This window comes from Hippoglossus hippoglossus, chromosome 1, assembly GCF_009819705.1.
Source record: "Hippoglossus hippoglossus isolate fHipHip1 chromosome 1, fHipHip1.pri, whole genome shotgun sequence".
Taxonomy (NCBI): domain Eukaryota; kingdom Metazoa; phylum Chordata; class Actinopteri; order Pleuronectiformes; family Pleuronectidae; genus Hippoglossus; species Hippoglossus hippoglossus.
In genome coordinates this window covers 22,701,023-22,843,018 of record NC_047151.1, presented here as the reverse complement: position 1 = coordinate 22,843,018, position 141,996 = coordinate 22,701,023, and the positions used below count along the sequence as shown (strand labels likewise).

Genomic DNA, 141,996 nt, shown 5'->3' with positions numbered 1-141,996 from the left:
TGTGATGCCATTGTGGGGAGATGCGTGGGTGCTGGGGGAAGGGTGGGACCCGAGAGTGGAGGGAGGGAGGTCAATCCCGTCGAGCCGTTTCTTGGGGTTACTGCAGCGGCCTGCCTGTGGTCCTCTTTACCTAGATTATGAAATACATCATCTGGAGGAGACAAAGATGCACTGAATGAGACCAATTTTGTGAAGTCAAACTGAAATTTATTTGTGTTTAGACACTGTAGGTCCAAAACAAAAAGAAGAAAATAATTAAACAACCGCCCAATAAGTGAAGTTCATTTTCTGAGCCACACAAGTGTAGCTGCTACCACGGCCTTGACAATTGGCATCATGCATCCCTCCCACGTTTTATCCATATTTAAACTACGAGTATGGTAAAAAAATACGTAAAAGTTTCCACCACAGAACATTGAATGACTGCTGAAGTCTACAAGAGATTGTTAATGAATAACAAGCAAAGTCCTGTCGTCCTCCCAGAGAAAGTGAAAAATCTAACTAACAACTCACTTTGCAAAACGTTTTCCTTTACGGGCTCAACAATGGATTTCACACCTCTGAATTAGTTAATCAATAAAAGCCCAGTCATCTATACAAACCTAAGCACTGGTCCTACCCTCCTATATTACCTAAAGAGTTGGGTCTTTTAGATGCTAGGTGGATGGATGGGTTATTACTTGACTGGACAGTGGTGGCAGTGCAGGACACAGAGGACATGGAGGCGGAGGTGGCCATCACTACTCGGTTGGTCTCCATGAAGGCATCCTGGAAATTGTAGAGACACTTCTTCTTGGCGCCGCTCTTCTTCTGCTCTTTGGCTTCTGAAGAGGAGCAGGATGACGACGACGACGATGACGATGAGGACAATGATGAGGACGAGGAAGGAGGTAGAGGGATGGGTAGTGAGGGGTGCTCCCCCTGGGAGCCAATGGATGACGTTGGAGGGAGGGGGACATCAGCGAGGGGTGGTCCAAGCATGTCACCTGTTGATTAATAACAAATGTGAGGCATGTTGTGATTTTAACAACTTTTGAGACCTTTTTTTATTTATACAGAGACGTTTTCAGACATGAACTTCGGAAAATGTCCAAAAACTGTGATTGTCCCAGTCAGACACAATCACAGCAACAGGAAATTGTCCAGAATATTCAGGCGAGGGGGGGGCACCTGGGTAGAGCTTGCAGGCAGTAGGATGTGACATATAAACTTTCTTTGGCATCTTCTAAATGTTTGACACCTCAGTTTCATCCTGAGATATTTGTAATCTTTGTTTTCTTTCCAGTTTTGCATCTATCGCCAACGTCATCAACATGACCACTGGCTCGCTGAACTTTCCTGACATTTTCATGCTGCAATCTCAAATGGTCTCACTCACATTTCACAAGGGGATTGGCAGGAAATGTTCCAGAAAATGTCCAGAGCAAGTGACTCATACACTTGTGTTCTGTCCTTCTGGACGTGATCCAGAAAATGTCCGTAGTGCACGTCTGAAAGCAGCATAAGTGAATTCGAGTGGCTCACCTGGCAGCGACTCGGGCAACAGCACGGATGGATTCCAGCTTTTCATCACAGCAGCATCCCACAGGTTCTCAAACTTGAGCGAGAGGCACTGCAGCGAGCTGTTCCAGTCACCCGTTCCACCCGCACCGCCAAAACAGTTCTGGTAGACATGCTCTGGTAGTGATGGGCTGAAGGCTGGCTGCTTGGCCGCTGAGTGGCTTGATGTAGGGTTTGGGGGCAGAGGCTTTAGCAAGAAAAGACAGTAGTTATAAAACAAAGCTTGGGTTTATAAGATGAACAGAGTTGAGCTGATGTATAATTCACTTTTAGATAATTTTTGACTTATCTTAGACCTGGCTTAGCCTGACCCCTAGTGGCAAACACTAAAAATGATTGTGACACAAAGTGAAACTAGATGCAACTAAGCGTAGTATTGTTCCTGGAACCGTAACAAAATCTTCCAGTGTTGAGGTGATGAATAAATTTTCCCTTCGTGTGACTTTTAAGTATCAGTTTACAAACGTAAAAAAAAAAAAAAAAGGTAAAAGGGCAATCGAAATAATTTACGATGAAACTCATGGATGAGTGGGCTGAAGAACGATCCTCACCTTGTTGTGTGTGAGAGGAGGACTGGGTGGGTAGAGTGTGGGATGCAGTAGGGGCCGGGAGAAATTGTGTAGGGGCAGGTGGCCGTGGATGTGGGGGTAGAGGTGGAGGGCAGGGTGCGCAGGGGGAGTCTTGGTGTCTGTGAAGAACTGGTGTCCGACAGCAGGGGGAGGAGCAGCGTGGAGCCGACTAGGGGGCAGACATGTGGTAAGGCCCAAGGCGGAGGAGTTGGGATCCTGATTGCATACGTGGCACTCGCAGGCATGCTGGACCTGTTCTACCTAAGAGCGGTCACACAGATTCACAACATGTAGTGTGATTTTACTATGGAGCGTGGGTATGCCCTTACATGTTCAAATAAAATACATTTTCCACTTCTAGGCTGTTCAGTAGACACCAATTCACATATGAGGATTTGATTCCATTGTCTTTTTAATCTGACTACACATTTTCCATCTATCAGAAGAGGCTAAAAGTCCCTTAAGTCAAATTGTCTAAACACAAGAAGCATCAGAAATTTGCAGGTTTAAATTTCTAAATAACTAAGACAATTATGATTCTATGGAAACATTTGATGACGGCTTTGTCTACTCAACAGTAGAATCAGACGACATGAGCCTTTCACAGAAATGTCAGTGTTGGCGTTTACGTCTGTTGATTTGCAATGATATGAAAATGTATGGTTATATCAAGCCTCAATTACTTTTATTTGTCATCTCAAAAACATATCCTGTGTAAATACAAAAGCTTCATTAACTACGTTCATGTGAAATTGTGACAAAGAAAGTGTGTGAATACCTGTTGGTGGTGGTAGGCAGGTGGAGGACTGATGGTCTTTCCTGAGGAAAGCTCTTCCTGCTGCCCTGGGGGTTCCCCACCAACATCACCATCAGCTTCCTCCTCATCGCCCTCCGATGAACTACTACTGCTGGTAATGTGAGGAGACTGGGAGGAAAACGTGTAACAAAAACAGAGGACTGAATTAGGAAATAGTTTGTGAATAGTAATCACAAAAAAATCCTGAACTACCAGTAACTCACACATTCATCATCCAGGAAGGGAAGCAGGGAATATTTTATCTTATCTAAAGTCACATACCAGAATACAGAACTCACCCCTGGCTTTAGTGCCACATTTCCCCCCTCTCTGTTAATGTCACCGTGGAGGCCGTTCACAGCGGCGGTCACAACACTGCTTCCATCATAACCAGTCATTGGGTAGATGTCCCCAAACTTTCTGGACAACGGAGGCACTTCGTCATCATCACTGATACTAAAAGAGAGAGAAATGAGTAGTGAGGTTCGGGGAAGTGAAAGAAGGTAAATTGGCGTTTATCAGAAAAGCTATGTCATTACGAGATTTCTAAACCATGTGCCAAAAAACGTTTATGATTGGGACAGTGACTCACAAAGTGTTGGCATCCCCTTCAGGCAGAATGAGCCGTGGATGTTGCTGGATGGTGATGGGAGAACTGGAGTTGGAGCCTGATGCTGAGCTGCCAGAGGAGAGGCTGGGGGGGTGAACCTCTGCCATGTAATCTTGGGGCGGTTCCCCTGGCAGGGGCAGCTTGATGTGGAGGTCCTCAGCGATGGGAGAGTCCATGATGCCACATGTCAGGATGTGCGAGAGACTACAGTCATCACACGTGCACCTGTTGGTCGGGGAGGATGATAGGGATTCATTATCTCCACCATGAAGGTTATACTGTCATTTGCCTGTCTATCAGCAGGAATACTCAAAAACTGATTTCCATTCAATTTTGTGAAGGGGTGGGGCATGACCCAAAGAAGAACCCGTCAAATTTGGTTGTGGATTCAGATTAACGGCAGATCCACGATTTTTCTCCCAATTTTCTTTAACATGGCGAGATATGGTGTAAGCCTTAGCGGAGGTGTGCGCTTTCCGGCACCTTTCGAGTTTGAATTTAAATTTCATCAAATTAAATGCTTTTAAGTGTTTTGCCAATACAATAAATTGAGAAATTATACGGAGAAATATTCATTCACCCAGTCCCAAATTGTCAAAGGTTTGTTAATTTGAATATAAATCTAAAATGCTATCACATATTGTACACCATGATCTCACTCATTGGGGGAAACAGGAACATATACTTTGAGAACGAGGTCAATTCCCTGACAACTAACAGGTGAGGGATGACATATTTAAGGAAGTGAACACAAACTGAACATAATTTACTTCCTCTCACTTGTTAGTAAAGGCAGCAACAGTTTTCTTTTTTACTTTCACTATGTTTCTCATTACAGAAGAAAACTCAAACGCATCACTAGTAACCATATGAAAACATTCAGTCCACTTATTGGTTTTTAGAGTCTGAGGCAAGAGTGATAGAGGAAACACAAGAAGAAGATCCTATGTGCAAAAATATCTCAACGGTTTTGTTACGAGTCCAGTTTAGACCTTGATTAATTCTAGGGATAGCTGGGAGAAATAACTGATTTCACTCAACCACAGTCTGCAAAGAGCACCTGGCTCTGTGAACCACTGACTTCGTACTTGCAAAATGTTGCCGGTAGTTGAGTCAGAAATTTACTCCACTGGATGCAAGTTGATCCCAGGGCAGATAATAACAGGACAGCTAATCCTCAAAACTCACCTCCTTCGATAATTGCAGTTTGGACAGTCTGGAATACTCAGACGAGACGAGAGCATCCTCATAGTGTCTGTGAAGTTGTTGTCTGCGCTGGGGGACTTCTTACTGTTGGGCAACTATTAAGAGAACAAAATCAATATCTGCTATGATGCAGAGAAATGTATATATAAATAATCAATGATGGCTTCTTATTCTTATTGTTCACCTGTTCTTCTATAAATCTCCTCTGCTTAAAGAACTCCCAGTCTTCCTTTAGCATTCGCTGCTTCGTCTTCAAAGTCTGAAAATGGGTAGATAATAAAAGAAACATTTACTTTGACACATCAGAAATAGAAAGAAGTATGACTGTTTAGATTTAAGTTTCCAATCTTACATTTTTGCTGATCAAGGACTTGTGTGGCTCTGTTCTTTGGTTGGTGAGACTCTGCCCCTCCACCTTAAAAAGCAGCTGCAGAAGAGTCACAACCTCACACCTTTAATGGCTGCATCTTTATCAAGAACCTGACGGTACTGTCAGTTTCAAATCCATTTATTATCAACTTGAATGTGTGTACCTGTTCATCTACATAGTCATCGATCCTCTTCTCACACTCCTGCCAATCAGCAGCCACAGAGGCCATTTGCTGCTGTAGCTGCTGGTAGCTGTCTAACAAGGTCCTGTACATGTCTTCATTGTATGAATCGTGGGAGGCTGTGCCATGTCTAGAAAAAAGGGGGGGAATTTAACCAAATAGCAAATGAAAGAATGACCCTGTTTTAACTACATTCAATGTGTTTAAGTCTAATTTGGCTCAAACGTAGCAAAGAAGTTCTAATGATGAATGTCTAAGTCACAGTAATTTTCCTTCAACAAAAACTCTGTCTTACTTCAGCTGTGCAACCAGTGCAGGTAAACTGCTGTGCAAGATCGGTTCAGAGAACACCAGATTCTCAAAAAGGTGCTTGTTGTGCAGCTCCCACGTCACCTGGAATTTCTGGAGGTGCTCGTTCTCCTAAGGGAAAAAGGTTTAGGTCACAGTTTAAACATTAACAGTAACAAAGGCTGATATCTCAAACATAGCTATGTGAGCTCTTTGGTGCCACCTGCAGGACAACAAACACAAGATCTCTGGCTGCACCAAAGGACAGACTGACCAGGGTGAGCAGGAAGCTGCTGATGGTGCGCGCAGCTTGACAGAGGGCACTGTACTCCTCCAGCAGCAGGGAGATGAACTGGTGGGCCTGAGGAGGACCCTGGGCTGCAGCCACAGTCCCCGATTGTCCCGCAGTCTTGGAGCCTGCAGAGAGGTGCTTCAGTAGCCGCACCTTCATTTCCAAGACATATTCACGAGCCTGCTGCTCCAATCGTTGATATAGCTGGTAGGGGTCCTTCTCACAGAGTCTACAGGTGGAAAGAAATAAAACAATACGTCTTTAAATAGTTCTAGAAATTGAAACTGGCGGAATGTAAAAATAACTTGTAAAAAAGCCACGTTTCCTCTCCTTAATCCCCCTTTGGTTGTTTTAGCTACAGTTCGCACTGTTCCTTTAGTGAGTCATGGCATGGCCCAGCATATTGTTTTACTACAAAATACATAATAATAATATGGGGCTTTTAACCTTTTAGCCAATTACAGCAAAGACAGCAGTAGTTTCAGTGTGTTGACATCACTGCTTTCGGGCCATTGTTTGGTTTCACAGCAGCTTGTTTCAAACATCCCCAAAAGGCTGTTGCAGTGCAATAGTTACCCCTAGTGGATAAATACATTAACACAGAGAAGTGAGGCTATAAAAAGGCAGAGCAGAGCTGTGTTTGTTGTTTTACCTGTCCACCAGTTCCTTCATTCCGTCCTTGTCTCTCTCTAGGGGCTGGTCGTGGTCATCTGCTAGGGACGTTCCTGTCTGACGGTAGATGCAGCGCACCAGGTAGCGAACCTCCGACCAGTGGTTCTGCAGCTGCTGCGACTCCCTCTCTGATTCGGCAGAGATCTCCCTGAAATGCAAGACAATTCATGTTTAAAGATTTTATTCAGACACAGTCTAAGAATAAACTTACTAACCTGGATTCAGATTTAGTTCAGGGGATAATCGATCAAGAACTGACCGTCTCTCATTGCAGGCTTCACAGCTGCACACTGTGTCAGCAGGCATCGGTGCGGTGAGGTTCGGGGCCGGGAGCATGGGTAGTGTAGGAGCAGCAGTGGTCAGTCTGTCCCCTGTGGCTGCCTCCTGGCCCAGGTTTCCATTACCCACAGGCATGTGCAAAAGGAAGTCCTGACTCTGTGTGAAATATGAAAAACAGCAGTCTGAGATACAAAACAATCTTCAGTTTCCTCCAGATGCAAGTGAGCAAAGCTTTGCGGAAACTTATACAAATGCCGCGACAGCGTGTTATATGATGAGCATGCAGAGGGAATGACTACAGTACTACAGCCTGACCGATTGTTAGGTTGGCTAGTTCAAATTGGCCAATATGAACCTTTCACAGACATCAGCACACACAAGTATCCATGTTTATGTTTGTTAGTATGTGTCCATATAAATTATTTATTTTACAGAATAAACAATGCAGAGAAGATGTGTATTTATGTTTGTTGTAATTTATATTTAAGTTTATTGTTTAACTGTAAAATAGACTAAATTAGATTTGTTGTCATAAATGTTTGAGAATGACTGCCAGATTTATTGATATATCAATAAATCTGTATCACAAATTTTTCTAACCCCCAATATTGAGGGTCCAGAAATGCACATTGATCAAGCTCTAGAAACTACAGAAAGCCCAAAATAAAGCATATGTGAAAGAACACACACTCTCACAAATTGCTTCATCTTTTCATCCTTTTCTTCCTTGAAATATCTGAAAATAACCATCAGGAACAAAAGCTCTTGTAAATTTGTCAGAATCTACACATAAAGCAGTTTTAATTACCAGCGTTAGCTTTGACTAACTAACCTTGATGAATCCTGAGTGAATTCTGATCGAATCACTGCTCAGCGGTCTGTGCTATCATAATGTTCAAACTGTTTGTTAGAGCAAACTTTCTGCAGCTGCTTCATAGTAAAAGCTCCCCAGTGCTTCGGCCTCGTTTACTACAGGGGCCTTGATGTTGTGTGTCGGCATTGCGCCCTCCCTGTTGTGAGGATGCAATGAAACAATACATTAAAGAGGAAACCAAACCCAAGCTCACCAGCCGAGCCACAAACCCTGACCACTGAGGAAACTAAAGCCCCACACATACCTGGCAATCCTTAATATAAAGCTTCATCTATAGGAACTGAACCAGCTCGAGAGTGTAACACTTACAACGACCTGAAGTCTTAAAGAATTGGAGTTATGCAACTTTTTCTGGTTTTAAGTATTTCACTAGCAATTGTGCAAATGTGCACAATTAATCCAGGAGCTAATGCACACATGGCAAAACATTTTTGAATTATGGGGTGAGCAAGGTTTTGAGGCTATACTTAAAAACAAAAAAATGTGAATATGAAATACCTTCACTCTTATTAATTACTAGCATTAAGAACCCCCTCAAAAGCACAACCCAGAGGAAGAAACGTCACTGTGTTCCAACTGGAAAAAATCCTGTGTTGAATCACAAGATTTGTCCGCTGCGAAATGAGCAATATCCTTACAGAGACACAAGCTGTGCACATAGCGTTTGCTGTGTGACATAGAAAAGCTCTTTATATGAGGACATATTACCCAGGGGACCTTATGGCACAGGTCTGAGAGGGTATTTACAGTCATGTGCTAATGTGTAGAGCAAATCTAATAAGTACAAATAGAGGGAATCAAAGTAAGGAATGTAGAAGATCCGATGAAATCTTACTGTATGTATTTGATGTATATAGTGTTTGATCCACTGTGTTTGCACATTTGACCTAGATACCATCTAGCCATAATTCAACATGAAGCCAAGTAAAAAGATTAAATTATATGATATCCATCATTACATTCCTTTTACAGCAACAGCTGCTGCATCTGTTTTGACATTTCTGGCGGAGTACCAGAGGTGCCAAACGAACACCAGACTGACACCATCCGCTGGCAGACTGAGAGTTAAACTGCAGATAATGTGGCATCAGCACAGAGAACCAGACGACTTATAGTCCTTTCACCACAGCCACAAACATATTTTTACTTCGAAGCCAACAATCTTCAATTAAGACGTTTAAATGCTTTATACCACAGTGACTTACCCCCAATGACTGCTCCAGAGCAGTGTGCCGGTCCTCCTTCTCAACTGTGCGCCTGCAGTCGGAGCACACCCACAAAGGCAGCTGGAGGGCACTGGGCGTCTTGGTGGGCTGTGCCGTACCGTTCTGGCCTGAGATTCCTGCCTCGGAAGGCACAGCACCGTCTTTGCGCTCACATCGACATAAGAGGCAGCGGTCGCCGGCCGTGTAGGGCGCTCGCTGGTTCAAGCCAAACGTGAATGGGGTCTTTGGGGGGGAATAGCAGGAGAAGGAAGCAGAAAAAGCAGTACACACAGTAAGATACGCGGCCACTTTAGCGTTGCATATAGTTACTCTGTGATTACGGATAAAGGCATATAATAAAGAAAAACTCACTATACAAAAATGGTCCACACATTTCTTTTTCGATGCGACGTTAGATTAAGTTGACAATGGCTGCCAGACTGATCAGTACATACTATATATTAGGCTAAGTAACACAATTATTTGAAACCCATTGCAGTCTGGATACAATGGCTGTCTCAACGACCTTGCTGCAGGCCATTCAAACGCAGAAACCTTTTTTTAATGCACAACCCTCTCATTGAGGGAAACAAAAGGTGGGACAAACACATAATAAGCAGTCAGACGCTTTAATTAATGATTTAACATCGACAGCGTGTGCCAGGTAAAAAGAGGTTTGACTTTAATCCACTTCAGTAACATGTTACAGGTACAGACTTAGTTTGCGGGATATCCGAGTGTGTCAGTTTCCTGTGGGTTTCACCCTCTCCTCCTGCAGGGGTATTTTGTGACTGTATCATCGCTGCAGCAAAAAGCCCGATCAGTAAACCACTAATGTAAAAAAACGCGGGTCAATTTTTTCCCCCCCAATTGTCTGCCATGATGTTTTGGAACACCACACAAGTCAGGCAGGGAGAAGAGCTGAAATAGTTCATGGTTTGATTTATTGAGTGTGATGGTAGAAAACATCCAATCTGTTTTTTCTGCCTGGTCTATTTGGAGCGATTTATAATCAGCATAACAAGCAGTGGTTCAATTTATAACAAATGAACAGAAGGTAACTGAGGTTAAAAGTCACATGATATATTTTGAACAAGCGAGGGGTGAATTTTTTTGATTCACCATGTGAGCTTAGTATTAAGTCTTGTTGTGAACAAGCAATACACAAAAGAACACAGCAGAAGGCTTATTGATTACTTGCGTGTAAACAGGAGAACATATTTGAGCAAGTTCAGTTGTGTACACTTTGTATGAACTGTCAAACATACATTTTTTCTTATGTTCAAGTTTATAACAGTCAGTTGAAATTTGACTGAGTGCTAAGAGAAAACTGCCTCCGAGTGATCATCACTGTATTAACAGTGTTACACACTTCTGTAGGTAAAAATGAGTGTTGTGATTGATCATGGAGGGCGGGCAGTCACTATACTTCTATACCATGGAACTGGTGCCCATCATCTTCCAAATATGTAGTCCAAACACAAATGTTGGAGCATCTTGTCATCCTGCTGCTGCTGAACACACAACTTTTCATTGGGCAAAGTCTCCTCAGTAATGAATCTGCTTAATATTTGTGACAACTGTCATTTCAGATAACGACCGTTTTAAATTCTGTGACAAAAAGCAATGAAATACATTTTAAAGAAATTGCGAAGTCTTGTAGCGTGCTTGTTCTTCTAAAGTGTTTGTGCATAGACTTTTGGCATCCGTACGTTAATTGCATTTGGGCACAGCTTCGGAAGAAAAACTTTTCAGTGGCCTTGTGTGAACTTTTAAAACAGCTAATATAAATTTACCTGAAGGACTCCGGAGAAGTCAGCGTTCACTGGTCCTTCTGTAAACTGCGGTGTAACACTGTTGTTCATGTTGACCTGAGAGATGAAAACAACTCAATGTTTACATCGAGGTAACAACTTTCCCTTTATGTGCTTGATTGAGTCAAGTTATAAAAACTTATATTAGGACATTCTATGAGAGTCAATCATCCCTTGAGATTAATGATTTTGTTTGAAATCTACTGCTGATTGACATGAGAGTGGGCTTATTATGGCATTGTGTTGCAATTTTCTTACTCTGTGAAGTGGAGTCATATGTGTTTTGAGTTTCATAGTTGTTTGTGAGTGTCGTGCAGATGCAAAGCAGAAGATTGATATGCAAGAGTCGGGCTGGAAAATTCCTACATTACAAAACAGGTAGACTCATATGCAAGCATTAAGTAATTATGACTCACTATTGGACATTTGACAGTCACTTCACCCAAATTACAACAGAACAATTTCTCGCTTGCCCCTGGTGGTTTGCACTGTGTCTAAGGTCTCAAGGTTTGCTTATTTGCTTTTCTGATCATTTGCATACAAGTTAAAAATTCTATACAGATCAATCCATTCCAAACATTAAATTAAACTTGACAGTTGATGATCAGCTGTATACTGTCGTTACAGTTTAAAGTTTGGAATGATCTCTGTGACAACAAGTTATCCATCATTTGAACATCGTACATCATGTCTCTGAGTATAGTGTTTTCTTATCCAATAAGTTATCATGATCAAGAGTCTATATATATGGATATTTATAATGAGGCTGGCTAGTTCTACATATACATACAAACATGTGTTTTTTACGGTTAAACAGCACATTAATTGTACACAGAAACATAGGGGACACATATTTCACCACCATGCCACACAACTATACAACCTTAGGGGTTAGTTGTGATATTGTTTATGAACTCAAAATCAAAACAAATGTTTTCTGAATTGACATGTGTTAATTCCATAGTGTCAATGTAAGCTTGTGTATTGGTGCTTACTTATTTTATGTATAATGGGGGTGTAATGGTTCTGAAACTGGATTAATATTGTGATATTTGTTGACAATCTTGTATTACGATTTAATGGAACAGCAATTTCCCGATCTGCTGCAGGTGCAGCCTGTGTGCTCTCATTAATAATGTAACATAACTAGTTTTATTATACAGACACTTTAATGATTGTTAATCACTAAATTATGATCCTGTTTAATGTTGAGGCAGCTTTTCTAAACATTACACCTCATTTCTGTCACATGTCACTTTTGGTACGATCAAGACCGAAATGGTATGGCCTGTGGTGGAAGGTGAACTAGTTTAATTGAGCTGGAGCTGGTTAATGAGAGGTTACAAACCCTCGGGAACATTCAGGCCAACGGTGTGGGAACAAAACAGAAAAACAACACGTACGAACCGAACCGTTGATAGAAAAAAAAAAACCGATGTCTGAGCTGAACCGTTGATCTGAAGAATCGTTACACTCCTGTACGAGCACAGCTAAGATAACTTGGGTAACCTCCGTTTACGGATGGGTTGACTTCGTCTACGGGTCAACGTGACTAGGTTATTACAGAAAAATAAATAAACAACAAAAAAGTGGAAGGTCAGCTTGTGACAACACACTGAGGCCCGATGGGGCTGCATTTGTTGGTACTCTTGAGCGTTAGCATTGGTTAGCATTGGTGTTTATCTGTGAAATAGCAGCTTGTGGACCCGCTGTGCTGAAGCTAATGGTCCCGGAGAATAATCGTAGCTCGGCCGATGTAATCTCCACCTTCCTGGACGGTATCGGCTCTGGATAATGTTTCGCGGTGTTAAAACTTGCAATCGATTGGGCTGCGATGCCTGTGCTCGAGCTAACGCTGGGGAGTCAGGGCCAGGGCTACGTTAGCTTGTGTTTCCGGCAGTTAGTTATAACATGATAGAGCCGCTTTAACTACACAGCTAGCTTTAGCGGTGGCTAGCTGGCTGGGGTGCTCCACGACGCGTAGCCACCGGCATTAGCGATAATTAAGCCAGTTAATGTCTCCCTACGCTGCACAGGTTCGTTAGCTAGCTGCCTCCTTCGCATCAGTGTCGGGCCTGAGTCAGATTTGTGTCGTTGATAGCGCTGCTCGCTGCTCGCCACCGGTCTGACAAGCGCCGGTCCCCGCAGTGTGGCTCCCTTACCTCTCCGTTAATGCCCGTGATGGAGCCCATAGTCCCGCTGCCGGTGCTCCCGGGCGTCAGGAAGCTGACGACGGAGGCAGGTGCTGCTGCTCCCGCACAGCCCAGGGCCGAGGCGACCCCGGCCTTGCCACCGCTGGTGTTGCAGACAGCACTGCAGCTACTGCCACCGCCCCGCTTGTTCTTCCTGCGCTTAGCCCCTCGTTTAGCATCGGTTGGACTCATTTTCTTCCACGACAGAGGCGAGACAACTTGCCGTCCAGGCTTGGCAGGGTCTCGGGCGGAAGGCCAGGCGCAATCGCTTCGGGTACAACTCCGGGGTAGCGATTTAGAGACTCCCCAAAACCGACAGACGCTCAGTAACCAAAGTGTAAAGCCGACTTCATAGATTCCAATATGGCCGCCGGCTGGACTGCCTCAGCCAGGCTTCAGCTTACGTTGGGACGTTACTCTGCGTCAACCCACCCGGGGGCTTCTGGGAAATGGAGTTTGTGGCTGGATTTGTCACCCAATTAAAAACAATAATAATGAACTTTATTTATATACAACTTTTTAAAAAGAGAGTTTACAAAGCGCTTTGACAGCAAAGCAAGAAGAGAGCATGTAAGAGAAATAACAATCAAAGTTTACAAACAGTAAAAACACATTACATGAAAGCAAGTCTATAAATATGGGTTTTAAGAAGTGATTTAAAATTAGTCACTGAGCCTTGTCTCCTTAGGCAGGCTGCAAGATTGATAGATTTTTGTTATTGACATTGCACAGAGTTCATGGACAAAATTCCTACAAATATAAATATTCTTGAATAAAACCCCAGACATCACATGCAGACAAATTAAAGGTATGTATGGGTGTTGAAGGTATTGATTGATATGTTAGTAGCACTGTTTTTTAGAAGGAGAAAGATGTTGTTAGCTGACCAAATATCTCACTCTTCATATTTCTCAAAATAATCACTTTGAGAAAATAAATAATATTTACCCATGTATTAAAAATTCTGAATTTGAAAACCTTTTATTGCTAATAATTTTTCAAGTTCTCTCGGGGGTATCTTTCAAACATGGACTTCTGAAAATGTCCCAAAATAATATATAATGTCATTACATTTCGAATATTTTTTAGGATAAAAAAGGGAAATATTATATAATACATACTATCTCTATCTATCTATCTATCTATCTATCCATCCATCCATCCATCCATCCATCCATCCACCTATCTATCTATCTATCTATCTATCTATCTGTCTGTCTGTCTTTCTGTCTATCTGTCCATCCATCCATCTGCATGCAGCTCCATGAACCAGCAGGGGGAGCGCGCGTCCAGCATATGATGCAGTTCGCCTCGGATGACAGCCGAGGGCCCCCGTACACAGTGGCTCAGTCTTCCGGGGTTCAAACCGCGAGTCCGCTGAGCTGCTGGAGAGCGACGCTCCTCCGAGGATAACTTTGTAGTTTGTCCCGAGCGAGTGTTTACATTGACAACAGGCGACAGCAGCGACACGTCCGGCGGCGCCACGACACCGAGGAGGGACCCAGTGAACCGCTGCTAACGGCTAACAGTGCTACAGAGTTAGCCACGGCCGCACACACAGGTAAAGTTTTTTTCGGCATCGCCATTTCCTTGTATGCAAAGAGTTGTGCAGCTTTTTCCAAACAGGGAGATGACTCTAAACATGTAAAGTTAGTTTTTAATGAAGTCTCCCGGGAGTTGGTCACATTAGCCACGTTAGCTAACAACACGGTCAATGGCTCTGTGAACTCGGATGAGTGGTCGGCGTTAAGCTAACACAGAGAGGCGAAGCCACACGTAGGTCTGTTGAGTGTTTGCAGTACATCCGTGTATCCTCCATCCTTCAGTACTACACCGTGTACTGCATTTAAAACAAGTATCGTTAGTACTTCTGGACGACCTGCTCAGTCACGTGACTCTGCTGCAACAGGTAATTCACCTGACATCGCAGTTCCCCACTTGTCATGTTCCAGCAGCTGTAAAGTTTTACACGTGTCAGCTTCCTCTTTACGGTAATAAGTCTGTAACCACGAGATAAACTTGTTTCCCCGCAGAGAGAAGAAAACCACTTCACTTCAATCACTTCACATCCTCCAAAGTGACTGCAGATATTTACCTGTCTTTACATAGCGATTATTGATGGAAGCTTGGAAAATGTACAGTTCGGGTTTATTTGCAAAGCACAAACTCCAGAAAGCAAATGTTTTTTTTTTGCAAACTGATAAAAACCTGTGCACTACCACAAAAAGCAAACAATAGCATTTTGATGATCACACACATTACAATAGACAGCACATTAATAAGAATGTGTCTTTAAGAGAGATTTAAAAGAGAACAAGGAGGGATATTGTTTCAAAGAGTGGGAGCACCCGATAGAAAACGCCCGGTCACCTCTTGTCCTCAGCCGGGACCTTGAGAAATGGCCTCAGGATACGACCGGGCACATACGGTGTTCAAGGATCTGACATGTGCTTAGGTTAGTTGAGTAGAAATAACCAATTTGTGTGATTTCTGGTTGGTATGTAGCTTAAATAGTAGCCTCTTCATTCTGTTTTTCCTTTTATGACCCATTTGAGTTTTTTCAGCTCCCTTGCAGATGCTGGGGTTTGTACTAAAGCCTCAGTTTGGGTCTCTCCTGCATCATCATTAAAATCTTAGTGGCACAGCCAAGTATCTGCTTTTCTGAACTCAACCAAATAAACATGTTAGCAGGAAATGGTAGAACACCTTGTGTTATTTGCACAATGGAAACCACAGTTAAATTTCCCATCTATTTTGAATGCATAAATGTATGAGTGTGTACAATTATTTGTTTAATGTATGGGTGCCTGGGAATAAGTACTGTGCAGATGTATCTATGATAATCAACAACCAACAGATAACCCTGTTAGAGGAATGTCAATTGAAAAAGTTTTCTACTCAGTTACATTTCTCGATGGACATGTAACTTTCACTGTACTTTTCTTGTTCTGTAAAAAAGGAACCAGTATATATGTCATGTCTACGTACCATTATAAAAATAGAAAACTGGTCAGACAGGTTAACAAAGTTTTTGTTCAAGCAGCAGCCTAGTTTTCTTTCTTTGAGGATTCTGGGAATACGTCCTATGAGCAGTAAGGGTTGTTAAACAGGGATTTATCTTTCAGAAAAGCAGATGCTCAGCTGAATGAATGGATGTAATGATAAACATAAATGTACACGACTGGGTCCTGGGTAGTAGTGCACTAGTAGCAGTCAGCCAGCTCAATAGGACTCATTCACACCCTCCTGTCTGTCTGTTTTCAGGTATGTCTGAAGTTAGTCTTGAGGCCGAATCGGGGAGGACCTCAGCTGAGACCCCCCGGATGGAAAGTGAAGAGACTGACAAGGCAGAGGAGAGCTTGAGTGAGGATGAGAGACAGGAGAGCGTAGACGACAGTAGGGGAAAAGCTTGCACTGATGAGGTGCTGTACGACATCCCGATTGACAGCGGTGAGGAAAATGCAGAAAAGAGTGACGAGGACATTCAGAAGGAGTGCGTGGTGACTCACAGGGATGCTGATGCTGCACATCAGTCTGTCAGTGTAGACACGGGGGGGCACGTGACAAATCATCATGGTGAAACAGCTGAGGCGCCAGAGGAAAGCGGAGATTCTGACACTGAAACAAAGGTGATATTTATCTTCCAGCTTTAGCTTTCTAGCTCTTCCTTGCAGCGCACCTGTTCATGTGGCTGTTGTGATCTTGATTTGCTGTGTTGGTGGTGGTCTCTTTTGTTCTGAAGCTTTATATGATACAATCAACAACATGAACCTGACTTATAGCCCTGAGGAGTGTGTGTGTGTGTGTTTTCGCCTTTTGTTTGTGTTGGTAGTGGTGTTTCAGATTCCATTCTGCTTTGCTGGAGGTTTTAAGAGAGATAGTTGGTGTCGTTGTTGCTCTCGGTGCAGTTGGTGGCTTTCTCGCTGATTCTAAGTGTCTGTGATGTTCCGTATGTGTTTGGGGATAATCTAAGCTTTGCTCAGTTTATTGGCTTTGTATTACGCTGGCTTTCCTGAAAGTTATTTCTTATTTCTATCATTATGCAAAAAATACACTCACCAAGCACTTTATTAGGAACGCCATAATGGGAAGTTCCTCCCTTTTGCTCTCAAATCAGCCTCAATTCTTCGTGGCATTGCTTCCACAGGATGCTGGAAACGATCCCTTGACATTCTGGGCCAGATTTTTCCAGATTTGTCAGCTGCACATTCTTCTGTTCTACCACATCCAAAAAACTTTCCTTTGGATTCAGGTCTGGTGACTGGGGAGACAACTAAAATACAGTGAACTCAGTGTCAGGTTCATGAAACCAATACTTGGTGCATTACGATGCTGGCAGTAGCCATTAAAAGATAAAGATGGCCGTAAAGTGATGCACATGGTCAGCAATTACACTCCGAGAGGCTGTGGCATTCAAACAATGATTGGTTTATATTAAGTTGCCAAGAAAATATCCCAAACACCATTACACCACCATGACCACCAGCCTACACATACATGCTGTCGATGCCAGATACTGTCTGTTTGTCCCAGGAGATATCACAATTCTTCAGACCAGGATATGTTTTCCAGTCTTAATTGTCCCATTTAAGTTAAGCTGTGCCCATTGCAGCCACAGATTTGTGTTCTTGGCTGACAGGAGTAGAACCCGATGTGGTCTCCTGCTTTTGCAGCTCATTTGCCTCAGGTTTCGACATATCTAAGATGCTTTGCTGCCCGCCACAGTTGTAAAGATTGGTTATCTGAGTCACCATTGCCTTTCTGTCAACTCCAACCAGTCTGGCTATTCTCATCCGACCTCATTATCACCAAAGCGTTTCTGTCCACAGAGCTGCTACTCAATGAATGATATTTCAGACCATTCTAAGCTAAAGCTTTTTTAACTCTCCATGAAAATCCCAGATGAGCAGTTTCAGAAACAATCAAATTGGCCCAGATCCATCACACCACATTTAGTGACTTTATTCATTGCACTGCTGCACATGTTCCTAATAAAGTGCTCAATGAGTGTATACAGTATGTATTTCTATGATGTATTTGAGACATTGAGACATTAGTTGTTGGTTATAATATTCATGATTCCTGCTGCTAGTAAGTATACCCTCTTCTAAAGCCATACGCTTACTTTGTGTGTAAGTGAAAAAACACATGATGTAAATGATCCCATTTCCTCATAATAGTTCCTATTTGTACGTACGGTGTGTACAGAGCCCTTGAATTGTACATGCTAACAGTCACATGGTTGGCAAAGTGCGATGGATTTGGATTCCTGACTGCACATTCTCAGGCAGTCCCACATTTCTTGTGTTATTGGAACGTGTGACTCCTCAGGCTCGGAGCCCAGAGCCTGTATTGCACAGCAGATTGCATATATTTCAAACAGAGAAACTCCTTTTTTTTGTTTAACCCTCTTCTTTTAATAGCCCTAAATGTAGCACAGTTGTTATCCAGATATATATCCATCCATTCTGAATTCTACTTCCAACACGTTTGCAGTGAGAATCCAGCTCGGGAGGCAAGATGAGGCTTTTCTTTCTCCTCTTTGGCTGACACAGCTAATTGCACAATTGTTGTTATCCCTCGATCCCTCCCTCTCACGTCAGGTTAGCTTGTATCCAGGATACTGAACTGCAGGGAATGGCAAACCATGACATGCCATACCTTGCCCTTACATACGCCTGATTAACTTTCAGCCACTTAACTACCTTCCCTGATCCACTGGGCCAACACTGTTAGCAGGCTTTCCTGTAGAATGTTTGCAGATGGTGGGTGGGATCATTTTGGCTAAGAGCCCTGATCCTCTGTGGATCCATGACTGAATTAGTTCCATAATGCTTTATGACACTGAAATCCAGATTTGTGGATAGTTATGGTTCAGCTGTAGCTAAATGAAGAGAAAAAAAAACAGGGTCAGCAAATGTTGGTTACAATCTGCCTTTATTTACACCTTTTTTTAAATGCAGGTAACCAGAGATGTGCCTCTGTCTGACAATCTGTTTAAACTTGGTGTCAGAGAGGACTATCAGGCAGGAGTCTGTCTGTCTCTGCATTACGTGGGTGGACAGGCCTAGTAGTGCATGTCTGAGCTTCCTGCCTTCCTGCGGGCGTCGTGTGGCCTTTAAGTATTTATGTCTGCCACACGACAATAGACAAAGTAAAGTCTTTGTCTTGAGAATTATTTAATAGGCCTTGACTTTGCTCTTTTAGTACGTTATATTCTGGTTGGGCATATTCCAAGTCCTTAGAACATGTCTGACATATCAGAAATCTTTGGTTGTAGATCTTGGCTTTAAAGAAATATTATTTTGACTCACAAGAAGGAAAACATCCAGTCACTCAGCTTCCTCACGTCCAGCCTTCTCATCCACGACCAGTTTAACCCATTCTTATTTAGTCATGTTTCATGTTATTATCAATCATGAAAACAAAAGTCCAATATATATCGATATAATATCCGAAATTCTCTGAGAGTTTAAGACCACAACCTTCACTCAGGAGCAAGAATAGGTCTTTTAATTTGAAAGAAATTATATAATCATTTTGATATTCATTGTTATCAACCTTATCGGAATGATTACTGTGATTATTGAATTTTTGTATCTCAAACATTATGGAAATAATTTAAGATAATCTTTATCTTAATATAATAGATTATCATTATATGTTTTCTATTAATTTAACTGTAAAATATAATTAAAATGTTGTGTTCCCCTGTGTATTTACAGAAGTTTGTTAGTGTACTAGGATTATTGTATTCTTTCACACTCCATTTTAGAATCCAATGTTTGTGCCCAGAACTGCAAGGATTTATATCTTTTGGTCATTTAAGACATAAATTACTAAATTAACTAAGTAAATGTGGGAGATTTAACACATTATTTAAACTTACTTATTTATCTGCACAGTGAAACCAGTCAGTCAGTCAGTCAGTTTAGACGAGACCTGGATCTTGTTACCTGGTGATCTGGTAGCCGTTTAAATTATTTACACACCGGTTGAAGTCCATAGAGGAAGGAACTGTTTCTAAGGGACCTAAGATTTATTGATCATTAAAATAAAGCAATTCAGTGGTGTATCATTATTCCACATTTACCAGCTTGTGTGACCCTTCAATGCTCACATGCAAAACTCTATAGTAATTAGATAAGTGGCCTAGATCTCAAGTCCACAGTGATTAGATCCAAAAGAAATTTACTAAAAGTAGCACAGCTGTATTTTCAGCCTGCAGCAACGGGCAGCCAGTTCTTTACAGCCTGAACAAAACTCATGTGGTCACAAACTGTTGTCTCCACCCTTTGGCTCGCTAGGAGACATGTTAATGAGCAGCTAGCCAGCCACCGTGTCACTGTTACATATTAATCCACAGGGAAAGACAGTCCATATGATTTTCAGTTATATTATATATGGAGAGTTTTGTCTTTTGCAGGATCCTGTAGCACAAGATTTTCCAAATTAGACCATAAATGACAGAATGAAACATTTTAATGTGATTTAAAATAACTGATGTCCCTTCAGAACAGAAGTGCTGACAAGAATACAAGCGTAAGCCTGTGTTGTGTGTCTGAAGCATCGCTATGGAGAACAGCAAATGTCAGAAATAACTAGCTTATTGCATAGCTTCTTGTGTGTGTGGTGTAATATACACTCATCATGGCACTTGTAACATAAGATGTGTGACAATACTGTAAAGGTTGAGAAGGGCGACAGGCTCTTACTCAGATATTTGATGTTTAGTTAAATAATCTCACAGCTCTGTAAACTACAAGACAGTTGAAATTCAATGTCAGTTGTTTCACAAGAACTACATACCCTGTGAAATGCTGTAATGATGAAACATAACGAACTGAAACCTCACTAAGCCGCTCATCCTGTCCCGCAAATGAATGAAAAAAACAATTGAAAGAGGATGGGTTTGGGCCAGAAGGTAAATTTTTACTGTAATTTGCTGGGATTGGACAATTTAGCTGCAAATCTTAAATTTTAATCTATGTGATGTTATTACAATATTTTTAGGAATTATAATCCTAAATAATAACGTTTTTTTGTGTGGTTTCATTGTATCCATATTGCTGTTAGAGAAGTAAAATGGTCATATCTTCAAATTGAGGAGTTTTGTACCTTCCTTTTGTTCTCAGGATTTATTGGCCCAGAGCAAAAACTTCCACTGTGGACAGTGTCCACAAGGTGGCAGTCCACAGCTACTGTGTCCTACTAGTGGACCCTGAGTCCTGTTTTCTTAATGGTGAGCTGTCCTCAGGTTGTCAGCAGGAAGGTTTGAGCAATAACCTGCTTCATTTCACCTCCCCCCTGACAGGAAAGCACGATGGCTGAGGAGTCCCATAGAAGCTCAGCCGCTGAGATTCCAGTCACCAGCAATGGAGACCTGGATCAGAGCCCAGAGACAGTATTCCAGAGGGTAAGAGTTTATTTAGAGACTTTTCAGAACGTGTACTCACAAGCAAAACCTTGAATAGGTCCTCAAGGTCGTCAGGTTGGAAGACGATGTCTTAAAAAACAACAGTGAGGACTGTGTGTACTCCACACTTAATGAACCGTGCAAACAACAAGTAACAAAAGTACCACTATCTGTATCAAATACAACCAATAATACAAACCTTTAATATAGAAAATGAAAAAATTGTTTTATGTTAAAAAAGGAAAATATAAATATTGGTGGATCACAAATATAAAAAGTTCACCTTTTCCATGTCATTCCTGAGTGTCTGCACGCAACCACTAAACCTGTTAATACAATCCCTGTTTTTCATAGGACCCTTACCCCGGTGGCCCTGGTGCTCTCAACTTCTCAGAGTCCTGTGTCTCCTCCAGCAACTTTGCTTCAACAACAGAGGGCATCATTGAATCAGGACCATACAAAGGTAAAAACTCTTCATTTTCAATATGATTGTCTGAGTTTTGTTTTTGTCTCACTGACTTTTTTTAAGATGCAGCAGCTCATTATAAACTCTCAGGTTTTATTTGTTATTTGCATCATTCAGTGTTTACAGGCCATCTTTCTCCCTGTGGCTCTACATATTTTTTTTTTTTTATCTGTGTGAAATTTAAAAGGACCGACATTTGAATTTGTAAAGGTGGACATCCAATTGAAAATAATGAGTTTCCTCTGATCTCCAGGCTTTAACCCCCCTTTCCTTTTCATCATCACGCCCTTATTACAAATGCAAATAAAAGTCTCCTCATAGAGCAGCAAGCTGTTGTTGACCATTTTACCACAGTGTTGCCATGGCTATTTTCCATGTTATTTACACAGAACGAGGAAGGCTTTTGTTAATGAAAACGGTCACTCTGCGACATGGGGAGAGCTGCTATATTAATAAAACGCACAGGAAATCAACACCAATGACAAATTTCCCCCTTACGCTTGTGTAGGAGGGAGAGTGACATACTAATGAATCATAACTCTGAATATCTCCCAGGGTCAGCAAGCCTGCCCACGTCTCCTGTGGCACCTGTAGCTCCCAGCTCGGCTGTTGCCGGGCGCCTGGCGCGCTCTTCCAGCGATAGTCAGGCTGAGCAAGGTACCCGCAGGAGTATGAACGAGATGATACTGAATCATCACCATCTGCACACTAAATTAACCACAATCTACTGGACCTTTCTTGGCTTTCATCGGTTTCTTACCTTCTCCTTGTTCCCACAGGCTGCGCTCCATTCAGAATCAAACCTGTCCTCTCCCCCTTTCTTGTTTATTGGCTCTGCAAACGTTGCCATTGCATAAATCTGGGCTAATAGAAGTAGTTTGTCTGCTTTGCACCTGCTAATTTTAAGTGTTTATATTCTCCTTAGAGTCATTTTTCTAAGATCTAGACATCACTATTTCTAGATTCGATGCAACTACTTGATGCCTAAAGCATTGGCTCTGCTTGGAAAGAAAACTGCTTTCACGTATAATCTCAGTGGGTTTTCCTGCTTGCAACCTTTGTCCTCGCAAAAGTTGGCACCCAAAGTCTGTGGGGAACCGAAACTGACTTAATGTGGTAAAAGGTTGGACAAAAGAAAGATAAATGTAAATAACATCATTTAAAACATGAACAAATTTAAAATGTTACCACTATCAGTTGGTAACACAACTTAACTGAAGTTGCACTGGTTGCTAAACACATGCTATAAGGTCTGTTCTAAAGCTTCAGGCTAGATGCTGTTAATCAGTTATATGCTTCATACTTCTATAGCATCCCTATACAACTCTTATAGCTGAGGAGTTTAAAGTTTAGCTTAGTAGACTTGAGCTTTGGTGGAGGACTTTGACCAGGAAATACTAAAAAGTTAGTTAGGTAAGTAAAAAAAATTGTAAAGTTTTTAGTTTAGATTGTTTGACACGATGAGAAAAGAGACTGACTGATTAATAAACAACTAATTAACTTGATAAATGTGGTCCAGCCTAATGAAGAGAATCATTAGCTTGTCAACTGTAAGTATCAAATTGTTGACGCTACAATTACAGCTTTTTATAACTATTATTAAACAGTAAATGTCTTGTATTTATGTGGCACAATCCAGTCTTATATCAACCACTCAAAGCATTTAGCCATTCACACACACATTCATACGTTTCTATACACAGTGCTCCTCTATCACACACACCATTCACAAACTGCCGGCACAATCGCCAGGGCAATGTATGCGTTTAGTGTCTTGCCCATGGACACTTCACCATGCAGACTGGAGGAGTCGGGGATCGAACCAGAAGTTGGCTACACATTTTCTGTCAGATAACCCTTACCTACAGTTCGTCAGTTTCAGGACTCCATCTCTTTCCCTCTGTGCCCAACATTTTTGCTGCAATTGTTAGCACATTCAAAGTGGGTTATTGTGACTAATTCTATTCTCATTTTGATTTGAATAATCACATATGTCCCCCGTGTTCTCTAATGCCTTTTTAATTTGTTCTGTGTGGAAGTTTCAGTGTCAACAAGATAACCCTAATGACACTGGTTTGATAATAACTTGAAATGTACTTCCCCTTATTTTCACCACAGGCTTTCTATCTTTCAAATCCTTTAACTGAATCGCTAACTAAATGAATGAATGACTTTTAATTGTCCAGGCGCAATGAATGCACAGCCAAACGTTGGAGCCCTGGTCCTTTCAGAAGACTTAAAGAACCCAGCCATGGAAAAACTGGACCTAGTGAGAAAGTGGAGCATCAACACTTATAAAGTAAACCTCCCTGTCCTTGATTTATTTTTATGTCCCTCCTTCAGTCTGTTACTCTTCTCAGCCTTGGCCTCACTCTTTATCTTCTCTCAGTCAAGTAGGAAGTTGGCAGACAAAGTGAATTATATCCCAAACTGATATCTTGTCTTAGACTTTATTTGTTACAGCTTGTTCTTTTGATATATTCTTTTATCAGTCTCCTCCTTCTCCCCCCTGAGTCAAATACAAACTCCTCACAGTCACCCACAGTATTCTAAAATGTTAGCGTGTGTGTTAATCAGCCTCCTTTCCTCTGCAGTGTACCAGGCAGATCCTCTCAGAGAAGTTGGGTCGGGGCTCGAGGACCGTCGACCTGGAGCTGGAGGCTCAGATTGAAGTCCTTCGTGACAACAAGAGAAAGTACCAGAATGTGATAAGGCTGGCTCAGACGCTGGCCAATCAGCTGTCCCAGATAATGCAGACGCAGAGGCAGCTGGGCGACGCCTTCGCTGACCTCAGCCTCAAGTCTCCAGAACTCCATGTGAGTCCATATCTATTGATACATTAATACGTTAACCTATCCTGTTTCGTGATGAGTGATAACAAAAGAGTTGACTCAAAGTTTTATTAACCTCTAATACTCCTGTTCATCTGTTTGATTGTGTTTTTCAGGAGGAGTTTGGTTTCAATGCTGAAACCCAAAAGCTTTTGTCCAAAAATGGAGAGACCCTGCTGGGTGCCATCACCTTCTTCATCGCCAGTGTGAACACACTCGTGGACAAAACAATCGATGACACCATGATTACTATCAAACTGTATGAAGTAGCCAGGTAACGTGCACAATTATGTTTTAACTTTATAGAACCGTCTCTTCCAGCTGTGCTTGGTCAAAGAAACGCCTGCCTATCAAACTTAAATCTACCTTGAGTAATCTTTTTCGTTTACTTGGGGGCAAAGCAACAAGCTGTAAATATCATCATCTTTATAAAGTTGATGAATGTGGTTGCAAACCGTCCGCACATCAGCAGACAATAGAATAACAGTATAAGTCTTTCAGAGGAGTGTTTCCTGCTGAAGTATAAAAGTCGAATAATTATTCTCCCTTTCGCTCTATTTTTGGCTAAATTCTTTTTTTCCCAGTTAGTTGACAACTCTGTTTCTACCTTGTGTTGCTGGACAGGTGTTGTACAATTAGTTTTTAGCTTTTTCTCTAAAAACATCTGCCATCTCTGATAAATAATACTGAAGTAGAGCCATAAAACTGAATCAAAAAAGGAAAATTGCACAACAAGACTAAAACAACGAGCTGAATAACATTAAAATGCTCAGTAAAACTAAGAGGAACTGCAGAGTCAGGTGATAATTCACCATGAGCATCATTTTCACTTTACACATTGTTAATATGTGAATATTAATTGACTTTCCATAGTCAAAACAATGTAAAAATGTCTTGTGGATATATAATATATATTATAAATAATATAACTTGTGGACTGGAGCTGGGCTGCAGAGGTTCCATTAGTCATTGGTGAATTTCTGGTGACCTTGCACTTAGTAATGTATTGGGGGTTTGGCAACACTTCTCCATGTGTCTTTACATATTGTGATGTAAATACACACACACACACACACGGTTCTGATGGTGTTAAATTCTGTCACTTCCCCAGAGTGGAGTATGACGCGTACCGCACGGATTTGGAGGAGCTGAATTTGGGGCCCCGTGATGCCACCACCATGCCCAAGATCGAGCTGTCGCAGCAGCAGTTCCAGCTCCACCGTGAGAAGTACGAGAGGATGCGAGAGGATGTTTCTGTCAAGCTCAAGTTCCTGGAAGAGAACAAGGTCAGCTAGAGCCTAAAATCTGTATATCATCTTCATCAAAGTTGAATCTGCTCATAATCTCTCTTTTTCCTTCCCCGGCTCCTTAACAGGTGAAGGTATTGCACAACCAGCTCATCTTGTTCCACAATGCCATAGCGGCATACTACGCTGGAAACCAACAGCAGCTGGAACAGACACTCAAGCAGTTCCACATCAAGTTGAAAATGCCAGGTGGGGACAGTCCATCTTGGCTGGAAGAGCACTAATCACTCCTTTCAAAGCCACAGTGGCTCAGTTTGGGGTTTTGACAGGAAATGTCAAGTTGTACAAAGCAAACAACAGGAAACCCTCTTCTACAACTACAACTCTACAACTGTCTTTTGAAATCTCTGAATTGTAAATCTTTTAACAAAAAAAAAAAAAAAATACACAATCACAATGTTTTACTCTTGTTCTTAAACAATTCCTTTCAGCTGTACATGTTTTTCAAATCATAGGAAATGCACTTTTATACTGTTTGACAAAAAAAGAAAACGTTGAACAGGAGTTGCTGCAGTAAACACATCCGGAAACTGTTCATGGTCTTTTTGTATTCCAGCTTATGAATGTTGTATCCCAGCACGGCGGACATGCTGGCTCTGTACGGGCAGCTACAAGATTAACATCGTCTGCCATTTTTATTCACATTATTTACATCCCTCTCACCAGCAGACTGAGATGAGGATGCATGCTTTATCAAGGAAGATTACCTACTCAACAGACATTAGATTTTCCTTGACACATGTTGTGATAAATGGGGTGGAATCGCATTCAGATGTCTGGATCATGCAAATGCAAACTGATCATCGATTACAAGCAAACACTGAATAAAGTGATAGTTTGACATTTTGGGGAAATATGCCTATTTTCTTTTCTTGCGTAGAATCAGCACCATCTCACATTTGTCATTTAAAGGTTCAGTGTGTAAGATTTAGGTTGAAAGGGATCTATTGGCAGAAATTGAATATAAAATGATCCAAGTGATGTTTTCACTTGTGTTTCCTCTAAATTGTACAAATTGTTTTCTTTACTGTAGAATGGAGCCTTTATATTTAAATACTTTATATTTACATCAGGGTCCTCTCTACGGAGGCTGCCATGTTTTTTTACAGTAGTCCAAACTGGACAAACTAAAGACCTTTTGAGTTTTTAATAAACCACAGGCTACCACAGGTTCTCTTCCATGTTTGGAAGGGGAGGGTGAGGTGAGGGGTATTCAGCTGCAAAATGACACTTCACCACTAGATGTCACTTAATTCTACACACTGAACCTTTTAATGAAAGCCAGCATGTGGTTTGTTAGGATTAGCTTAGCATAAAGGATGAAAACAGCTATTCTGACTCTGTCCAAAGGTTACAAACATCTCCCTACCCTCTAAATGACACTAATACCAAAACCAAAGTGTATAAAAAAAACAAAACAAGTTGTGGTTTTATGTGGGGCAGGGGGTTGTACCTCAGGACAGAGGCGGGCAAACGGTTTCCCTGTTTCCAGTCTTCATGCTAAGCTAAGCTAACAGACAGAATTATGGAGTAGGATTTAGATATTTCCCAAAGTGTCAAACTCTTTCTTTTAAGTTAAGATTTAAAAGTTTGGCCGTTCAAAAATGAATGCCACGTGTTATATGATCATGAGCCTCTTCATACGTGGCATTACCATGTGTCACAGGAAAAAAAAGGTCCAATGCACCCAAGTGATGTATTGACAACTGATGGTTCCGACGGATTCGGGGGTGGTCTGGGACGCATTCAGGGACTGTTTTCTAAATTGTGTATTGTAATTCTCTTATGTTTTGGCAGACTAGACATTGGAAGTGAAATGCTGCCCCCCGTGGTTAAAAACAGGAACACATTCAGTCTTTGCGAACAGAAATGATTTGTATATAGAGTGGAGACGTGTCAGGTGTGAACAACCCATGTTGTCACAAATTCCCTATTTTCATATGACTGAACCAGTGTGTTGAATCTCCTCAATTCCAGAGAAAATGAAGGACAAGCCTTATGTGACGAAACGTGCCTTGATTTCATGAATTCGTTCCGCTCCTCTCCTTCATGCTAACTGGTCTTTTAATCGGAAACAGGCACGGTCACTACCAGTTTTCAGGACCAACTCTCGATGGAAGAGAATGGACCAAACGCGCGCACAAGCACACACTCCAATGATATATTTAAAGCCTATATCCCGTCTATAAACTCCATATGAAACGAAATTATAGCTGTGTTTTGTTTTTAATAGGAAATGCTCCATTAACTGTAGAAAGTCAGAATCTATTTGATGAAATGCTGTTTCTTAAGGTATTTATCCATATTGCACACATGCACATTTATGCATTTGAGACTAATTACGAAAAAAACTTGTAAGAACTGTATGAAATGTAAGGTGTGAACCAAATTACAAATAACCTGAGAAGCTTTGTTTGTCTTTTGTAAAATTAAAAAAGACCAGCATCCTTTGCCTGTGCTGCTGACGGTTTCCTTCATTGGGCTTTATAAAAGTATATTTTTCAAAGGGGATGTCATATCCTCACTTTGTTGATTTGTACTTTTACTACGGCTCACTGTAGCAGTGTGAGTGTGAACCTTGGAAAACAATCTCTGGTTTCCTGGAAATAGGTGGATATATATATATATATATATATATATTTGTAATTTTCTCTATTTTACCTTGAGTGTGTAGTCTCTGACCAATGCAGCCGTTTGGCTTTGTTCTTTGTTTCTTTCTTTTTCCCCTGAAGACCCTCAGAATGATGTGCTAGTACTATTATGTACTAGTGGATCTCTACCTTTGTAATAATGAAACATTAACAATTGGTGAGTTTAAAAAGATTCAGAATGTTGTGTTACCTTTGGGAAAATAAAAGTTTCTTATCTTTAAGCGTCTCCAGAGGTTTTGTTTTGTTGGGTTTTCATGGTAGTAGCTCGAAGGTGACACCCAGGGGCCAACAAAGAAATATGAAGCAAGGGATATTTAAAGTCGTAGCAATGAAATTAATTTACAATACACACTGCCTTGCACACTTTTAGCTTTATTATACTAAATGCACTGCATTCAATCTCATAATTGTATCAGAATCATCGTGTAGTTATTGTGGAAACGTTGAAGGGCTGTAACAATACCAAGGCACATACAAGACATAATGGTTGAGGATTGAAATCAAAGGCAACCTTTTTGTAATGTTATGTGTGTTGTGAAAACATGGCGGAGGGAGCGGCTGGCAGGTGGGGGCTGTATCAGCAGGAGAACTGTTAGTAATGTCTGGCCATAGTTAACAGATGCTAACATAGTGTCCCCAAAGTGCGTGCGTTTAACAAATGCTGATATTTGGGATCGACATCTGCACTTTTATTTTTAGTTTATTTCATTCATCGACCAAACAAAACAATATTCTCTCTTTCATAAAACATTAATTAACAAAGCAAGTAATTCGATAAAATAAAACATTTAAATAGCTGCAGGTCAACACATTGCCTCACATCTATCCCCCTCTATCTGTTCCTAAGTTACAATTCATTTTATACCATTCAAAGAAGCTCACAAAATGATTTACCTGACACAACAGAGCAAAACTTTAACAATTCATTATATTTTCTCATCATACTGGCTTTAATTAATTTGTCTAAATATGTTTGTTTTGGATTTTTGTAGTTTCTGTGTAGAGATTGTTCCATAAACTGATTCCTTTCAGTGTAATGCAAGGTTCCATCAGTTCGGTTCTGAATCTTGTTTTTCTAAAGTTCTCAGTTCCAGTAATGTCTTTCTCTCTTTTCAAATCTTTGGAAAATAACTTTTTGACCTTGGATAAATGAAAAAAACACTTTCATCATTTTTAATAATAAGATATATCGTGTCAAGGTAAAACTTTGTGATATTAATATAGTTTGTTTGTTTTTTGGACATTTGCAGCACATTTCTAACAACAATACTGAAAACCGTGACAATGCTGGTCACTGTAATCGCGGTATAAGAGGTTATGACTTGTGTTTGCACCAGCGGTCACAAGCTGCGGGTGGCGCGCACAGGAGGGGGGCACACGTGAGCGCGCCTGTTCCACCTGGTCCAATCGCGTACGAGGAAGCTCGCCACAGTGAGCTCGTGCTGCGGCTGCTGGTGTCAGTGTGTGTGTGTGTCTGTCTGTGTGTGTGTGAGTGAGTGAGTGAGTGCCTGTGTGTGTGTGTCACGGCTGCAGCGACACACAACCTGCAACACAACGCATCTTCTCCTCCTCATCGACCAGCTCCAGCGGTGTCGGAGCGGATTACGCGTCCGGACCAGCCTCCTCATCCCCCGGTAAGTGGAGCAGGACGCGGCCGTGTGAGGGTGTTCGACCTGCGGCTGTGACTCGGAGAGGACCCCCCCCCCCCCCCCCCTCTCTCTCTCTCTCCGTGGAGCGAGTTAAATGTCCTCTGCTGCTGTTTCTCACTCATCTCAGGTGAAAGGTAGAAAACATCCTGCGGTGCAGCTCCGGGAACCACATCAGTGGAGTTTCGAGGGGCCTGGATCTGTTGCTTTGCTCAAGGGTGAAGGTGCAAACACAGGAACCAGCAGCTTGTTCTCTGCACTTTGGAGAACTTGTCTGGGTCCATTCATTGCGGTTACTATGGTGACCAAGAATGTGCTTAATACAGATTAAAAGGAAGGATTTTGTGACCTTAAGTGTAAAATATGTTCTAGTTAGAGGGATTTTCAAATTAGCAGCCACTCTTGTGTAACGTGATTAGTTGTAGTTTTACACTGAACAACAATGAAAGTGAATTAAATGTGGATTATTTTACATTAACCAGGAGAAAAATACTGCCAGGCTTTGTCTTTACTATATGGTAGCATATTAGTTATTTTGAGTTATAGTAAAACTCTGTATTTGTTTTATAGAACTGTAATAATGTACACATATATCTCTAATTCTTTCTAGTATACAATCAAGACTTTTTTTTTGCAATTGACTGTTCCCTCTTTAAGTTTTTATCACGTGGCAGTTTACCTACTTGGACTTATATTGTAATGTGGATGAATATTTATTCACATTTAACTAATACTGTAACTGATTCTTCATATAAACGTGTTTTCCTAAAACACCATTGTTTTATTCAAGAAAGTTGGACAGAAAAAGTTCTCAAGTTGTAACTTTTAACTCTCGTTTACGCAGACATTGACATTTGGAAGAACAACTACTCCAGTTAGGAACCATCGGATCAAAAACAAGTGACCAAATGGGTCTTTATCCTTAAACGTTGTCCTTGCTTGGTGTGATTGATGGATTCCGATCGCTGCCACAAAAGTGTAGAGGTTCAGTATTTCTCCGTGGACACTTTTATTTTCCATTAAAGTGATTTCTTCAGTAAGAATCACTGTGCAGTGCTGCGGTGGTTGTTGTGGATTCCTAACACACCCTCTTACTTCAGCATGTATGGCTTTATAACTCTGCCCCTGTCGGTTTTGTCCTGCACCCCGGACCCCGGCTTCCTTGGCTTTTGTACACTATTATCCACGCTGAGATGAATTAGAGGGCAATCCATTCAAGTGTTGGGAACAATGCTCCCCCTGGAAAAAAAAGAAGGAGATTCTCGGTGGGTCAGGTCAGGGGGGGAGGGCGGTGTCACCCCCAGTTGCTGTGGAGGCGGAGAGTAACATGGAAAACTCAATTCTCTGACGTCACCACGAGGAGGAAGATATTGGGGGGGGGGGCTTGATTTATTTGTGTGGGAGCTGAATAGATTTTGGCAACTTGGGTCAACTGAAGTGTTCTTTATGTCTCAATGAGGAAAAACAAGCCCAAAGTAGGAGACGAGGCAAAGACATTGAAAATACAGAATGAAAGTGTGAAGCCTCAGGGCTGAAACAACAGCAGAATATTCCTCCCTAACACATTGTCTTCTAAATATTGTTTTGAGGATTTATGCACCTTGCTCATTGGCAGAGTCAGAGTGTGTAACGTGATCCGTGCCTGTAAGTGGTGTTTCGGGTTGTGTACTCCTAATGAAGCCTGCTCTGTCCCTGTGCTCTTGGGCAAACACTTTTCCCCACTGCCATGTAAACATGTTTGCATTCCCACCGTGTGTTTCCCTGCCGTTGTCTCCATGGCGACCCAGAGCACCTGCTTTATTTGTCACCTCCGTTCATCACAATCACCTGCGGGCCGCTCTGTTGCCTCAAGGCGGTTGTCGAGCCAGTTCTGCTTCTCCGTGGCAGACGCTGGTGTGAATCCGCACCAGGCGAGGCTGTGAAGCCCGAGACGCACACTGGTGAGGTTTGCCTGGAGCTGATCTTGGCACCAGGCTCAGATTGCTGAAGCAACAATTGGAGATCCGAGTGGCAGCGGTCGTGCTACAGGCCAGACGCCGATCACAAGAACAAACGGGGGGAAGAGTCAAAGCTGCGTTTTTTGATCTGTGGCCTCGCAGACAAAGTATCCCGTCACCTCTCATCCCCCACCTCCTGCTCCTCCTGCTCCTCCTCACTCAGTGGGTTTGGTTTCAACTGGTTTACTTTTTCTCCTTTGTGTTTTTTTAGCAGGAGACTGTTTGATAGCTGCTGTGTGTGATGGAGAATACACTCTGACTCAGTTTGATGCTGCTGTGCCCTTCTGTGCTCACTCTTGTTAGGAGAAGGCCGTACATTGTTAAAATCCTCTATATCTGTGTTTATAATTCAGATTTTAGTTCATGTGTTAAGTTTAGCATACAGGGAGCAGTATGGCTGTGTCCACCTGATGCGTGTAAGGCAAGTTTATTTATCCAGCAACATTCAGATCCAATGCAAATCAAAGTGTTTAGCAAAGGAAAGCTGTTAAGAAGACATTAAAATAACATTTAAATCACAATAAAACAAGGCATCCAAGGGCATAATAGAAGAATACAGTAAGTTAAGTTAACACTTAAAACTAGAATGGCAGTAGAGCGCCACTAAGGGCCAACAGTCCCCTGAAATCCAATTAAGCTGCATCAAGGGGTGAAAACATTACCTCCTTTGCAAAGGTATTAAATAATAATAAGACATTAAATTGTTGTAGCCTCACAGAAGTAAAGCAATGTTCAGACTTCTTGTAGCTCTACTAGCTCCATTATGTTCACCAACCTTGTCTGTCATTTGGTGTAGAGTATTATTTTCAGAATTTGTCCATCACAGAATATCACCCTATCCAAAAGTTTACAGCAACTAATTATTATTTCATTAATTAACCGTTTTACTAGCTGATTGATTTTGTCTGGCCTTTAGTCCAAATCCTGAAGATATTAATGTTTTTTTTATTATTTACAAAAACATTTACAAAGATATAAAACAAAGAAAAGCAGCAAATTTGAAGAACAGAGATTAGAAATGTTGGCATTTTTGTCCAATAACTGGCTAAGATTGTTAATCCGTCATCTCAAAAGTGTTACTAACTAGTTATCCCTTGTTTAACCAGTCAATGAATCCACAAATCATTGCAGCAGAAATGTAAATATGTGGTGGATGGAGTTTGAAGCCGATGTGTCGGTTAATATTTATTTCTTTCGACCACAGCATCAAATCATCTGCTGCTGATACCAACAACATCTCACCAAGTGAGATGTTGAAGACATTTTTTTCTGCTTGGTCAGTGTTTAGGGGGATGAACAGATTTGTTGTTTGTTTGAATCAGATTATATGATCCTCGGTTACAGGCGTGATGTAACCGGTGTTACAGCAGAGATACACATTCATATTAGTCTTAGCTCGAACCCGTGTGAAGCCGGTTTAAACAGTCATTGACAGGTCAGGCTCGCGTGCTCTGCAAAGTGGCAGCTTTAATCTTTCAAATCTGAAAAACTTGTTTCAGACACAGGCTGTCATTAGCAGGTTTATGCTAAGCTCGGGGGATATGTTGTGTTGGGGGCTGCTGCATCTGCACATGGTCTTTACCGAATCCTGCGCTCGCTGACTCTGCAGGTGTTTGTGCTGCAACGCGAGGCTCCGTGAAAAGACTGCAGCTACAAGACAGTTTCAAGTTTTGCTGTCAGCTTATTTTTGTAGTGAATCTCTGTGTGTTTAGAATGATTTAATGTGCAGTGATCGTTTTGTATAGATTTCCTATACAAGTCTGGTTGAGATAACTGACATTACTGAGTTTACTGAATTACCAATTTCTATGACTCGCAGTATCCCATAATTGTCACTAAAGACCACAAAACAAAAATAGTACAGTTGTACTCTGAATATTGATACGTCAGCCATTTTCCACTGACGTCCCCCTCCCCATTGATCCAGTATCTGTAAAGACAACGTACGGTGACAATCGGAATTGGAGCAAATGTCTGTGTTGGATGTAAACTGGAATGTTACACAGAAAAAGACGCGTTCCTCTGAGTGTTAATGTGACATAACATTACCGACTTTACCAACATTTCTGAGGTCGGATGAACAGACGCCACAAGATTTAACGTTTTATAACGAGCTTAAATACGACCTGTGCATTTTACTTTCAGGCTGAGATAAATGTGTCAAAGAAGTGCGTTGATATCATGAAACCCAACACCTTCCATATCATGTGATGTTACGGTTAACAAGGAGGTGGTTAAATGTTAGCTGTTGTCTTGTCATGTCTTGATGTTCTGCTGTCCCTCAAGATTTTTCTTTCTAGTTCCTGATCAATTGGTGAAATGAAGCATCATATTAACTCCTTTTAAACACTTCCTTTAAATTCATATTCTCGTAGCAATTGTAGCAGACACCTGAGATCTCATTTGGTAAAATACTTTTCTGAATATAATAGCACCGTTATATCCAATAGAATAAGCTCAGTCCTTAGACGACGCCATGCAGCTAGTTGTTGTGACTCATTACTGAGGCCTGAAAGTAAAACAGCAGAACACAGTGTCAAAATTATTCGACGTTATAATTAATCAAACCTTTAAGTTCCCCAAATAGCCGACTAAGCCTTTTGTACTTTCCAGACTTAACTACATAACCCAGAAACCCACATTTCTGTCATAAGAATTTTGTTCTCCGGTTCGCCAATTAACAAAGCTCAGACATACCTCCACGGACCTGTGGCAACTTTCCTTTTGTTTTAACTTTAACTTTAACAACTTGAATCACTTAATTAACAGTAGATGCGACATATGAATCATCCAGTGTTTCTCATTATGCTGCAAAACAACTAGATGCGGAGGGGGAAGAGGGGGAATAATCAAGGTTATCTGTGCTGCATTATGAATTAAAAGGCCTCACCTCCAGCCGACAGCTCTCCTCTCTCACTGTGTGCTTTTCTGCAGAGAGATGGAAGGGAGATTGCTTCCAATTCATATCAGTGTTTGTGAATCGTGGGTTAACTCTGAGTCACAGCAGAGGAACATATGTTGCAGCCTTTTTGTTTTGACCTTGACCATCATTTCCTCCAAGTAGATGAGCGTGTGATGGATGAATGTATTTCTTGATTTTGATTGAGACATTGTGGTCCAATGCAAATTTCTATCTAAAGTCTATCTTATCTTATATCGTGTACAATGCTAAAATTAGGCCGAGTGCATCCTCGTCTGACCCTGAGCAGATAAACCTGTGTTGAAGCGGTCACTGTCACCTCAGTGTGGCAGGTTTAGTTTCACATGGCAGGAGGTTTGGGTCCTGTACCTTGGCCGCATTACGAATTCATTCCTCACTCTAGACAAGTAGCAGCGTGTAATAATCTCCTTAAAAGTGATTTAGCAGATTGGAGAAAAGAAGAAACTGTTGTTGGAGCCGCTTTAATCCGACTGTATCACACACGGCTGTTTGTTTTGGAGGCGGCTGGCCTGTACGTGCAGCACATTGGTCATTAAGTAGGAATTAAGTGGACGTAGACTAATTGTTAATTTATCTAATCTGCCCACTCCATCTTGAAGTTTGTCACCTGCTGTACTGTTTCAATCACAGATCAAAATAATGACTTACAACTGGCTTTAAAGTGGGGATTGAAATAGTGATGTTTAAGATTAAGAAGTAATTGAGGAACTCAACTTAAAAAAACAACTTAAACAGAAGTTAAGCGATGAGCTCAGAGGCTCTCGGGATGAAGATGATCTGATTTGACAGCCTGTGAACAGAGTACTGACGTGTTCCTCGATGTGATCGCTCATCCCGACTCCAAACGATGATTACCTTGTTTGCATCGAGGGAATAGGGCTGCGTTTAGTGTTAGTTAATGTTTAACTCATTGATCTGCACAGGTGAACCTCACATGAGCTAATAAAGCCAAAGCAAAGAGCAAATTAACAGCAAATTGAAATGTGTCCACGCTAGAGACTTTAGTGAGAGATTCTCCATAAAGTTTCCTTTTCTAATCTGTTCTGTACATGTTGCTACCTGCACAATGAATATTTCACTCAACCATAAGTTAACACAGGTGAGTTGCTGCTGGCTCTCGGCGTCCGCTCGGGACAGCAGCAGTTCAGTCGGAGGAGAGGTTACGTTATTCATGTGGTCGTATGAATAATTTAGCTCCTGCCAGGGTTCACTCAGAAATGAAAGGTACCGAGTGCTCAGTCTCTGAAAATATTTAATAAATCCAAGACTCCCTGAATAATCCGTTCCTTGTCCGCGGTGTTTTCCGAACTAAAGTTTTTCTGACGTGTTTTTGGTGCTAATACGTAACCGGTGGCACCAGGTGATAAAAGACCTTCAGCTCACCAGATATCTGATGTTTTGTAACTGAAGCACATTTTGTCTGGACTGTGAGAGGAGCAATTCATATAAAGGTGTTAAAAAGACATGGACTACATGGACACCAATATTCCAATATTAATAGTCTGAATACGACACTGCCGTCATCACTGACATCATTTTCTGTATAAGGTCAAACTCGGAATGAGCAATAATCAAATTTAGACAGACATAAGTGCACTTTTATGTAACAGAGCAGCTTAGTGATCCTGCTGCAGTCTGTCACCTCCTGTCACATCCACATGATGAACTGCAGTCTCTGTGCTGCACTGTAAACAGTCCTGTTTGCTGCGTGGACCTCAGAGGTGTCATCTCATATCCTCTGTGTCTGGAAAGAGAGTCTTTTGGCAGCACAGCTCTTTTGTCTGGGCATCAGGAGCTTGGGCCGTGTGAATATGTGTGTGTGTGTGTGATGCAGAGAATAAACTCAACTCTCTGTTCTCTGTTTTGTTCCCTCTCCATTGTAAAGAAATGGAAATCACAGAGATAAACCAGGGCTGTGAAGAGAGTTCCCAAGTGGACCTTTTCTTTTCTGTTCTGTACGTGGACGGTTCGACAAAGTGCACGTACACAGAACAGGACAAATCTTAAGCTTAACATTCTTAACATTCTTTGGGGTTTGGACTGTTGGTCTGACAGAAAACAATTTGATGAAGACACACTGGGATCAACTTGTGATGGAAATTTCACACCAATGTTTTGACATTTTTTGCAGATTAAATGAATTATCACAAAAACTGTGAATAGTTGCAGCCGCTAGACCAAAAATATTTGTGTTTCAGTTTTGAGTGGGAAAGGAAAATCTGATTGCTTCCAAAAATATCCCGTCACTACCTGCCCCCTTCACCCCCTTTTGGAGAAGTTTGGATCAAGGTGGTCAGAGGGAGCAAAAACAAACGGGGTCTGACAGCGACGCCCCGCTGAGCCCTACGCAGAACTCTCTGCTAACGAGCGTTCCCATGGTCGTGATGATGGAGCAGGATCCGCCAAATCCCCTGTGAACTCGCCTCTTTGCCCCTATGGTGTGGGTGAAAGACCTCCGCTCTGCAGGGGCTTCACTGACTTGGAGGAAATTGAACTGGAAGTTAGCGACAGGGGATTATTCTAGCAGGCAGTGGCGCCTTGACCTCCAGTGTTACCCAGTTGTGAGCTAGAGGGGATTTTGTTTGTTTTGGAACTGACGGCTCCCTGGAAACATGTTGACAGTTACCTCCGATTAAAATCCTTTTCAGTTTTGCATAATGGATTTTTATAGAACAAGATGCTGTCAGAAGTCTCTGCATCACCTGAAGTCTATTATGAAACTGCAGTTGGGTGACGAACTGGAATAGCACCCAACAGAGCGCATACCTCCGCCAAAGCAGTCTCCTTATGAAACCTGATTTCAGATTTTTATTTGGATCTGCACCAAATTGCGCACTGATAAATATCAGTCACCAAAAAATGCTTATTTTATTGTTTTTTATCAAGAGTCATGAATTATTCTCAGAAGAAAATAAGGAACATGTTGAAAAACCCTCTTAGTAAAATAGAAACAAAAAAAGTTTCCAGGACTCTGCTTGGGGGGATGAACAAATTATATGTTTCCTCATTTGGTGCTTTTGGACACATAAGTCCAAAGTTTCTCAGGTTTGGGATCTATTGACTGTGATTCTTATCATCAAACCACTTAATGACCCTTTTTTGGTAGTTTATTCTGTGACATAATATAAAACAGGAATTTACAAACATTGAACAGTGGTTTTCAGCCATTGTGACAACAACGATTAGTCCATTGATGTTTTAGCCAATATCTCTTTCAGCAAAAATGGAAGTTAATTGGTTTCAGCTTCTGAAATATGATTTTTGTTTTTGTTTGTCTTACTTAAGTTTCATACTGAACTGAATATCCTTGGTTTTGATTGATGGTTGAAAAAACAAGACACCATCACAATTTGCTGTTTCTTAGTCGACCAAGAGAATGAATAAGTTACTCTGACTGAGTTTGGGCCCCTACTTTCAGGACGTGTACTTTAGATTTATCGGAAAGGGGCCCCACCCACCCTGCTGCAGAAAACCGTTTCTTTCTTCATGTTAACTTTGACCCTTGTTAATTTGGGCGATGTGAGGGTGGGGTAGTCCCTGTCGGTAATGAAGACTGATGGGAGCGGGAGCGCCTCAGGGTGGACAGCAGGTGAACCTTTAGATGAAGCCCCATAATGTGTCTGTGTTCATTCACAGCAGCAGGTGGATGTGAGGAATCTGGAAGCTGTGTCTCCCCCCCCCCCCCTCAGGGCGTCTCTGTGTTGTGTTACTGAGAGGTGTGTTTCCTCCTCTGTAAATCATGTTAGACAATGATGTCCGTTACAGCTTCGCCCCTTTATCCGGTTTGAAATACAACTAATATAAATACCACTAATGGATCACTGTCGAGGAGATGATTCCTTTAGTGATGCAGGACCTGAATATCTTAGAGAGCAGTTTTATTACAAATACAATGCACTCAGGAAAACTACTTTACAGCACAAGTGTATTTTCAGTTTTAAAGGATTATTGAGACATTTTGGGAAATATACTTTAGTGCTTCCTTGCTGGGAGTTGAATCCCTTTTTGCCCTCGAGTTTCCTCCATAGCTGCGTTAGTGAAGCCACATTTCTAGCAGCACGGGGAGAGACGCCTCGGTGTGAGGTCAGATGTTCTCACAGTCTTATGAATTAGACATGAGTGACGGTGGGGTCCGGCTCTGAGGACGGGACAGCTGAGTGTGCAGGCGGACGCTGGCAACACGAGGCCATCTGTGACGTCCTCTTCTTTATTAACTAGTAATACACTTTGGGTCTCATGTGGACAAGGCTGCTATGCTAACTAACGCCACATTACAAGTAATAAGTCACGAAGCTGTGTAAGAGGCAGACGTCAGGAGATTCACGACTTGAAGATAAAAAAGTGACCTGACTCTTCTTAATTCTGATATTTCCTTTCGAAGCCAAATTATGTTCCTTCACCCACATGACCTCCATGCTTCTGATGTGTCTCCTGCAGTTTGTGAGAACGTCTTTTCATGTCATTGTTCAGACGGAGCAGTATCAGATCACTGTGCTGTGGCAGTGAGTGATGTGTTGTCCTGAAACACAACTAGCTTCCCTCCAACTGAGAGCAACAGCAACCGAGAAAGAGAGAAAGGGGGGGGTCTGTTAGCTTTAAACCTGCTTTAGGTTTTCCATACTCATTTACCACATCGTCAATAGTCAGTAGTACACCCCCGGGTGTATTCAAAATTCAACAAGGTAGTGTTGTCAGAAATCACTCACTGGAAACGACTAGCACAACATTTGGCTGTAAATAGTGTGAGTATGGAAGTAGACTAAATGAGACACAGCATATGACGCTAGGATGTCCTGGTGCTCTAGGGCGTTATTCCATCTCTAGACCCAACCCATCGTTTTACGTAACTCCAAAATCTCCTCTAGACTGGTAAATAAAGTCCAGGTAGCAATAGAAGAAAAAGAGCATATAGCACCTTTAACCTGCGAAGCTCTACTTAAAATGTCTAAGCAGTCTGCAACAAGGGATTGTAAATTGTCGATTGTGTAACATAAGTTGTATGTGTAGGTCCTCTGGCCGTTATCCACTCCAGAGCCCGACTTCAAAGCCCTTCAAAAACAGAAAACAATTATTGTGAGCCCCTTTGACCGGGGACCCCTTCTCTTTTGATCTGCTACACCCCTTAATTTCCCCTAATTTCAGATTGTCCATGACCGTTTGCATGACTGCCTCCTTATAATCCTGTCCTGTGTTGTTTTTGTTGCTCTTGTAGCTCCATGGCCATCGCCGCCCTCTTCCCCCTGGGAGGTAACCTTCAAAGCACAGCGCTCAGCACAATGGATGACCAGCCGAGTGATGGAGACGGACAGAATCAAAGGACATGCTCCCTTCATTGTGATTAGATGAAGGGGACACCTTCGTCAGACCGATGCAGCTAAAAGAAAATTAACTACTTGTCTGGATTTTGTAAAAGAAAAGAGGAAATACTGAACTGGTCGATTCCGTCTGTGCACCACTCTCTCTCAGCATAGAGCTCATGTGCTGACCGCCGCTCACTGTGATGCTGGTTATGAGTTGTCCATCCACAACCAATGAGCCAGAGAGCTGCAGCGGTGAGGGGAGCAGCGGCACCACCTCCTCCATCACCACCTCTGAACCGTCCTCTATGTCTGGACACTCCACTTTACCTTCCCTCAGTGACACCCCGGACACCTCCAAGCACCAAGCTCCCCCTCCTCCTCCGCTGCCTCCCCCACCTCCGGGCGCTCCCCCTCCTCCGCCACCCCCAGGGACCACGTGCCACAATGGCAGGAAGAAGCGTCGCGTGCGCAGCTTCTTCTGGAAGCCCATCCCAGAGGAGAAGGTGCATGGGAAGCCCAACATCTGGACGATGGCGGTGCGGCAGCAGCAGTACCAGATCGACGTTCGCTCAGTGGAGGAGCTGTTCGGGCAACAGGAGGAGGCGCTGTCGGGCCTTCGAGGGGCAACGCCGGCCAACGGGACGTCAGCTCGTGTATCCCGAACCCGCTCATTCAAGGAGAACAGCAAGGATGAGGTGAGTGATTGTCATGAGTCATTTGGGTGAAGGAAGTTTTTTCCCCCTACATTTGAAATGGCCTTTTATCTGGGAAGTGATTTTATTCAACGCACAGAGGCATCATGTTTTCGAGTTGTCCATCCGTCCCATTCTTGTGAACATGATATCTCAGTACTGCCTTTAGAGATTTTAGTTAAATGTTCAGTTTGACTCGAGGATGAACTGATTTAGATTTTGGTGGACAAAGGTCGAGGTTGCTGTGACCTCTCAAAGCACAATGTTTACCTTGTGAACACGATATCTCAAGAACTCCTTGAGGAAATTAATCGATTAATTGATCAGTTGGACTTACGGATGAACTGATCAGAATTTGGTGGCCAAAGGTCAAGGTTACAAAAAAGTTCACTTAGACTCAAAGATGAACTGATTAGATTTAGGTGGTCAGACGTCAAGGTCGTGGTGGCCTCACGAAACCTGTCTTCGTCCTCTTGAACATGATATCTCAAGTCTTCCTTGAATTAATTTCTTCAAATTTTGACCAGTTATCATTTAGACTCAAATAACTCAGTGGTCAAAGGTCAAAGGAGAAAGTGACTTCATATGAATCTGGAAAAAAATATGATATAGATTGAAACTGCTAGGGTAAGCAGAGGCATACAACCATGAGATTCACCTTCACCTCAGCATCAGTAAATACACAAACCTGACTCTCTGACACCTACAAAGGATTAGCAAACATGTGCACGTTGCTCTAGTCTCTTCAGATCCTGAACACACCGCTGTTGGGATTCAAAGTCCCAGATACAGAACCACACAAAGCCACAGCACACGGCTCCTGCTATTGTGTGATATCCCTGCAGGGACACGTTAGATAACGGTGCTAAGTTACAGCTTTTTCTCTGAGACTAAAAAAGGATTGTGTCCATAATGAACATAAAGGTGTGCTTGCGTCATTGTGTACTCCTGGAGAGTAACACGTGAACTGTAAAGCAATACCTGCGTGAGGATACTCAAAAGTCTGCACAATTTTCAGGGAACAGTTGTGACTCAACTCACCTGTGGGAGTTTCAAGTAAAAACACAATCTCTACACACAGAAGCATCTATTATCATCTATTAACTTGTATTTGTGCATCGTGTCACTGATTATTATAAGAGCTGCAGCTTATAATTATCTACATTTTGATTAATTCCTTTTTTATCCAACAAACTGAAGACTAAGAATAGTCCGGCCATTGTTGACATTGAAAAATATTCAATGTTTTTCCAGAACCACAGATTATATTCTGTTTGCTTGGTGTATAAAAAGTTTTCAATCATATAATAAGAAGAAAGAATATTGTAAAGTCTCACAGTTAAGATGCTTGGATCTGTTTTAGCTGGTATATTTTTTCTTATTTTAACTGACTTCAATGATTCTTCAGTTATCAAAGTTCTTACACTTAAGTAATTAACCAGTGAATTAACTTATCATTTCAACCCTATATTATTGAGCAGTATGTTATATTGGGTGTATGTAGATGTAAACTTCAGTCTGTGTGGTTTCTTTACTTCTTTTCTTCCACCTCAGCTGCACCTGCTGTAGCTCCGTCCACAGAAGTGTCTAATTGCTGTTTAAAAGCTATAATTAGGTTTTGTGATGGAGCCTTTTTAAAAATGTACATGCTGTACATTCAAGCCTTTTGTTAATGAAGGAGCAGTGAAGTGCACGTGGCCAGGTCTCTATATCCCACAGGGTGACGCTGGGTGGTGGGTGGGGGTGTAGGGAAGTTTGTTCCTGTTTCGAGGCTTTTGCCCATTACAGCTACATCGTAATGACTAATGGTGTCTTTCATTTTTATTTTCAGATCAGCATTCTTGACTCCAAGCGGGGGATGAATATCGGCATTTTCCTGAAGCAGTTCAAGAAGTAAGTTGTGCATCGCTACCTGAGGGCAGAGCTGCTTTTACAAAGCTCCTTGGAATATGTTAGGGGACAAATTAAAGTGAACACCAATGTTAAAAGTTTTGTGGTTCCGGCTGACATTGGGTAGGAGGCGGGGTTCACCCTGAACAGGTCAGCAGTGTTTTTAAAGGGCCGACACACAGAATCAAACAATACTCACACTGAGAGTTAAACCCATGGTCAATTTAGTCTTTGGAATTTGTAATATACAATAATATACAAACACTGAACCTGTGAAATAACTGGGGTTCAAACCAAGGACCTTTTTGCTGTGAGGTGACAGTGCCAACCACTGCACCACTCTGCTGCCTGGTAGAATTATTATCTCTAAAAAAAGGCATTTCCACAGTTCCACACGATGAAAGGTGTTATGGGTAACTGTGGGTCACTGAGGCTTGCAGGGGAGCTGCCAGAACAAATTCCACCCACTTTGGTAGAGATTCTGCAGCGAAGGGCTATGAAACAACCAGTTTGTACAATGTGTTTCGTTCCGAGCAGACACGTTCAAGGGCAGAGTGACGAGGCGGCTGGTGTTAGAGAGGGGGGTGATGTGGGCGCGCACTTTGAGACAGTGTCACCTGGAAGTCGTTGGTACTGTTGTACACACACAGAGAAAAGTTCAAACCCTGACTACTGACTGACCTCCACACAGCTGGTCAGACACAGCGTGAAGTGGGTTCAGATGTCAGTTTGCCAGGTTTGGAAAGTGACAGTAACTTACACACTGAGGGCTTTAAGTTATAAGGTGATTTGTTCTGCATGTTTATAACACCTATAACACAACGTAGATACTAGAGAGAAAAAGTTGTGCAGAGTCTGACCCTGAGCGTTAATACGATGAACCTGCTGCCATGTGAAGACTGGACACATTTACCGTTTAAGAAGCTGCTGATGTGTGGACTTGCACAGACAACTATGGGTTCTGATATTAAACTCTGCCAAGGATGTTTGGTTTGTTTGTCAGCAGGGTTATGCAAAAATTACTGAATGGATTTCCTCGAAACTTGGTGGAAGGATGAGACACGGGCCAAGAAAGAACAGGTTCAATTTCCGCACAAAACTAATTTTCACTTTGCGAGATGAGGCTCTATTTTGTAACATTTCTGTCAATTTCCCAGGGAATCATTTGTGGACTGATATCTGAATTTTTAAAATGTGGTGCCGCTTGATTGAATTCGGGGGGATTATTGGTGACTGTTCATTTGGATTAACATCCGTGCTCTGTATGGACGCATCGACATTCATTGTGTTTTGTTGCTGTGTAGTCACCTGTGTGCATATCCAGTATACAGTATAATATTTCACTGGGAGAAATGTAATGAAACTCAGAGTTGTTGTGTAACTGGTTTAGAGATGTTGTGCTGCAGAGCCTGAGGCCGTGAATGAGGATTACTGCTACTGATGGAAAGGAGGTGACGTTAGTACTGAGGAGGATTTGATAGATTTGGACATTATGAGGAGGTCAATGAGCTGATTAACCTTTTGTTTCTTCATCACATTGGAGAACGAACATTTCGGGATAATTGATCCTAGTGTAATTTGATATCAGGGAACAAGACGTTTACTATGGTTTCTCATGATGTACATTTTTAATATAGCTTATTAAGCTGGTTCACTCTTCTGTCCCATTGTCTCTACACTGATTTTTATCTTGAAAACTCTTTCAGTTTGTGTTTTACTGTTTCGCCGAGAAAAAAAAAGCTCCATTTAAAAACCTTCATAACTGAAAGAGATTAGGGTCAAAATCTGTGTCAGTCGTTCTAATAAGCTTCCTCAGCTCCATTGTTTGTAATTAGTTGGTTCAGGAAATCTCGAGGTGTGCTCGGCCAGACTGGAACACTGGGTTGCAAAACCAGTCTGGAGGAAAGTAGGAAAAGTGTGCTGGGTGTCTGTTTACATTTCTGCGCATTTGCATTGGCTCACCACTTTATTTCAATGACATTTGACTGTCAGGCTGCTCGAGTATGAGCAATGACATCACTAGCTTTTCTTTTTACTTCAGCACTCGTGTGTTTATCCTCTGTCTTATATTATCTCTTTATATTATCCCAGCAACCTTACATGGGTTTAGATGGACTTTAAATCAGCTAAACTCTATTAACGTTAAAAATAGAGTTAAAAGAGGGAGAAACCTCTAATGACTGAGCCGTCTTTTACCCCTGTCAGTACTCGTTTGATGGTTTTCCTAGAGTAATATCAATTTAATTCAAAAGTGGATGTGTGGGGTCAGTGATAATCTTATTTGTTTTCTCTCGAGGAGGTGTTCAGGATTAAGCTGTGCCAGAGATCTTTGTGTTTTAATATAAGTCAATGTCTATGTTTCCAAACTTTGCTGCCACAGTTTGTCCTTTTTCCCCATCGCCTTGGTGAACCTGTGCTCTTTCTTGTGATGGTCACTTGTGCCGCTCCTCTAAACTGACGTCTTGTATACGGTACACATTGCCTTCTTGACGTCTTGTATACGGTACACATTACTTGTGGAACTTTCCAGTACGCACTAACACAACACTCCCAGAAATCACTCCTTCCTTACCTTTCTAAAAACGGTACTAATGGCAAAGAAGTAACTTCCGGGAAAAGACAAGTGGTCTTTCCTCCGGGTGAAACGAAATACTTTAAAGACTAATATCAGATCAGTACATAGACTTGTTAACGCTGCAAATACCGTCCCAGCATTTCCTGCAGTATATGAGGTATTTCTGATGCTGTTATCTAGACATCTCTAGTTTTAATGCGATACCGGTTCGCAATTCTGTACTTTCCAAACAGTATTTACCTCTGACTACACCAAGACCCACAGCACAGGGAGGAAGCAAAATGCCAGGTTATCTTAGGCAGTGATGAGATCCTATAAACTATAAACCTATAAACCGTGGCCCTGGGAGTTGGATGAGCATGAGCTAAACAATATAAGCCTCATAAAGGTGTTATAAATTACTGGGTGGCCTCATGTTGTGAGGTTTATGATTACTGAACTCTTTTTTTATTGCAGTGATGTAGTCAGGTGTTGTGTTGCAGCGCTACAGACCCGAATATGTGATGAATGAGTGTGAAAGTGGAAGTAATAAGACATGACTGAGAATAGGTGATGAATTCATTTGAGAAATTGAGTTTACAAGGTTATACAAATCTGCATGGACTGATTTTATTATCGTCCGTAACGTTGTCTTTGTCAGTATTTTTTGGGTTTGTTATTAAAACTAAGCCGGACAGGAACATCTCTCTCTCTCTCTCTGTGCAGAACAGGTGCATTTAGTGCCTTTGCAAACACAAGGGGGGGAAGCCAATAAAAGAGAGCACCTGCGCTATTCATCATGGAACCTGATTGAAATGAGCTCGTCTGATTTCCAGGTCCAACCGCTGCATTGTGGAAGACATTCGACGAGGAGAAGGGAAGATTTATGGGGCGGAGCCGCTCAAAGACCTGCTGAAGCTGCTTCCTGAGGCAGAGGAGGTCTGTGTTTGACTGTTTTATTTGTGCATGTGGGTGACGCCTTGAACAAAATCTGAATAGCATTAGGTTTTTAATAAACTGATGACAAAAGAGAGTTTATATGGACTGTAGACACTAGAGTTTGCTGAGCTTCTCCTTTCCCTTTGTTTTCTCCACAGATCAAGAAGCTGCAGATGTTTACAGGCGACCCAGACAAGCTGACGCTGGTGGATTCCTTTATGTTCCTCCTGATCCAGGTGCCACGGTGAGTGGATTTTTGCGGTGGAGCTTCTATCAAGCGGAAATGTGGAATCACTGGTTTGACAGTCGTTGAAAGACGAAGGGTGTGCGCTGTGAAGAGTCTCCTAATTTTGTTTGTTTAGCATTTTGGGATGTTCCCAAGAACTTGAACTGCTCTCCTTCTTCTCATGTGTTCATTTAAAAGTGTTCTATTTGTATGTAGGAGAGAAATGCAATGTCCCCGGAGATTTCACCCTGTTTTTGACCCTATACCTGCAAAGATTAAAGTTCTGCTGCTACAAACCTCTTTTGATATTTTCTGGAAAGAACTAATCTTAATCCCCTCACATTGCCTTTTCTCCAACAGCATGGGGTCTTAACGAAGCAATTATACTTGTAATAAAAGTCTCGTGGCGAGGTCGTCAATACTGGGGTTGTGTTACAGAGAAATAATGGAGTGATTGTCTGGACTCATACATGAGCCTGTTTCTACGGATATTATGAAAGAAAGGAAAAACCATCAAAGCAAGAAAGCCTGCAGAGTTTCATGTGTAAAGTGTTTAATGGATAATAACGTTTCTAGCTCTCTGTGGAGCCATCACAGATTTAACCCGTGCTCTGCTCTGTTTCCGACAGGTTCGAGGTCCGGATCGAGGCCATGGTCCTCCATGAAGAGTTCGTCCCTTCCTGCGCTGTGATGAGCCGCGAGATTGATGTCGTCCGCGTCGCTACTAAAGGTGACGACACGCGAGCTCCGCCGCCTTCGTACGCTCCGTCACGTGCACTCGGGGGCAGGTGACCCAGATATTTGAGCTGTCAGAGGCGGTAAACTAAAAGTAGGAATGTGTCACCTGAGATCCGGTGATGAGGTGACGCAGTGGAAAGAGAAGGCTGAGTCGCTTTAGCACTGAAATGATGCTTTTAAAGACATGATGTAAATGTTGACGTTTCCTTTTACATGTGCTTTAAATTGTAAACTGCACTAGAAATGATTACAAAAGTTGTCCTCAATCTGGAAGCAGAAATAAACCCAAAATGTGGACGCTGGCTTCTTGAATCGATGACATCATTTGGAGCCGGAGTGATGTTTTCACCCCGTTATTATAACATCAAATAATTAATCGAAACCAAAGATATCAGAAGAGTGAACACTTGAACAAACATCCGTGTGATGAGACCTACATCAAATGGTGGACATTACCTTTGAGAAAAATGTAGTTCCATTTTGTTTTAATTTGGCACATGTCTCATCCACTTACATGGAGGAGTTTCTGTGCAAGAAACTGAAAAATAATAAACCGCTTCTATTTTCATCACTTGAGCCTCAGGGTCGTTTCAGCTGAGTCTGCATCTCTGAGCTTTATTGGATTTTTCTTAAACCTTCGCTTCCACAGCACAATTACTTTCCCACTGCATTGCAGGGCTCTTAGTTCGACACTGCATGGGGTCAATTAAGTTGAACTTTTATGACACCATTTAATAGAAGGTGTCTGTTTGCACTAAAGGGACAAATGGTCAAAATCCATAAGTAAGTTTAACTACATTTGAAGATAGGCTTTTATTATTACAGCCGTTTGCTCTGGTGTTGTAGTTGTGAATGAAAATAAAATAATGTTTCCTTTGCTATGATCTGCTCTGGACCCTCTAATTGTGTCGGTATTGATTTCCTCCTGTAGAGCTGCTGAGCTGCGAGGAGCTTCATGCCATCCTTCATCTGGTGCTGCAGGCCGGGAACATCATGAATGCTGTAAGGTCATTTTATCATGTCATACATTAACACTGTCACATCTTTCCAGTTTACACGGCTGCTGTTATTCTATTATTTTATTATTGACAACTACCAACACGGTGAAAAATGTCTAAGTTTCCTGCAAACCCCAAATCAGCGTCTGGAAATAGCTTGTCTTGTTTGAGTTGTGGTCCAAAATATGAAAACTATAAAGTTTCAACAGTGGAGATTTGTAGCAATGGGAGTAAACAACATGAGGCTTTTAACCCATAAACAATAGAGTTTAGTTGGATGACTTCATTGTTAGTTTTGGTCTTTTCATGGGATTGATTGTCAAGATGAAAATATAGAATATAACCACATTTTTCCTCCAATTTTCTCGTCATGCTTTTGTGACACCTCTCCACTGTTCCTCTGTGATCCTCAGGGTGGATACGCAGGAAACGCTGTGGGATTCAAACTCTCCTCCCTCCTCTCATTGGCCGACACCAAGGCCAACAAGCCGGGGATGAACCTGCTGCACTTCGTCGCCATGGTTAGTGAAAGCTGCACTTGAACAACACGATGCACACAACACCATTAGGGCCTGTACTATCTTGTCCTGTAATCCTATACAACACAGCAACATGGAGCTATGCAGATTACCATGGAGTTAAATCAACACTTGAACTATTGAACGACATGAAATGTGATGTTCAGCTTCACACAGTTGCTGGATGTTGCAGGTTTACTTGTTAAGGTGCATAAACCTTAAACCTCCACTGTATTACGAGTATAAAATAGACAACACAGACATAACACAGGGTTAAAAAGCCACAGATCTACTAGTTAAACCAGTCAAAACTCCATCTTACACAACAGTGGTGCTTGAGGTTAACAGTTACCAAACACCAAGGGTACAGCAGGCAGGTGGACAGCAGATGGTGACAGGAAGCAGAAATGTCGAGAGTGGCCGGCTCAGGCTCTTGCATAACCAGACAAAGAGCAGTACCTCACACAGCAGTTACGTCACTTTACCTTGTACAGTATCACTACATTGTGTAACGTGTTCTCCTCTCACAGGAGGCAAAGAAAAAAGACGAGAAGCTGCTCAAGTTCCCAGAGAAACTTCAGGATGTTCAGAGTGCGGCCAGGTAAACAAACTCTTGAACAATGTTGGGGCGACGCGCATGGATTCTGACTGTGATAAATGTGTAAACGTGTCACTTAATGACATGCATGGCAGTTAAACCTCCTCCAGCCTTGTTCTTCCTCCTGCTGACGTCTCGCATCATGTCGAGAGAGCAGTGGGATTATAGAGGCTGTCGGGCTCCGTCAGCCTCACAAGGTCATCTCTGCGTGGCTCCTGCACCAAGATTTCTCCTCCCTCCCTTCCTCTCTCCCTCCCTCAGGATGTGTTCACGCATTTCTCTCCGCGGCCATGTTTTCACAAAGAACAGATGACAATCTGACAGTGTTGTCAGCAGAACGTTGTCACATGTTGTAACACTCACTAGTTCTACAGGGACACTTTAAAGACAGGAACATGATTTTTACAAATGCAATCTTTCTTTTGTGTTATTCTCCTGTAGAATCTCGGTGGAAAACATCGAGGTGGAGTTTTCTTCTTTATATGTTCGGATTAAATCTCTGGAGGAAAAAGTTCAAGGAGATCAGGTGCTGCTGCAGCAGCTGGAGCCGTTTCTGCAGGTGAAGCAGCAACACACACACACACACACACACACACACACACACACACACACACACACACACACACACACACACACACACACACACACACACACACACACACACACACACACACACACACACACAAATCCAGGCCACCGGTCATTTCTGCAGCTGCTGATTCAAGCGCTATAGATAATGTCATCCAAGTGTATAACATTTTTAAAAATGTCTGTTTCAGAGTTCAGCACAGACTCTTCAGGACCTGAAGAGACGCAGGCTGGAGCTGCGTAAAGAAGGAAACACTCTCATCGATTTCTTCTGTGAGGACAAGGACACGTTCAAGCTGGACGAGTGTTTCCGCATCTTTCAGGACTTCTGCTTTAAGTTCAAGAAAGCTGTTAAGGTCAGTTTGGTCTGAATACTTATTACAAGGTTTGTTATCTACATTGATGGTTGAGCTCTGGGAACATGGAATGTTTCTTAAAAAGATTGGGCCGGAAATGTAATTACACAGGTTTTAAAGAATTAGGCAACTTAATGGAAAGAAAAACTGAAATTAACAGTTTGTTGCAGTTTTAACTTCCAACTTGTGAACATAACATTGATGGAAAACTAAAGAAAGTAAGGTCTTTGTTGAAATTGGAAATTTTGAGGTAAAAACAAACTTTCAAATGTTCTATTCCTCTCTTCTGATTTGATTTATTTGTGCTTTTGCCTGCCTGACTCTCTCCATTATCTCACCTTTGTGTTTCTCTCAGGACAACTTGGATCGTGAGTTGAAGGAAGAGGCCCGACAGCGTCGTCTGAGAGAGCTGGAGGAGAAGCGTTTCGCGTGGTCGGGTGGGGATCCGAGCGGGGGATTCGGTCGCAGCAGCAGCGAGAACGACGTGGAGATGCTCACCAAGGACGGCCTCCTGGATTTCTTCCAGCAGAGGTCTCAGAGTCCACACACCCCGCTGGGACGCTCTGCCAGCGCCCGCCGCCACCGTCATACCATGACCTCCATAGCGGACCGCGAACTCCAGGGATACCTTGAGCTGTTTGGCGGCGCCGGGAATCCCGCTGACTGTTCCAAGTTTAACAGCCTACCTCGGTCGGGCCGCCCCGTGCAGCGGAGGACGACCCCGTGGATCTCGGGGCAGGATGACAACCGCGAGTTAGGCTGCGACAGACAGGTGACGTCTCCGTGTGCACAAACTGAACCAATCAGCCCACTGGCCAGGTTTTCCTCTTCTGGGTTAAATGGTAACGAGGAACCTCGCAACAACAACAATCGTTACTCGTCTGTGTCGGAAGGCAGCGCTCTGCCGCGATCCTTTTGTGTCTTTCAAAAGCCCAGCCCAACAATTAGCAGCCACATGAACGTTAGCGTGGAGAAGCACACTTTAGTCCGAGGTCCTCAAGCCTTCGAGCTACCTGGTCCAGACAATAACAGTAATCACATGCACTTTGTCAATCAGGGGGATTTAGTGGTGACAGATTTGGAAAAGGAGAGACGGATACCCCCCAAGAGTCTGGACAACTTTCCAGGTGATAAACTTTTAGAGAGAGGAGCAGATCCCAAGGAAGCATGGGAAAACAAAACAGATCCTCCCACACAGGCCGGGTCCTCTCCTGAAGAAGAGGACAACAGCACAGTTTCCTCTACCACCTGTGATACACCCCTCCCACTCGATACCTCACTATCCAATAGGAAGCCAGTGTTTTACGTACTCGACTGCACAGAGACGGACTGCTCCGTCGCTCTGGATTACTCTGAGGCAGAAAGCTTGTCTCTAACTAAAGAGGGGCGTCATTTCAGAACGCCGGACCGCAACAAAGATCAGGAGAGCCAACTAGATCACAGCTCTCTGTCCTCGAACTTGGAGTCTCCCAACAACCAGTCTGTTTCCAACAATGAGCTTTCGGCGCCGAAATCTGTGGACGCAACATCCATGACGACGTCTTTGACAACGGAGGAGTGGGACACGGAGAGCTGTGACACAGCCGAGGGAAAACAAGTTGCAGTGAAAGATGCACAGAGCAGCAGAAAACCGGTGCAAGCAAAGAGTAAAGTTAACAAAGCTGCAAAGAGCGGCGGAGTTCGTGTAGTGCGAACGCTCACCAGCAGCGAGAGCCAGGGCATGAGGAAGGTCGTGCCCATCAGCAAGCCCACGAGGACGGGTGGCGGCAAGTGCGCAGAGAGAACTTTGGCGAATGAGAGCGGGGGTTCACACCGTCCTCTCCGGGACCAGAGCACGCCAGCGAGAGGAAGGAGCGAGAAGACAACGCGACCTCCTCGACCCTCCAGTCTGCCGCCCGATGAGACGAAAGCTCAGAGGGGAAGCAGCCTCACCGGTGGCATTTCAAGGTGGGCGCGCGATGCGATGCCAAGGAAGGCCTCCATCCAAAAGCCGAGTGCCAAACCGCTGAGGAACATCCCCAAGCCTGTTCCCGAGGAGAAAATGTGCCGCTCCACGATGAGAGCCTTGGCTCAGGCGCAGGCTCAGGCGCAGGCCCAGGTTCAGGCGCAGGGCGGGGCTTCGTCCGAGAACAGCAGCTCGCACGCCCTCAGCGTAAAGAACACCTCCGATGTCCCCGGCTTCGCCCGAACCACCGTAGCATCGTCCTCAAGAACCAAGAATGAGCTGGGCCCCCCCTCCGTCCCCTCCACGCCGTCTCGCAGCCCCTCGCTCCTGGGTCGACAGCCCTCCGTGAAGCAGAACAGGTTGTCGCCCACGGTTCACGCCGGCGAGGAGCGGCTGCAAGGGACACACCTGCGGCGAGTGCAAAGCGTGAAGGCCACCAGTCGGAGCTCCCATCGCAGCGAGACCCCACCTCCATCCCGCGAGGATAATCGTAAGACGAGTAGCTTTTCTGAGAAGTCGGGGATGACGCCGAGCAGGAGCGCGAAACCGAGCTGGAAATAAAACCACGCCCAGTGGAGACTTTCCCCCCTGAGCTCCATTTAAATTCATCTCCTGACGTCTCGTTTTCATTTGATGCAAAAGACGATCTCACCTTGATGCTTCGTACCGGACTCTGCGTTCGGTTTACGAATTGCAAAGAGCAAGATGCAATGAACTCCACCACATTTTGTTCATTCACAACTTCCTTCTTTTTTCTGAGGAGGCGGGGGAGCGGTATTAATTTAACTGACAAATGGCAAATTGGTGTTTTTACCCAGGAGCCTCTTTGCCTGCTTAACCGTCTGCATCCTGTCTGTGTTAGTGTCCGTGATGATGTTGAACACTTCTGTCTGTGTTATGCTGCTAATTCGCTCTGACAGTTTGAACCTGAGCTTCAGTGTCTTTTGATTCAGGGTTTTTCTGATTTATAGAAAATTTACCTTGCTGCTCTTTCAGTTTTGTCGTGTTTTTTTTCCCGTTTCCTTTGCTCGATACCTCAGTTCAGAACTTGCAGTGGCCTTGGACCAGCAGGCGAAGTAGAATATATTCTTTGGTCCTGCATGAGAAAGATGTAGATGAATTCTGATCATAACAGACAATATCCCTTTTTACAAAACCCTGGTATATATAGGATATATATATATATATATATAAAGTCACAGATTATATGCGCACAGTGTGTTGTACTTCTCGTACCTCGTGTCAGTAGTTTGTAAATGTCATAGAACTCCTCCATATTATCATGGAGTAGATGTACACGTAGGAAATTCTTCCTATATACTGTAGGCTAATACACAACGCTAATGCTCTGAAAGAAAAGCATTGAATGCATCTGAAACAACAAACGCTCACGTGATCTGATGTTTCTTCTGTGAATGGGTCATGTTTTCTCCAGGTCTGCACATTTCCTGGTTTAGTTAAACCGAACGTTAGCTCTGACTTCTCATAATGTAGCTCAGCACCAGTTAGTGTCTCTTATGTGATCACACACACAGTTAGTCGTCAGGTAAAACACGAATAAAAACACACAACTGCTGCTCTGAAGGTGTTTTCTGAATCCTCAAATAATCTTCCAACCATGGAAGAATTTCATCTAGAATTTCTGTTAGTGCAAAGTCAGTAAAAATCCAAAAACTTGAAGCTCTTAGAAACGCAAAAACAGCAAGAAAAACTCTTCTCTCTCATTGAAAACAGTTACAGAAATATTCTTTTGTGTAAAAAATAAGCTGTGTAACCTGTGACCTTTGCAAAAAAGGTAAAATCATGACGACAGTGCACAGGAATCATTTGTGCACTTTATCTTTGCTTGGAGATAAATTTCATCGTGGCACCAAACCATTTTATTTTGGTCCACAAAATAAAAAATGTTGACAAAGGATTTTTAACAAAAAACTAAATAATAAGTTAGCAAAACATAAACAAATCTTGCAACTGGAGGCACAATTCTGAGGTACTTCTACCATCATAAAAAATATATTTTAAATAAACAAATAACTCAGTTAAATCTGGACATCCTGTCTGGCAGAAATTCATTTTAAGAAGAGGCTTATTGATTTAAAACTTCTGTTGCTGAAACAGAAGTTTTCTTAACCCTTATATTTGTCTATATTTATGTTACATTATAGTAATCATATATTTTCATATAAAATAATGTGTTTATATTTGTCTTTTGTTGTACAAAAAGAGCAAATCATGATTTCTAGCTGCCTGGATAGAAAATATTGTTGCATTGTGAGATCAACCTTAAGAGAGAATTTATTTCATCCAGATGTTTTCGAATGTTTTTGAGGATTCTGGGAAAATAAACCTACAAAGAAGCCGAATGTGTTTTCAAAGATCAAAAGTTATTTATTTTTCTCGATTTTTCTGTTAAATGCATCGTGACATCAAAGTCACCAACTGGTGCTAAGCTCCGCCCCATTGACCATTCCACACCTCTTGCCTTTCCACCTGCATCGTGCCATTAGCCTCGATGGCGACAACATTCACGACAGCACATTGCCTTAAAGCTTCTGATGTAGCCGAGCCGTCACCAGTAGAACTTCCTCGATTGTAAAAAAAAAAAAAAAAAAAAAAAAAGGAGCGAAGGAACTTTCCTCCATCACATGGAACTCAAACAGTGACTCACTTTGTAAATAATGTAAAGACAATAGTATTTTTCTGACTATCAACATGTTTACATAGCATTCAAAATGAAGGGTAACAGAGTGAAGTAAGGAGTATGAGAGTTAACGGATATTTTTAATAATGGTGGAAGTTCATCTTCCATATCTTCCATCAGATGATGGAGCTTCCTGGCTGCAGGGCGCCGACACGCTGTGGGTTTCTTCCTCTTCCTGGTTCCCTGTGACTCAAGAGGAGGAAGTGATGACACAAGAGAGTCAGTGTGCGTCCAGCTACAGAAACACGTCTATTCACAAGGTTTTAATTGTGAGAATCAACTTTTCTTTCATTGAGATTAAAGCTAAAATAACAAAGGACGCGTCAACTATTATAAAACTTGAGCTGCTCTTCTCTAACATCATTTACACATTACGTCGGCTCTCTCTCTCCGTCCTCATGCTTCCTCCTTTGTGTCTCCTCCTGCTGACTGTTTAACGACCCCGGGCGCTACAATGGCTGCCCTTTACGTTATATCACAGCGGCCTGCAGCTGTAGAGCCGCTGTGGAATTTCAATGCGTATTTTGCCCTTTTCCTCCACTTCCTTGTTAACAGGGTGGTTACCACAGAAACAGGACTAACACCAATTACCCCTACTGGGTTAAGGCCCTTTTAAGTGCTGTCCGCAAACTTTTGTCAAGTTAAACAGTTTAAAACCTGATCACTATTTTTGACTTTATATTCATTATTTAGAGAATATGTGTTTTTATATTAGTTCTTATATGTTTTCCCTGAATTTATCTTTCACCAAATGATCAATGTGTCTTGTTTTGGTATTCCCCCCCCCAAGTTGTCTGAGGAACCAGCTGCTTATTTTCAAACTCTGATGTGATTATTTATGTCGAGAACGTGTTGTAGTTTTCTCAGCGGTGGATAAAACCTGTAGGTGCTGCTCTGCTCTGTGTCGTCTGGTCAGACCCGAAGAATCGTAATGTCGTTAACTCTGTTCCACTTCCTGTCTCTGATGACGGCAAAGAATGAAATAAAATCACATGTTGCTGTGTAAACTGAAAACTAGCTCCTGGTGTTTCTTTAAACTCAGATCTGTTACTAAGTGATGGGGATTTGAACTGCTGCCTGTAGGCCACTGTGATGAAAGTGGTGAAAATAAAAGTAAAGCACTTAAAATGTGGTTTATTACATTAATTTTGTGGTTTATTACATAAATTTTGTCTGTTTGTTGGTTTGTTTGTTTAGGGTTTAGTTTTACACAAAACCTACTAAATTCATTTGAACCAAACTTGGTGGAGAGATGGAGCCTGAGGAGAAACCTTTAAATGCAGATTAACTGGCAGATCCAGGAATGTTTTTGCCATTAAATTTGAAGATTGTTTGATTTTTGACAGATACAGAGTTAGATTTTAATTTGGAACATACAAAAAAAACATGTTTTTAGAAAATATCTTTAAGCAAAACAAAGATCCATCTTGATCTAAGATGAATAACATGTACAAGCAAACAATTAAATCATTCTCACTTGTCCCTTTAAACCACTAGAGAGCAGCAGAGTGTCTCGGTTAATCTGCCCTTTTTTTCTGTCATTACACTGATTCTCAGCAGCAGAGAAATCACATTGATCAATACTTTCTAATGCAATACTTTTGTTGGGGTACGTTTTTAGCTGCTGTACTGGAAATAAACAGGAGATAAACTCACTCAAACAAAATATTACAGCCCCATAATATAGCAAATAGTCATTTATCCATGTCCGGTGCATTTTGTCTTTATTTTTTAATATAAGAAAGAGTAGAAGTGTCAGAAATACTCACGTAAATATGATGTAAGGCGGGAGGAAAGATAACAGAATATAAACAGCAACAATTTAACATTCACATACAAATATAACGTTTGTCACAGACACTTAATTCCTGAGTGATCACATGTTCATTATTGTTCACTCAAAATCTTGCAAAAATACATTTTATTAATGAACTTTTAATATTAATATCTACAAACATTACAGACAGGCAGCTCATGGCCACAGTTGTTGTTATTCCCCTGTTTGTCTGCAGGGGGCTCCCATGAGCTTCCTTTAGCTTGTGGGGGAAAATAAAACTGTTAAACTCTCATCCATCCTCACTCACATTATACAAATACAGTCAGATGTGTGTTTTACTAACAAGACCTTCATCTTCAGAATTAGTCCAATACCACACACACTGTGCGGTTTGTCCTGTTCAGCTGTGATTCACATACGGTCTCATCCTGGAGCTTCTGTCCAGAGTGGGTCACTGCAGGAAAACAAAGTATTACATGGCTCGAGATGTCAAATGGCTCGTGACTCTCCACGTTAATCTCCACTGATCAAAGTCGCTGTTGCCATGTGTGAGGGATTAGGTTCCTCTCAATCCCTTCTTCATCCTGCAGCTCAGCCTAACACCTGAAGAGGAGGATCTCTACTTTCACTCTGCTGCTGCAGGTACTGACAGCTCCTCTCGTCACAGCAGCAGAGCAGAGCTTCTCATTTCTTTGCATTTGTGTGTGTGTGGATACAAATATCCGGCTGGAGGATGTTCTGCTGCTCATCACGTCCGTCATGAAGCAAAACAACTGGGATTAGCGACGACAGTGTTCCTGCACAGGAGTGAGTTACAACTTGTGTCATGAGGGATTTTCAGTGTGTGTGTTTACGTCAGCAGGTGGTTTGTTGGTGTCAGAAATTAAAAGCATCATCTTCTTCTGGTCAATTTCAAATCCTCCAACGCTGATTGTTCAGATATTTGTAGTTGATTTACACACAAGCCACAAAAAAAACAATATTGCAAAAGGAAAATATGAATCCTGAGTTCATTCTTCAAATATACTGTTTCTCTTTTGTCCTGGTGATGACCTCACTCTGTCACTTTCAGGGACATGATGTCGCTGCTGCTTCGTCTCCCTGCATCACTGTGACCTTTGACCCACACATGTACGTACAGCAGCTGAACGCAGCTCATCACCAACATGCCTCGGTCTCATGGACTCACTCTACTACAGCCACAGGGATTATCAGTGTCAGATCAACACAGGAGCAGATTAACACACAGTGTAAATACAGCCACTAGTTTGTGGAGAGCTGCAACGTGGCAATACAGAAATACGTGATCAAAACAAACAGGTTTTGGTGTGAATTAAAGGAGGAAACAGATTTATTTAAATTGTCAAGGTGCAGGAGAGAAGGGTTTTTCCCTGACAGCTGATTTTTGACTTCCTTCTGTCCTCAGATCTACAAGACGTGAACATGTGGTGAAAGTCAAACCCCTGAGCAGAGACGACACTGAGACAGAGATGGGGTGAGAGACACATCTCACACACTGTATTGACTGATTTCCTAATGTGTCACAAATCAATGAAATCCTAACCTTTGCCTTTACATAGATTTTCTAATAATCAATCAAGGCTATTTGATGGATTAGCTGCTGTAATTAGATACGATCAATAATCAAATGATCCTTTAAGTCAGTTTCTGGTTCCACTTTGACGATTTGCTGCTTTTCCGTGTCTTATGTTCAGGTTTTGTGTCGATATTAGAATCTGACGGCAGCTCTGGGAAACTGTGATTAACATTTTCACTCTTTTCTGACATTTTATACAAAAAACTGTCAATCAGTAACAGAATAACCCAAATATTGGTGTCAGCCCTAATATTCAGAGGCCTAATCAAATTATTATCGATTCACTCACAACATTTGATGCTAAATTGTGCTGCTGTGACAGATTCAGGATCATTGAAATGGGAAAAACCTCCATGTTTGCACAGTTAATTTAGTTAAAAACCAGTTTACCACATGATCAAGCTCTGGTTACTCTGGTTTTTGTTCTTAAACTCTTGACTGACAGTTTACAGGATCAGCGCTCGTTTGTGAAACACTGCGGTGTCAGATTTATGGATCGTGTACATGGAGCCTCTCTCATTGATTTTCTCCTCTGACGTCCAGTTTGATAATGAGTATTGAGTTCAGACATGAGCTCCGTTAGGTTCTGTGTCACAGCAGAGAGACGATGTGGATCTGCACTGAGAGGATGGACTGTTCAGTTTGTGTATTTGTGGAAAGCAACTTAGATTCATTTTGCTGTACTTATTATAGTATTTACATTTGATGTTACAAGTTTTTACTACTTGATTCATCTCACAGCTTCAGTCACTTATTTCTTTGCAGATTAAATACAAATATTATATGATTTTACAGGAAGATGACTTATTATAGATATAACTGTCAAATAGAGTAAAGAATATATTTCATATTAGCACCACAACATTGAAATGCTGGAGGAATTCCACTGCATCAGAAAACTGTGTTTTAATTCACTCTAAACCTTTAATAGTTAAATTATTAATAATAACTTTGGTTTATAAGGGGCCAAGTCAGATTCACAGAATAAAAATAAAAGACAGACCAACTAAAGACAGAAAAATAAGGAACTTTAACTTTTTGGACAGATTCTGCTGATAACACTTCTTTAGGGCAAATTAGTAATTCTAGATTTTGATGTCTGCTGGATTCAACAAGTTAAATTTAAGACTTTTATAATATATCAAGTATGATTTAAAGGAAGTAGCCTGGAATAACCCAGAGACAGAAGTTATCCACAGATTCTGACCGGGGTGTTTGTACGTATCGGCTCCACGTTGGTCTTGTTTTTAGTTTTACTACAGTGTGTTAACATCTGTATCTCTGAGAAAGAACTACAACACACATAGACATAATATATAAAGTGCAACAGAAGTAGCATTTAATGAACAGTAACATAATTAAGACTTACCTAAACCTTTTTAAGAATATTTTATTATATAAGACTTTTTAAGGCCTTAATTTTCAGTTATTAAATCTCAGACTTTTTGAGACCCTGTGGAAACCCTGTTCTTTAAGATCTGATTATATGTTTCATCCCTTTTATTAAGTTGTTATTGTACCTACCTAAAATAACCAGAGGTGCGAAGCTGAAACAAACAGAAATCTGTGCACTGGGTCTGAGACTGTGCACTGCATGCTAAGCAGGTGCCCTTTGACTGTGGCACACACACACACACACACACACACACACACGCACACACACACACACACACACACACACACACACACACTGCATTAGTTTTCTAAAATAGTTGCGAGGCCTTTAGATGCATCATGATCACCCCCCCCCCCCCCCCATCCCCTCCCTCTCCTCCGATACACACCACACAATAAACCTCATGCCGCCTTTTTCTCTATCGCACAAAATCAGTAATGGAAGAGGAATGCAAATAACCTGTTTCTGTCTTTCTTTCTGCTCTTTTCTTTTCTTTCTTTCCTTTTTTTTTATAAATCTGAAAAGAGTCTTTCATGGGCTGCTGCATAATGCAGGGTTGTCACGGCAACAGACTCCCTCGTAAGAAGGGAGGGGCCCGACTGGAAACCACAGTTACAACCGGGGCTGGGACGTCCCATCAGGAGGCTGAGAAACTTTGCAAATATAGTCAGAGTAAAGCGATTTATTTTTCCACCCCCTGCTTCACATTTGATGCATATAATCGCCATAAAATTCTGTTTTTATAAGTTGGAATGACCAGATTTTCTGCTTTAATTGGTCATAAAATATGATCCTATCCACCGTCCACAGACCTGGTGGAAGACAAGTTGAAAACGCTGTTTTAGCAGCAATGACAGACTGCGTTTGTCCACAGCATCTCTCTCGTGTTCTTGTTCTTGTCTGGGTTCTGACTGGGTTTCTCTTAACTTCTATTGAGGCTGAGCTGATGTTTGGACCCGGACCAATGGAACGTCCAGAGACAGAACTTCAAATTAATGATAATACTAACCCATGTCTACCAGATACTTCTACAACAATATATTGTAGTTTACTGCAGTACATTTATGAGGCAGCAAAGCAAAGGCAATGAATGTGCATATAAAGTATCTTGACTTCTTGTATTGCATTACTTGTATTTTTCCACATATAGCCACTATCTGCTGTTGCACGGCATCTTGCTTCAGATTTCCTTTGTAGGATCAAAATTCAAGTTATTTTATGTTTTATGAATTTTTTTTCCATAAAACAACCCATGAAGTTCTTAACCAGAAAAATTGAAAAGTTGGCTTTAAAAGCCTGATTTAAAAATGTATTTTAACCTCAATTTAAAAAAAATAATAAGTAAATATCCTGGGTAATTGAAGTATTCACTCTGTTTTCACTACTCAGTGCGTCACACATCCCACAACACTGCTTGTATAACCAGTGTAGGGATAGAACAGAAATAATGCATGCATGTTCTATTTTTACACTCACAATAATGTAATATTGATGGTATTTTCGGACTGGATTAGCTCATTGAAGTGAATCCGGCTGCAGTCGCCTTTCCCTCTTATTGTCGGCAGACCCCCTTTAATAAATGAGGTGGAAGAGAAGCGAGCTGTAGTTTGAGCAGAGCTGCAGACGGGACGCAGCTGCAGGAGAGGCGAGCGGAGCAGTTCACTCAGGGAACACGAGGGTGAGGAGCACAGCCTCTGACACATTCACACGTCTCTGGAGTTCTCACAGCAGCAGATAACGTCACATTTAGGTGAGTGGAACCGAAACTACCGCATGTGCTTCTATGGGTAGAATCAATGTTTATACTCGTGATTTTCTGAGACATTTTATTGCATGAACCAGAAGAACTGCTGCAAGAGGCAGAATTAGATTTTATTTCAATTAAAAATTACACATGCATCCAATCATTTAAAGTGCCAGTCTCATGACCAAACTCTGCCTGTGTCCTTGTTAATTTATGAACGAGCAGCACTTCAGTGCTAATCCATTTACTGCAGCTCGATTCCCAAGACAAGTCTGCAGCAGCAGCGGCATCGTGTTTGTGTCAGCATATTAAATCTGGGAAAACTTGAATGAAGCTGCTGATGCATTTGTCAAATAGAGTCAAACAGCATCTGTAGGACAACACGACTTTATGTTCGATATTCAGCTTTATTGTCAGTGTTTTATAGTTTTGTAGTTTTCAGTTATTTGATGTTGAACTTTGTGGTTTGAAGCTTTTCCCACCACAGACTCTGATTTGCCAAATATAAATGTCGTTAACTAACCACTGGTGTTAAATACCTTTATTAATTGCTGCATTATTGCAATGATTGCTGAGATGGAGCCGTCATAGTGGTGGGTTCCACCTGGGGGCGCTATGGCAACTCAAAATATCTGCAATGAAAAACGTCTTTGTGCTCTGATGCTAGAAACGTTCATGGTAGACTTTTAACAGAGAAGATGGAAAAGTTCATGTTCTTGATAAAAGTATTTTAACAGAATTGAACCATCCTGTTATGTCACTGTTTGATAAAATCTTATCAATATGTCAGGAAGCCATTAATTTCTCGGAAAGAGGCGGGGCTTATGACCCATACTGCAGCCAGCCACCAGGGGGCAATTATGATACTTTGGCCTCACTTTTGTGGAGCTGTCATGTCGTCCATCTTTGAACACAGTCTCCTAATGAAACCACAAATCATTCATCATGCTCCCAGTCTAAATGATAATATAAGATATTCAACTCTTTGCACGAAATATGAATATGTGTCTGAAAATGCTCAACTATTACTTATTTTTAAAGTTATTCCAGTTGTTGTGACATTAGAGCTTGAATACAAGGATTGTGAGATTGGTGGAATAGGAAGTAGAGAGTGGTGCAGTAAACACTGTAACTCTGCCTCCGCTGCAGTAAACACTGACTGTGCTGCAGCTGAAGGTTCATTCTCCTGCTGATCAGGACAAACACAGCTCAATAAGATGAGTCAGTGTTCTGGAGTCATGCAAAGTGAAAAGTTAACCTCGGTGTTACACACAGTTGTTGTCATGCATCAGGGTCGCTCAGTGTCACGGAGACTCTCTGCTGGTTGACTGAACATGAACCCGGTGCTATGAGATAAATATGTTGTCTTAAAGAACCTTGAACAACAACCTTGAAATAAATGATACCAAACTATTATCCTGGAGTTAAATCAATATATACAAATCTGCATTAAGTGCACATGAGCTTCTCCAGACAGAAATGTGTCTTCATGTGTTTTCAAGTCAGAAATCTCATGTATACATTTATTTTCTGACTTGATGACACTGAAAATTAAATCATCTATCTTCTATCATCAGTCATTTAGCTTAAAACACTACTAATCCCTGCTGTAGAGACACTGGTGTAGTTGTCTCTATGTTAGACATCAATATTTAGATGTTTATTTTCTTTCTTTTGGGCTTTTCTATGTGTTTAAATCTATGTCGTGTTGTAATGTAGCTTGACCCAGAGTCTGAATAATGAAAGTAATGATCATAAAGTAACATTAATTCCCATGAAAGACCCTGAATCTCAGTAATGCAGCTTGTCTGTGAGTTAAATAACCAAGAAACTCAAAGCCTGACTCAGTTTACAGCCTGTGATCCAATCCAAATATCTAGTGACCACTTTTGAATATTCCATCTGCAGTACTTTAGTAGATTTAATTTGTATTTGTACAATACAGATAAAGATTGACGCCTTTTCCCCTGCAAACGTTGACTGGTCTTGGTATTGATGTTGTGGTCCACTGACTGAAGGCCCTCAGGGTTGATGTGGGTGTGTGTTGCTCTGCGACACCGTGACCTCTCAGGATCGATGAGCTCTGACGGGGCTCGACCACGACGACGCATCGTCTGTCTGATTGATTCACTGGGAACTCTATCACCAAGCCAACTAATATTTCATGTGTACTGTACAATAACTGCAAAAAACACCAACCAGCCACAGTTTAGCCAATGTGGTATTCATTAGTTGGACATAAGAAGTCACTAGTATACTTTTTTCACCATTTTGGGGCTTTTTGTTTAGTTTTGGTCATCATATTGACATGTTCTGCTTTTAGCATGGGTCGGTGTACCCACAGGTTTGTGACATGAAATATATAGTACAGCTAAAATGAATAATTATTTTAAGTCTTGATGAAATAGTCAATTATTGTTAGGACAGATCTTTTGACTGGATCTGTATTCCTACACAAACACTATCAGTATGTAAAGTGTGTGTCAGCCAGCAGGGGGCATCAGCACTGCATAAAGACAACATCAACCGCCTCATAGATAATTTACATAAAATGAACTGATGATGATCCTTTAACCTACAAAGTCACAAGTGTGTGTGTGTGTGTGTGTGTGTGTGTGTGTGTGTGTGTGTGTGTGTGTGTGTGTGTGTGTGTGTGTGTGTGTGTGTGCGTGTGTGTTCAGTTCCCTGTGTTATTCAGATAGCTTGAGAGCTTTCTGTACTTTTCTGGGTCCAGAGTCTCATTTTCTGTTCAGTTAATAATTGGACTCTCTCTTCTTCTTCCTTTGACTGTAGCTGCTCCTTAGCGCTGTGTGAAATGTAATGAACCATGTCACTGGCTTTTCACATATTTGAATTCTTTACCACCCGTTCTTCTCCATTCAAACCCTCTCTGAGGCAAAAGTGGCTTTTTTTGGTGGACATTTGCTTTAACATAGAATTAAACAGCTTCCATTTACTTTATCTTACTAATTAAATCATCACATTATACAACGCTAAGATGAAGATAAATAAAATAATGTTATTTCCTGTTTCCGTATGCAGCCACTTCCTGTGCAGTGGGTAATCCAGTTAAGTGGGAGTTAGATGTACAGCAGGAAAACAGATGCATTTAGATAATTACTACAACCATTGTTTGGGGCCGGCCAATAAGATTAAAGCTTTTAAGAGATGGGGAAACTCTCCAGGGGCATATATGTGTGTGTTTGTGTGTGTGTGTGTGTGTGTGTGTGTGTGTGTGTGTGTGTGTGTGTGTGTGTGTGTGTGTGTGTGTGTGTGTGTGTGTGTGTGTGTGTGTGTGTGTCTATAACATTTCCATGAAGAGACATGAATGCAAACACACCACATATCTGTAAATCTGAAATATGTTCGTAGGCAACAAATATCTGATCTATAATATAATTATATCATTTATGATTCTAATAAGATCAGTTAAGTTGTCACTTGACACAGAACATCACGTCTCAGATTTTAATGTTTGGCCATGAAACCTTTAGAATTTTGATTGGTTACAGTCAGATCTGCCTCAACATGTTGGATAAGATTCACAGCCTGAAGATAATATGCGGTCATAGTCACAGTGCCACCTGCTGGACACAGGGAATTACATATTTTATACTACCATGTGCATCAGGACCATAGACTCTATATAAAGATAGACAACTTGATTGTGTCTCAATCGCCACCTAGTGCCTGACTCCAGTATATGTCCTAAATCCTGCCTCCTCCATGTTAGCAGATGGGACATGGCCCAAACTAAACAGTCAAAGTACAGGTCATACACTGTAGTTCTTATCACACTGATGTTGATTCAAGCGTTTATTGTTCTAATAAGTTTTAATTAGTTATTTGATGCTATAAAAACAAGGTGAAATGTCATGATTGACCACTGGGACTGACTCGTGATTGGCTGAGCAACCTGCAAGATGGCAGTGTTCATATTATACAGGATATTTTAGCTTCATTTCCAGTCTTTGGAACAGAACATGTGCTCTGGTGCACGCTGGGGATCGAAGGCCAGATCCTCGTCTCTCGCAGCTTTAATTTCATCCCTGGTGATTTGTGGTTAAACTCGTTCTCTTCCACCTACCTCTCCTGAGTTGGCGTCTTTCGTTCTGTTGCATCATCTCTGTCTTGTTTACCAGCTTCAGTCCCCCCGGGGGCAAACAGGAGAGACATGCTAGTGTGGCTGGTGGATAATTGCAGTTTTGCTCTTTGAGATATTGTGTACTGTACATGCACTGCGGTCATCATTCAGACAACTGTTATGGTTATGGAGGCTTTTCTTCGGCCATGTCGCAGCATCTTGTTTCAGTTACTGTGACTCAGGCTTGTTTGTACCTCAAGGATTCTCAGAAACAGGTTTGTTTTGGACTCTGCAGTAAATCACAATGTTCAGCTCTTCATGGACACTTTAGCTTTGGCAACTCCAGCTTGTTGCATAGAAAAGTAAGCTCATGTACACTTTATTCGAACCCTCCGCAGCCTGCATGTGCACCAGGCTCAACACTTGGACAGATGAAACAGTGAGACTCCTGTTTGTCTTTCTCTTTCTGTCCTGCCCTCCTTCCTCCATGCGTCTCAAACCTCTGGGACTCTTGCGCTCATTGGGGTTAAAGAGCAACACAATCCTTCTTAGAATCCCAAACCCCTCCCTGGCCTCCGATTGGTCCATCCCTGCCCTCCACACCGGCGGCGAGCCCTCCCCCGCCATCTCCGCTCGGCCAATGGCACCCTGTCAGTCTGTTTGGATTATTGTAACAGCAGCTCAGGCCTCTCATGAGTTCCCCTCTCTGCCCACTGACTGCACACACCACAGTGTATCAGAGATGAGGAGGATTAGGTGACAGAGAGCAGTGTTGGTTTTATTTTCTCACCCCAGAGAAGAGAGAGGACAGGGAGAAGCCATGGTGACGAAGTAAGTGGGATTTTTTTTTTTGCGGGGGGGGTGGGGGGGGTTGAGAGATGAAGAGATGAGATGGAAAGTGTGAGTAAGAGATGGAGAAATGACAAGAAGAAAGAAAATAGGAATTATATAAAGGAAGAAGAAGCTGAGCTGGTGTTGATTTGGAGAAGTAGAGTCTCTATCTGTGTTTGGCTTCTGTAACAGGAGAAGATTCTTATTAAAAGTTGCCTCTGTAATTCCAGGTTGTTGTGCAGAAGGTCTTTTGAGGAGACACTAGAAATACAGGTTCCAGCTGCACTTCACATGATCTCAGGTGTTCACGTCGTGAGAATCACTGTTTACCTTCAGCATGTGGGCTTTACAAGGCTTTTCCGTGCAGGTGCATGAGTTCTGTAGACACACTACAGCGTGCACTCTCATTTCCTGTTCCTGTTTGCCACGCTCGCAGGCTGCAGCTGGTCTGTCCTTGAGAAGTAGCGGCATGTTCATACACTGCTTTGCATGGCGGGACGTTTTAGTCTCCATGGGTTTTACAATCTGCAGAACACACAACACTATCTTTTCTTAGATTAATGCAAGGTACAGAACATGTTACATTTGCAGTTGATTAAAGTAAATGAAAACGAAAACTGTTCTGATCTGTTACTGTTTTTCTGAAAAGGGGCATTTTGTCTGGACAGTGAGTCACAATAGACAATGGACAACAATATTCTGATATTAACAGAGTAAGACAATGTCATGAAAACAGCATTTTCTGATAAACTTAACCTGAAGAAAGTCATACTCGTACTGTATAAGCAATAATCCAACTAAGACGTGGACTATTCTGAACGTAGACACATAATTTAGACATGTATACAGCTGGACTCACAGATGGGTTGAACATGTCAACCAAAATGCTGCTCATTCAGTTTTAATGAGGGGACATTATGCGTTGAATTGCATTGTGGTTCCGTTGCGTCACGTTCAAACAAACACTCGTACCTAGGAGGTAGCCAATGAAATTACGTTAATGTGAAGGCAGAGGCAGCTGGCTCATGGTGTGTGCTCATCTGGTTGTTGACTTTATTTCCAGTGTACTTCTCTCTAAAAAGTTGCACCATTGTTGAAACTTCTTTGGTCACCTGGCTGTAACTGTAAGCCACACTGCCCCCCACGATTTCCTGTGGTACTGCTCCATTGCGTCTGTTTCGTCTGTAGCTAGCTTTCAGAAGACGTGCACAAATACAGATGAAGAAAATGTAGAAAACAGAAAGAAGGGTCTGTCTATATCTAACGTTTAGCATTTTATGTTTTGCAGCATTTTGCGACATCAACATGAAGCAGTTACCAACTACTTTACGTCGTATGTTCTGGGTTGGCGGGTAAACAAGCAGTATAGGACTGTAACATGTTAACAGGAATATTAACGTTACATTCTATTTGCAACTCATGTAAACGTCATAATGGAAATAATAATGTCTCATTCAGAATAAGGTCAGTGGTCACAATATCGCTGTCCATGTAAACCTAGTCAGGGTTTTGGTTTTTGTGAAGTCTGGCTGACACATGTGCATCATGGGCAGTTTCCACTGGTCTGACGATGGCACATCTGAAGACGTTAATTTGAGGTCAGCTAACTGCACTGACACACGGACCGTGGCACGGCTCTTATCTGGTGTCACCAGATACATGGTTGGCAGATATAAAACCAAGTGACGCATTGGCTTCCTTATTCCCTCCGAGTGCCGCCTTTCTCTCAGGAGCAAGTAAACACGATCAGACAAACACAAACTCGACCAACGTACTTTCATCAGTGGCTTTTTAACAGATGGTTTTAGACTGTTCCGGGGGGGGGAGGGTGGATGTGGAGCTGGACGAGGGGATGTTCAGTGCTCTGCCGCTGTAATCTCTCATCATCCTGAACCCGCTGGATGTTTTAGATCAACATGAGGGGGGTGGGGCTTGTGTCGTCTTCTGCAGCAATAAAAGCATGAAAAGTCACAGATCTCACTGTAACACAAAGCTGGAAATGTCATATAAAGGTGTGATTTTCATCGTTTAGCGCCCTGAAGCTGCTGCGTAGCTGTTTTTGTCCGTGTTGTTGGAATAGTGCGGTTACCAGGGACACCATGGATTTAAGCCTTACAGGCCGACCATCTGTCTTTAGGTGCTGACAGGATTTAAAATGCAATAAATGCTGAAAACAAAAAAATGGTATATAAACATTAGTTATGATGATCCTCTCCTGATTGTGGGGACTTTAGCTGAGCTGGATTATGTGATTCTGCTGCTTGTTTAAAGTGTCAGGTCCCAAGTCATCTCAGTCGTATCTCACGTCCCCAGATTGGATGGTTGGCAGCCAAGTGACCCACTGACAGGAGCGTTTCCCTATTTTCTCAGAGGACAGAAATTGTAGTTTTTCCGGCACTGTGCACAAATTTGATTTATCTTAGTGATTATCAAGTTTCAAATATGTCGACATTTGAACATCATACATCACCAAGCTCGCTCTTTACCCCTGTTTCTGTCTTTATGCTAAACGACATCAATCGCCTCAGCTCCAGACTTCAGACAATTTTGTCAGAATTCTCACTCTCTGTAAAAAAGCAACCACTGTAAGTGTATTTTCCCTAAATGTCAAATGTTCCTTTATATCGCAACTAACATGAGAAACATGTTGACCTAGTTTGAACTTCTACAAAGTTCTCCAACAGTTTCAAGATAGTTTTTCTTAAATTCATAAACTTGTGCATAGATGAAAAGAAATTCTTAAATAAAAATAAAAAAATGAATGAATTGTAATTGACACTAACATCATTTTATGATCATTTATAATTGAATACATGCATACATAAATTAAAATAAATTAATAAATTAATAATAAGGCATTTGTGACAAAACAATATGTATAAAAGTCTTATCAAGAATGTAAATAAATTAGTTCTAAAGTTAAACAAACTAAATAAAAATAAACACTCATGCAAGTTTAAAATCTGACTTCAAATGTAAAATAAACATGAAACGTGCAGCTTTAAACTTTCCTGTGACTCCGACACTAACGTTTCATCAGACCTGCATGTGATCTATTGGACTTTCAACCCGACAAACTCACTTTACAGTCTTACACAATAAAACCTTAAGAAAACCTTCAGTGATGTGCAGCTGAAGTGAGACAAACCAGCTGGTCTCCAGGTTTGTACATATTCAGCCTGGTTGGTTACATGTTTACAAAGTGGTCGCTGGGACTGAGCGGCGTCATCATTGTGCAGCGTGACATGGCGTTTTGTTTTGGTGGGTTTAGAAACGGCAGAAAGAGCTGAGGTCAGTGCTCTGGAAAGAGCTGCTGGACGGACACCAGAGGGAAACCCAGAGTAACGTTCAGTCCAAACCTCTGCAGCCTGCATGAAAACCTAGAACCTGCTTCGAAGAGCTGCTTCCTCTTCTGGTTCTGGTGAGTGGAAATGAGCTGGTTGAAGTACATCTTTGGTTAAAGTTGTTTTTATGCAGGCTCCTACATGTTTGGTGTTAAAGCTGTTGTTGTCGTTTCATGGAGCCTTTAAAATGTCTGAAAGCATCAGGGGTGATGATGTGGGTGTGAACAGGGAAGCAACTAAAACAGGTTCAGTGTCGTGTTTTCTCCTCAGAGTGTGAAGATGTGTTTCTGCCCCCGAGCTCTTAGTCTCTGCATGGACCAAACCAAAGAGTCAAATTAAACGTTAAATACACTTTTTTCAAAGGTGGTTTCTGTCGTTTTAAGAAGTTCAAGTGTTAATTTTTCTGATAAGTTTGCTTTTAATTAGTTATTTGATGCTATAAAAACAGGGCAAGACGTCATGATTGACAGCTGACACCAACTCATGATGTGTATGACATGACATCAAAAGCACAAGATGGCGGCACCTGCATCCAATATATTTTGGTTTCATCTTTTTACAATGAGAGGAAATGGAGTTGCATCATCCAGCTTTTATATGCACTCTATGGGTTGACACATAGACTCTGTATAAAGATGGACCACACCATTACAACTCCTAAAAGTGGAGCCGAATCAGCGGGATCCCCCCCTGGTGGCTGGCTGCAGTATAGGTCATAAACCCTGTCTCCTGTGTCTGAGATATTTTTCTTCATTTTTTGGAGATGGATGTGTTGACTCTTAATTTGACATTCAGTTTGACTATTCAACCGAGAAGTCTGCTGTTTTGTGATGGAAGTTGTTGACTGGAAGGAAGTGAGTCTGACTCATCCAAATTGAAGGCAGCCTCTATATCCACTCATTAAAATATAAAAAATGTCAAACCTGTGGGAGTTTTGGTTGCTACTTGAGCTATGGAGCAATGTTTTCATTTATTATATTTTACGATATGAGAACTTTCAAAGTTTAAGGCCGTTAATATTCTATATTTTTCTTATTGTCAACGACCTCTGTGAAAAGATGACAAGCTACAGTAAATTAATTTGACCAAGTATCATCCGTGTAGTCAGAGCTCATCCCTCTGTGCCATAAAAACGAACACGAGCACTGAAATTCGTTTTTGATTTGATCCCAAGGTTTGATCCGGCCTCATCCTTTCACAGTGAATCCCAAATGAAGCTCTGTAAATCTATTGCTTGTGTCATTCGTCTGCACGTTAATGCTGCAGCCTCAGAATGAACCGTTTGCTGGTTGTGGTTGTTTTTGTGTTTTCCTCCACAGCTCCGTCGGCCTCTGTTGTTCTGTGTCGTGCTCCTCGGACTGACTCCCAGTGAGTTTGGCAGAGGCTCAGATGAGATCACTGGAGCAGCGCTGAAGCTGCCAGGCGTAAAGAAGTCTGTGAAAAGCCTCTGTTGCGTTCACCTCATGCTGTTCTTGAAACAGAATAATAGAAATGATCTCACTTAGTTATTTAGCATTTTGTTATTCTCTGGTAGATGAAGGACCGCCAGCTCCCTGTAGAGTGGGATCCTCATTACCTCCACCAAGGAGGTTATGATGTCATAGGTGTTTATTTGTCTGTTAGTTAACAGGAACAAGCAGAAACTAAAGCATGTTGTGAACGAGATCACTGAACCAATGCAAGGTCATATGTTGCAGTGACATGGTGCTGTGTGTGTGTGTGTGTCCTTGTTTCTCGTGCCTTTGTAGGACGTTTTCCAGTATAAACAACGACCGTGTCAGGACCAGTGGACCTCATGGGGACCAAAGCCTGGTCATAATGAGGCAAAACCTAATTCCTGAGGTCCTGGTTAAAGTTGGTGGTACGATGTGAATTGTGGTTAGGTTGATGTTATGGTTAGGCATGAACTGGTCATGGTTAAGGTTTTGGTTTGGCTGCGCACAATAATGGGAACTCAATGCAAAGTCCTGCATTGAGTTCGGACAGGACATTTCGGGAAAGTTATCACATTTTGGCCGCTCCTCACTTTCTGACCAACTTTTAATGGACTGTTTCAGCATTAGGACTTGGTTTTAGTGTGTGTGTGTGTGTGTGTGTGTGTGTGTGTGTGTGTGTGTGTGTGTGTGTGTGTGTGTGTGTGTGTGTGTGTGTGTACAGATATGGAGGAATGTGTGCATGCACTAACATAAGTATCTCTGGATATAAGTCCCTGTGCACACGTCTTTTACTTTTTGTAATACTTTAATCCCCTTGTGCTTCACATCAAGATTCTCTGTCCTCTTCCTCTTTACTTTCTTTGCGTTCTGCCTCTTTGCTCTTTCTCCGCATGAGCAGTGAGTCAGCAGGACGCACACACACACACACCTGCACACATATGCACGACTTAGATCCCCCTGACTTCAGCTCTATTGGCCACAGAGGCGACCCATCACGGCTGTCCCCCTTTCTCTCCATTTGTTAAGATCCTCAGCCATCAGCCAATACTCGCTCACATACTCCTGATGCTGCACACGCTCGCTGCACTGCAGTGAGCCAGCACTTACTTCAGACAGGGAGGCAGGAGGGGAGGGAGATGAATGGGTGACACAGGCCCGGGCAAAGAATGCAAGAGATGGGAGGAGAGGAAGTGAAAAGGGAGAGCGAGGCAGGGAGGGAGGGAGGAGGGATGATGTAAAAACGGAAACACAATCCAGCTGAATCGCCCCTCCTCAACTTTGCTCACGTGTGTATGTGCACACCCACAAACACAGGGAGGAAGCTGCGTGTGACGCTCGCACACATCTTGTCGTCTTCTGGATTGAAGCATCATCACATGTGTGACCCGACGTGACCTGGAGGCAGGTTGACAGGGATTTGACTGCGTCTCAGTTGGGATTCTGTGCACAGGGGGTGGATGACGCCTGTTGATCGCCTCATAGATGCAGCACTGTGAGTCATCCTCTTTCAATATTTGGAATAACTATTTTCTCCTGGCATCACCACGTGCAAAAAGACTGTCTCCAATAAGACCCCCCCCCCCCTTTCCCATGTGCACACTCCTCTGTGTGTATTATCTGACGGCTCAGCCCAGCAGGAATTATTCCGCTTCATGCTACGGATCTGATTACGTAAGAGTGGAGAGCTCTGTGGCTGCTGCGACCTTGTGCACTGTCAGCACACAGGGCTGCTTCTGTTGTCCTGTTGTGTCTGTCTGCAGAGGGATTAAAGGAATTTTGGATTTGTAATCAGTGCAATAGTTGTCGCTCTGCTCGGCTCGTCTGCTGCTCAGTCTGTTCCCGAGAAGCTGGTGAGTTGCAGCCGGAGATGTGACATCTGTGTTTGTGTGCGTGTTTGTGCAGGCGTTCAGTGATTCAAGCATCAGATGCAGGTGATTTACTTCCTTTAATGTGTTGATATACATGTGCGATTTAAGAATATGACAGTTTAAAGCTTGTTTTTGCTTCTGCTCCAATGGTGGATTAGATTGTGAACAATGTTTTGAGGTTTTCAGTGAGGTGCAGTAACTTGCTGCGTCTGTTTCAAAATGCTAGAGCAGCTCTGTTAAAGTGGACTGAAACAAACAGCATCACGACTGTTTGGCAGCTCACAGCAAACACATTACATACCAGCCGTGTGACATATTGGAAAATGTTGGTAATAACCCATAACGGCTTCATCATAACAGTCATTTCATCCTCCGCTCTGTGTTTTCAGGCTTACAGACTCACTACATCGACAGGTACAGGCTTTAGAGAGAGGGGAGCGAGAGGCGTATGAGAGAGAGGGAAAGAGATTTAATGAAAATAGAATAGAGAGGAGGAGAAAGAGAAAGAAGAACAATCCCTGAGGGTTTCCTCTCCTCTTCCAGTGTGAGGGGACAATAAAAGCACTGACACACTTTCTGTGTCTAAGTTAGCTGCAAGATAATGTGACAGGGAAATCAGACAGAGGAGAACATCATGACATGAAAAGATGCTTTTGATGAAGCTAAATAAACAAAGGCCACGTTGGACGTGTACAGGATAATGAAGAATCTGTGTAAATATTGTTATTGTGCAAAGTGTTTTATTGTGGTAGTTCCAGTTTCCGGTTTCTCACTGACATGTGCTGAGCAGTGAGTGCTTTGCTTTTACTTTATCAAATATTTATCACTTAAAGTGCTTTTTATGATAAAGCTCCAGTGCAGCTCAGATACAAGATGCTTCTGTCTCTGCAGTGGTTCCCAACCTCTTAAGGGGTCACACAGATACATATGTAACACAACAAAATGAATAACATTAAAATTAAGGGAAAATAATTTATAATGTTTATTCTTTCAGTATTTTTCGAACCATGTAGTCTAGTTTTACCTCTAGTGACTAAACTGATGGATCAGTTAAGACATTTTCAGACATGATTTCTGGAAAATGGCAGCAAAATTGGGTCTGGACATTTTCTGGAGTTTTGTCTTTCACATATGAAGAACGCAGCGGGAGTGGCGTCTGGGTGCCACATGCAGGAGGCAGGACATAATGTAGATGTCAGAGGAAATCACATGTTTTTGTTTGCAGCCCATCGACTCCGGTGTTGACCCTGATCGCTAAAAGCTCTCGAATCTCATTGTCTCTCTTTCCAAGTTGACATCTTCGCCTGCGTCTTCTTCGGTTAGGCCACTTCTTTTTATATCCTGAGATATTTGTATTCTTTTTTTATTTTTATTCATCCACTTTCGTTTCCATCGAATGTTCGTAACGTTGTCAACACGCCCACTCACTCCCTCACATTTTACTATCTGGCAGGAAAAGTTCCAGATAATGTCTGGAGCTATTGACCCAGACATCTGCCCTCTCACATTCAGCCTCTCTGGAAAATTCCAGAAGAACATCCAGAGTTTAGTGCAAGTCTGGATGCAGCTTTAGAGCTAAAAACACTGATACCAATACTAATTCATTCTATATGTGAGGTAACATGAGGTCACATGTCCTCATGCTGCTCAGTCAACTGTGAATCTGTGTCCTTGGTTGAATTGTTCTCAACTCAGCCGGCGAACACAACCAGTGATGAGAGGTTACATGTAGACACGGCTCTGTTTCTTTGCCTGGATTATAAAAGATGGACGACACAGCTCCTCTGCCTTGTTGACTGTCTGATCGAGGATGTGTTGACGTCAATGTTTCTAATCATAACACTTCAGTGGCTGTGTTTGAGAAGCTGAAGCCGCTGATTGATGAGTCTGTTTGTGTATTTCCTCTTCCTGGAAGGAAGCAGGTATTTTTCCTTCGAGTTTCAACCTTTGATCTTCCCCACCCGCAGATTTCCTCTTCACGTCCCCGAGGTCATCGCTGTGTGCCTTTTGATCACTTTGCTCCGTCCTCACTTTGTCTCTGTGTCGCTCCGCAGGGTTCAGGGAAAGAGGAAGAGGGACTCGCATGTCAGAGCTTTAGGATGGCCAGTGAAGGCTCCACTCTCCCCAGCCCTGTGGTCCGTCAGATCGATAAGCAGTTCCTGATCTGCAGCATATGTCTGGACCGCTACGAGAACCCCAAAGTGCTGCCCTGCCTGCACACCTTCTGTGAGAGGTGAGTCCAGTTTCATGTTGTTTTAGGAAACTCGTCTTTTTACTTCCTCCATGCAAGGAAGTTGTGTTTCCAAAGTCTTGGAACTGGGACTGCACAAAAACTAGTGAACTGAGTTTCTTGAAACTAGGTGGAAGAATGGGATGTGGGCCAAGGAAGAGCTGATCCAATGTTGGATTGGATTCGATTAAGGGGGCAGATCCAGGAATTGTTTTTTTTGAATTTTAAATAGAATTTTTGTGAAATAATCCAGAGATCTTTATGTTAAAAATCTGCTATATGTAGAATGCTAATATCAATGATTTTTGATAGAGAGAGAGAGAGAGAGAGAGAGAGAGAGAGAGAGAGAGAGAGAGAGAGAGAGAGAGAAATTCTATATGTGATTATTGAGATTATTTAGTATTTAATAAAGATTTCAACCTCTAGAGGACAACTTAAAGGTCAAATAACTAATAATACATGAGTAAATTATGATGCTGAAAGTTTTTATGAATCCTGAAGATTTTTTTTGTGTAAACTGAGAAAATAAGATTCTAATTGAAGCAACTTTCTGTTTAAATCTTCATGTAGTCACAGTCTTAAATCCCATGCAGTATACCATCACTGTCTGTATCCAGTATAACAGAGTCTTTCATCTTTCCCCTTCTCAATGCATCACACCCACACACACTCCACCACCCACATCTTTGACTCCTCTTGATTCGGCTTTGTGCAGAACGCTCCCACTCATCAATACTCCTCCTCCTCCAGGTGCCTGCAGAACTACATCCCGGCCCACAGCCTCACACTGTCGTGCCCCGTGTGCCGCCAGACCTCGATCCTGCCGGAGAAGGGTGTGGCGGCATTGCAGAACAACTTCTTCATCACCAACCTGATGGACGTGCTGCAGCGGGAGCCGGGCAGCTGCAGCCAGGAGGCCGCCGTGCTCAACAACATCACCGCCGTGGCTACAGGCCAGCTGCTCTCCTGCCCCAACCATGGAGGCAACGTAAGAGTCACAGTTGTATATTTCCCATCTTCTCGTGTAATCAATTTAATAATTGTCAGAATACGTTCATTCAAAATCAACAAAATCAACATTATGGTGGAGTTGGAGGTAAAGTCAGCGAGCCGCCAAAGTCCCTTGATTTCATCTTTCTGGGGATCATGAACCTCGACTGTACAAAATTTCATAGCGGCCTGTGTCTGGATCAAAATGGTGGACTGATCAACATTTTTGGAAACTCCACTATTTAGGTCTCATGTTTACTTTTCTCTCATTGCTTAGGTCATGGAGTTTTACTGTCCTCCATGTGAGACAGCCATGTGTGAGGAGTGTACCAGCGGCGAACACGGAGAACATCCCACCGTGCCTCTTAAAGACGTCGTGGAACAGCACAAGGCCTCGCTACAGGACCAGCTGGACGCCGTCAAGAAGAGGTAACAGCAGCGCTATGTCATTACACCACTCAAACCGCTTTACAGCACAAACCATAGTCACCCACTCATACGCAGGATCACACAGCGTTACAATGGCACTACAGCCATCAGGATATGTGATAGAAAAGCCGGGATCTACCTCCTAAGTCAAAGCAGCCCTAACACACTGCATAATAATGGAATTCGTAATGGAATGAATGAACCAACCACAGTCCTCGTTCTCGTGCATGCTGCTCCGTCATGTGATTGCTGACTGACGACAGTATACATGAGACTTCTCCACTCAGTCCTGCTCTCCCTCCGTCGCTCCCAGGTTGCCGGAGATCGACTCGTCCCTGCAGACGCTGTCGGAGATCCTGCAGCAGCTGACCGGTCAGAAGAGCTCCATCGAGGATGACATCCACACCACGTTCGATGAGCTGCAGAAGACCCTCAACGTCCGCAAGAGCGTTCTGCTCATGGAGCTGGAGGTCAACTACGGCCTCAAGCAGAAGGTGGGGTCTGACACAAAGAGCTCTCAGGGTGTAGCTTCAGAGAGACGGCTTGATGTGTGGTTGAGACTTTGGACGTCACGATAAGTGTAGTTTGAGTTCTGTAATCGGCACTTTGCAGTTAATATCTGGGGCTGCATTAACCAGACGTTATCAAGATGTTTGAGGACATTACATGAGGAAATAATGGAGAAAGAACTGACCTTGTTTGAATTTATTTCGGGAAAGCACTTAACCTGTCACAGCTCCACTCGACAGAGCTGTGTGTTGGGCTCAGCTGGTCTGATGGCCGATTAACAGGCAGAAAGACAAGGAGGGGTCGGGGGGGGGAGCTGGTGCACCACCCTGATCCAGACGACCAATCACCAGGTCCGGTTCAGAGCCTGGAAGTCTGGGAGCTGCGTCACGTGGGCCGCTAATGATTTACAAGTCCCTTGGCTGGTGTGCACTCAAAACACTGGGGGATGTCAGATGTGGGAGTTGCTGCTGCAGTAGCTAGATGGAGCCAGTGCACTGTATGTACAGTATGACTGGCTGGTTTGGGTGTGTCATCATGAGCAGTGAGAACACAACAGCTTTTCTCTTCAGGCAGCGAACACTCGGTCCTCTCACTCCAGTAGATGTCTGTTCTTACAGTGTGTAGATGTGTGTGTTCAGAGCGTCAGTGCGTGAACGAGTGTGAAGGGAGAAGGATATTTGGAGGCTGTAATCGGAGACAGATGTGATAATGGCCTCTTTTGTAGGAGAAGAGGAGGAGTGTGATGGTCAGATGCGGGTGAGTCTGTTTTGGTGATTTAATGAGTGTGTTCTTATTCCAGTAATCAGGAGAAATAGCTAAAAATCTGCAGTGAGAGCATTAACTACAAAAGACATCTTGACATGTAGCGTACAGACAGATTTCATGATCTAAATGTAACTCATGTAAACTTATTATCTGCTCAAATGATCACATGTTCTGCTCAGGTTACGAAGCTGAATGCATAAGAAACACTTGAAGGGCACTTGGAGAGCACACACCTCCACCAAGGATGAGTGGCCATATTGTCACCATATTGCATATACATGTATTAGATCACATCAATGTGCACAGTCATTTTCTGCAAACTGTTCATATTATTAACCGTTCTTTAATATGGTTGAAAGTTGTTTGTTACTGTAAGTGAATGAAAATGACCCCATAAATAGACTTATCTTGATTTATACAATCCAGATTTTTATCCAGAGTCACACTAAATTTCACCTGTTCATATTTATTAACACACTACAGATGTCAGATTACTTTGTATTATTTATGTTTTGTAATGATATATTTGTTGATGTTAAAGAAGCAGAGAGGAGAAGACAATGAAACCACAAACATCCAGCAGGTGTCAGACTGTCCAGAGAAATTAAAGCAGTTTAGCAGTTTAACACTTTAGTGACGTGAGAAAACATCTAGAATGTGTTTGACTTGGTAGCGTTGGTGGTTGAGCCTGATTCTCTTGTTATTGGTCAGTAAATGTGAAAGTAACTTCACAAGCAGACTCTGCTCGTCCCCACATGATGACATAACCACGTCTGACAGATGTTCTTCTGTTTCCCTGCACCGAAGCTTCAGCTGTGTATTTCTGACAGTGAGGTCTTCAGTTTGTACATTAACATAACAACAACACACTGTGTGTTTTGCCACCATGTTCGTACCGAGATACGCTCTCACTGCCTTCATGCTGACGAATTATGTTCCAGATTTTATTTATATTCTGCAGCATTATTTTCACTTTCATTCTTACAAAGCAGTGGAGCTGGCTGGGCTTTTATGTGAGGGCGTTTTCCGTGGATCCAACCTGGGAATTAATCAGATTAATCAAATCTGCAGGGCTTTGAGATGAATAAAAGAAGAAAAAAGAACAATATACATCTTTGCTTCACAAGATTATCTTTATAGTTTCAGGTTTTTCCTCAAATATAAGATACTGGCACACTAACTGTTGACCTGGTGCCAGACAACACAGCTTTTTAAAGGATCTTAAGTCTAAAAATATTTGGTCACCACTGGTGTTTCCATCCACTCACTCACCCATGCTGCCCCCTGGTGTTGTGTGTGTGTTAGGTGCTCCAGGCCCAGTTGGACACCCTGATGCAGGGTCAGGATGGCATCAACAGCAGCTGTAACTTCACGGAGCAGGCCCTGAGCCACGGCACCGAGGCCGAGGTGCTGCTGGTGAAGAAGCAGATGAGCGAGCGTCTCAAAGAGCTGGCCAGCCAGGAGCTCCCTCTGCAGCCGGGGGAGAACGACCAGCTGGACTTCCTCGTGGAGACGGACGGACTGAAGAAGTCCATCCACAACCTGGGCACCATCGTAACGACCAACGCGGTGGCCTCCGAGTCTGTGGCCACAGGCGAGGCGTTACGGCACTGCGTGGTGGGCGTGGCCACCTCCATCACCGTTACCACTAAGGACAAAGATGGAGAACTGTGCAAGATGGGTAACGCGGTCATAACTGCAGAAATCTCCTCAACCGATGGCAGCAAAGGTGAAGGAGAGATACTGGACAACAAGAACGGCACTTACGAGTATCTGTTCACAGCCCCGAAAGAGGGGAATCTTAACTTATCGCTGCGTTTGTACGACCAACACATCAAGGGAAGCCCCTTTAAGATAAAGGCCACCAAGTCCATCGACGTGTCTCCGACTTCAGACGGCGTGAAGAAGAGACTGAAGTCCCCGGGCAGTGGGCACGTCAAGCAGAAGGCCATCAAGAGGCCGGCCAGTATGTACAGCACCGGGAGGAGGAAAGAGAATCCCATCGAGGACGACCTCATCTTCAGGATCGGTGAGACAAAAGTCCAAACGAATATTACACGACTCACAATTCATCTGAATGTATTTGTAACATAACATTACTGATCCACTTTACTGTGAGCAAGAGGGCATGCATAAGGACAAGCTGATAGTGAGCGCCCTCTGCTGGATCACAAGTCAAATATAGCTTCTAGACTAAAGTTTGAATTCATACAGGTCACAACAGTTGGAATATGAACTTTTCACTTTTATACTGTGTGTTGTCTGTAGACTGGCAGTGGTTAACAATAAATTTGACTCTTTTCATAATTTATTTATCACTAGCAAAAATACAAAATGTTTGGGGTTTCGTGCTTTTCAAAAGATGGAATCTACTATTTAATTGAATTACTATATGAGCAAACTGAATATCTTTGAGTTTTGGTGTTGGTCAAATAAAAGTTAACATTTGAAGATGTCACCTCAGAATTTGGGAAATTATAATGAGCTCTTTGTCTACTATTGAGTGGCATTTTATAGACTAATGAATTAATTAATTGGTTAATAAACGTAGTTGGTGGATTAATCGATAAAGAAAGTAAGAATTCCAGAAGGAAGGAGGCTACGTATTGATGACACGTGTTCATGCTTTCAGGTACAAAAGGGAGAAACAAAGGGGAGTTCACGAACCTGCAGGGAGTCACTGCCTCCTCCCTGGGGAAGGTTCTGATCGCAGACAGCAACAACCAGTGTGTCCAGGTAAAACAATGACTCCTCCTCTCAGTAAACAGATGCTGCAGATGTTGAAGGATGAAGTCAGAGGTCATCGGTGGAGCTTCATCATCCAGTTTCCTTTCCTTATCCATCAACTGACTCTGTTCATGTTAAAACTGCTGCACATCAGATATTTAAACCTCCTGTTTTATTTGCGCGACACAGATTTTCTCCAACGACGGCCAGTTCAAAAGTCGTTTCGGTATCCGGGGCAGGACGCCGGGTCAACTGCAGCGGCCGACGGGTGTGGCCGTCCACCCGAATGGTGACATCATCATCGCCGACTATGACAACAAGTGGGTCAGCATCTTCTCAAGCGAGGGCAAGTTTAAGGTGAGTCACAGTGTTTTATACTCAAAACAAATGATTTATTATTATTTTATTTTACCAGGAAGCTCCCATTGAGATGCAACATCTCTTCTGCCAGATCTGGATTTTCATTTGGATCCACACTTAACCGCACTCACCCATAGAGTCCCCTTAATATGCCTGATTGCTTTCCCACCAAGATGAAAATGTCAAAAAACACACCGAGGATTTTCTCTTGAGTCTTTGACCCTGAATGACAGAAGCCAGTGGACATTTTAAATCCAGTATAAATAACTGTAGTCTCATGATTTAATGCTGGAATTTGTCCTATTTTCCTTCTGACATTTACAATCCTGTTTCACCAGTGAAATGTCAGAAGCTGCCATGTGGCCTGTGGCCCAGTCGCTGAATCTTCTCTTAACCACCTTCACAATATGAATTACCCTTTTTATTTATGTCTGTTTTATGGAGTGTGTTCACTGTATATATTCATTTATCTTGCACAAACATAACTTGTTTAATCAACTAAGGACTATAGACTAATACTCACACTTAAATGTATTTCAAAAAGGGGGATAATAAACGTGTACTCTACTAATATTACTATATATCAAAGTCATAAAGTACTTTCCTGCTGCAGAACAAGATCGGCTCGGGGAAGCTGATGGGCCCTAAAGGCGTGTCGGTGGACAGAAACGGCCACATCATCGTGGTGGACAACAAGTCGTGCTGCGTCTTCATCTTTCAGCTCAACGGCAAGCTGGTCACCAAGTTCGGTAACCGCGGCAACGGCGACCGGCAGTTTGCAGGTACACTCAATGGTAATACGTTGCACTGCCCCCTACCGTCTCTCTGCAGCCCGCGCACACCTGCATGTGGAATGAAGACGCTCAGTCCAGGAAACATAAAGATCGTCTCATCATCCTCTGACCTCTGAGTTCTTGTGTCTCCACGCCGACTACAGACAGTGGCCAGAGGCATCATGTTTTCATGTCGTCGACACGTCCGTCCATCAGATCCATTCTTCTGTACACGACAGCCCTGAGGGAATTTCTTCAAAGTTCACTTGAACTCAAGGATGAACTGATTTGATTTTAATAGTCTAAAGACAAAGGTCAAAGTCACTGTGACGTCACAAAACCCTTTTCACGTCGGGAAAGGATCATCTTAAGAACGCCTTGAGTTAATCTTTTCCGATTTAGCACAAATGTTGACTTCGACTCCCAGATTAACTGATTAGATTTTGGTGGTCCAGGGTCAAAGGTCAAGGTCTTGGTGGCCTAAAAACAAAAGTATAAGATCACAGTGAGTCCAGAATATTTTTACGTAGACTGAAACTTTACTAGTTGGTGCAGGTACAAAATCACATGCCGGTAAATTTAGTTTCAAGTCATGAACTCAGAAAAACAAATGGACTTCCAATGCTGACAATTCATTCTGCTGATACCAATAGAAAACACGCCTCTTTTTTTATAATTAGATTCATAATTCAAGTGTCCTCAAAGGAGCATGTTGGACCACTGAACATGAGTTATCAGATTTTTCTTTCCTAATTCTTCTGTTTTGATTTTCATAACTTCATCATCTACTTAAAAAGCCGCATGTGGACTGAGAACATCTGTTCTGTTACAGTTTGCTGGAACAAACTGTTGCTAAAATCTAATTTAAGATCAGAATTTGACATGAATCTGAGATAGTGTTGTGTTTATTTTATTCAGGTCCTCATTTTGCTGCCGTCAACAACAACAATGAAATCATCGTGACTGATTTCCACAATCACTCAGTGAAGGTAAGTTCAGTTTAAGAGCAGTGGAAGTGTATTACAGATGTGAACTGTCTAATCGACGTCTGATGTTTTATGAGATATATTCTTGACATTTTTTAAACTTGTTTATTTTTTTAAATGTAGGTGTTCAACACAGAAGGAGAGTTCTTGTTGAAGTTTGGTTCTAACGGGGAAGGTAACGGCCAGTTCAACGCACCCACAGGAGTGGCAGTGGATGTTAATGGAAACATTATAGTAGCAGACTGGGGCAACAGCAGGATTCAGGTCAGTACAAAAGGAAAAGTACCAAACAACCAGATTATGGAAAATACACTTATTCTTATTTGGATCACAGAATATGAGGTTGTGTGTGATTTCTACACCTTCTTCCACAAATTGGATTTACATGAATTTATTTGCTCTATCCTGTGGCCTTTACATCAGTAATATTTAAACTGCACCGTTTTCACTTCTGCAGAAGAAGCTGATCACACGTTGAAATCGAAACGCTATGTAAAAATAAATTAGAAGATAAAATCATCTCTTCCTCAAATGACATCAAATGACCAATGGCAGTCATAACGAATCTCTCTTATCTCTAATCATCTTTCATTTTTTTTAAAGTTGCCTCTTCTGAGAAATGAAACTTCCTTGTTCTGATTCTAATTGCCTGCTAGTTTCAGTTTGACTCTAAACTGATTTAAAATGTTCTTCAACAGAATATAACAAATGTTGACATATTTACATAATTATATTCAATTTTTAAATAAATGTGTAGCAATGCTTACTGCAAATACCGCCCCCTGCTGTTGGATGCTTCCCACAATATATATTTTCATCACCACATACAATAGGTTTTATTTTGCTGCCATTGTAAAGCACTTTGTGATGTAGATTTTGAAAAGTGCTCTATAAATTATATACATTTATCATTATGATTAGTAATAGTAGTATTATTAGTAAATTAAAACTGCAAAATTCTGATAGTGTTTCCAAACTCTTTATTTTAGTTTTCTTCATAGACCACCCTTTATTCATTTATGCATTTTTTAATTGAACATTCATTCACACTCACTTATCACAGCTAAACATGTCCTTGTCCCATTCAGCACAGCTCCTAGTTTGACCCCAACACAAACTCAAACCTAACAGTGATGATGTGTCTGTGTCTCAGGTGTTTGACGGCAGCGGTTCGTTCCTCTCGTACATCAACACGTCAGCAGACCCTCTGTACGGCCCACAGGGTCTGGCCCTCACCTCCGACGGACACGTTGTGGTCGCAGACTCTGGAAACCACTGCTTCAAGGTCTACCGCTACCTGCAGTAGCACCTTCTCCCTGTGACGCACAAACCGCACACCTGTACAGAAACACACACATACACAGATAGTAGTAGTAGTACGGAGCGACCGGCACATGTTGCACTCACCCACTCATCCTTGAGTCGTGCTGTCGTTGTGCCGTCTGTCTGACTGTTCTCCACGTGTGGCGTCCTGTTTGACCCTGAGGACACAAAACAGGGAGGTTTTCTGTGTGATGATGTGAATGAAGCAAGAGGATCTGTTGCTGACTGAGGTGTCACACATTCAGCCGTTTTTCACATCCCATCTTACCCACGCTGAACAATAAAGCTTTAGTATTGTACATAATGTTAGATCTTTGATTTGTTGTGATATGGAAGGAAAACTGGAAAAATGATGCTGTTGCACTTGTACCGAGACACAAAAACTAGTTGGGCACTGTTTTAAGTGAAATTGAAATTAAAGCAAAGAAAACCACCTGAAAATCAATGGGAAAACTATTTAAAGTTTCAGTAACTGCAGCTTCCTGTTAAATGCTCCTCACATTTTGCCTGTTCACCGTATAAAAGAAAAGATATCCCAGCGGCTGTAGGTTGCAGGGGGATTTTCCAGCATGATGAGGCATCTCTGTGCATGCTAATATCACTAATTAACACCTGAAAAGCTACTGTGCACAATATCTACATTTCATTTAAAGCAGACACTTAACAACGTCGACAAAATAAACTTTAAATAGAGGCACTGTTTCAATTGCAATACTTCTGTCTGTGTGAAAATGGCGAGTCAGTGTAATTTTCATCACTTTAAATGAACCATAATGATTTCTGCTTATTTGGCTTTTACAAAAACACAGGGTTTGTGTGTGTGCAAGATACGCGAGAGTGTGTGTTGTGATGAATTAAAGTACCACACATGCTGACTTCTGCTGCGTAAGAAGCCTCTTGACATTACGACTTATGCAATCTGCTGTGATTAAATGCATCATTTTAGGATTTGCTGCAGAATTATAGTAAATTGCTGAAGTGCTGAAAATAAACTCAGTAATATGAGTCAGTCCTCACTCACAGGGTTTGTTCATCGGGCTGCAGCCGTACATCACACACACAGAGAACAGGACTGGGGTCACCTTCCATCCTCTCCACGTCCTCTTACGTCTTTCAAGAACAAAACACTAGTAGAACTAACAAGTTGTAGATGCAATTTGTAGATTCAACCGTCGAGGTGTGTGTTGTGAAAACGCACTGTGCTGCTATTTGAAAGCCTTGATCCCAAACTGTTTGTCTTTTACGCAAAGTTTTCATCGGGTGTCCTGAATTTGGTCTTTCATTTTCTACACAGTCGTGTTAAATTATTTGTTTTCCATTGTCTTGTTTGTATTTGTAATGCCAAATGGAATTAAAGTGCCCATAGAAAAGATGGCTGTGTTTGTGTTGTAACCTGTTTAGGAAAATAAGGCCCTGGGGTGATCCACACCCTTATTTATTTTAGATTATATATCAACTAAGTCCTATTTATTTCTGTTTCTCTATCAACTTAGACCTATTAAATTTTGTTTGTTGTCATCGGTTATGCTCGAAGGTTTTTGGGACATTACATCTAAATAAAACAACACAATTTTATAGTTAAAAAAACTGAGTTCACAAAATCCCGTCGGTCTATGACGCGTTTTGTACCGAATCTCCTCAACGCGCGGGAATTTACGAGGCACAGGGAAGGCGACACCATGACGTCACATCCACCCGCGGGAAAATTCAGAAAGTGACGTTAGACTTCCTCGGATCAAATTGAAGAAGAAGAAGAAGAAGAAGAAGAAGAAGAGGAGGAAGAGGAGGAAGAGGAGCGACAGTTTACGTCTTTATAACCACACGTGTGTGTGTGAGTGACATCACAACAACCGATACAACAAAATGGTGAGTAAATGTCTATCAGCTGTTTGTGTGACGCCTCCACGGGCTAGCATTAGCTAGTAGTTAGCATCTAACTAACGGGAACAACACGAGTGGGCGACGTTGCCCAGCGACGACAGGACACTTACATATTTACTTTACGTCATACAGTTAACAATACGGTGCGCACTTTACGTGTTATTCAACCATTAGCGTCATTTTCCACTGTTCAGGACAGTTCTTCAAACACAAGCACTATTTAGCTAAACGACTATTTTCAATAACGTCCATGTTGAGGCACCGACGATGGGATTACAGACACAGTACAGACGGGGTTATCGCTGTTATAAGAATCTAACGTAAACACGAGTTAGTTCTTAAATATTAAGTTAAAAACGCAACATATGTGAAATCCAAGATGGAGCTATGTTGCGTTTCTTCTTCGTCCGCTACAAGTGTTGCTCTCTGCTGACACAGGTGGCTGCAAAGTATATTACAACAACACTGATGTACGTGCAGCGTGTTCAGTCTCTGGTACTGATTACTGACAAACTCCTGTTTCTGATTACTGACAAACTCCTGTTTCTGATTACTGACAAACTCCTGTTTCTGATTACTGACAAACTCCTATTTCAAATTGTAAGTTGAGAACACGTCTTGTTTCTTGTTGCATTCTGAGTAATAGAAGTAGAAAATCCTTCGTCGTGGAGTCGTTCATTGTTATTTCATGTCACGTTACATTTTCTGCTCCAGTCAAAGAAGAGAGGACTGAGTTTGGAGGAGAAGAGAACTCGCATGATGGAGATTTTCTTTGAAGCGGTGAGTTTTCCCATTGCCACACAATGTAACACAATCCATACTGTGCATGCATGGATTTAATTAAAGCTGATCAGTATAGGTTTTATTTTCTATAACTCTTCTGCAACAGCATTGGTTAAATGTTGGCAGTATTGACTGATTAGTTTGTAAAGGAGACTAAAGCTAACATGCAAACTATGTTGACGTGTACGGGTTTGTTACTTGTATAAAAAACCTGCAACATACACAAGGTTTGTTTTTAATATAGGATTTGCACACACTATTCTCATAAATAAATCAGGTTTAAGAAGTCTGATTTAAATTGAGCGTTTCTGAAAAGGGTTACATCTCAACATTTTAGAAACTCTTAGTATAATTAGGGTTGCAAAATTCCATGGATAAATGAATAGAAATATGCTAGATGAACAATCCTCAATCAGCATGCTAATATATTTTCCCCAGTAATATCATCAAAACTTACCTGACTAGTCCTTGGGCTAATGCAGTAGTGTGGCCTCAATAGCCCTGCTGTAGTGTGCAGGATGCTGGGAATTATCTGTGCATGTGATGGAAGAATGCACTGCACATGGAAGAATGCACTGCGCATGTGATGGAGAAATGCACAGTGCAGGGTTGAAATTCAACCTGCAGCGTGTGCTGCATTCCATACATCTTTAAAATAGAGTTTTGAATGACGTTTTTATTGCTCAGCGTTTCATTTGCGGTAAAAAATAGTTTTTCAAAATTCCCAAAATTCCCGAGCTTAACTTCCCATGGAAATTTACCGGAAATTTTCCGCCCCTTTGCAACCCTAAGTATAATACATTTTCTAAAGCGAAATTAGCAAAAAATATAAAGTCTTTGCACTGGAGGTAATTATGTAAGTCCATCCATTCATTCATTCCCTGTGTGTGGGTGTGTAACTCAACCCCACCTTCAGTTAAACATGCAAACAGACCTGCAGCCTTTTAAACATGCAACAAACTGACAGAGCACAGAGAGGTGGTGGAAATGAGGTAACCTGGTTGCTTAGTTTTTATAGAGACTTGCACTCACACCCTGCTGGCTGTTCATTGGCTGGGGGCAAAGGTTGCAGCAGATAATCATCCCAAACACGGCAACATAATTAAAAAGAAAATACTAGTAGCAAGCACCGTATCACCAGATACACAATTCTACTGGATCATGACTGATGATTAAGTGGGATAACTTTCGTATTAAACTATAGATTGTGCTCTACGAAAATCCTGCGCAATATACCTTTAAGAAAGGCAGCCCATATGCCCCTTGGCAAAATTTGCAAGCTCCTCCTGGGGCATCCTTAGACCTTCTCATGCCAGATGAGATGTATAATCTCTCCATCGTGTTCTGGGTCCACCCCAGGGTCTCCTACTGGTTAGATGTGCCCAGAAGACCCCCCCAATTGAAGGGGCCCAGGAGGTATCCTAAACAAATACCCCAACCACCTTTCAATGTAAAGAAGCAGTTGCTCTATTTGGCCAATTAATAATGATAATAACAACAATAATAAGAAGAAGAATATACTACTAATAAAGAGATTTCAGCGCCACACTAAATATAATTGTTTGAATGAAAGTACAGTAAATAGGCTCCTCAAAATGGGTTAAGATAAATACATTTACATTAACAATCATGTAACTATACATTTTAAAACATTGTTGGATATCAATGCATAACTGATCAAAAAACAAATTTTCTTACCCTCTCTTCTAGAAAGATGTGTTTCAGCTGAAAGACATTGAGAAGATTGCCCCAAAGACAAAGGGCATATGTGAGTAATGAGCAACAGTTGAACTGTTTAATGATCTGCCAATATTGGCTCTCTGCTTAACAAACTATGTACTTGCTTGTTGATTCATATCCCCTGCTGGTTTCTAAATATGATAAACAATTGAAAAGGTTAGAGACATCTATTTTTAGAAAGAAATGTGAATTTTGCAGCTGGAGACTAAACAATAGACCGAACAGAGGATTTGGAAGTTCAAAGTCCTAAAAGCATTGATTTGATGAGAAAAGCCTTTTTAATCTTAAATGTCATTTACAAAGGTCTTGAATACTCATCTCTAGCATAATTACGCCAAAAATGTTTTCGGATTATTTTCTTTGCATTGACACATTTCCTGTCCCCGCTGAGCATTTTCTAAAGCCAACAATCCCTTTTTTTTTTTTTTTTAAAGCAGTCTTTCTACAGCCCAGCGAGGCTGCAGGTATTTGAGAGATAATCACTAGTGATACACTTCTCAAGTTTATTTTTGTCTGAGCTATTTATTGTTGCATTACACTTCAGGCTCTAAGGGCAAATGCTAATTTTCAGTACAGTGTTGTAGCAGCTTATGTTAAAGCTCACTTTGCAAATGCTTTGTGTTACTCCTACGAGACAGGAAATGAACTGGAGTGACAGGTTACACAGTGTTGTATTTACATTGCTACCTAAATTAAATGTGAAAAATAATACAAATATTTTATTCCAACTATTAAATGTAAAACTAAGATTTGAGTGTGAGTCAAAGGGGTCATGTTGGAGACCCAGATTCGGCCCACAGACCACTATTTGCTCACCACTTCTATACTCGTCTTTCAACTGCTAGTACACCTTCATGCATAAACACCGCGGTGACATGCATACAGAATTAATTACGGCAACCTGGATTAGCTGTTACCATGTTAACTGTATTCAGTCGGTCTGTATAAGCAGAACCAGACTTATCAACAGCAGTAATCTCATAGTGCAGAGTGCAGCTGAAAGGGTTTTAAATAAATAAAACACATTCTCTCTCTGTGTAAATATAGAGCCTTACATTACGAGTATCAGGGGAGATTCATGAAAACAGCAGGTTTTAAAGTGCTCACTCCTGCAGAGGAACAGATCCATGTTGTGTCTCCGAGAGAACCGAGGAGGGGTTTTGTTTTAAACTGGACAAAACATGAATCTGCTGAAACTGGATCTTGTTGCTGTGATTAAAAGCACATGTTTCTGTCCCCTGTACTGGGGCATAATGTAGTTACTGAGTGATGGGGGAAGGGGGGGGGGGCAACAAGAGCTCTACATTTTGGGCACCTTTTCCTGTAGAGGAGGAGAAAATGTGAGAAAGGGGCCTAACGAATGATCTCAGGGAAATGAGTGGTAAGAACACACGAAAAAGAAAGAAAGGATTGGCAAATGCAAAGTCAAGCATAGAAAGAGTGTGGTCGTTCATGCAGAATGTTTTACTTTCAATCCTCGTTTTTTACTTTTGCTGCTGTTCAACATCCTCTCAGGACTCGGCCCCTCACCACAGCAGATTAGCTCTTTCGGTTTCACGGCTGAGCTAACGTGTGGGTGTATCACATTTCACCACTGACACTGTTCAAGATGTAACTCTGCTCGATCACATCCTCTCATGCAACGCTCTCTCAGATAAATATAAACTGGCCAGATATGCTGCAGATGTGTGGGTTTTCGTTTTGTGAACAGTTGCCAGGAGAACATAAAAATAAGAGCTGATGGTGGCTTGTGTTTTATTTTTTTTTTTTCATCCTTTTGTATAATATGGCATTCTACTAAAATGTGCAGTTTATTTGGTCAAATAGATCCAAAGTCTTCTCAGCTTGTACTGGCCATACCTTCTGAATCAGCTGTTCACAAATCAAATCAGTAATCCACATATAGCATCAACTCTGGGAACTCAATGTAATGATGAAAAATCAAGGATAGTGGAGTTTTAATGTGAAGATTTCCTTTCCTCTCTGCTGCTTCAAGCTCCCATGACTGTGAAGGATGTGCTGCAGAGCTTGGTGGATGACAACATGGTGGACTGTGAAAGAGTGGGTACATCCAACTACTACTGGGCCTTCCCCAGTAAGGCCTTAAATGCTCGCAAGCACAAACTGGAGGATCTGCAGAAACAGGTGAGGCCCCACATCTGCAGATGTTACTGAATGGAAAAAATGATCACAGCAGAGCAACACGGTGTTTACCTCAAAGAGATCGAACTTTGAACTTGAGATGTGTCTTTCCTGAGAGCTGTGGTTAATGCAGGTAGTTTCACACCAGCCTGCTGTGTTATATAAGATACATCCGCACGGAGATGGGCTGAGAGGAGAGAAACGTTTCTTCCTCTTTGCACTGTGTTCACTGTAGTTTACAGTAAATGAGTTTTGCCTTTTGGTGAGCAAAAACAAAAAGCAGCGTTTGAATTAAAGGAAGACTTTTTATTCATGTGTTGTTTTTTTGTTTTAGATCTCATTTAAATAACTATTTAAAATCATCTCTCACTTGGTGGCTTTGAAGAGATCTTTTCTCATCACAGTCATCACTGCTCGTCTTTGAATATCCAGTTATCTGTGATGACCCATTTCCCTCTCCCACTGCATGGCAGACAGATGGTGTGAGGGTGGTGACTCCACAGAGAACGTTGGCCACCAGATATGTAGGACAAAAGTTACGAAGGCGCAATCTGTCTCTAGATAATGACACTTGGTCGTACCACAACACGAAATGATATTCTGTGCAGCCATTAGTAAGACACCACAGAATTTGGCCTTAAGAATATGTTGTATGTTATGTTTGAATGGCAGCATCTATTTAATAATAGCAGTAATATAAATTAGAGTCCTGGATGTTATGACTAAGAAATGAGTGTTTGATGGGGTATAATTTTCAGCATAGCTCCCTTCTGCCAGTTGAACTAAAAGTGTGCCTTAGCAGCACTCTAATTATATATTAATGCAGATGAATCATTTCTGTAATGCTGTGGTCGACCTTAATGCTCCACCAAGGCCCAACAGTCCCAAATTGCACCCACTCATAGATATCAGTGTCCTAAATATGCCTGAAGATCCACTAATGATTCACTGGGAAATTGGTGAAAAAATAAAATGTCAAAGAAAGTGAAAAGAAACTTCTTCTTCTTTGTCTTTTGATCTACGCCAAACTTGAATGGGTTCTTTTTTTGGCCCATGTCCCGTCCTTCCACCAAGTTTCTTGGAATTCTGTTCTGTACTTTTTGCACACCAAGCTGACTCCATTGTGCTCATTTTGTGTAATCCATTTTACACAACTGATCCTATTCTTAAAAAAAAAAAAAGAACATCTAATGTCAATACTGCGTTGTTTCAGTAAATTAATGAATTCATCATATAAAATGATTTTATTTTTATATGTTAAATAACAGTATGATGGATTACTCTATAATCCTCTATCTGCAATCAAAGAAAGATGAATCAAGAGCTATTAACAAAACGGGCTCAAGTTTAGACTTGTTTTCAACTGGTGTGGAAAACCTTTGTGCTTTTCTTTGCTAATTCAAAAAAATCCAAAGGACAAAGACTGCTGCTCCGCTGGAAAATATTGTGAAGCACATCTGATTTGATTTGTTTCATGAAATCTTATTAAGTTGCGTATTTATTGGTATTTTTAGTTCTGTGACCTACTTTGTTATATTGCCTCATAATTTGACTATGGAACTGCCGTCATTCCCCCGCTGTGGTTTATGAATTACGTTTTTCATCGTAAAATCATATTTGATCTTGAAATTAGTTTGATGTCAATATTTGAGTTTCATTTAATGCTGTTTTCCTTTTAAGATATCTGATGCAAAACAGAGAAAAGTGAATCTGCAGAAAGTGGTTGAAAAGGCGAAAGTCGGACGTCAAGATACAGTAAGAAGAGTTTCACATACCTCCTTAATTTATATGGAAAGATCTACGTGTTTTCAACATAATGTGCATAGGATCAAAAGAATGATTATCATAAACTGATCTGTGTCTGTGTAGAAAGAGAGAAGCTCCCTGCTGAAGGAGCTGCAGGCTCTGAGAGAGGAGCGAACTCAGCTGAAGGCCGAGGTGGAGAAGTACAGAGAATGTGACCCAGAAGTTGTCGAGGAGATGAGTGAGTAAAAATACACCATGACTGTTACTTTTTAGCTTTAATCTGTTCACCTGTAATTACTGACCAGAGAAATCCAGCCCTGTGTAAAATGCCACACAGTCCAGCACAGTAATGTTGAAATAGATTATAGTGTGAAACGTTAATGTGCTTCTTCAGTTCTTGTCCGTTCTTGTTTGTCTCTGGACTTAAAATCATTTGACAACAAACTTTTAGATTGTTTATTTAGCTTCTAAAGCTTCTAAAACAGAAGTTTGTAAACGCCGCTGGTCCCGTTTTAGGGTGAAAACTCCCAGGCTGCTTTGTAGTCTGGACAGAAATGGAGACGTTTGGAAACATCAAACAATGCCTTCAACTGCATTTGCTTCCTGATGACAGCCACTCATTCTTAATTTTCACCATTTGCTTTTGTTATAAAAAGGAAATTAGACTAATTGAAAGATAGATGGAGTGCTGGGTTCTGACATCAAGAGGCTCATAGAGGCAGATGGTGCTGTTTTGCAACAAGTGAATGATCTTTTATTAAAATGAGACTGAGTGGAGAAACATCCACTCAGTCCCTCAGTCCCCCCCCACCCCACAGGTTTCACCAAACGCTATCTTGGATGTTCATGCAGCTCTACATACTGTATATGGTCTGAATGCATCCGAATGCATCCAAATGCATTATGGGAGGCACCTGGATCTAAGTGCTTAAATTGATTAAGTCGATCCGATGCTCCTCCCACAGCTCCCTCACCCTACTCTGTCACATTCCACCCTGCACATCACCTGCAGTACATCCTCGTGCACCAGAAGGGTGTTCACATACTCATCGAGAGCCATGTGTCACAACGCCTGACTTTAGCCTGCTCTGATTGGTCAGAAGGGCGAGGCTCGCTCCGACGAGAATATATCTTCACTGCTGCCAGGTTGTTTTATGAGCCTGAGTTACTGGAGCTTTTAACAGCAGCTCTCAAAATAGGATATTAACAACAAAATGTTAGAAAAAGTCACATATTGTAGCTTTAATTCAAGTTAAATGTTGACCAGTTTCATGTATGACCACATTCTTGTGTACAAATGAACAAAAATGCCTCTGGGCCTGTTGTCAATATTAGTTAAAGCACTGAATCTGCTGTCAAATACAATTAAATGCAGGTTATCTTGTGTCAAGCAACAAGAAGGGAGTAAATTCTGAGGTCAAGGTGTCATTTGTAATTGTACTGCTCAGCAACAGAGTCAGACTTTCTCACGGTAAAAGTCTGTGAGGAAGTGGGAACTTGACGGTGGTTTACATCTGTATCTCTTCTGGTTTTAACACTAGTTTTTCAGTGTTAATGTCAGTCTAAATGAACCTGGTGACCTCTCACCTCTCAGCTCAGAGAGATGAGGTTAAAAGCTTTTAAGACAAAAACCAGTTCACTGAAAATGACCTCTTTGCTGACTGATGCACCTGGTGTATTGTTTGTACACAGCTAATAACGATTTAACAAACATCCCACATGGCTTAGTGTTAATGTTTCAGCTGAGAGGTGTGTGTGTCTGTCACTTTATGTACACGTGTAGTTAAGGTGTCATTAAAATATCTGGTTTGTTTACCTGCTGCTCCCACTGTTGCATCAGATTTGCATTTAGTGTGCGCACACTTCAGCTGTTTTTTTCCATTCCAACATCACAACATGTCTCGCCTGTTGACTGTCACTCCACTGCAGATTCATAATTACTTGTGCTAATGAAACCAGAGATCCCCATTATCCCAAAGAGTATTGATGTTATTTAAAAAGTAATGTATTTTTTAGATCAACATTGTTCATTACAGGGATATTACAACTGTTTAAATACATCGATTTAATTAGCAGTTCAAGTCTCTTTAAATTCATATTATCATAATTATGAATATATATTTATATTGAATGAAGAAAGTGTTTAATTAAGACATCTGAGTACATTTTTTGCCTTTTGATCTATGGTGGAAATTTGTGACGATCTGGTGAAAGTAGAACTCGGTGATATGACCAAAGATTATATCATATCACATTTGTGATTGTGCCATTTATTAAAAATATATTGCAATAATTAAAGAATTTGAATTACCCAGGCCTCGGTCAAAGTAGATGCTCCAACTCTCTTTGGATCTTGCCCCTCTAACTGAAATCTGAGGCTACAGCAACGTTTTCTCATGCTCAGCCTCGGCTTGTAATTCAAAGACGCACCTAATTTAGAAAGATGAACCCGGCAGTTAATGAGTCAGAGAAAAGAGAGGCTTTCTTTTATTTTCTCTTGTACTTTCTTTTTCATTTATCGTTGTCTCCACTTGCCTTCAGGTGTTGTTTTCTCCTTTTTGAAGTACACCACATGCAGAGCGTTTGTTACAGATAACCCCAAACCACCCACCCCTCCTCCAGTGAAACTCAGATTGTATCATGAGAGCGTTGTGCAGTTATACAGAGTGTGCATGACATTATGATATGTCTGCACCTGAAGGGGGTTATACTGAACTTGCACAATGGGCTTGCTCAGACCTGTTCGTGCAGATGTGATGCTCGTTGGTTCAGAGAAGCATCTTAAAAGCAAATGTCTGTTCAGAAACTAAACTAAATGTATGAAACTAAATTTTAATACATTTTTGCCTTGGACTTTGGTTGTGTGTTTATCTCATTAGATCACACCCACAGTACGAGGTGTTCTCAGTAAAATCCCCATTGAAAACACAAATGCCAGCGACAGAGTGAACAGATGACATTTTATGATCTAAGCTGGATTTGTCAGGCGAAAATGTTTGACAATTGTTGCCACACCCATTGGTGCCAGTAAGATGCTGTGGTAACAGGTGACGTTGAAAACCACAAAATGTGGGGCGGGCAAAAGACACAATAAAGAAAACAGAGCTGTAAGCATGGCATGTATGTGAGTACAGTAATTATAGTTTATAAGTTTGACAAGGGACACTACAAAGTACACAGATGTAAAGATGTTTCTTGGAATTATTTATGCCCTGCACTGTGGCATGATTCATCGGTGGGTGTGTACTATTATTACTACTTATTATGTTGACTATTTTAATGAATAATAACTCATCAAGGGTAACTCAAGGATTTAAAGTTTCCTATTTATATTCACAGTGAACAACAACACCCTGTCAAATAAACAAATACAATTTAATAAGAATAACCTGAGCATGTAACCCAAAAGTCAAGTTTGTCTCGTCATCCAAATTCCCAGCCATAAAGTTAAATTTAAAAACTCCAGGTCCATGAGTCAGAGGTTATTCCATTCAGTCCCTCGCACTGGGAGCTGGGGTTTATAATCCTGAACATCAACTTTTGTTTTAACGGTGGCATTATTATTAAATGCTAAAATAAACCTAGAGAAGGCGTGGAGGGAGCTACACCTGTTCAGGCTCATACCAGCAACTGTGATGAATGCACCAGATATTTTAGTTGGATTTTTTTCCAGTCGTAGCAGATAAATCAACACCTGTAGATTATTATCGTGGACTCATTAAAAGGTTATTTTTAAATACTGCTCAAAGTTAAAGACAATATTCCAGGTGCATGAATTAAATGGAGTTCCCTGCTGTTCAGTTTTTATAGATCATCAAATATATTACTCAGAAACAGGGTTATTCAGTTACAGCACATTGTTCAGGTTGCTGGATGACTTCTGTCCAGCTCTAGTTGCAGGGAAGTGGAGGCTTAACTGTCCATATTGATATACAACTTTTCATAAAGTGTTGATCCAAGCTTTTCAGCAATCACATAACTGACCAAACTTTCTTTCATCGTTTGCTGAATTTATTTGTTTGCGTTGCCAGTATGTTGCTGTCTTGTTTTCTGTCTGAGAACATTTGCTGAAGGAAATATTTCTGCTCTGAGGACGATAGACTTTCACCGGTGCTTTCACATTAAACATTTATTATTTGGGCCTTTTTTGTGTACACACAGTTTCTTGCTCTCAAATATGTGTTAGTAAAAGGACATATTGTATGGATTTGAATCCCAAAATGAAAAATGTTTCTGTGTCTGTCACCTGTAATATGAGACTTTCATTACATCTTTTTACAGTGAAATGCAAAAACTAACTGAAGGAGTAATGTTGCATTCGATTTGTGTTTTTTCTTTTTCAGGGAAGTCAAATGTCACAGCTAAAGAGGCTGTCTCCAGGTGGACAGGTAAGCTATCTTTAGTTTTAAATACAACTAGCAAAGATTATTTGTTCAAGAAATGACTTAATATGCCAAAATTTTTTTCTGTTGGCTGTTGTTCAACAATACATTATTACCATAAAGCTGTTTTTGACCTATGGGATAAATCTGGAGAATTGGCCACGGAGTTTACCCAGAGTTTGCTCTTCACACATGCACAACACAGCGGAAGAGTTTCTGCCTCTCACTCGGACACTTTCTGCCTCTCACTCGGACACTGCACCTCCTCCGCACGAAATACGCAGTATCTGTTTGAAAGCAGCTATTGTCACCTGGATTTTCAGCACATATTTAGCTTTACAATGACTGTGGAATGGCTCATTCCATTGATTACTTACTTGACGAAGGTTGTAAGGCCACTTTGTGTCCAGCATGTCACCTCCTGGTCGTCAGCACTTAGGCTCTCTGTTTGTTCGTTAGTTGACCTCAGTCGTATCCATGGAGACAGCTGACCTTTGAGGACCATGGTACCCAGCCAGGCCTGCAGTGTTTCACTGCTTTTTAGGTCAACATTTTTCCTAAGTCCCGTTGTCAGTCTGACTTGGAATGTTTTTACTTTACTGACATAGCTATATACTAAATTTAAGGCACTGTGAGTCATACCTACCTCAGCCTTGAGTTTTACTTCCCTGATCTGTGGTGGACAGTACAAAATGAAACCGCCTTAGGTGGTTCCTCACAGCACTGTCAGCAACAACAGCTACTTTTTTAAACTACAAAATGTAATGTTCACTTATGTTGCAGCTGTGATCTACATTTTTTTTATCAAATGCATGGATGACCATTAGTAGATTACATTTTCCTTGGAACCATTGTAACTCCACTTTTACTTGGAAGGGTAGAAGTGGTGGATTCATCTTTTTGAGCCCTTTTTAATGTATAAAACCATGTGTTTACTGTGTAGCTGCAGTTATTTCTGTTCACTTGTCTTATCGAGCAGGTCACAGCAAACCCCTGCAGGCTTTTAACAATCCTGTTAAGCGTGTTCAATCGCCTATGGCTGCAACTGGTTCTGTAGAAGTTGTGCTGTGTAGCCTCGTGAAACTGACAGACATCTGCACAATGACACATGCTTACATAAAAGCCCAGACATAATAAATCATTTCACTTAAATTACATAAGCTCACTTAACAATTGATGTACAGTGAGCGTGCAAGACTTATGACGGGTACATGCTGTGCTGTTCTAGACAGAAGAAGACATACAAGAAAGAAACATGGCGATATCTTTAAAACCTTGGTCATGATGTGACACCGTGAGAGAGGATTGAAGAGATGTCAGTCTTGTGACCAAAGATAGCCATGGACACAGAGCCATTAGCCAATAGGAATGCAGCATGAAAGCACACGGTGATCAACGTGACTCAAATAAACCAAATGTCATAGATGGATGTAAAAAAGTGCTCAGTCATCTTGCATAGCTTCGCTGTTTACCTCTACAGCTGTAATGATTTATTCTTGTGTATTGACTTGTGCAGTTGCCTATAATTCAGGTTGTGTTCTCATCGCACAGTCTACATACATCAAAAGTGTTTATTAGATTCATGTCGCTCACTGTGACTTACAGTTAACGTATAAGATTGCAGAAAATCTCAAGTCAGCAGGCGTCATCAGAAAAAGGGCATTATAGCGTGATGAAGTGTTTATTGACTTAAGCTCTTGATAAGACAAACATTAATCCACAGGGAGCTTTTTGATTTACTCTTTGAATGAGTGACACATTCCACAGTTTTCAGCTTGTCTCATGATTTCACTTCTAAAAGGATCTTTAGCTCGATTCAAAGAAGATAAGCTCCAATATATTGATGACTGCCTTGTTGGGGGTTATCTCGGCTACAAAGTTGATTTGTGAATCCAGAACACTCCGAATAAATGTGTGTTTACAGTTTTTTACTGTGGTTTACAAAAATGTTTCTCACATTAGATTCTCAAGGTAAATTCACCACCATAAATCATTAGATTCAAGAGATAATATATTCAAAATCACCTGCTGTCATCACAAGTCAACAGAGAGCGTTTGACCCACAGTTAAATGGAAATGCTGACTGCTGTTTAAATGCTTTCATTAGTCGGTATTTGTGCATTGTCCATTCTAAACCTGCCTGTTTGCAACGGGCTGTTTGCAGCTTTCTGCTCCACCACTACTGCACAAAGAGCTGTTCACCTGTTTATTCAAAGTTCAGTGAGGTGCTCAGTACATAGACCTGTTTATTTAAAGTTTATCAATATTGAACATAGCGTGTGTCCAAATTGCAGCACATTCCACAGTCTGCAGCTCCTCGTTCCTTTTTAGGTGTGAAGGTGATTAGATGAACGCTTCTCGACATATCTGAGCCACATCCAGAGTTTTCTGGACTTTTTTTCGATTCGTTGACTGAGAGAACTTGAGATCAGAGTGAAGCTCTCATAATCCCCGACTCATTTTGCTGCCATACTCTATATATCCTGATGGGCAGCTCTGTCACTGTATCTCAACTCATGAAGTGTGATTTTGGTTTTCAGATAATGTCTTTGCCATCAAGTCGTGGACAAAGAAGAAGTTTGCCTTTGATGACAGACGCATCAATAAAGCCTTCGGGATCCCAGAGGACTTTGACTACATGGACTGATTTATATTCTGCTCGTGGACACAAGAAGAGGAAAAATAAGAGTTTAAGCTTCAGTTTGAAGCCTCCGCACCTGGTCTCTAACGTCTGTTCTGTGCATTAGAGTGAAAATAAAGCTACCAGGATTTATATAAAAGCCCGGGGGTGGGCTTTGAGTCAGGATGGATAACCGCGGGTTTGCTGCAACAGATGGACTTTATCAGCAGATATTTTGCTTTGGTGCAACCAGAGACTGAACCGTCCATTAGTGGCTGTGAGGAGTGAGTGGGTTCTGAGCAGCCAGACGTTTGGGACACCTGTTTGCATGAAAACTGAGAACTCCAAGTTGATGATGGAGAGGAATCAACACTTAACACCAATGTGTCACCAGTGATCTAATTTATATGGTTTTAGCAGATGGTTTGGAATTGAACGCTTGTGCACTTTTTACGCCTTATTTTCCTGTACTTGTCGGGGAGCTAAAAAAAACTGTTTAAACCAAAGCTAATTCTGTTCATTCATAATTGCACTGGGACTGATGTGAGAATTAAATTACAGAAGATTCGCTTAGGATATGTTTTGTCTACAAGTGCTGTAAATATTTACGTTTTTGCAGAACCACTTTTCTTGTGTTGCAAATAAAACGTCCCTCTGAGTTTTACAAGACGTTTTTCTGCAGCTGTATTCATTCAAATAGATTTACAGCAGGCCTCCATATCGTTTGTATTTTTTTTTACCTCTGTAAGAACAGAAAGGGAACCTTGTTGTCATGAAATATCTAGAATGACTCAACTTCTGCATTTTCCACCCTTTTTTTTCCCCTTCTGAACCAGATGTAAAACAGGTAGTTGTGTGTTCTGTGTTTACTTAATGACCTAGTTGTCACGTTCAGTTTTATCTGTTTGTTGATTTAAATTTCAAATGTGCTTTCTGCTTGTCTTGTCGTTAATGACATGTAAACATGTTACTTTCTTTTATTTGACAGTATGTGGGTTCATTTATCTCTAAGCCATTAAAGAGAACATGTTTGTATTAGGAGACAAATGTCATGGGAACAATATGTATCCTTGGAAACACAGTAGTGATTACAAGTGTAGGTAGTTTGCTTTTTTCTAATGCTTAAGCTCTATTATATCGACTCATAGGGATAATCTGTTTCTAGACAATGGGCAAATGCCACTATTATTATGTATATTTATTGTGGCAACCCTAAGCCTGTTGTTAGTACATTGGTGCCTTTTAACAACACTGATCCACTCAAAAACTCGAAATACCTCACTGCACTTTTGTTTGGTGGAGCTGACACACCTGCAAACTAGTAACCTGATCATGTGTGTACCTGCCCAACTCGTTCCAACTATGATTCATGAGTCAGAGATGCTGAAACAGAGCATAGTTTAGCCTCACTGACTCATCTTAGTCATTTCCTGCAGCTCCTGAAGGGAAATGTGCTGTTCAAAAGACCAACAATATACTAGTTATACTCTTTTTAAAACTTTGGCTTAACCTATTTCGATTATAAAATGACACTGAGGTGTAAATATCCTCAGTCAATTAGGTATAAAGAGTTTCCTCTATCGGTGTTTTACTCACTAATACAACAAATAAAAACACTCGAGAGTCCTGCTGTCAAAATCCTACGTAGGTGCAGACGCCTTATCAGCTAAATGTTATCGCATATCAGAGGTGAAATGGCCACTGACTGAGATATAGTGCGCCATTGCACTGATGCATCAGCATTTCACTGCTGGTTGAGGTTTAGCTAGTTTGAACTATTTTCCTTCTGTGGAGCCCTGGGGGTAAAACACGACTGTTTGGCCCCTATTGACCTCGACTACATGGCAGTTGTTTTAGATCCCCAGGTACCAGACTTATCTTAAGATAAGAAAGGGAAGATAAGATAAGATAATCATTTATTAGTCTCACAACAGGGAAATTACCATGTTACAGGGGCAAAGAGGTCAGTCAAAGATAATAATTAAACATGCAATACTTAATGATGGAATAAAAACTAATCTAGACAGTGTAAACAGAAGATATACAGAGTGAGAATATAACCAGCGAAGTGGAATGCACATAAACCAGTGAATTGCAAAGACAGATTATTTTATGCCTCTGAAGTGCAGGAGAGTGAATGTGTAAAGTCAAATACTAAGGACAGAGGTGAAGTCCAGGGGCCTGAGCACAGTAATGAATCACTACCCACCACTGCGGGGGACATTGTACTTGTGTATCCTTGCATGTTGCGTGTTCATCAGCTGTGTGTGTGTTGCCTCCAGCAGCGGACACACAGTGTTGTTGTGTGAGTCTCTCTGTGGATGTTGCAGGAGGAGGGAAGGAGGCAGGAGGGAGGGACAGGGGGAGGGAGCTCGCTGCTGCCGCCGCCGCTGCTGCTGCTGCTGCTCGGCGAGAGAAGAAAGAAGCAACGCGGCGGAACACACGGCTGGTCGCTAGCTGAGGAGAGGGCAGCATGGCGCGGCTACAGGACTTCCAACCAGGCGGCCACTGTCACAGGAAAACGTGGATCAATATACTACTAGGAATACTGCAAATACTTTTACCGTGCGTGCAGCACGGAGGGGCTCAGCTGCAAGGTCGGTCCTCACCTTTTTAGTTTTATTTTCGCTACTGCGTAAAAAAGAAACAGAAAAACACGACTGTTACTAAAAAAAAAAAAAACAATTAGCTAGCTTGACTTGACAGCAAATGCTAGCGAGGTGAATTATTAAACTATAAATATGTGTTAAAATATTAAATATTATATTTAAGTGGCTGAGGTGTATTTTTATTTTTTTAAAGGAGGGCTGGAGCTGTTTTTTTAATGTGTGTGTGTGTGTGTGTGTCAGCTCTGCTAGTTCATGCTAGCTGCCAGTTCCTTGTTCTGGTTCTCTACCAGACCAGAAGTTTTCAGACCAGCGGGTAAATAAACGAACCATCGGGGTTCAAACCGGGTATTTGGGGGTTTCTGTCGCGGGGGAACACGAGCTCCACGGTGAGACACGCGAGCCGCAGTCGTGTGTACCGCAGCGGCAACGGGAGATGTGTTTTCCAAGTTCGTTAGCCACCGAGCTAACCTTCCTCCTCAGCGAGCAGCTAGCAAACAGCCTTTGTCAGGGGGGCTCAGTCATTTCCTCTCCTGTCACCTCGCTGCTTTCCACTTGATTCACCTGTAACAACACACCCGATCACACTGTTTTGCAATCCTAATAATCTCCATGACTTAACGTGGCTGTATTTTCTACTCGTGTGTCTTTATTAAACCCCCCCCCTCCCCGACGTCTCACTGTTGATTCTCTTGCTCCCACAAAGCTCTGAGTCAGATGTCCACCAGCGTGGTCGAGGTCTGGCAGCCGGAGGATGCAGAGCCATTTCTCCCGCTTCAGGTAATCATCCCTAAACCCATTCCCCTTATTGCATGGAGGAGGAAATGGGATTGTGTGTGTGTGTTTGTGTTTGTGTGTCTATGCAGAAACACCTTTTTATAGAACAGCAGCCTTTGCAAACGCAGCCACATGCACGAACACGTGTGCATCTTCTATTGTTGTTTGCCTCCACTTTTGCAGCTCGCCTCTTCTGTGCATATTCAGTCGTTCTGTGCATGTGAAGATCAGTATCCACGCGGGATTTTATTTTTAATTTTTTATGATTACAGTTTTGTGCACATGTTTTTCGTTGGTGAACAAGAAGCCACAGATCAGTTCTCTGAGCTGAAATGAGAGCAGAGCGGGAGGCCACCTGCCATGTGGCTCCTCCTTATTTTCTTTTGTACATAGTGTCCATTGTGGAGTTCAGTCACCAGTACACACTGAGAGAGAGGGAGCACGCGTGCAGTGCCTCCTCTCACACTAGGTAGGAGTTATTCTGCTCCTCCTTTTTTAGTTTGCATGTTTTGCTTCTTTATTTTTTTGAAAAGAAACTTAGTTCCTGTTTCCTAGACATCTTCAAGCAGTTGGGGGTTTGCTCATCACTGGTCGTTGAAGAAAGACCAGCACAAACCGCTGGAGCGTAGTGTTTACTGATCTGTCATGAGGTCACCAGCTGTCATGTTACCTGGGGGGGGTGTGGCATTTTCTGCAGGGCTCTGTAAACAGATAGTGGTGGTAATTGGATTGCATTGAAAGCAAAGGGGAAGGTTTGAGAGCCGACTTCCACAGAACACACAAACACTGTTAAATAGTTAACATGGAAGATATGTCTGGTTATGTGTGCGTCCGGACATGTTTTTCCACTCGTCCCTTCCTTGCAGACCAATTGGCAGATGGCAGAATTGTTGACATTGTTGGATGTCATGTTTAGATAGGCAGCAGAGAATGGAAGGGACTGTCTCAGTTACATGGGCTATGTGAAATAGAGCATGACTTGGATGTCTTTCTTCTATACCCTGCTGCTGCTGGTCAGCTATTTAAGTATTGTATGTTGCTGCAGGCTCGCTGAAGTAAGGATGCAGGGTCATGTGCAGTGACACGTAATTAAAACTGATTTCAGATCTGGTCCGCAGTCATACCTGAGCAGATATTATGTGCATAAATAGAGCATTTAATTGTTGCTATTTTGATTTCCCTCCTAACTTTGCCTCATGTTATGGTTTTGACTAAGGACAATATGTTTAGATCTGTATTGTCTAGTCCCCTAGTAAATGCTGGATTAAGTCAGTTTCCCTCATTCAGTTTCCCGGTGCTGTGTTTTGTATACAAACCTTTGTCCTAAAAAAATGTAATCCCTGCATTCATCTTAAAATCCCTACACCTAGAATCCAATTCATTTACTGTTGACTGTTCATTGACTGTTGTTCTACCTTTTGAATATTCCTCCTGCCTGTAATTGCTCACCTGTTGCTACAAGCAGCAGCAGCAGCAGCAGCAGCAGCAGCATCATGTGTGCTGTCATTGTTGTGCTTAATCAGCAGGAAAATCAGTTTTCTCACATTCACCGAAGCTATTAACCTGCCAAGCTTTAAAGGTGCTGGAGGCACTGTAGGATGAAATTCACAATAAAACAAAGATGCATCAGTTGGAGCTTTTCAAGCTGAGACTTGTAACTTGTGCTATGTTTCGACAAGGCATGTGTAGTTATAGATAAAATCTCATTTTATATCCCAAAGTTTGAAAAACAACAATTCCAAAGGGCCTCTGGATTTAATAGGAAAACAGTCAAGAAATAAAAATGTATTTGTTTTGGATAATGCATTGAATTAAATGTCTTACAAATCAAGGCACCATTGCAATGCAAATATCCTATTAATGTAGTATGGCCATATAGCAGCCCATCTATTTGATTTGCAGCATTGCATACACTGGCTTATTATACTATAGCCAGAGCCATAAAGGTGGTTTCTACATCAGTAAACAATAATGTGGCTCAGTCTCTTTTTATTATCACACAAACGGAGCATGTTGCTGTTGTGAGGATGTAATTTCTTTTAAATTTTTTCAGCTTCACTATGTTAGTGTTTGGATTGAGTGAGGTGGTGGAAAGATGGGTGAGGGGGCAATAAAAATGCCTGACAGAACCTGCTCCATGGTAATGTTGCTCAGATAGCCACTATATAACATATATCTCCCACTGGTGTTGTTTTGTGTGTGATCATGAAGCCAAAACGGAGCCCATAAAGTTTTTACCATACTTGGCAGACAGTCAGAACTCAGCATTTCACCCGTAGTTTCCGCTTTAGCTCTGCATGTTCCCTCGACATGCATACAGTTCTCAGCAGGCATGCAGAACTTGGCATAAAACGGGCCTTCCCCGTCTGAGCTAACTGGCCAATCACATTAATTAGCCTTCACCTCCATGTTGGGTCAGGTCAGTGACTGTTAAACATATTTGCTGTTTGTACTGCCTCAGATCCCCACTCAGCAAGCCTCCATTCAGTGAAAGTAAACTGTCCGAAACTGAAACTGACCACATTTCTGCACATTAGCTTCTGTGTTTCAAATTGCAGAGGCGTTAACACACCCGTGTTCAAGGTTTGATCCGAGCCAACACTGCAACACTTAAAAGTCCGTTAGCTGTATTGCACTGTTGGTCAAATGTTCTCTGAAGAGACATGAACTCAGTACATGCAGTATGTTGACATCCACAGTGTAATCTGGTTAGGCAATGGCTAGAAGTGTGCACATGGTTTAGAATAACTAGATTTGATCCCAGTGAATTTAAGTTGACATGATTTGTGAACTGTGTGGATGTCTGGAAGTAGCCTCTGTTCTTTGTAGGAATGAGAAAGTGGTCTCAAACTTGTTTACACTGTAAACACTGTTTATCACCAGTGCGACAATGGATGTTCATGGTTTTATTCTGTGGAGAGTATACTCCGCCAACACAACAAATTAGGATTTCCTAAAACCACTGAAACCACTGTTGTCTGACATCATTTGCAGATGAATGTTTTCTGCTTGTTGTCTTACTTTTTAAATGGGGACGATGTTCAAATAATGGAAGTTATTGTGTTACATTGTGTGCGGCGAGTTCTTCATTTCTAAACAATGCAAAATGGGCTGTCATGTTTTCTAGGGGATTCAATTGTGCAGGCTGATGATGAAGCCTGCTGTGAATGTGCAGCCCCTTTTATTTTTTTAAATAGAAAACCCTCCATTGCCCAGCTATAACCCACATTCTTCTTTTCAACAGACCAGGCACTGTTTACTGTTTAGTTTAGGAAATAATAATAATGTAATAATAATCACAACACTAACATGGATTTATATAGCTCCTTTCAAGGTATCCAAGACTGCTTAAAAGAGTAAAGAAAGGAGTGGTGTTGTTTCATCATTACCACTTAACACGTTATAAATCCATCCATCCACAAACTCATCTATATCACCCCTAGTTGGTGGTGTGTCAATATGCATCGTACGTCTTGTTTAGGAAAATCATTAAAGTAGCCAGAAAATAGTTTGTCATGTCGAGGCCACCTCCATCCCACAATCTCCTCATATGGTTTTGTTCCAGGCTACAGTGTTGATGTAGAACATGGGCTGGAGTCTACTATTCGAACTGTGTTCAATGATGTGTCTTTTCTTTCATTTTCAGGCGGAGAAGGAGCGGAAAAAAGATGGTCTTCCACTAGAAGACAGGTACGTTTTTTTATTTTTGTTCACTTTCTGTGAGAACAGCAGACAACTGAAGCTCTTCTGTGGCTTCCTGCGCACATCTGATGAAACGGACCTAAAAAAAAAAACATGAAAAAAAACATGAAAAAAAACAATCTAACTTTCCTAGTGCAAACATTGGTCAGAGAAAGCCACACATCCATTCAGCAATCATAAAAGTGAATGGAGATGATGAGAGGTTTCCACCTGTTCATGAGTGGCACTTGGGAGTAGGTGGAGTTTCCACCAAGCCACATAATTACTAACAAACCCCAAACCAGCATACAGATTGCATCACGCTGAAGTGTTCCTCTGGTGTATACCAGAATTACACTGTGAGGCACAGAATGAAACCAGAGCTGTGGCATGAGTTCAGTTTGTGAACAGCCCAGTGGAAAAACTAGCTTACCCCTACATCACCAAAGAATAACTGTGCTGTAGCTCCGACAAGATGTGCTCTCGATTGAAAAAAGAAATGCTCCAACGTTCTCTAAACATATCCAATCTGAAAATTATAGTACAGCTCCGTGGAATGGTTTATGCAGAGTCGCACTGCAGCTGTAAGGTGACATGTTTTTATATTCACTCAGACAAACGACCTGGTGTGGTTTCAGGGTAGCTCGACTGAGGGTTTCTATTAAGCCCTTTAAAAGTCTTCCCCTGTATGTTGTTTATGTTGGTGAGTGAGGGGGGTGTGTGACAGAGAGAGTTTTGGGTGGGGGGGCGTGTGTTTAAAGAGGCACAGAACCAAATTCCTGGCTAATTTTAGAACTCCTTGAAAGAAAACGGAGGGGAGGTCTGTCTTTCCCAGCTGCATTTTTTTCCCGTAGGAAAATTGTTGGGAAAATGGATGTTCGCAGCAAAATCTCACCAAGTCGTGGTCATATTTAGTAATGGGCTGATGATGTCAGTGCTACAGGCTTGTTTTTATGCCTCTTAGTGAATAGTAGCACATATTCCGCTCCTTGTTTTTCTGTTTAGAGAAGCAATGTCAGTAATGTAACGAGCCCCGTCTGTTATATACCACAGCTAGCTCACCGTGTTCCTTTTTTACCTTCTCTTGCCTTGAGGTTTGTACCTCAGCTTATTGGGTGAAGTTCAGCTAACCTGTCTCTGCAAGATGTGTGTGTCATACTCTGCTGATGAGTTATGCCAGTCGTTCTATTACACAACATGACAGTGGCGTTATGCCCAAATAGTTAATGCAAGATGTCTTAAGGCAAACCTGTTTTGAAAGTGTGTTTCCCTGTGAGTAATGTAAGAACAGAATTTTAGCATTTTGAAAGCAGCACTTGGTGTTTAAATACGTAGATGTTTTTAAAGAGATGCTCTTATGTCCTATGAAAAAAGTTTTTAAATGTCTTCTTTGGTTGTGAAGGTCGATTTCCAGTGTTGAATAAGACTACAGATCTATTTCAGAAAACCTGCGTCCGGGTCATAATCGCTTGTGTTATACTATATCTTCAGACTACTCCTTAAAAAGGGATGACCCTTAAAGTTTTAATATAAATTTCATCTGATTTACGTGCAGCCAACATTTGCTGAACTATGTTGAAACACAGCTATTTTTAAATGCAGGGAAGTTGAGAAGCAATGGAGGCTTTGTATTGCCGGGTGAACTCGAGACCTGCAGAGCTGTGGGCTGCGAGGCCTCTCGTGCCTGGGTTATCAGGTACTTAGCAGGCCTGCCATCACTCTCTTCCAGCCTGTAGAGCAAAGCCGCGTGCAGATGCAGAGGTTAATGATATCGCTTTCTCAGTCCAGTCTCGTGTCAAAAGGTCTTGGCTCCACTTATCGTCTCATGAGCTCGTTTTACAGTCATTTCCCATAATACCCTCGTCCTTTATTGTGTTCATTTATAAGCCATAGATCTTCCTGACGCAAACCTAGTCATCGTAATTGTGTTAATCGTTCGGCACTAGTGTTGCTGTGCCATGTGGTTTCCATTTCACTGTTATTCTCATTGTTTCTTTACCTTCTACAAACGTGTGAACATCAGTTGACCTGATCTCTCCTCTGGTCCTAACCTCTCCGCCTGTAGCACGGCTGAGGTCACCGTTAACACTGACTGTGAGTGAGATCCAGGGGATCAAATGGCGCCAAACATAACTTGTTATTTCTGTACCGTGGCAGTGGACAGAACCTTTGGACTACAGCTCAGCGCTTCGCTTGTTGAGAGACTGAGTTTTTCCTCAAGAGCAGCTGCTGCTGAGTTCACAGAAAAGACTAAGTTACTTATACATAACAAATGACGAGGTAATGCCCCCCCTCCCTTCACCCACAAGAACCTGACACTTGATGAGAAACTGACACTGCTCGCCACAGGCCTTTTTCACAGCTGACATTTTGACTGGTCACTGCAGGAACGGTCCAGGTGTTCCTGATCACATTAACTCTGTTCTGTCCCAGTGCCAGTAATTCATTTCATCATTTACACCTGACATGTGCTTATCCTACAGTGACATGTCAGAATTACCTCTGTGAGTGTTTCCGTCGTATATTTACATTAAAGCTGCTGTTTTTAACACTTATGCTACTTTCAAATATGCACTGAACTTCAGACATTCTCTGAAATTATCCAGAGGGGCTGTATTGACATTTGTTTTGAAACTCTAATGATTGTATATAGTGATTTATCTTAAAGCTGTCCACAATCTACTTTTCGGCAAAGGCACGAAACATCAAGTTGGAGATCGTGTATGTTGTTATTAAGTGTTAAATAGTTTTGTTCATTATGAAGCTGTAACAGGACAAATTAGCCCATTGGTTAATAGCAGTATCTATGTTTGTTTGCTTAATAAAACCTTTTTTTATATGATAAACAAAGCAGAAAATATGAATTTTCTGAATCCATATTCCGTATATTTGGTTGCATTTGTGTGTACTTTTTATTTGTGGTTATTTATTTAAAGTTAAACTGTAAAATAGCAAGACTTAATTAAATTTCTATGTCTCAAGGGGCCAACAACATCTTTGAACTTTTTGAATCTTTTTAATTATATATATATATATATATATATATATTAGTGCCTGATATAACGCTTTCGGAATTTTTTAACACCCTAATAACATATTGGCTTCGACCCTCATAAATCCCAGTCAGCCCCAGTCACCGGTGCCAAACTTGTAAAATGTTGTTTTCACACCTGCCCCTCCACAGTAAAACGCCACCTACAGTCTGACAAGTAGTTGATCTCTTTGTACATTGTTGTGCGTTGCTCCAGTTGCCCATGTGTCTGCTCGTTCCAGCTCAGTATAGTCTGAAGTAAACTGTTTTATCATATGATGACTGAGCAGATTCTGTTTTTTTTCCCTCAATTCCATATCTTGTTAGGGCACAAATGCAAAAAGCTGCACTTATTGATTAACCAGAGCGGAAGAAAGATAGGGTAGACAAGATTGCTTTTTGGGGGGTTTTCATATTTGTCAGCGCGCCTCTCTTTTCCGTTGTCTCAGCATTGACCTCTTTTCTATTCTGCATCTTTTTTTAAATGCCAATATGCACTTAGCTGCTGTTCAGAAAGTGACCCAGTTCACTTGAGCTTTGGCACAGGTGGCGAGTGGCAATTTATGTGGTGCAGAATATATAATTAATCATCAGCCTTTCACCGATACAGTGCGTCAAGTGTATGATTCTTTTTTCCCTCCCAGTAGTACATGCTGTTCTGTTGAACCACTTTCATCAAAACAAGATACAGATCTGTACAACACAGACTGAACTGATGCCTGCATATTAACTTCACACAGTTGGCTGTCTCAGCAGTACTCAAACCGCTCTAAATGTCGTAATTTCTGTCACGTAAGAGCCACTCGTAAACTCATGGAAGTTATACAAAATCCTTATGTGCAGAATGTTAATTACAGGTAAAACGATGGGGAACTTCTGCAAATATTATAAATTAGATTGGCAAATGAGTTTGCTGCCTTAACAGGAAATAATTTCCCTAATATTTGCATCTGTTGTGTAAATTTACAGTACTATTCCTTGCCAGTGTGTGGCTGTTAATGATTTGAAAGTCGTCACCAGTGAAAAGACACGGCCTGTTTTTTCTTGTCATGTGAGTTTTAAGTGTATTGAACATGAAACTCAACACTTTTAAACTTTTAAGCTCCACGGTGTCATGTGTTTTTACATGTTTAACCTTTTAGAGTCATTCAAATCCACGCCGCTCCAGTTATGAAGAGTTGCTTAATGACACATGTCCCAAAAGTGGGAGAATGTGCCAGCAGTCATTTATACCAACATAATCTCCCCACACAACCCCCGAAAACAACTCTGGAAACAATACATTTATTTTGCCTGTAGTCACGGTTCAGGCTCTGGACTTCATGGCAGCTGGGACCAATCCTCCCACTCTTCTGCACAGTTTTCCCAGATACTTGGCAGGTAGGATGGTTCAAGCTTCTTGGAGAACATTGCACAGTTCTGTGGATTTAGGCTCGGTGTCTTCTGTCGCTTCATTTAATCCCACGAAGACTTAATGATGTTGAGATCCAGGCTTTGTGGGAACCGTGCTATCTGTTGCAGGACTCTTATTGGGGCTTAAGATAGTTCCTCACAACTGTGGCTGTATGTTTTGGATCATTGTCATGTTGCACAATAAAAATTTGGGACGAATCACACTTACCCCTGAAGGTAGTGTGTGTGAAACAAGATACCTCAAATTTATACACAGCACGTTCTGTAAGGATAACATCAGGAAGACTGCAGATCTTATCAAGGAAGTTGTTATGTAAAGCAGATTGGCTCAAAACGTTGTTTATGGTTGGATGAGGATATTGAGGATGTAGTTGAAAACTGGAACAACTACTTTCCATAGAAAGTAGCTAAAGCCTGCTCGAATTTGCTAACTGTTGCTAGGCAGCCGAATACAGTCATCACCATGTTTTATGACATTAGAGTGTCGTGTTGGCTGAGTTTTTGCCACTTACTTGTTTGCTTCTCTCACATATACAGTATTTTAATAGAGCGGAATTCCAATTCAGTTACACATTTTATTCTGTTGTCGGTGAAACAAGTATGATATCGTGAAGTAGGATATATGGCTCACAAACTATTTATAAGCCACTGTTCTGCACAGCTAAAATTATGAATTTATTCTCTCCCGTACCAACAGCCTGCTTGTCTTTTCTAGGTAATGCACCCCCCAGTGCTATATATATATCTGTGGCAGATGGCTATTGGTGACTAGTATGAGGAACTGTAGTTACTAACATGTATAATAATCTGGAGCTCAATTCATGCGATATTATACTGTAATGGTCAGGAGAAGCCTCAAGATGAAGAAACGTTTAACCACCCTGTGTGTGTTTGCAACCAACTGTAGATTAGGTTGTGTGTTTTTAAGGATTGGTCATTGATAGAAGAGTGGATATGTTTTTAAATTGGCAAGATGTGGTGTTGCTGCTGTGGGCAAAATGCAGCCGTGAGTATTCTCACTTCCTGCTGCCCTTCGCTTTACTTCCTATTTCTTTGTATTGCTCCATATTCATTATGTGCGGTGTATTTTACTGACTTTTACTGATTTGTCTTGTTCCTGCAGTATTAATAGTGTAATTTGTCTTGAATATAAACTGAATTTGACTAGGAAATACTATTCAAAACAAAATACTACTGTGATGACGGAAATTACTCAGAAGTTGTAATCTGTTGAAAGTGTAGATTTAGTACTGATGGTGTTGACGGAGAAAAAACTGACTCTTCTCCTTCAATGTGTCTGTATATATTTTTGCTGTAGTGCTGGGTCTCTTGTTTTTTCACCAGTTTGGGTTTCTTATTGAACTGTGAGCAGCAGGTTGTAGTGAAGGTCTTTAATAATGCACATCTTTAGACAAACTATTATTTGAATAAATGCCAAAATAGCATCAAAATTACCCTGTATATTTTACAAAGCCTCAGGCCTCACACTGGTGCTGGTGCTGGTGACCGCACCACTTTCGCTCCTGATGGTAAACTAGATTGGAGCTGAAAGAATTAGTTGATTAATCTGTGACACAATTAAATACGATTTATTATCTTTCATTATTTTGTCCATTTTTCATTTGAAAGTGTCAAACGTTCTCTAAATTTAAACTTCTCAACTGTCAGGATTTGCTGATTGTCTTTGTGACATGTGACAGTAAAATTGTAATCTTTTGCTTTTGGCTGGATGTTTGATGGATGTGTAATGCTTCTCCAAATCCACAAAATGTTCCCTCATTCCATCCTGACTTTAATATACCCAGGGGACTCAGTCATTATGCATCTTGAGCTAATTAAATATGGTCCCATGACACATGCAGTTTGAAGTAATATTTACAAGCTTCACAACTTGCTATGTTGATAATAAGTTTCCTGAAAAACATGTTTTGTAGTTTTAATTATGAAATGAGAAATGTGTTTTGTTGCATCAGTGAAATAATGATACTGCAGACGTGGCAGTATGTTGGGGAGATCGTGGACATCTGAATTATGGTTTCTGTTTCATAATCAGTACTAGTGATCCACGAACGCCCAAACCATCTTTCCACTTGCTTATGTTGGTCAACAGTTGTTTGAGTCTTCTGTCAGCAGAGTTCAGTCTTTTTTTTCACACGGGTACAAATATACATCCACATGCAGCAACAAATCAGCTGCTGTCTCCCCGTTTTTTAATGGCACCCGTTCCCCAAGCTCATTAGCACTGGATGTCTTCCACAGCGTCACCAATAAAAACAGTGGAGCACCTAAAGGAGCTTCTGTGACTTCACACAATCCATATTCATGGATGCCATTTTCATGCCATTACATATGAGTTTATAATTGTAAGTGTTCGATACAATGCACATTTTTAATCCTGACTGACCTATTCCTGCTATTTTTGCTAGACTGTTTTCTACAAAACCACAAAAGTGATGTTATATTCATACTAATTTACTTTAAATTTTTGGCCTTATGAACCCAGCTTGATGATAATTTGATTATGGTTCTTAACTCTTTAAACTTATACCTGTGATTACACAGGACGTTTTATCAAAAGATAGTTTGGCTGGTTAAAGTTCTGAATGATTAAATCTCCAGAATACCCTGATTATACGGAGTACTGTGCAAATATTGTTGTCTTGGAGTTTTTGTTAGGTACTCGCATGATGAAGCAAAGCTTTTTTGTAGTTTGGGTAATTATATTCATGTGCAAGTGATCAATCGTCTTTACTTGCCTCACATCTTTGTACGATAGTTAATTATTTTCCTAGTTCTTTTATTAGCAGGGAAGTAGATGGTTTGTGAAGCAGCCTGAGGCCGTGATAACTGTTAATTCATCATTGTGAACTGTCACATGCTCGGCTGGAAAAGGGGACACGGTGTTCTTCTCTGAAGTTGTTTGGAAAATCTAACATATTGATGTTTTTGTCTCAAGTGTTTGTTTTCAGTTCAACTAATTGAATATAACTATTGTCCTGTGTCCTAATTTTTTTTCTATTAATTTTCCTCTCTCCTCCAGCTCCTCTCCATACACGCTTGAGAATGGGAGGCCCTTACATTTTCAGCCCCCAGCGTTGGAGTTCGGGACGCAGTAAGTACTGCTCTCATTTCTCACTTTAATGTGACGTGTCTGAACAAGCATCCATGTTATTCATTTTGTTCTGAAACGCCAAGTCAGTTTTATTTATATTTCAACAAATCATAACAGATGTTATCTCAGGGCGCTATTACATATAAGTCTAGACTGTATGTTATTTACAGAGCCCCAACATTCTCCCTTAAGTGCGCACTGAAACCTCGAGCAGAACCATATACAGTGCGTATATAAAAAAAAAAATCAAGTTAACAAAATAAAAATAATTTATAGTTCACTGTTTTTTTTCCCAGGAAGAGAAAAATCCTTTTGTATGTGTGGCCTCCCTCTGCAGAGAGAAGCACACATGTTCACACAGACCAGCTTTGATTACATCAGCTCCCTGAACTCCATGTGCTTCTTGGTGTTTGACTGTGTTCAGCTCGGTTCCATCACAAGACACTGGCTGTCGACCACCAGCTTGCACCCTGGTGTTTACACTGCAGGAACTTTCCCCCGGAACGAGGAACCTTTGCAGGAACTGAATTAAAATTGCAGGTTCTAAATTGTGTTCCGGGGAAATATTTTTACTTCCCAAATAGTCCCCACTTTGGGGATAGTACTGAAGGCAGTAAACCTTTGGGTTGGGGCTTTCAGCGCTGACCTTGCCTGATTGGTTGAGTACTCCAGCGTTTTTATTTCAGGCGTCTGAATCTCGCTCTTATGTGTTTTGAATGGACTTCATTACTAGTGCTTGTCTGTTTTCCGATCAACATGGGCATGATTTGAATCTCCTAAATGTTTACCTTTGCTGTAGTGATGCTCGATTTTATATAGTCATCATTGTTACACATGCTTCTGCATTACCGCTGCCTCGTGGACTGGAGTGGAACAGTTTGCGGTAGCTGTGTTCTTTAAAGCAAAGCACAGCAGGGCTGGGCAGATAAATGTTTTTTAATTAAATTAAAAGCAGTAAAAACAATATTTTAAGCTTCATATAACAATGTGTTTACATTCCACATTTAAAGGTTATGTACCAGGTGTGCACATAAAGCACCACAACCACTGACAGCTTTATTCTATAATGCATTCCAATAGAACAACACGAACCGTGCCATCTAAATATAACATAAAAATGACGCTGCACCCCCTTTGGAACAGACTCGACGAACACGGAACCATAAAAACTTCAAAGTGGCCGCATTTATTACAAAGCTGTTGTGTTGAATTGCATTATGTTGTAGAGAGGTTCTTGTAAATGTCACAACCCTCCCCTCTATATCAAAGGGATAAAAAGTACGTTAAGTCATGCACATACTTTGCATTATGCAAGATTAACTCGTAAGACCCAGTCAGCTTGTGATGTAGCCCACAGGAAAGTACTTCACATCCTACATTAGTCAGACATGCATACTGTAGCTAATGGAAAACACTTAATGAATGTTGGTATACATTTAAATGGCGTTATGTGTGTGAGAACACAGCACTTCAGAAGGTTAGCTTGTGAACAGTCTTTTTAATTAAATGGGAAATGTAGTGACATTATCAATTGAATAGCTTGTGGCAGGGTAAAATAAATTAAATGGTTTCTATGGTCTCAATGTTGCTATGCAGAAAAACGTTGAGTGTCAGTCTATATGGTGGATTATATCAGAAATGGCCGAATCTGATCTTTGAGCTGATCCAACTCAAAATGTTTTCCTCATTTATGTCCATATCTGCGTTTGTGGTTTTACTTTTGATAAGCAGTTAGTTTGCATTATCTGCTGTTCATAGACTGTATATAAACATAGATGACGTGAAAGCCCCCAAAAGTGAAGCCAAAGTGTCTTGATCGTCCGCTGGTGACTGGTATAGGTCATAAATCCTGCCTCCTCCATGTTAGTGGATAGGACATGGACCAAACTAAAAAGTCAAAGTAGATGTGAAATACACTTTTGAGTAATTTTAGGTACTGTAGGTGTTTAAGTGTTAATTTTTCTGGTAAGTTTGCTTCTAATTAGTTATTTGTTGTTTCATAATCGTACTGAAACGTCATTAACAGCTGAGACTGACTTTCGATTGGTCGAGCATGTGTGTGAAGCGGGGCCTCACTACCGCGTCTCAGTTCCCAATCGCTACTGCACAGACCACGACTCCAAATGTGCAAGATGGTGGTTAGTTAGAGGAAGCTGACTCATACTGTTCAGTATAATTCTGGAGAGAACAACTTGGGGCCTTTTTAAATTTTGTTGTTGACCTTCAGGTTTTCAGCTGGCAACCGTGGTGTTTCCTGGGCAAAAGCTGAGTGGAGAGCCAAGTTATTTATGATGCTGTTCTTTCTGTCTTTACAGACCGCTGGGGCTGCCAAGAGCTGAAACCATATATATACACAACCCCAGCCAGGAAGTTCCTGTGACACTGCTGTCAATGTTTACATCCAGCAGGCATTTTTACATACCTTCCTTTCACAGAAGAGTAAGTTTCCATATGTGTGCACCGCACCATGTTTAGAATGAATTCTGTTCAAATGTTTAGTGTGTCTGTATTGTTTCACGTTCCTTCTCTTTCCTAGGTGATCCCACCCAGAGGGAAGGCATCTTTTAAACTAATTTTCCTCCCGTCTGAGGAGGGCAATGTAGAAAACACATTATTTATAAACACATCGGCCCATGGGCTGCTGTCATACCAGGTCAGTTCCATTAATACACCCCTGCTGTACGGCCTCGGGCCCTGTTCCTAAATGCATTCTGGCCCTTCTGAAAGATGCTCACCAGTTTGTTGTATTAACACTATGAGTTTTCCAACAACATTAATCACATCAAAGGTTTTTTTCTTTCAATAATTAAGACATCAAACTAACAGCAGACCAGGCTTCTGCTCTGAACTTTACCAGCATCAGCAATGTTTGTTTTTGCATTTCAGTTTCATCCCACACGCACATGCTTCAACAAAGGAAGTCAAAAACATATTTGTTTACAGTACCAACCCCTGTTTATACTCAGTTTTACTATTAAAAAATAAGAATATGGTCCGCAAATATTCATTCACATGCTGCAAACTGCTGGGCCCTCTGGACTCACTGCATTCCAGTCACAGTTTCGGTCTTGAAGTTCCACTTTAGCCACTTTATCTCAGCTGACCTTTGTTACCATTGTTGTCAGTTATTTTAACAGATGTTTCAATGTCAGTTCTTGGAAGCTTGTTTTGTTATAGAATTGCGTTCTTGGTCAACTGCAGTGGAACCAAAGCAAAATAATTACAAACTCCACATGATTTACTCCACAAGCCGTAGTTGTGAATTTTGTCCATCCCATATCAAACCTGCACAGTATTTCTGAAATGTGCTTATGAACACGCCCAGGCACGCAGACACTTGGACTATCATGTGCAGCCGTCAACAGCCACTCCCTTTTCACGTTTACTTGTTTTTCAATGTTAACAAAGAGCCCAACAACACAGATCTGTCATGTGTGTTTTTCACACTTTCACACTTGTATGTTGACACTTTGTCAGTCAATGACGTCCACTTGTTATTTTGTTTCTACAATTTAAATAATGGTAGCATTGGTGTTTTTATTTTCTTTAATAACACCAAAAATTGCTACATCCTTATTAGCCAACCTATTTAATTTTAATTATAAACACAAAACGTTACCTAGCATGTTAGAAAGTTCAACTCAGGCCTAATAAAAGACACAGCTCCTTTGTTTCCCTTGTTGAGTCCTTTTTATTAATGTTCACTCTTCTTTTTCCAGCTTTTTGGTGCAGGAGTTCACTGGGGGTCATTAAAATCCATCCAAAGAAAGGATAGTCTGCTAATATTCCCTCACATCCAGAGCATTAAGCTGACCCAAACTCAGGTATGTATTTACACAAATGGTCTGTGCGTGCCACACAGATAAGCAAATAACGGCTCATCATTGGAAACAGCTGATTTCCTCTTTCCTGCTGGGCCTGATAAACAGAGGGCTGCATGCAAACACACAGGCTTTGTGATACACACTGACAAGCACTTGTTGCTGTGAAATGACTGAATGCGTGTTCAGACGGCAAGAAGGATCCCACTTAATGTTTAGAATTCTTTCCATGGTCGAGAGCTAAATATTTACCAGTAGATGATAATCAAAAACACTCATTTTAAAAGTATATGAACTTTGTACTATCTCTCACTTGTACACACATTTTAAAACTATGTCAATCACACTCACTATAAAATTATATGAGCTTGTAATTTACCATGTAAATGAATGAGAAACGAGTGCATGGTTTTAGAAACAAGCCAACGCAGTGAAAGTGTGAGAAGGTATCTGAAATAGATCCTCCCGACACAACAGGAAGTGGGAGGGCAGTTGCAAAATGTCAGTTTGGCCAAGTGCAGAGAACCTGAAGGTCTCGAAATCACTAAAGACTGCAACTGCTGCACACTGACACCCCCTCCCATACAGGTTTAAAAGCTGATAAACTTAATGTTCAATCCTCCTCTGCATGGCCTGCATTGGGGTTTGTAATTACCAGGACATTTAAAGCTTTGTTTAACGTTATTAACCTAGTGATCTTCATAATTTATTGTTAAGTGTTTCTGTATGATAGTCCCAGAACTTGAGGGAAATTTAGTTTTTAAGATAAGGACGACACTATATCACTATATCCCTGATCACTTTACCTGGTTTCCACTGTACTATAAAGTGTAATGCACTGTACCACCACTAGATTTCAGTCAATCCTCCTTCAATGTTTATATTCAGTCATTAATCTGCTTGTTGTGATGTTTCTCCTGTAGGAAGATGCCTCCAACATCACTATTCTGGGTCTTCTCCTGGAGTGCAGCTTACCCAACAGTCTGTTTAACAATCCTCAGGTACTTCTTTTCCCTCAATGAAGCCCTTGAATGGATCACTGAAAATCAAACATGCTTGAATTTTGGAGAAAGTGTTTTTTCAGTTGACAGAGGGCAGATTATAGCTGCTTTCAGACATGCACTGAACGCCGCACACTTTAGTGAAATTTTCCTGAAGGGCCGTATGCGAGAATTGTAAATGTCTGAATCAGTTGCTCCTGTCATTTTCCTGCCAGCCCTCTAGTAAATTGTCTGGAATGTCAGCATAAGCCAGCAGGAAAAACATCACTGTGAAAAAATTCACAGTAAGCGCCTTGTGGTGTTGATGAAGTTTCTAACGTGCGACAGACGCAAAGATAAAACAAAAAACAAAAATAATGCAAATATCTCAAGTAGAAACCGAGTTGCTTTACAGGGAGACGCAGACAAAGATGTACATTTGAAAAGGCAGCACCTTCACTTTTCTCCAGAACCTCTGAGGAGGGTGAGATCTCTCGCCAGACTTTCAGTTGCTTTCTCAACAGAATCAATAATTGACCTGGGGCTCCCAGTGCACATGTGGCGCAATACTGGTGATGCAAGAGGCCGCGGCAGACCAAACTATATTGTCATAATTAAACAAACTGAAATCATCCATTCATTTTTTTTTTTGCGTGAGTGTCCCAGCTGCGACCTTCAGCTTGTATCCAAGATCAACACCTGTTCCTCTGTAATTTTTTTCAGGACTTCACTGAGAAAATAGTGAACTGGTCTTTGGTCAGTGTCGATTCTGCTCAGATTAAATCAGTCAGGCAGGAATGTACCGGCAGACTTGGTTTCAAGTGATTAGGTTTTGCTTTTGCAGGCCTTGAGCCTTAGTGGCTCTGAGCCAGGGCGTGTGTCTACTGGTCGTCAGGTGGGGATTCACCCACCGAGGCAAGCCAAGTGAGATTTGCACTCCACTGATCTATCAGTTTTATGAGGGTGTTAGTCACAGGGTGGGTGGCACTGCTAGGTTACTGCCCCTCAGTGTTCAGTGACAGTTGGTCAACAGCAAAGAAACTTTTCCACCAGTGATTTTTTTCCAAAAAGAAACGAAGAATTCATACATTTTTTTACTTATTCATTTGTCTGTCTTTTGTTTATTTACTTGACTCTTAAGCTTCTCATTGTTCCCATGTTCTTATCCGAATCTGTTTGGTGCGTGACTGGTATGTCTTTCCTGTCCCGTCCCAGGGGTCCTGCCTCCAGAGTGAGGAGCGCCTCAGTCTGCAGATTAATCTGTCGGCGCGTGGTGACCGGCCCACTGACCTGGACAAGCTCAAGCCCTACGTCATTGAGCATATTCTGGTGCTTCTGGTGGCCCCCACTGCTGGACAGGCGGCAGTAGGTAGGTGTCCATGACCAAAACAGAAACATCCAATCACAACTTTTATGACGTTTTGTCACCCGCCACTAAAATCACCAGTAAACGTCTTTGCAGTCAGACTTGATTCTGTCGTGGACTTCTATCAAAACAAAACAAAAAGTTGACACTGATGACAAAATGTCTCCCTGAATGTACACAATATTTCCATATCAGAAGATTTGCACTCACTGTAAACTGGATCGCTTATTACTGTGTGAACTAATCAGTAAATTAGTATTATATACTGTACATATGTGCTCAGTTGTATTTGTCTGTTTGTTTCCTACAGGGGAACCAAAAATAGGAGTGTATTTGTTAAATTCTGGAGGCAAGAAGCTCTATGTAAAGGTGGGGTTTCTCTTTATCTTGCTTTTTCACAGCCTCTACGTAGAATTGTTCTATTGGTTTTTTTTTTTTACAAGATGTTTTTTATCTTTCCAGGAAATGCAGGTGCTATCAAAAGGGGAGGTCAGCCTAGAATTGAATCAGGTTCCTCTGAGACCAGAAGCAAAAAACTTCACTGAAGTGGCCACCCTTGGCTGCAGAGGTGAATACTTTTAATTTCTCACTTCCTGCAGTGTGACATTTTATTGGACCTGAATGTCTTAACGTGTTTTCTATCCGATGTCAGGTTCATTGCCAGACCACGGAGGAAAATGCACAAGTCATATCGGTTTAAAGATTCTGGGGAACAGTACAACCTACACCTTCCCTGGACTGCATATCACACACGGGTAATGTGGAGACCTTTTGCTATTTTACTCTTTACACTTTTTTTTCAATTGTTTTAAAACATTTGAGTTGCAGCTAGTAACCAGCACCTGATAGTAAACATGTATTTATATTAATTGTCTCTTCTCAATAAGCAGCAATTGTTGAGCATATGTTACTGAATAGTGTATCATAGTCCAATTTTAAAACTATTTTGTCTTCCTGAAAATAATCGTGGGGGGGTTTATTCAGCCTGTTCCAGGTGAAACAAAGAGATGCTGACCTGGTGGACGTGTGGATGACGAACACCCTCCTGCTCCCGCTCACTGTGATGAACGCCAGCCTCTCACAGAAACTGCACGGAGTAATGAAGGTATGCACCACAGCAGCATAAGGATCAGATGGTGACCTTTAAACATTCAGTTATTTTATATAAAACACTCTATATTTCTACCACAAGGATGTAAAGGTAAGGACAGGATATGACACTAATATCTCTGCTGCCCCCTGTCTGTCAGGTGATGAACTTCAGCGGCCCACTGACAGTTCCCCAGGGCTGCTGGCGGATCCTGTCCCTCCAGCTGCTCAGCCGGGCGCTGCCCGTCAATCATCTGGCCTCCCTGAAGCTGGAAACCAGCCTCGGCTCAGCTCTGCACGTCCCCCTCCTCTTTCACTCGACTCCCTCCAAGGTAAAATGGCAGCTTAAGTGGTTAGTTAGTAGTGTGATGGATGGGGGATCAGTACCGTGGTGTAATGATGTGTTCATTCTCTCAGCAGGGCAAAGTGGTGTTGGAGGCTGAGCGAGAGTGTGGGCGACCTTGCCCACTCAGATTGTCTGAAACGGGTAAATTGTCATAATCACCTTTTGAGCTGGGTCTTTAAAAAGTCTATAAGTCAATCATCAGAATTTTTGGGCTTTTAAAATTCCTAATTATTGTTGGAACTTGCTGAAAAACATCATAATGTGTCTTTTATAGGTAATTTTATATATTTTTCCTTTTCTTACATCAGGTCATTCAGAGTGGCAGCGTTCTCTCCTCCCTGACTTTTACCTCTCGTCCTGGGCGGTCGACAGCAAACTGGCTGCTGAGCTCTGCTCCCGATGGCAGAGCCACAAAGACAAACTGCCTTGCAGGTGAGTCTTAGCTCACTGCTTCTGCCTTTTCATGCCACTATGAACCTTGAAGATGAGTATATAGGATTCATAAATGTGAATGCTTGTGTCCTCTCAGGTGGCCCAGACTCCCTGTGGAGACGTCTGCTGCTCTGGACTTCGGTGCTACACCAGTCAATGAGAGCAAGGTGGGCCACTCTTAAAGACTCTGCTCTCAAAATGATAGTTCATTTATTTAAGAAAGACTTTAAACTTGAAGTTGTTTTTTTGTGTTTCAGGTGAAGACCTTCATGCTGAAGAATCCCTCTTCTTCTGTGGTCTCTGTAGAAATTCGAATCCTCTCCCTGTATCCTGCCCCTTTAGAGGCTCTGGACCTCCTGACCAAGTGGTACGCAGAGCAGAGTCACTGTTTCACATCACAGCGAATGATTCAATCAAATTCTGCTTCAGCGGCTTCGTGCCATGATGCTCCAGCATATTGCTCTGATTAAAACTAAATTGTTTTCTTTGGCAGGTTTAATATCAGCCCCCTCTCTGTCAACATCAGCACCACAGAGTTTTCTCTGTTAGCTTCTCCCCTAAAGGTAAATACCTCCTGGTTAATAAAGTTATGACACTGTCAATATATAGCATAGCTTTATATTTGGTTCATGAGACACGTGGACACTGGCATTGTTGTGCTTTAATCTTGTTTAATCATGTTGCTTCTCCTGCCCCAGGCGAGTGAAAATATGGAGACCATGTCAGGAGAGGGTGTCCTGCGTCTGCTGCTGCAGCCCTGGGAGGCCAGAGAGGTCGCTGTGGTCTTCACTCCCACGGAACACAAACCCACCACTACCATTCTCATCATCAGGTATTTAATTCACCCTAATAGGAGGAATATGTTCATACTTTATTCCCAACAGCTTTAATGCATCTGCTCTCCTGTGAAAGTGCAGTAGAATATATATATATATATATATATATATATATATATATATATATATATATATACTACAAGCCACAATAAACTTTATTTGGTACATGATGAAAGCACAGACTATCTTAAATACGGAAGTATAATGCTATTGTAATAAATCCATGGCTTTGAGTGTTCTGTTGATTAATTCCTCTCTTTTTAAGCTGTGAATATAAGGTCATGGTTTGTGTTTTTTCTCAGGAACAACCTGACCGTGTTCGACATGGTGACGGTTCAGGGCCACGGGGCCAAAGAGCTGCTCCGAGTCGGAGGGAAACTCCCGGGCCTGGGAGCCTCGCTGCGCTTCAACGTTCCTCAGTCAACCCTAATGGAGTGTCGCGATGGTGAGAGCGTTGTTTACGTCTAACATACAACAACTATTGTCAAGTAATATTGTCTTTGATTTTAGTTGAAAGTATTTGCTTCACAAATGTCTCAACTGTACCATGTGCCACTCCCAGGTCTGCGCACCAACAGGCCGCTGTTCGCCATCAGAAAAAGTTTCAAGGTGGAGAATGCAGGAGAGCTTCCCCTGACGGTCATGTTCATGAATATAAATGGATATAAGTGTCAAGGATTTGGCTTTGAGGTGCTGCAGTGTCGCTCCTTCAGCCTCGACCACAACACCTCCGCAGAGATCACCATCGCGTAAGTGGAGTTTAAGCGTAATGTATTGTTGACAGAGGAAATTTTAAATCTGTTTCACTTAGTATTTGAGTAATGTTGACATAGAATTAAAAGGGATGATTTATTTCATTCAACCACAGGCAGTGAACATGTGTTTTACATCCTCGAGGGGCATTTTTTACAATTATACTTTTTCTTTCAACTGTATTTTCTATAATTCTCTTGACTATAATAAATAAATAGATTAATTCATATATTTTTTAAATTACTGACATACCTTTTACTTTATTTACATCCCAACAAAGAAGTAGTAGTTGTAGTAATTATCCTATTTCATTGTCTCTACATGTGTTTCCTCAGGTTCACCCCAGACTTCACGTCGTCCTGGGTAATCCGGGACCTGACTCTGGTGACATCCCGTGGTACCTCTTTTCCTTTCACCCTCAACGTGACACTGCCGCACCACATGTTGCCTCTCTGTGCTCAGGTGGTTCCCGGCCCGAGCTGGGAGGAAACCTTCTGGGTGATCACCCTCATCTTCACATGGTCAGTACCTTCTCAGTTATTCAAGGATTTCAACCCTGAACATTTTATTAGTCTCCAATACAATCATCAGTTTTTTCTTGTAGCTACAAATCTTGTTTCTTTCCTCCGCAGCTTCTCGCTCTTCGGTGTTTGTCTGATGGCGTTCCATCAGGCTCAGTACATCTTGACTGAGTTTTTCACACCCAGCATCAGAAGCAACCACAACTCTATCCTGTCCCGGGACAATGGCTCTGTCAACAATATAACACCCAATGGAGTGAAGTACGTCCAGTGTTTGTTTTTGTTGTCTATTCCATGTACAGTTGATTTTTGTGTGTGTGTGTTAAAATACTTAAAATGTGTCTTATTTGTGCAGTAAAACAAAGGGAAGTTGTAAGAGCTACGTGGACACCTGTCACACCTCTGATAAAGGCAAGGGGCGTGGCTCTCCTGCCTTGTCAAACAGCCCCACCCAACGTCCTCAGTCCTCGAAGAAAGGCACCTCGAGTACGCCATCCCAACCCCAAAAGAAACACAAAGTTTCGCTTTATTACTCCAAATACAAGCCCAGCTTGTCTGCAGCAGCAGGTGACGCTGTGACAGTGGATGAAGAGCATGAAGACCTGACACCAGACGCTCCCCTGACCCCGGACCCCGACATCTGCAACAACAACGAACCAGCTTTCACCACCGAGCTGGATAAAAAGAAATCCGCAGACTTTAAAGAGGAGCCCCACAGCACTATAGAAGATCGAGCTCCAGCAGTTATGTTTCCCATGGAAATGCCTGCTGGTTTCCCAGACAACGTCACACTGAGTCCAGGACCTAGACCAGGTCTGTTAGTGTGTAGTCCTGTTGAGAAGAGCTGCACTGAGCACTATGCAGAGAAGATCGGCTCTGACAAAAGGGACAGCTCAGAACTGGAGGTGAGAAACAACGTACAATAAATCACTGAAACGAATACAATCTGAAGAAGGGTTCCTATGACAAAATATCTATAATCCCTTTTATTGTTTTTACCACTGCAGCTGAGAGAAGATACCAAAGGCCAGAAAAAGAAAGCACAGAGCATCGAGACTGGCACTGCACTCGGGAATAATAAGGGAAAGAGGAATCGCAGGAAGACAGAAGCCGTCTCCAGGTAGACGTCACTGTATATTTTTTATCCATGAAACTCTGAACTTTAATTCTGATATTTCATAGTGAAATAACTGTTGATAAGGCTCTTTGTTTAGAAATATTAAAAGAGTGAGCAGAGAGCTTCATCAGTAAAAACACGGTGTTATTATCACTAAACTGTGTTTTTTTTCTGTGATTGCTGCACCAGCGCTCCGGAGCACAACATGCTAGTGATGCCAGAGAGGGAAAAGGAACCTGAGTGGAAAACAGGCGAGCGAATCGTCAGCGGGTCCCGGAACAGGAACCACTGCTGCAACAGCTCCAAGCCAGAAGCACCAAAACCTGGTCATAGTGCCGAAAACCCCCTGAAACCAAACGGTGGGAATACACCCGGCCTGTCGCAGTTCGCTGCAGCCTTACAGATTCACACACAACTGAACAATTGAGTGTAACATCAATGGCTTCGATTGTCGTCCGACAGGTGTGTGTCCTGCCCGCCCTCGGAGAAAGTGTGCCACAGAGCGACGCGGTGGTGGAGTGTGCGAGTCAGGCTCGGACTCCGGGAGCTCATCAGGCAGCGTGCGGGCCAGCAGGGGGAGCTGGGGCAGCTGGAGCAGTGCCAGCAGCATGGAGGGAGACAAGGACCTCAGCTCCAGGACACACGCCTGCACTACCTCATCTAGAAAAAGTACGGAGCCACTATGCACGGCCTTATCTGTCAATACAGGAACTCATACTCTGATATTAGAGCTACAGGACTTCCTTCTTTTGAGTGTCTAGTGGTTCTTTTCTGTGATACAACAGTAACTGTAATTTTATTATAGATAGGAATGATTTACAATAATGATTTGCTTTGGTTTTACAGGGGACTCCATGCAGTACAACGTCCACCCAGTGGAGAGAGACTGCTACCAGAACATGAATACTAACTACAAGGCTCTCAGGTACTAAAGTACACACACACACACACACACTCTCTCACGTGGATACAAGAAGTGGCTCTGGTGATTTTATTAGCCTCCATGGAAACTTTTCAGGGTTTGTTAGAGATGGTCAGTAGAAAATGTTCATGTATGTTTTGAAGTGGACAATATTTTAGAAAATATAAAAATATAAGAAATGTTTTCTATATGTGGATTGTACACAGCACTTTTTAAGTTAAATAAAATCAAGGTTTTTAGGTGATTTGAAAAGGTAAAACTAAAAGAAATATGGTGATTGAATATATACTGTACAGTTAGGTTACTCAGGAAGGTTTTTAATCTATTCTTTTAGTGTTTCTGATGCGACAGTCATCATTTTGTAAACTATATTCGATTTTACCTAAACCTGTAAATCATAAATATGCAATGTTTAGCCAAATCCTATCCAAGTCGTGTTTGACTTGTAACCTTTGCTTTTTCTCTGTTCATTCAGCATGAACAACTTGTACCGTAAAGACATGTGCCAAAGCTCAGACCCCTCAGCCTCCAGCTTTGTTCCCAGTTTTGCTGCTGTTGCTGCAGGAGTGGACAGAAACATGGGTAAAGACATTCATAACAAACCGCGCTGTCTCCGGAGCAAAGTTTGAACTTAAACTACAAGAAATCTCCATTGCTTTCGTTGTAAAGTCTAATGTAAAGTGGTCGTGTTCTTCCTCAGACCTGAGCACTCAGTATTTACCTGAGGAGACGTGGTCGGCTCCATCCATACCCCTCACCAATGAGTTCAGATACAACACCACTGAGCCGCTTCCCTACATACCTCAGCCACCACCCACCAGACCGTATAATGGGTATGTGTTTGATTGCATATCAGGATGAGATCTACAAATAGATGTTTTTATTTTAACAGCAAATTAAAAGGACAATAAAACAATGAAAAGCTATCAGTCAGAAATATGGTGGGGTCCGTCTGCCCCCTGGTGTCCAAAGAAGTCAGTTGCAGCTTTAAAGAAGAAGAGGACTGTTATTGTATTTTATACATTGTGGGAACAGAATGATTAAGTTTCTATTAACTGGACAAAAAACTTTAATTTAAAGGAGAAATTGATTTAATTTTCTAACTTTAAGCACCCAAATTAAAATGGCTGTGGTACATCATACATGTAAGCGACACCCCTGCCTGCTTCAAATGTCTTTATTAGTAATCCCAGAGATGTGTCCGTGCATGGTGCTCGGTTATAATTTGAGAATTTATCTCCCTTGTTTCCTGCAGGTTTACTTGGAATAGTGCAAACACCCAGTGCAACAACCCCTACCCCTACTGCGAGGAAACCAACTACATAGGTACCAGCTGATGTGCAGTTTAATTTTATCCAGTTTTATATTCGTATGTCTAATTCGAATTCTGGGTCCTTAAAGTTTTCTATGGATGGATATTCAGTACATGTTTGTTGTTCACGTTTTTGTAGGAAATGGAACTTTTCCAGGTGGTTTTCCTGCCCAGGAGGCTCAGAACTCACAGAGCAACCAGACGTGCTGGACCGAGGAACAGCCACAGGAATCCCCCTCAACCTGGGACACAGCAGCCTGTGTGGGCAGCAAGGTGACGACTCCCATCCCCACAGTGTTGACCTGTTTCACCTTAATGACATCTACCAAAGTCAGGGGAGATAAATGCCCGTCTCTGGTATAGAGCAGCAACTAACCATTATATTGTCTTTTGATTAATTTATACTGATTATTTTCTTCTCAACAACCAAAGACCCTCATCTAATATATATGTTAAGATATATTTGTAATGATCTACATAACCATACATCAAATTATTGTTATTAAGGTTTCCAGTAAAAATATGTCAAATTTAATTAATAATGCCCAACTCTATGAATAAGTATAAAACATAAAAAGAAAAAAAATGTTTGTCTTTGAGCAGCAGACAGTTAAATATCAATTTACAGGATTGTAGTTTAAGTTGTGTTGTCGTAAATGAAAAATAAATGAATAATATTATGGTTAAAATTGATAAATAGTTGGAACATTAAACACTAAATCTGTATTGGTACGACTGTTGGGAAACACTGAACAGGTAGAGAAGACAGGGAAACTATGGGTAATTACAGGTTCTCACACAATTGTTCACTGTGATTTATCATTTAAAATGTAACCACAGCTTTAGGTGTCGGTGCAGAAGCTTCTTCTTTCCTCGACTCGCGCTCCTTTTAGGGGAAGTTTTCAGCTCTTGTAGCAGAAATTTGATCTGCTGCTTCTCCTTTTCACACAACTGCTTCATCTGACACTGCTGCTGCACCCTCCTGTTACTCATGAGCGGATTATCAGCCAATACAATCCTGTCACAGATAAACCAGTTCTGGTGTGTGTGTTAGTAGTTTGTTGAAATTCAGTATATTGTAGTAACGTCAAGTGTTTTAAACGCTGGTCACAAACCTGAAGAGAAAATCATTTAGCTGAGGATTGGAGGGAGACCTTGCTCTCGTTACTGGTTTGGTCAGGACCTTCAGACTTTTCTGTTTAGTCTGAACCAAAGTAACGGGTGTGAAAGGTTCCTCCGACCATGATCCCAACCATAGAACCAATAGTTAGTCCAACCCAAAGAGGTGGTGTCAGTCTGGATCCAACTGAACCAGGGTTCATTTCGTTCACAGTGTAATAACACTTTTTTTTGGATAGGTCGGTCTTTTGGACTAATTGCAAGAAGTTAAGACAGAATTAAACATTAGAAGAAGAAACAGAAGAGTTTTACTGGTCCCGTGGCGAGGACGTTCATCTTGTGCTTTCGAATGCCTTAAGCTGAAAAGCAGAGACAAGATTTAAATTATGCAAAACAACTGCAGGGAGCAAACAGTCAAATGCTCAACGGCAGCAGAGAGCTCTTACAGGTGAGGTTAGAAAATCTCATTGAAGTATAATGCTGAGATACGGCTGTGCACGGTAACACCCGAGCACTGACACCAGCTTCAACAATTCAGAAAGGAGTTCATGTTTTCCCTCTTCCTCCACAGCCGTACTTCTCGGGCACCCGCAGCCTCTCCCCCATGTCCAGCCTGTTCGGATCCATCTGGACGCCGCAGAGCGAGCCCTACCAGAGCCACTTCCAGCCGGAGAGGTCGGCCCCGATGTCCCCCGTGTCCCCCATCACCCCGCCGCACTCTCCCTTCACCCGGGAGCCAGATGCGACCTGCAGACCGATCCAGTACTCCAGCTTCAACCCGTTCGGCCCGCACATGAACCTCGACATATGGAACTCTTCCTCCAACCGCAGCTCCAACTCACAGCTCTCCAACGACTCTGGCTACTGCGGAGACGTTTAAAAGCAACGGCAGACCTTCAAACAATAATGTCAAACGTATAAAAAAAAAAACCATTGATATGTAAAAGAAAGGAAATAAAAATGAATGTTCTTTTATCAATATTGGGGAAAATGTGAATATTTCTTTTCTTTTATGTTCCCATTTTCAAATGTTTAATGTTGTGAAAGGTTAACCATTTGTTGTATATTTTTCTAGATGTTTTGCAGTTTTGATCATAGAAAATAAAAAAAAAGGTTTTGTACTTGAACGGCACATCAGTTTCTTTTAATGACATAATTTACCTTCCTGCCGTTCTGTCTTGGCTGCTCTTTAAAACTTAATGACTCATTTGTCAGAGCGAGCTGGAGTTCAACTGAATCAACCCTTCAATTTAGTTTGGGGCATAGATCTAAAGAACCATCTGCAGTGAGGCTTTGGGGCAGATTTATCTCAGAAGCCTTAATAAGCAGCATCAAGGCCCGGTTCAACAGAACCAAAGGTGCTCACAGTCGACTCCGTAACAACTGGTTCATCCGGTCCAGACTGCAGCATCAAAACAAACACTAGGCAATATAACGGCAAGACGAAGGGCTGTAAGAACTTGTCCCCAGTGATGAAGATGAGAAGGATCCGATGGCTCTGTCATGTCCTGATGAGAAGAGAGAGAGCAGCAGACCACAGACCACCTGGTGCAGAACAGTGAGCTGGAGGAGATGGGTAAGAATCAGTGTTAAACTAATGAAGATACTTCATTAACGACTAAATCCACATGACCTCAGCGACACATCGGTGTAAGTTACAGATTTCTTGCTCTATTTGTTACCATTCAGCAGCAGAAGAAACAACCAACTATGAAACCACATTTAGAGTCAGAATTTTATTTGGATCGGCGGCAAGTTGCACACAATCTCAGATATTAGACCCTTTAAATATGTCTTTTCTTCTTGACCCATGTCTCATCCTTTCACTCAGTTTTGTGGAAATGGTCTTTTTGTGTAATCCTGCTGACAAACAAACAAAGAGCAGTGAAAACCTCCTTTGCAGAGCTTCTCCCTCCTGAAACTCTAAAAGGTGCCTCTGACTTGAGTCAGATTTCCCTGTCAGTCAGTCAGAAGACAGACGCACTCAGACGCTTTCATGGTTCTCATCAAAGAGCTCTGCTCCGCTGTACGAGCACCTGTCAGTCGTGAAGCTGACAGCAGAGAGGGGTTTGGGTTCTGGCAGCTGCTCATCCGCCTCCAGCTCTCTGTGCTGTCTTTGTCAGCTCTTTGCACACAACTCATCTGTGAAGTCAAACCACAGCCTTCCTGTTGTCACGGCAATGATCTGATCCTGAAGCTGTGCCGGGGAACTGCAGCCGCTGCTTCCTGATGATGCTCGATAAACCCAGTGAGACCTGGGGAAATGGCTTTCAAACTAGAGAAGTGATACAGAAAACGAGTTCAACTTTCTGACATGATTGTGCTGGTGAAGGTGTGAGGAGGACACCGACCTTATCAAGGTATTTTCAATCTCTGTCCTGCTTTATGTGTGTTTTATAGTCGGCTGCAGGACTATTTACTGTATGAACCTGCTCAGTTTCAGACAAATTCAAATTTTTTAAATGATGCACTGACGATTTAATAAATGAATTCATTGCTTGGTTGCTGCCATAAAGACACACGGTGGGTAATTTAATTAGCATTGAAAATTAAATGTGAATTTGAATAATGTAACATTGCCTTTTAATTAATTTATCAATTAATTTCACACCCTGGCCACAGACATTTCTCCATCACGAGTCCCCTGTTGAATTAATGCAGTAGAATTTAAACTGTTGATTAAAAACAGCAAAAGTGAGGCTAAAGGAGCTTAGTAATAACATTTATAAATATTTTGTCAATAAAAACAATTTATTTTCAATATGTGCAGTATTTGAATCTGGCGAAACGGTTGGAACATACATATCTGGTATTAATTCTCCCTTCGACACTGAAGAAGCACATGATTCACATGTAAACAGATACATCTAATAATATTAATAATGTCTAAATTCCATATAGCTGCTTCAGGTTCAGGCTCACTGTCATGGTTTAAACTTATTAATGTTATTAGATACAGTTCAAAATGTTCAAAAGAAGAGTGAATGGAGCTTTTACCCAAAAAGTGATCATTGGTGGTTCTCTATGGTTTAGTTATTCCAAAAAATATTTGTTTTACTCACAATGTTCTTTTTTATTTTAAATATTAGATGACGTAGGAATAGTTTGATAAATATGACCATTTTTGATTATTAACCACAGCCACTAATTATTGTTTTAGCCACAGCATGGCTGCAGAGATGGAAATGTTGATTCATTGTTCTACTACTTTGAAAACAAATCAACATCATTAACTACCAAATAACAGACATGACATTTTAACAGACATTCATTGTCCCCAGAGGATGAATCCCCATGGTCTTACCGCAACCTTTCCTCTAGCGCCACCATGAGGTTGACATTTGTGGTTTCAGGTGAAATGTTACTGAATTAATTGCTATTAAATTTCAGATTTCATGTTCCCCACAGGATGAGTTGTAATGACCGTTCCCATTCCCCTCCACAGTTTGTGTTCAGTGCTAATTAGTCAATCTTAGCACATAAATTTGCTTAATTTAATAGTATGGCTGTTTATTGTCTTATTGTTTTCTTCAACAGTTTGGAACAAAAGGCCTGATGTTTTTCTTTCTTGTGTTTTACAGGAACTCAACATGAAGATCCTGATGTTTCTTGTGTTAATGCCTCTAATGCATCAAAGCTTCTCACTTTCCAGACCCAGTGTCACTTCTGTGAGGAAACGTCGTGGAACTGCTCAAACCAGAACCTGAGGAAAGGCCCTGCAGCCCCCCCACAGCACATCACTGAACTCGACCTCTCATTCAACAGAGTGGAGACGATAACGCAGGACGATTTTCTCGCATATGCCAGTTTGAGGTCTTTGATCTTGACTCACAACAAAATCCAAACAATCCAGGAACGAGCATTTGTCCCCCTGACTCATTTAGAGAAACTTGACCTGTCCATGAACCAACTGGCCACGCTGTCTGCTGATTGGTTTAAGAACCTTTTCTCCCTTCAGCACTTGAATCTCCTGGGAAACAGATACAAAACATTGGGGGAAGTTGATCTATTCCAGCCTCTGAAGAAATTAAAAACCCTCCAGTTTGGAGGACCTTACCTTCAATCCGTCAGAGAAACAGACTTTTCAGGAGCTGTTTTTTGATGGGAAAAACCTACAGAACTACACAGAAGGAAGTGACGGAAGGGGTGTCCTGTGGAGTCTGCGAACCCTCAACGTCAGCAGAAATCACCTGCAATCAATCAACAGCCACCTCTTCACCAAACTAGAAAACCTTATCAATATCGACATGAGCGGAAACGTGTTTCACATTATGCCTGAGACGTGTAACTGGCCTCCAAGCCTTACATTTTTAAACCTTTCATCGACACAATTAACAAAGGTGACCTCTTGTCTGCCGCACAGTTTGCACATCCTTGATTTATCGAACAATGAATTGATCGTGTTCAACGTGGGACTGTCGTACATCTCCGGCAACAAGATCAATAGTTTGCCTGTTGGTCGTTTATACCCTCGTCTTGTATCTATCTTCATTCAAAACAACAACTTACAGACATTCAGCAGTAATAATCTAAATGCCTATGATAATTTGAAGAGTCTGGAGGCGGCGGGTAACACGTACGTCTGCTCATGTGACTTTGTGGAGTTCGTGACGAGTGGCTTGACGAAACATCGAGTCAGAATCGAAGATGAGTTCAAGTCGTACATCTGCGACTCCCCTGACGCCTTCAGAGGAACGAGTGTAGCGGACGTGAGGTTGTCGGTGTTCGAGTGCCACGCAGCTTTATCCTTTTCTTTGCTCTGCTTGGGCCTCCTGGCTGTGGTTCTGCTCATTGCAGGTTTGTGTCACAAGTTCAACGCCGTGTGGTACGTGAAGATGACCTGGGCCTGGCTGAGAGCCAAGAGGAAGCCAAAGTTGAAAAGGGGAGTGCTTGAGTATGATGCCTTTGTGTCCTACAGCGAGATGGACTCCGGTTGGGTGGATGCGCATCTGGTCCCGGAGCTGGAGCAGTCCGAGCCCCCTCTCCGACTCTGCCTCCACAAAAGGGATTTTCGTCCCGGTGGATGGATTATGGACAACATCATGGACGCCGTCGAGAAGAGTCACAAAACACTCTTCGTCCTTTCTCAGCATTTTGTCCGGAGTGAGTGGTGCGAGTACGAGCTGGACTACACCCACTTTAGGTTGTTTGACCAAAACGACAACACGGTTGTGCTGATTCTGTTGGAGCCCATTGACAAAAAGACCATCCCCAAAAAGTTCTGCAAGCTGCGGAGGGTCATGAACTCCAGGACGTACCTCGAGTGGCCCGATGATGACAACCAGGTTGGCAGGTTCTGGCAAAGTTTGAGAGCAGCTATCAAAGATGTGATGTGATTGATAATGTGGCTGGAAATTAGTGTTTTGAGTTACAGGCTAAAGTTGGGCATGAACTGATTGTGGTTAAGATTAGGGATATACTGTTACCTAAAATGAATGGAAGTCCTCACAAAGGTAGCTGCGCACATCTGTGTGTGTGTGTGTGTGTGTGTGTGTGTGTTCATGTGCTTGTGTGCCTAAAAACGTGTGTAATTTATTGTCATCTCTCTTGAGAGCTGACATATTGCCGCTATTGATCTTTAGCCCTAAAGTCAACACAGAAGCCTGGATACTGATGACAGGGAGGCCAGGGGAGCCAGGGTGTCCTGATAACACACACACACACACACACACACACACACACACACACACACACAAACACATTAATGCTCGACGTCCACATATGTACAGAGTTACAGATGTCCGTAAAGGTCAGTAACATCTAGTGCAGGAGTTACTCAGCGAGACTTCATCAAATCATTACATTCATGCAGAGGCTCTGATGCATGACTCGTGCATTTTACTGTTTAATTCTAATTAAAGGTTTAAGAAAGATGTCAATGTTTCATACCATCAACTTCAGGGACGTTTCCTTAAAAGAACAAAATTTGACACGGTTATAGAAGAGGACATTTTATCATCAACTAAAGATGCATTAAAATAATGTAATATTTATGACTAGAAGGTTTTTATTTCACATTTGTTCAGGTTTATACGTGTAACTTACAACTATGCATATTTTAATCTTGGGTAAAATACTCTTCTGGCCCCACATAGAAATCAATTGGAAGTTATTGTACCAGGGAAAAATGGTGTCAATGCTTTTCAGGAATGTTCTGAAGTAAAAGTTAATGTTCTTTATTGGATAAGATGTCCAAATAAGTTTATCCATATGAATGTGGTTTATGGCAAATTGTGAGCAAGAAGGAAAGTAAAAAATGTTGCTGGGTACACTCTTTTTCAAAATAAAATCATATATTTAAGACAGAATTTAACACAAACACACATCTCATTCACATTTTAGGTAAGATCAAATGGGCGGAGCACTGAGCGGCACAGAGGAAAGGAAGTTGGACATTCTGAGAGACGACAGAATGAACTAACATATTGTTCTCCAACCGTTTCTTTTAAATCGTTCAAACTAATCTTTTCTTGGTTTATTGTCATGTCAAGTTCTAACCTGTTCACCGGGGACAGTCTGTTGCTTGGGGGCACTTTTCTCTGCCTGATCTAATTTCCCCTCAGAGTTTAAGTCTCTGAGTCACTCGACAGCTTCAGGTGGAACCGACACGACGTCTGAGAATAAAATCATCTGCATCATCCTGCATTAACCACGTCACTGGGCTGCCAGACTGTCACCAGCACTGCCTGGGTTTATCTGTATTTGATTTTATATTTTTTATATCCCTAGTTTTATATTTAAAGTTGTAATCTTGCACTGTTTTTTAACCTTTTTTAAAAAAACTACACTTACATCTGCTGCACCATCATTGTAGAGGCTGTGTTAGTCTAATGCACAACTTTGTATAGCTTCAGTTATTTATCTTTAAATCTGTATTTATATTTGGCTTCAATACTCATCTAATCACCTTATACTTAAAACTTAAACTTCTTTACAGTGACACCTTTGTAGTAGTTGTGGTGGTTTGACTTTCATCTCACTGCACTGAACTTATTCTCGACACTTTTTGACCTTTTATTATTCTCATGCTCTTGTGTTTGACTGTTTTGTGTGATACCGGATGCCTAAATTTCCCTCGGGATTAATAAAGTATGTATCCATCTGTTTCTGGGAGTTTGCCTGGTTAATGTTGCATCTGATTAAAAACAAGAAGAAACACTGCAGAGCGTCATGAATCGTGACGAGCTGCGTCTGACTGTATCTCCGGTGCTGTCGGAGACGAGTGGTGGGCTGATGTCGGTGCAGAGTGTTCCCCTTTAGAAGTCAAAACAGCATGTGATTTGATTTCACGCTCTTTTTATCCTTTAACTAGCCCGATAACGGGGACGGAAAAGGCAACTGAGCGTGCGTGTCTGTGTGTGTGTGTGTTCATAACAACTCTCCATCATCCCCTGGCAGAGGATCCATTAGCCTCGGACCCCCTCCCCGGTTTCCCAGTGATAAAGTAAACAAAGAGTGTTTGACCAATTCGACAGTCAAATATTTGTTCTGGAAGCTGCCTCATCGGACGGGAGACACACACACACGTCTGCGGCCGCGTGCTGAGGTATATATACAGTGACAATCCCAGTGGCCCAGTATTACACATGCACGTACACAAACAGGATCCATCAGTGACCTGACCAGACCTTTTCTTCAACAGATTCTCAGCTGATTTCCACTTCTCTGGGTAATAAAACTTTCACTTTTTTAAACCATTTTCAAAGATTTGATCCGGTCACCATCCTTCTCTCCTGTTAGATTCTCACCTCTTGTCTCCTGTAATCGTCTCTCCAGCGTTGACGAGCGAACATGGCGGCAGGCGTCATCAGGAACTTCCTCGTCCAGGCCCAGACTCCGGCCTACTTCCCCCTGATTTTCCAGAGCTCTCCTTGCAAGGACGACATTGAAATGGAGGGCGAAGAGAAGCAGGAGGAGAAGCACGACGAGAGGGAAGATGAAGAGGAAAGAGAAGAAGACGAGGACGATGAAGAATCTGAGGCTCAGGAGGAGGAAGAGGACGACGAATGCTTAGAGGAGGGTTTTCTGAACCCGGCCCACTGTGCTTTGGATGTGACCAAGCAGCTGCTGACGTTCGCAGACCTCATCAGTCGTGATGTTCAGAAGTATTTCGGACGCTGCTCCGGTGACCAAGAGGCTTGTGACATCTACAGCGACTCCGTCTCCGCCACAACCGGCGGGCGCCTGCGTTACTACGACGACCTGCTGAGAATTGCGAGAGCAGGAAGTCCGGAGGAGCAAGAGAGCGGCTCCGTGACCGATCAGGAAGCAGTCGGGGTCGCAAAGGGCAACTCCATTTTGGGGCCCCTCGCTGAACTGTTCGACCACGTGAGCCCGAGTCAGGGCCGCGGCCGACCGATGGTCAAACGCCATCTCCCGCTCAGTTTCTGGACAGAGCCGATCCCCTGCTGCTCCCTGGGCGGCTTCACTAACACACCTGACGTCACAAACACGAACACACCTTCACAGGGCGGCGCGCACGCAGACGCCGACACACACATGCCCTTTAACACACACCACAACACACACGGCCTGGAGAACAATCAGCTGGACTTCAGTGACTTGCTGGCGTACTGGGATCCGAACCCAGAGCTCACACACACACTGACGGAGACCACACACATGCAGCATTGAAGTAAGTGTAAGAAGTGTCGTGTCCGTCATAGTTTGTCATTGTAAAAAGTTTAATAAAAAAGAATAACGTCTGTTTTCTGTGTCTCTGAGATTTGAACCCTGATACGATAGTCCTGTTTGATAGACACTTTGTAATAAAATGTGTCCTGAATGTGTCTCCTTTATTCCTGTATATCCTGTATTCTTCAACTGGTGGTGTGGTGGTTTGCACTTTAACCTCACAGCAAGGTCGTCGGTTCAAATCGTGGTTTTTCTGTCTCTCTCTGTGGAGCATGTTGCTCACGCTTCCGTGTGGGTTGTCTCCAGTTTCCTCCCACAGTACAAACACATGTAGGTTGTGTTGATTGGAGAATCTAAATTGTCCGTATGTGTGAATGCAAACTTTTGTACGTCTCTGTTCCAGAATCGATAAACTGACACCAACACATCATCTACAGGTAGCGTGGCCGAGCGGTCTAAGGCGCTGGATTAAGGCTCCAGTCTCTTCGGAGGCGTGGGTTCAAATCCCACCGCTGCCAAATTTTTGTGATGAATGTAAAGTAGCAGGACACATGGATGATTATATGAGGTGGATGGAAAAAACAACTACGCGACTAAAAACAAAGATACTTAACCAACTCACCCACATCTTGCACTGAAAAATGTCAAATCCTTCCGCAGCCCTGATTTCCTCCATAATATTATTTTTTTGTTGCTGCAAAACAGAACAGACGTCGGGCCTGTTCCAGTTTTGTTCTTCTTCTGAAGTCATGTTTAATCACGAGAGTTTTCCACACTCCACTTCAGAAGGTGGCGGTAATTTGCCTAAAAGTTTTTTGCCAACCGCCATAAATAACTGAAGAAGAAGATATGGCAAGTTTATGTGAGATTTGTCTCTTGAATTGTCCCTGTGAAATCGTTTCCTACAAACGGCAAGAGTGGCAATTCGTCCAGTGTGTGTGTGTGTTCTGAAGATTATAAGATTAAAGATCGGTTAAATCTGTCGTTATGTCTGTGGCTCCCCACATTTTAAAAAATCGTTCCAGAGTTGAAAATCCTCCAGTGTGCAGCAGCCCTGACTGCAGGTGCTCTTAAGGTTGGAGGCTGAACCCAAAATGAGCCCCTGACGACTGTGCCGGCAGTGGAGGAGTCATGTGTGATAGAGGAAGTGTTGCAAATAGATGCACTGTATGAACGTGTGTGTCCCTCGAGGAAAGTGGTATAAATAATAGAACTATTGATGAGTCTTCCAATCAACTATTAGCCTCATTATAATTCATTTCTCAATCAATTTCAGAAAATAGTTAGATCAGATGGATTTTATTGTCCAACTCAGTGGAAATGTGTCTTTGGCTTCTCGGAAAATACAATAAAAGTACATAAAATACACACACAACACATCAGTACATACCACATACAATACAATAGTGCAAATGAACGGGTAGCAGTGGGTAAGTTTCATAAATAACAGCAATATCATAAGATAACAGTATAAAAATGACATTCTACGATTCCCTATAATACTACAATAGAGTCCCTTAATATGGTTTAACCCTTCAAAGTAAAGTATGAACAGGGTCAAATAAACAGGTAAACTCTCCTGTGACTAATTCAAACCATGAATCTGTTGACAATGTGCTCATGTGACGCTGAAATTAAAATTTTAGCTTGAAGCAAGGCGGGAGACGTAAGAGTGTTTTCTGCAGTTGAAGTAAATATAAGATATATATAAGAATATGTGAGAGGAAACCAGAGGAGAAGAGGAGAGCTTTAAACCCATGTAATATAACTCTGTTTGTAGGTAAATGAGGGTGTGATAAGGCCCAGAGTGACGACTCAGGATATTTATCCACATGCTCCCGTCTGTCTGGTGACAACCTCTGATAGAAAACAGGATTATTTTCAAGAAAAGGGAGGAGAGAAGCAAATGGATGAGTGTACGTGTGATGGCTCCAGAAACATTAACAGCAGATCAGCCAGTTTTCCCAATTTCTTGACTCTACAGGGCACCGCACGATTGGTTCGATCTGGAAAGAGCGTAACTCCTGATTGGATGAGCAGGGAGGCCAGTAACATTTCGACACACACTCTCCATATTAGACACATAAAGGTAGAAACCTGCAGGGACACATCTCCCCACACCTGAGCGGAGGCACCAGAGCAGCCGGACCGAGTAAAACAGCCAACATGAGGACGCACACGCTCCTGTTCCTAACGCTGCTGGGCCTGCTGCTGTGGGCCTCCTGCCTCCAGGCCGACGACGCAGAGGAGAACAGTGACACACCGACAGGAACACCAGAGGAGAGGAAAGAAGAAGCTGCAGGACAGACAGAGGAGGAGGAGGAGGAGGAGAAGAAAGACAAAACAACAGAGATAGAGGAGGAGAAAGATGTGATGGTTCTCCACATTAACAACTTCGACAGAGCTCTGAGCGAGAACCAGTTTCTACTGGTCGAATTCTGTGAGTAGTTACATTGTAATATATAAATATGAATAACTGAAAAACAAACAAACGTTTTTACAAACCAGAACATTACTTGACATAGACACTTAAATTCCCCGTAACTCAATCTCACCTTTGTACAGATGAGTCCATATTAACTTGTAAACTTACTTACATTCATTCTGTTACATAGACTTGTTTCATTCCGCACTCATTGAGTTGAGTTTTTGATATTTGTCTCCTTAGGTTCAGATCCCAACAAGTATAACAGAGAATCTAGTAACAGACATTCGCTTCTAAAATGTTCTCAATTTTTAAGTTTTCCAAAACCCTCCAATTATTGTGCAATTCTAACAAAGTTAATCACTTTGCTTTTAGCACAAATATCATTTTGTGTTATAATGAGATGCATTAAATAAGTGAAGAAGATCATTCTTGGCCTTTTCTAACAAATATGCTGTGAGGTCTCAACTCAGTAGAGGAAAACTGTGGGATACGACCAAAAGATGCATGAAGAGCTGAGTGTAAGAACCTTCAGTCTTTTTATTATAATAAAAACCGTTAAAGTCTTCGTATGCATTGAGGCGTTATCGTGCAAATGCGCGTGCACACACGTGGCCTCTCGTGTCCAGATGTTCTCCAGGTTCAACTCTCCCACACATGAGCTCAGTCGTGGCAGACGAGAGGTCTGAAGCCTGAAGCCAACTGCCACTGTTGCTATCAGCAGCTTATTTCCATGTATATCTGCACACGTGCTGCTGATAGTGACAAACAGGTGGATGGAGCTGAGGCCTGTTTTAGTTCATGAACCCCTCTCAGGTGCCAGTTTGTCTTCTACATGATCTGTGTGGGTTTTGTGCAGACGCCCCCTGGTGTGGTCACTGTAAGCGTCTGGAGCCGGTGTACGCAGAGGCTGCTGGGAAACTGAAGGGGGAGGAGGCAACCATGCGATTGGCCAAAGTGGACGCCGCGGAGGAGAAGGAGCTGGCTGAGGAGTTTGACATCGGAGGTTTCCCCTCTCTCAAACTGTTCATCAACGGAGGCCGCAAGCAGCCTGTCGACTTCACTGGTAAACACACATGCACGCACACACACACACACACATGCACACACGCACACACACATACACACACACACACACACACACACACACACACACACACACACACACACACACACACACACACACTAACACACACACACACACACACACACACACACACACTAACACACACACACACTAACACACACACACACACACACAAACCCAGAGGATTAATTTAAACTGATTAAAAAATAAATTTCAGACCCTCAATGATTAAGTCTCACAGCTGCACATAATTAGTTTCTATTTCCAGATCGTGTGTGTGTGTGTGTGTGTGTGTGTGTGTGTGTGTGTGTGTGTGGCTTCCACAATTTAAATCATTATTTAAAGTGAGGACTTTACTTTGGACTGTTTCAGATTTAAGTTTAGGTTTAGTTTTGGGTTTAGGTTTACGTTAAGTTTAGAGTAGGATGGGTAAAGTTAGGTTCAGGTTAAGTCGAGGGGGAAGATGGATTAGGGTTAGGGTTAGGGTTAGGATTTGTTAGATTCATTTTGGGTTTAGGTTAAGATTACAGTTAGGTTCAGGTCAGTTTCTGATTAAATTAATGATATGGTTAGTTTTAGGGGTAAGAGTAAGGTTAGGTTCAGGTTAGGGAAAGAGTGAAGTTAGATCAAGGTCTGGATAAGGTTAGGTTCAGGGTTAAATTAAGGTTAGGTTCAGGCTAAAGTTGGGGTTAGGTTGAATGTTGGTCAGTGTACCATCCTCTAAAGTCATGAGTCGAGACAAGACTCTTGGGTTAGGGTTAATCTGTTAATTTGTTAATCTGTTAATCTGTTAATCTGTTCATCTGTTCATCTGTGAACCTGTTTATTGTTTTTTAATTCCTCTGAAACTCTTTTAGATTAGATCAACAGTTTTTAAGTGTCTTTGCGCTGTTTTAAATATACACAAACACAAGAACATTTCCCAAATTGCCAAACTTTTAGGTTT

The 141,996-nt window shown here is 41.8% G+C and overlaps 9 protein-coding genes and 1 non-coding gene across 23 annotated transcripts in view; 9 read left to right on the top strand and 1 right to left on the bottom strand.

The window, feature by feature from the left end:
• fam193a (family with sequence similarity 193 member A) overlaps positions 1-13,294 on the bottom strand; it is a 17,615-nt gene extending 4,321 nt beyond the window's left edge. The window contains exons 1-18 of one of the 4 annotated variants that reach the window (XM_034581182.1): positions 12,879-13,294; positions 10,699-10,773; positions 8,903-9,145; positions 6,804-6,979; positions 6,525-6,692; positions 5,855-6,101; positions 5,588-5,712; positions 5,275-5,422; positions 5,094-5,156; positions 4,926-5,000; positions 4,724-4,836; positions 3,518-3,760; positions 3,225-3,381; positions 2,908-3,054; positions 2,112-2,390; positions 1,525-1,747; positions 633-986; positions 1-151 (exon numbers count right to left, since the gene is read on the bottom strand). The exon at positions 1-151 is cut by the window's left edge and continues 129 nt beyond it. In XM_034581182.1, the coding sequence (XP_034437073.1) occupies positions 1-151; positions 633-986; positions 1,525-1,747; positions 2,112-2,390; positions 2,908-3,054; positions 3,225-3,381; positions 3,518-3,760; positions 4,724-4,836; positions 4,926-5,000; positions 5,094-5,156; positions 5,275-5,422; positions 5,588-5,712; positions 5,855-6,101; positions 6,525-6,692; positions 6,804-6,979; positions 8,903-9,145; positions 10,699-10,773; positions 12,879-13,100 (3,209 nt within the window). In that variant the 5' untranslated portion in view covers positions 13,101-13,294. Of the gene's footprint in view, positions 152-632; positions 987-1,524; positions 1,748-2,111; positions 2,391-2,907; positions 3,055-3,224; positions 3,382-3,517; positions 3,761-4,723; positions 4,837-4,925; positions 5,001-5,093; positions 5,169-5,274; positions 5,423-5,587; positions 5,713-5,854; positions 6,102-6,524; positions 6,693-6,803; positions 6,980-8,902; positions 9,146-10,698; positions 10,774-12,878 lie in introns of all 4 variants that reach the window. The other 3 variants (XM_034581171.1, XM_034581193.1, XM_034581203.1) reach the window with 3 other exon arrangements.
• A 916-nt stretch (positions 13,295-14,210) lies between these two features.
• arfip1 (ADP-ribosylation factor interacting protein 1 (arfaptin 1)) lies at positions 14,211-28,795 on the top strand. 4 transcript variants are annotated; one of them, XM_034581215.1, is made up of 10 exons: positions 14,211-14,469; positions 16,173-16,537; positions 21,223-21,324; positions 21,679-21,787; positions 22,346-22,447; positions 23,977-24,089; positions 24,385-24,606; positions 24,738-24,895; positions 25,733-25,907; positions 25,997-28,795. In XM_034581215.1, the coding sequence occupies exons 2-10, from the start codon at positions 16,175-16,177 to the stop codon at positions 26,150-26,152; spliced, it is 1,500 nt and encodes a 499-aa protein (XP_034437106.1). In that variant the 5' UTR covers positions 14,211-14,469; positions 16,173-16,174; the 3' UTR covers positions 26,153-28,795. The 4 variants fall into 4 exon arrangements, with proteins under 4 accessions (XP_034437106.1, XP_034437122.1, XP_034437113.1 ...); XM_034581231.1 differs by lacking the exon at positions 16,173-16,537 and having other exon boundaries at positions 14,213-14,469; XM_034581222.1 differs by lacking the exon at positions 22,346-22,447 and having other exon boundaries at positions 14,215-14,469.
• Positions 28,796-30,021: 1,226 nt separating this feature from the next.
• Positions 30,022-54,150, top strand: fhdc1 (FH2 domain containing 1). Its single transcript, XM_034592901.1, has 12 exons — positions 30,022-30,213; positions 40,376-41,158; positions 42,987-43,048; positions 46,436-46,538; positions 46,697-46,782; positions 47,394-47,494; positions 48,434-48,504; positions 48,914-49,021; positions 49,549-49,619; positions 50,058-50,175; positions 50,396-50,560; positions 50,916-54,150. The coding sequence occupies exons 2-12, from the start codon at positions 40,664-40,666 to the stop codon at positions 53,064-53,066; spliced, it is 3,531 nt and encodes a 1,176-aa protein (XP_034448792.1). The 5' UTR covers positions 30,022-30,213; positions 40,376-40,663; the 3' UTR covers positions 53,067-54,150.
• Positions 54,151-61,604: 7,454 nt separating this feature from the next.
• trim2a (tripartite motif containing 2a) lies at positions 61,605-85,070 on the top strand. 6 transcript variants are annotated; one of them, XM_034585167.1, is made up of 12 exons: positions 61,605-61,726; positions 75,338-75,516; positions 76,264-76,501; positions 76,781-76,932; positions 77,246-77,426; positions 79,513-80,236; positions 80,840-80,943; positions 81,124-81,291; positions 81,908-82,088; positions 82,986-83,056; positions 83,177-83,317; positions 84,207-85,070. In XM_034585167.1, exons 2-12 carry the CDS (start codon positions 75,383-75,385, stop codon positions 84,357-84,359), a joined length of 2,247 nt encoding a protein of 748 aa, XP_034441058.1. In that variant the 5' UTR covers positions 61,605-61,726; positions 75,338-75,382; the 3' UTR covers positions 84,360-85,070. The 6 variants fall into 6 exon arrangements, with proteins under 6 accessions (XP_034441058.1, XP_034441035.1, XP_034441043.1 ...); XM_034585144.1 differs by lacking the exon at positions 61,605-61,726 and adding an exon at positions 66,485-66,635; XM_034585152.1 differs by lacking the exon at positions 61,605-61,726 and adding an exon at positions 69,923-70,056.
• Positions 85,071-85,896: 826 nt separating this feature from the next.
• On the top strand, positions 85,897-100,601 carry mnd1 (meiotic nuclear divisions 1 homolog (S. cerevisiae)). Of its 2 annotated transcripts, XM_034585188.1 has the most exons (9): positions 86,259-86,753; positions 86,826-86,857; positions 86,972-87,037; positions 88,751-88,808; positions 90,777-90,925; positions 92,603-92,677; positions 92,792-92,906; positions 97,012-97,056; positions 99,591-100,601. In XM_034585188.1, the coding sequence occupies exons 1-9, from the start codon at positions 86,645-86,647 to the stop codon at positions 99,695-99,697; spliced, it is 756 nt and encodes a 251-aa protein (XP_034441079.1). In that variant the 5' UTR covers positions 86,259-86,644; the 3' UTR covers positions 99,698-100,601. The 2 variants fall into 2 exon arrangements, with proteins under 2 accessions (XP_034441088.1, XP_034441079.1); XM_034585197.1 differs by lacking the exons at positions 86,259-86,753; positions 86,826-86,857 and adding an exon at positions 85,897-86,242 and having other exon boundaries at positions 99,591-99,697.
• A 1,360-nt stretch (positions 100,602-101,961) lies between these two features.
• tmem131l (transmembrane 131 like) lies at positions 101,962-129,834 on the top strand. Of its 2 annotated transcripts, none has more exons than XM_034588336.1 (34): positions 101,962-102,267; positions 102,983-103,056; positions 106,700-106,743; positions 114,219-114,290; positions 116,606-116,729; positions 116,827-116,943; positions 118,010-118,114; positions 119,035-119,112; positions 120,307-120,460; positions 120,768-120,826; positions 120,920-121,025; positions 121,110-121,212; positions 121,442-121,562; positions 121,708-121,878; positions 121,964-122,033; positions 122,201-122,324; positions 122,422-122,491; positions 122,582-122,691; positions 122,818-122,887; positions 123,023-123,156; positions 123,463-123,605; positions 123,723-123,909; positions 124,249-124,434; positions 124,546-124,695; positions 124,790-125,339; positions 125,442-125,554; positions 125,741-125,910; positions 126,014-126,220; positions 126,398-126,476; positions 126,949-127,055; positions 127,174-127,306; positions 127,729-127,799; positions 127,925-128,058; positions 129,476-129,834. In XM_034588336.1, exons 1-34 carry the CDS (start codon positions 102,144-102,146, stop codon positions 129,782-129,784), a joined length of 4,569 nt encoding a protein of 1,522 aa, XP_034444227.1. In that variant the 5' UTR covers positions 101,962-102,143; the 3' UTR covers positions 129,785-129,834. The 2 variants fall into 2 exon arrangements, with proteins under 2 accessions (XP_034444227.1, XP_034444233.1); XM_034588342.1 differs by having other exon boundaries at positions 102,056-102,267; positions 121,967-122,033.
• Positions 129,835-132,494: 2,660 nt separating this feature from the next.
• LOC117770129 (toll-like receptor 2) lies at positions 132,495-134,603 on the top strand. Its single transcript, XM_034599196.1, is given in 3 exon segments — positions 132,495-132,558; positions 132,561-132,993; positions 132,995-134,603. Coding segments are annotated over 3 exon segments (1,743 nt in total). The 3' UTR covers positions 134,241-134,603.
• A 1,846-nt stretch (positions 134,604-136,449) lies between these two features.
• On the top strand, positions 136,450-137,538 carry LOC117762895 (protein PERCC1). Its single transcript, XM_034587659.1, has 2 exons — positions 136,450-136,573; positions 136,681-137,538. Exon 2 carries the CDS (start codon positions 136,696-136,698, stop codon positions 137,536-137,538), a length of 843 nt encoding a protein of 280 aa, XP_034443550.1. The 5' UTR covers positions 136,450-136,573; positions 136,681-136,695.
• A 436-nt stretch (positions 137,539-137,974) lies between these two features.
• Positions 137,975-138,056, top strand: trnal-aag. The gene has a single exon. It is a non-coding gene; the product is annotated as a tRNA-Leu (tRNA).
• A 1,584-nt stretch (positions 138,057-139,640) lies between these two features.
• Positions 139,641-141,996, top strand: part of pdia2 (protein disulfide isomerase family A, member 2) — a 5,709-nt gene continuing 3,353 nt past the window's right edge. The window contains exons 1-2 of the mRNA XM_034599114.1: positions 139,641-139,978; positions 140,823-141,029. Coding sequence (XP_034455005.1) covers positions 139,705-139,978; positions 140,823-141,029 — 481 coding nt within the window. The 5' untranslated portion in view covers positions 139,641-139,704. The remainder of the gene's footprint in view (positions 139,979-140,822; positions 141,030-141,996) is intronic.

Excerpts from the sequence above, each read along its gene's own strand:
- arfip1 (XM_034581215.1), top strand. The coding sequence starts at position 16,175 with ATGTCTGAAGTTAGTCTTGAGGCCGAATCGGGGAGGACCTCAGCTGAG. Across the intron at positions 21,788-22,345 it reads TGAATCAGGACCATACAAAG|GGTCAGCAAGCCTGCCCACG; the intron begins GTAAAAACTCTT and ends AATATCTCCCAG. Across the intron at positions 24,896-25,732 it reads AAACTGTATGAAGTAGCCAG|AGTGGAGTATGACGCGTACC; the intron begins GTAACGTGCACA and ends TCACTTCCCCAG.
- fhdc1 (XM_034592901.1), top strand. The coding sequence starts at position 40,664 with ATGCTGGTTATGAGTTGTCCATCCACAACCAATGAGCCAGAGAGCTGC. Across the intron at positions 46,783-47,393 it reads CTCCTGATCCAGGTGCCACG|GTTCGAGGTCCGGATCGAGG; the intron begins GTGAGTGGATTT and ends TGTTTCCGACAG. Across the intron at positions 48,505-48,913 it reads CCGGGAACATCATGAATGCT|GGTGGATACGCAGGAAACGC; the intron begins GTAAGGTCATTT and ends TGTGATCCTCAG.
- trim2a (XM_034585167.1), top strand. The coding sequence starts at position 75,383 with ATGGCCAGTGAAGGCTCCACTCTCCCCAGCCCTGTGGTCCGTCAGATC. Across the intron at positions 76,502-76,780 it reads GCCCCAACCATGGAGGCAAC|GTCATGGAGTTTTACTGTCC; the intron begins GTAAGAGTCACA and ends CTCATTGCTTAG. Across the intron at positions 82,089-82,985 it reads GTTTGCAGGTACACTCAATG|GTCCTCATTTTGCTGCCGTC; the intron begins GTAATACGTTGC and ends TATTTTATTCAG.
- mnd1 (XM_034585188.1), top strand. The coding sequence starts at position 86,645 with ATGTTGCGTTTCTTCTTCGTCCGCTACAAGTGTTGCTCTCTGCTGACA. Across the intron at positions 87,038-88,750 it reads TGGAGATTTTCTTTGAAGCG|AAAGATGTGTTTCAGCTGAA; the intron begins GTGAGTTTTCCC and ends CCTCTCTTCTAG. Across the intron at positions 92,678-92,791 it reads AAGTCGGACGTCAAGATACA|AAAGAGAGAAGCTCCCTGCT; the intron begins GTAAGAAGAGTT and ends GTGTCTGTGTAG.
- tmem131l (XM_034588336.1), top strand. The coding sequence starts at position 102,144 with ATGGCGCGGCTACAGGACTTCCAACCAGGCGGCCACTGTCACAGGAAA. Across the intron at positions 120,461-120,767 it reads TGCTGGACAGGCGGCAGTAG|GGGAACCAAAAATAGGAGTG; the intron begins GTAGGTGTCCAT and ends TGTTTCCTACAG. Across the intron at positions 122,034-122,200 it reads ACTCAGATTGTCTGAAACGG|GTCATTCAGAGTGGCAGCGT; the intron begins GTAAATTGTCAT and ends TTCTTACATCAG.
- LOC117762895 (XM_034587659.1), top strand. The coding sequence starts at position 136,696 with ATGGCGGCAGGCGTCATCAGGAACTTCCTCGTCCAGGCCCAGACTCCG.